General features: G+C 36.0%; 2 protein-coding genes across 4 annotated transcripts; one reads left to right on the forward strand and one right to left on the reverse strand.

Moving 5' to 3' along the window:
• Positions 1-31,301: 31,301 nt before the first annotated feature.
• Positions 31,302-41,430, reverse strand: LOC141519186 (uncharacterized). The gene is made up of 5 exons (XM_074231571.1): positions 41,059-41,430; positions 40,356-40,998; positions 37,082-37,158; positions 34,312-34,501; positions 31,302-32,791 (listed from the first exon to the last, which is right to left on the reverse strand). The coding sequence occupies exons 1-4, from the start codon at positions 41,428-41,430 to the stop codon at positions 34,466-34,468; spliced, it is 1,128 nt and encodes a 375-aa protein (XP_074087672.1). The 3' UTR covers positions 31,302-32,791; positions 34,312-34,465.
• MAP9 (microtubule associated protein 9) lies at positions 40,972-92,651 on the forward strand. Of its 3 annotated transcripts, none has more exons than XM_074229071.1 (14): positions 40,972-41,132; positions 43,522-43,682; positions 44,830-44,914; positions 45,909-46,223; positions 50,919-51,148; positions 54,732-54,843; positions 55,844-56,058; positions 61,617-61,675; positions 63,514-63,643; positions 69,196-69,285; positions 72,705-72,863; positions 73,051-73,196; positions 74,133-74,265; positions 92,466-92,651. In XM_074229071.1, exons 2-14 carry the CDS (start codon positions 43,608-43,610, stop codon positions 92,535-92,537), a joined length of 1,821 nt encoding a protein of 606 aa, XP_074085172.1. In that variant the 5' UTR covers positions 40,972-41,132; positions 43,522-43,607; the 3' UTR covers positions 92,538-92,651. The 3 variants fall into 3 exon arrangements, with proteins under 3 accessions (XP_074085172.1, XP_074085171.1, XP_074085173.1); XM_074229070.1 differs by lacking the exon at positions 40,972-41,132 and adding an exon at positions 41,139-41,358; XM_074229072.1 differs by lacking the exon at positions 40,972-41,132 and adding an exon at positions 41,139-41,358 and having other exon boundaries at positions 90,152-92,510.
• Positions 92,652-144,179: the final 51,528 nt, after the last annotated feature.

Here is a 144,179-nt window from a genome sequence, read left to right on the forward strand (position 1 = left end):
GGTCAAAGATTTATGGTGCACATTAACTACTTATCACTGATGAAGCTATATTGATTAAGGATAAGGACATGATCCTGGATAGAAGGCCAAAACACCTCTATAACATTTTCAGCTATTGACTTTTTACTTCAAATTGAAATCATTCATCACTAGATGAACTTCTAACTGAAGACATTTTGAAGACTCCTCTCTAAAGGCAAGGTACCTTGTGCTGAATCTAATTCAGTTGAGATTTACAAGGTGGGAGTTCACTGCTCATACAAAAGTTGGCTGAAATTTTCTGGGTTATATGGTAAGAGAAGGTTTATCCTCCAGGAGTTCTACATTGCTTCCATTGTCCATCTGTATAAAAGAAAACAAAATAGGTTGTCCTGTAATTATCCTGAGGAGAGGAGGGTCTCTTAGCCATAATTAGAAAGATTCTTGCCAGAGTCCTACTTTTTTTTAAGGTTTTTGCAAGGTAGTGGGGGTTAAATGGCTTGCCCAATGCCACACACCTAGGTAATTATTAAGTGTCTGAGGCCGCATTTGAACTCAGGTACTCCTGACTCCAGGGCCGGTGCCACCTAGCCACCCCCAGAGTCCTTCTTAATGGATGGTCATCTACCCAAGGGTCAATGTGCTTCAGAAAGTGCCAAGGAACAGTCAATATGATGTTTGTTTCCTGACAGCTCCAAGAGCAGAACAAGTATACAACATTCATCAATCTGTCCAAGGCCTCTGATATTGTCAATAGAGAGGGTTTATAGAAGATTATGACAAAATTTAGCTAACCAGAGAAGTTCATCAGCATTATGATGGCATGCTTACATAGGTTCTGGACAATGAATGATGCTCTTGAGCTTGTTTCATAACCAATGGAGTGAAGCTGTGTGCTTGCTTCCATGCTTTTTTTAGTATGATGTGTTCAGTGATATTGTCCAAAGCTTTCAACAAGGACAAAAATAGCTTCAGAGTCAGCTATTTCACCAATTGTAAATTATTTAACTTGAAAAGTCTTCAAGCCAAAGCTAAAGTGGAGGGAGAGTTCATACTTGACGTTTTGTTCATAGATGATTGTGCAATCAATGCTTCTTATGAGGTTAAGATGCAAGAAGTGGATAGCATGGAATGGTTTTCTTTTGGTTTTGATTTTGTACTAATTTTAGCCTTGATGACACTAAAAAAAACAAAGGTTCTCCACCAATCAATACCTCACTATCCATACATGGAATTATTAGTTAAAGCAAATGGAGAAATTTTGAATGCTACAGATAAGTTCACTTATCTTGGCAGCAAACTTTTCAGGGATACAAACATAAATGACGAGGTTGATATACACACTGCCTGAGCTAGCTCAATGTTTGGGAGTCTCCAAAGAAAAGAATGGGAGAAAAGAGATATCAGGTCTTCAGAGCCATTGTACTGATCTCATTGGTGTATTCTTGTGAAATCTCTACCAGCACCATGCTAGGAAACTGAGTCATTTTCATTTGAATTTTCTTGGGAAGATTCTGAAGATCATCTGGAAAAATATGAAATACTGAAGTCCTTTGTTGAGCTGAACTGACAAGCAATCAAATTCTACTGTGAGTTCAACTCTGATGGGTTGGCCATGTTGTTCAAACACCAAATGTACATTTGCCTCAAAACAACCCCCCCCCTACTATTTTATGGAAAACTCACACAAGGCAAACTCTCACAAAGAAGTGAGAAGAAGTGATACAAGGACATTCTTAATGTCTCTCTGAACTCTGGAATTGATTGTAGACATGGGAGACACTGGCACAGGACTGATCTTTTCTACAAATGTTTACATGAACTATTTGTATCTGACATATGGTAGATTCTTCTGAGCTTATATTGCTCTGATCAGCCACTGTCAGACACTCTAAGCCATGATCCCCACATAGTGATGTCATTTTTGTGCTCTTTATGAATGAAGGAAAACTGACCTTAGGCATCTCTTAACTTTTCTGGGACTTTTCTCCTCTGTAAAGACAGTTGAACTAGATGAGCTTTAAAGCCCCTTTAAGTTCAATTCACGATCTTAAGATCATCATCCCTCCCAACAAAAGAGAACAAGAAAATAGGTCATCAGGAACTGAGTATATAATGAAAATGTCTTTTTTCAAAATAATCAATATTTGAACTCTTTCTACTTGCCTAAACGGACAATCCAAAGCTTATATTTTATCTTTCACCTATGGTATTCCTAACTTAATTTGACCCTGAATATACTAACATTTTTACCTATACCTGAATTAAAGGCAAAGGGAAGACCATAGTAGGGAATGGTTTCCATCATTCCAGGCTCACTGTATAATTTCCACTTCAATAATTGCAGCTGACTTGTCTATTTGCTTATCTAGAACAAAAAATATCATTATAGTGGAAGATAATAAAGCTAGAAATAGTTTCTTACAAGAACAAAATGTCACATACCATTCTTAGTGCCATTTGTTAAATATATATTTAATTGAAAGTGACAATCATAAACCGAGAATAACTCAGAGTTTCGTTCATCAATTACACTTGACAACACTACACAGAACATTGAAAATCAAAGGTGGGAGAGAATTGTTTCATCTCTGACACACAGAAGGGGTGGAAAGGAAGGAAAAAATTTAAAAAATATATTGTAGCTACATTCTCTTTACTTAAGTTTGGAGCCTGTTTTTTTTTAAATTTATGGTGTTTTTTATTGCATTTGAAGTTTGTTTTATTTTTTCCTGTCCAATCTCTGACACATCATGTCTCTGTGACCTTGAGAAAATTGCATAACCTCTCCATGACTGAGACAACTCTCTAAGACTAAGTTGCAGATTTACATTGGAAATGAGATTCCCTATACCAATGAAAACATGGGTTCAGAGGTGGAAAAAATAACCTTCTATCTTTCATCTCTTTTACATATACCAATTCTTAAATAACAGACTGAAAATACTATTTGAAAATCTTCTCAAGACCAGTTCAAAATGGTTTATTCCAGGGTCTCAAAACCTCAGTCATTTTCCTTGGTCATTTCTACTGCTCTCGTTACTCATCTAATACTAGCCAAAATACAATTCATGACAATAAAAAAGTGACAACATTTTCTAGTTGTGATACTATATTGCAGTTCCTGATTGGACTAGGCTATCTCAGATGCATTGAATTGAGACAGGTTATACCATCCATACCCTTGGCCTTTGGTTTCCACTTTTCCCAAAAAGCTAATGATAAGATAGTATGTGAGCAGATTTGCCTTATACAAATCCCAGAAAATCCTAAACTAGTCAAAATAGTCCCAATGACCATTGTCCTAAATTCTCTACTACTCAGTAGTATCTCCAGAATGTCAGAGTATGGAGGAAAACAGGTTCATTAAAGTGCAGGTAATTCTATCCTGGACTTCCTCCTTCTCAATCATAAAAATCCTTAAGCAGTTCCCCTTTGCTACAAATTATTACAGGATGAAAAACTGAGATATCTTGCAATTTTTAGACTTCCTGTAACACTTATTTTGAAGCATACCATTTTACTCCTGACAGAGTCAGCATTAATATGATAAAAGTAATATTGGCTGGATTAGTGACATTGATCAAGAGGACAAGGGTTCAAATCTTGATTCTGTGCAAATTTTATGTCTGTAAGCAAATTACTTCTTTCAGACCTCAGTTCCTGTCTATCAAATGGGATTAAATTAAAATCCCTGAGTTGATTCTTAATGCAGATCCTATGTAGTCTAATACAGAGTATATATAGTAAGTCTAGCAGTTTTTTTGAGCTGTAAATTATAATTTATCTATTCTTTTGAAAATAATTTTATTTTTGTAATTAGCTTCTACATCCGTGTTACCTATTTTTTTGCCTGTGGTCAATTAGACATCATCCACATTAATTCAACATTTTTCCATGCAACTACTACTAAGAACTACTCAGAACCACTAGGAAGATGTCTTTCCTAATCTTGCTACTGATTTTTTAAAGTGCCAAAATTCTCATATTCAGTTCCAAAGTATTTTAATTATAATTTATTTTTCGATTATTAAACATTTATTTTTTTCTCTCTTCCACCTTTCCCTAAGGTGAAAAGAAAAGTAAAACAAAAACAAAACATATGTAGCAAATAAATGTCTACAAGCAAAAAGAATTCCTATATTGGTCTTATCCTCATTCAGTATCTTTGCCCATCACCCCTCCATCAGGATATGGATAGCATCCTGCTGGCCATTCATCATTTGATCTTTGAAATCATGAGTCATCATTGCACTGATCAGAATTCTTATGTATTCCAAAATTGTTTTTGTCTTTACAGAGTGAACAAAGTAAAGTTAGAATGAAATTCCCTCAGTTTTCTAAAGTTCACAATCTTTCTTAGTCCTCTTCATAGGTTAAACAGCAGTAAATGTGATTTCTGTTGCTATTTAGTCAGCAAATTGGCATCTATTAGATGTCAAAGAACTTAATTAGCTTCATGGTGAAAAGAGATACTTCCAAGAACATTCATTCAGTGTCTCCTTGGCCACTATTTTCTGGCAAAAAGTGCCTCAAAAAATCTATACTTCCTTGCAAAACTATTTCTCCTCATAGACATGGAAATATAAATACTATTTATGAAGAATTCCTTAAGCACATAAAAATTTGTAGCTATTGGAGAAGGCTAAGACTGGTGGATAATGAGCTCAGGAAATCTGTGCTTTAGAATAGCTAAATTGGACTTTTCCACAAACTGTGGTGCCAATTTGGGAAATCCTGGAGAATGACCCTGCCCAGTTCAAAGATGGGACAGGTTAGTCAGCAATGCGGTTGGCACAATAAGTGACCACTGTATTTCTAGCTTGGACAAATTAGGAAATAGTACCAAAAATGAAATTAAATAGTTAGTGAAATTGAATATTTTTAAATTTTTTCCATTCCTAATATTTCTTGTTGCATTTTACATATGTATATATGCATATGTATAATACAAATTGCAAACCTAATTATTTCTTAAAGTTCTTGTATACATAACAATTCAGTTCAATGAACAATTATTAAGCACATGAAAGTAGCTGGGGACACAAAGACAAATTGAAACTGCCCCTGCCCTCAAGGACTTTACATTCTATTGAGGAAAACTAACTGCCAAATTGCCTTTCATTATATTCACATTTTATATCTAGAATGTAAACTTCTTCAGTGTCTTTTTCCCTTTCTTTTGTCTTTCTTTTCCCAGCTCTTAAAAATGCTTGTGAAATAATGAATGAATAAAGAGACACAATTGAGAAGGAAAGTAAAGGGTTACTATAAAAAGTATAAAAACATTCCTAGAGTCTTGAAAATGACAAACGATTCTTAAAGGGAAGATAAAAAAATACATACCAGACCTGAGGTATAGCCTTTTTGAAAGCACCAAGCTGGGACAAGAGATGCCAAATTCAAGGAAAAATTCCTAAGTCTGGTTAGCTGGGACATAGAGTACATGAAACAGATCAGTACAAAATAAGTCTGAAAAGATAGCCAGAAGACCATGGAAGGCTTTAAATAAAAGGTTATGAACTTTAGGTATTATTTTCAGACAATAGGAATCCAAAAAAAAAAAAATAACAAGTCTAAATCAGAACTGAGATGGTAATGGCAACAAAAGTGTGATATAATGAAAGAATACTAGCTCTGGAATCAGGACTGTCCACCTTGAAATGTAATCATCATTTAAAACTTAACATTTTCAAAATACTTTATCTTCCTAAAGTCACCCTCTTTGAAACATCACTTTCTGTTAACAAAAGCACCATCTTTTCAGATTACAACCTTAAAGTCATCCTTGAGTCTTTCTTCTCTTTCCCCATCCCCATGTCTAATCAATTGCCAAGTCATGTTGATGTGTGTGTGTGTGTGTTTGAGAGAGAGAGAGAGAGAGAGAGAGAGAGAGAGGGATTACAAACTTAGATAAAAATGATGGCTTATATTTTTATAGTTATTTCATTTTTTTCCTATCATCTTGCATGTAGAAAATAAGTATATTACTGAGCTTTCACAGACATTATTTCATTTTATCTTTGTGATAAACTAAAGAAATAGTCAGAGCAGGTATTTTTTCCATTTTATACACACACACACACACACACACACACACACACAAAACACGCTTCATAAATAACTTCTGCAAACTGAGAATTGAACCTAGGATTTCTGCCCCAAATCCAGTATTTTCTTCATCACAACCTTCCCTCAGTCCCTTTGATCAGAACCTCAATGCAGTTAGCAAAGGAGAATCACAGAATACTCAAAAAAGGCTTTTAAAAGAATATCATCTCCTTCTATAATTCATGTTTCACTTTTACTTTTGAGGGCTACTAATTCCTTCCCCTCTAAGATATCTATCCAATCAGTTTTATAAATATTTTCCCATAAAACAGATATCTCTCTATATATAGGTTATATATAGGTTATCTTCCCACAGGAACATGAACTCATTGAGGGAAGGGGATATTTTTGCGCTTTTTTTGTATCATCAGCACATAGCACAGGGTCTTGTACATAGTAGGTCCTTAATAAATACATATTGACTGATTGATGACAATTGTAATTATGTTGACCAGAGATATAAAACATATTTTCACAGGGTTTTTTTTTTTGATAGAGTGTGGGTCTTGGTAATCCATGGTATTAATAAGATCCCTGATTTTTCCCCTCCAAAGACAACTCCTTTGGTAGTCTTTCTTGCCTCTTTCAAAAAAAACTTGAGAATCAATTTCTCAAAACAATTAAATGCATTCACAAAATTTTATCACTTCTATCAAGGATATATTCCAGGATATATGCATGTATATATGTCTGTGTGCACATACATTTGTGGGGAAAGGGGAAAGGAAAAATAGTTCTAGTTCTCAAGGAATTCACATTCTAATGGAAGAGATACTATGCCTCTAACTATGGGCAAACAAGATAAACTGAAGATAATCAACAGATTATTAAAGGGAATCAGGAAGGACTTCTCACAACAAGTGAGCTTTTAGCTGGAATTTGAAGGTGATCAGGGAAGGGGGGCTGCTGCTAGATGAGATGTTGGGTCTTCAATCAAGAAGGCTAATCTTCCTGCATTCAAATCCAACCTCAGTTACCATATTTCCCCATGTATAAGATGTACCCTTTTTCAAAAAATTGTGGGTCTAAAAACTAGGAGCATCATATGGTGGTTGTGGATTTTTTTACTTGCATTTCCTGCTTTTTCACACTTGTCTTTGCATTCATTATTTCACATTTCTTACCCAGTATATTAGGCTATGTTTTACCACATTCTACTCAGAAAGGGCTCAGAAAAGATTTTTGTCTATCGCCGAATTCAAGTTCAAAGTGATCCAGTTTGCAAAAGTGAATGGAAATCGTGCTTCTGAATGTGAATTTGATATTCCTCCAACTGAGAAAACAATCCATACTGGCTACTGGAAGAAGAAACCTGACTGAAAACATTCTGGCAGGAAAAAGGTCATGAGAGCATAGTCAGACAAATAACCTGGGTTAGAGAGAGAATTGAAGAGATGGATGGAAGAGCAAAGGTTCCATTGGAATTCCTGTGTCCACAAAAATGGTTCAGCAGGAGTCAAGAAGAATTGATGATGAAAAAGAAGTTCTGATTTCAAAGGAGAACACAACTGGTGCTTCAGGTTCATGAAAAAGAATGGACTAAGCATTCGTCCATGCACCAGACTTGCCCAGGGAGTGCTTGTGGTCAACCACAGACCAGAGTACAGGCAGGAGAGTGGTCAGAGCTTCTCCTAAGACAGAAATTCATCATCATCAAGCAAAGATAAGGACAAGCCAATAGATGGGAGTTTTGATGGTTCTGAGGAGTTGTATGAATTTTACAATGTATAAAACTTGGGTTCAAAAACTTTATGTAATACAATCTTTTTTTCAAATTTCAAATTAAAGTGCATTTTATACATGGGAGTGTCTTATACATGGGGAAATACAATATTTAGAAGCTGTGTGGCCCTGGTCCAGTCATTTAACTGTGCTTGTCTCAGTTTCCTCATCTGTAAAATGAGCTGGAGAAGGAAGCAGCAAACTACCTCAGTATCTTTATTAAGAAAACCCCAGGGGCAGCTAGGTGGTGCAATGAATAGAGCGCTGGCTCTGGAGCCAGGAGTACCTGAGTCCAAATCTGACCTCAGACACTTAATAATTACCTAGCTGTGTGGCCTTGGGCAAGCCACTTAACCCCATTGCCTTGCAAAAACTTAAGAAAAACCCCAAAGGACAGGGCAGGTAGGTGATGCAGTAGATAGGGCACCAACTCTGGAATCAGGAGAACCTGAGTTTAAATCTGGCCTCAGATACTTACTTAGCTGTGTTACCTTGGGCAAATCACTTAACTCCATTGCCTTGCAAAAAAAATTTGAAAAAAAAAGAAAACTCCAAATGGAATAATCAAAAATTGGGCATGACTGAAATTGACTGAACAACAAAAGGAAAGCCAGGAAGTAGAAAGGAGAAAATTCCAGCACTAGTTTGGCTGATTTTTCCATTGTTGATATCTTCAGTGCCATTTCTACTTCTTTATACAGTACATCTGGTCTTTTGTTATGAAAGTCCAAATGGAAGTAGTTATACTATCATAGATGGGGGGACAGGGTTTGTTATGATAATCCTTACAGACATTTTCCACTTCTGGAAACATATTAGAACATTTAAACATCTGTTTAATTTACTCAAATCTGTTGATATGAAGGATGAGAATAATTAGAGAAATTGGGAAATAAAAAATAAATGGAGATTTTTAAAATGTTACAGCATGATCAAATATCTTTACAACAAAAATCTCCTATAATGTGACATTATTTTAGTCATAAAATAATATCTGGGAAAAAGTTTGATCCTTATAATATTTGCATACTCATGAGCAAGCACTAACATAAGCTGCCATTAATTTCCATTTTATTGGATGCTCTCATTGACTTAATGGTTCATAATACATATTTAGCTACAGGCTAACCATTGCTCCATGTGTTCAGCAGAAATCAATAGCTAGAGAAGTGATGAACAGAATTAATTTCCATGGAGATGGAAGGATTGTAAAGGGAGGGATCAAAATTTGGCAATTGAGTGCTATATTGTACTTATTAACAAATTGAGCAGTGAATAAAACTGGAGATTTTTCTCTTGAAAAAATACATCTAATACTAATCAGAAAACTCAGTTATTTGTCTGCCTATATTAAATTTAGTGAATAGTATTTAGAGATGGCACAGACCTCAAAGATATCCAAATAAAATCTTTTATTTATAGATAATGCCTCTGAAGCCCAATTGGGTGAAGTAGTTTAGTAACTAAATAGCAAAACTGAAATTTGAACTTAAGTTCTCTGATAAAAAAAATCCAACATCATTAGTTATGTTTAAACCTGTGAAAATTATTGAAAACATTTCTTAAAGCTTCTGAAATGTCTTTTTCACTTCAGGTTTTTTTTTGGAGGGAAGGGGCGGAATGAATATATGTATAAAACATATTCATAAAACGAGCTACTGTTCTAATTGACTACCTGAAACTTCACTAAATGAAAATATAGTGAATGAGATCAATAACTGGCAAGTTACAAGCTTAGTATGTTTTATGGCTGCACAACCCAAGATTCCTCTTATCTTCTAGACCTACATGGGGATAAGTATCAGATTACAGGGAGATAAATATGGAGTAATGGATCTTGTGCCCAGTAATAATAGCATTAATGTCTAAAATGTGGAATGTCTATAACACATCCTGGGATCAAAGGAAAGAAATCAGATTATTCATAGCTATGTAATTCACAGAACAATGATACAAGTCCTCGACTAGGACAGAGGTGTCTTTAGGTTGAGATGGCAATGAACTTTTGTCAACTTTTCTCATTTTCCTCATGTATAAAAAGAGAGAATTAAATGATTTTATCTTTCAGTTCAGAAATGTAAAGAAGGCATGCCCAAGTTCTTGGAAGTAGTAAGAGAGAACAAAATTCTAAGATTTCAAAGTTCATTATTTTTTTCTGCTTTATCACTTGTAAGGTAGATTTGAGTCATCAGTTCTTAAGCTATTCTAAAATAAAAACAGTACCTCCTCATCTTATATTACCTTCTTTTGAATGCAATAGTTTTATCTGAGTTTTTGAATTACTTGCTGTTTTTCAAGGTGGAAAATTTGAATATTTCATGAATACATATATTTCTACTTCTTGTCTAGATAAGACAAGGCATATGCTCCCCCTTTCAATTTTAAGAGGGTCTTAGGTCTTATGTATAAGAGCTCTTTTCCTTCTCCCATCTTCAATATTATTAATTTCCTATCTTTCCTCCTATTAAAATGATTTCTCCCTACTGTCTTAGTGTAAAGAATTATTGACTGCCATGGAGAGTCATATGTAGAGTAGGATAGCTGGACTATTATCCCAGGAACAAATAGTATGAATAAAAAAAAGAGGTCAACATGCTTCCCTTGGCAGTCTATATATTCCAGACAATGTGATTTAATTTTTCAATAGCCCGCAGCACAGGGGTTTGAGGTAAGGTGGTCTAGGAGAAATAAACAGTTACAAGCTAGTTAAGAATAGAGATAAAAGGGTAAATTTCTCTCTTTCCCACAATAATTGTCCCAAAATCACACAGATAGTAAGTGGCAAGTGACTACTGGGGATGTGGTTTTATCTGTTCAGTCAAAATACTGTTCTTTCCCTTATGAATCAGTAAGTATTTAATCTTTGGGTTCATTAGGAGCTGAAGTGTCTCTGTTTCCCAGGTAACCCTGTTTGAACTCAATTTTCAGTCTTGTTTAAAAAAAACATGTCCCTTCATCAAGAGAATCCTGTCACTGGAGTTCCTGAGCCCCCTTTAAGGCCACCTTCTCAAGAGAAGAAAAACAAAACAATCCATGTGGGAATTTATTTCATCCAAAGCATAATTTTTCCTACTTTCTGGGAATGCCCAAGACTTCAAAAGGCCAAATGATCTGCCACTGAGAAGTGTTCAAAGAACTTAGCTAGCTGAGGACATGGTTACCTGTATTGTCAATGGACCCATTCACCCTTTTCCAGAAAGACTGATTCCTATATATCCCCAAAGATTTCTTTTCTCTTTCTGAATCCTTTTCTAGGGATGTGACCTAGGGTTGAACTAATGTTCCCAAGGCATTTTTGTATCAACATAGAATGTCTAGATTTGACATGGTGATTACTACCAACCAGTTAGTACAACAAATTCCCAGATCCTATCCTTCTCCACTTATCTACTGCATTTGACACTGTTGTGACCATCTTCTCTTCCTAGATACTCTGTCCTTTCTAGGATTTTGTAACACTACTCTCTCCTGATTCTTCTCCTATCTGACCTTTATTTCCTCTGTTGGCTCATCATTCATATAATGCCCCCTATTTATAGGTGCATCCCAATATCCTTTTCCAGTCCCTCCAGGTTTTGTTCTTCTCTTTACTTTTAGTCTTGGAAACTACATCAAGTCTCTCAGGTTTATCATCTCTATATAGATGTCACATATATGCATACATACACACATGAACACCTCTATAAAAATATGTAGATGTGTGTATGTGTGTATGTTCACATATATAAATATATATATAGTACATGTATAATACATAAGTAGATAGTTTTTATATATGCTCAATGTATCCCCAAAGTCTTAAAGAATTTTAAACTCTTCAGACTTAGCTATTAAACTGTTAAAAACTAAAACTAAACTGACTTTTAGAAAATTCTATGTATATATGCCTATAAGATACACATGTATAAGTATGAATATATATCATGTATATGTATGTATATATGAATATGTATCCTTAGTGCTAAACATAATTTAGAATATTTCCTATATTTAGAGTAGAAATAAAGAACTCATTTAGATTTGGTCTAAACAAAAGTGAAACCAATGTTTCAAAATGTACTCTGCACATATATTCATACATACATAGATTCAGAAACAGATTAAGAACCCAGGAAGAAAACATCAAAACAGAAAACCCCTCAGAAAAATTAAGTTGCCAAATAAAAGCCTAGCTGAACAAAGAGGAACAGTGGGGGTGGGGTGGATAAATGTTATTTATAATTCCAAGTCAGATTATACTGCAAATTCCTTGCTTTTTTATTCACATAACCTCAATTACCCAAGGACTTGACTGGTCCCTCTGTAGGAAAAACATTCTCTAGCTACTCTCAAAACTTGTATATATACTACAGTATTGAATTCAGTGTTCTGCAATGTAGAAAAGAATCTTATTTTTCTAAAATCAGTGCTTAAAATACTTCTACTTAAGTGAATGCTCAAATATTCAGATGATGCCACGAATTCCTTGAGTGATTTCCTCTGAGGATAAAGATCACAACACAGCCATGCCTGCTCAGTCTATGCAACTTTTATCACTGTCTTTGCATGAATTCCTCATAACAGCTCACTCAATGCACTAGAGATGCTCCTCATTCCATCTTGACACTAGGAAGATACCAGTGGAACTTCTGATATATATATATATATATATATATATATATATATATATATATATATGTATGTATGTATGTATATATATATCTGAGATATATATATAGTACAAATGATGTTTTTATACATTACTAAAATATTCTTGTTTAAGAGTAAACATAATACCTCCCCCCCCAAAAAATAGACCCTCATGAGCAATAAAGTAAAGCAAAGAGGACAAAATAAAAATAAAAAAAAAAATTTTTAAATGTGCTTCAGTCTGTGTTCCAACACCACCCCAGCTCCATCATGGGTGGATCACATTTTTTATGATAAGTCCATCACAAAAGCTACTTCAATATTTTTCCACCATTGCCACTGCTGATCTCAACTCCCTCCATTCATATATCCCCACTACCATATACTATATTTTCTCTCTCCTTCCACTCTGTCCCTCTTCTTAAATGTGCTGTACAGTAGCTGAGTGGAGCAGCAGACTGATCACCAGCCCTGGGGCCAAGAGGCCCAGAGCCCACATACCATCCCTAAAGCCCAGCAACCACCCAGCCCTGTGGCCCTGGACAGGCCATCCAATCCCAGTCCCTTGCAAGAAGTAAAAAAGAAAATGTGCTGTATCTGTATCTCCCCCATGGTCCACCCTCTCCTTCATCACTCACATCCTCCCTCCTCCTGTCCCCCTTCCCTCCTTTTTACTCTAGATGTCTATACCCCATTGAGTATATATGCTATTTCCTCTCCAAGCCACCTCTGATGAGAGCGAAGGTTCCCTCATTCCCCCTCGCTTTCCCCCCTTCCCTATCATTGAAATAGCTAATTGCAATAAAAAAAATCTTATTATATGAAATATCTTAGCCTATTCCACCTCTCCTTTCTCTTACTCCAATTACACTTCTCTTTTAGCCAGTGACTCCATTTTTACAATATATTAATCTTCAAATTCCAGCTCTCTCCTGTGCTTCATCTATAAAAGCTCCTTCTACCTGTTCTATTAAATGAGAAGTCTCTCATGAGTATTATTAGTATCATTTTTCTATGCAGGAATACATGCAGTTCATCATCATTAAGTCCCTCATATTTTTACCCTTTCCTCCACTCTCTTTGCTCCACCTGCATCCTGTATTTGAAGATCAAACTTTCTGTTCAGCTCTGGTTGTTTCAATAGGAGCAATTGAAATTCCCCTGGTTCATTGAAAGTCACATCTTTTCCCCTGGAAGAGGATGTTCAGTTTTGCTGGGAAGTTGATTCTTGGTTGTATTCCAAGCTCTTTTGCCTTCTTCCAGAATATATTTCAAACCCTACAAGTCCTTAATGTAGTTGCTATTAAGTTCTATGTGATCCTGACTGCAACTCCATGATATTTGAATTGTGTCCTTCTGACTGCTTGTAATATTTTCTCTTTGACTTGGGAGTTCTGGAACTTGGCTATAATATTCCTGGGGGTTGTTTTTGTTGGATCTCTTTTGGGGGGAGATCGGTGGATTCTCTCAATTTCTATTTTTCCCTCTGCTTCTAGGATATCTGGGCAATTTTCCTGTAGGAATTCTTCAAAAATGAGGTCAAGGCTCTTTTCCTGATCATGACTTTTGGGTATCCCAATAATTTTTAAATTTTCTTTCCTGAATCTGTTTTCCAGATCAGTTGTTTTTTTTTCAATGAGATGTTTTACATTTTCTTCTAATTTTTCATTCTTTTGGTGTTGAAATATTGTGTCGACTTCTCGTAAAGTCAACAGCTTCCTTTAGCTCCATTCTACAGCTGAAGGATTTGTTTTGTTCAGAGAACTTTCTTATCTTCTTTTTCCATTTGACCAATTCTGCTTTTTAAAGCATTCTTCTCCTCAATAACTTTTTGAACTGTTTTATCCATTTGACTCATGCTGGTTTTTAACATGATATTTTCTTCCACATTCTTTTGGATCTCCTTGACTAAGCTGATGACTTCTTTTTCATGTTTTTCCTGAATCTCTCTCATTTCTTTTCCCAATTTTTCTTCTATCTTCCTTACTTAATTTACATCTTTTTTTTGAACTCTGTCATAGCCTGAGCCCAATTTCCATTTTTCTTGCAGTCTTTAGATGCAGAAGTTTATACTTCCTCATCTTCAGATTGAGTATTTTGATCCTTCTTGGGATCATGGACAATGTATTTCTCAATGGTGTTCCTCTTTTTCCTCTGTTTATTCATTTCCCCAGCCTGTGCCAGGTTTTGGGGTACTTCCTAAGCTTTTGAGTATTACTGGGACACCCCCCACACACAAGGATCTCAGTGTGTGAAGCTCTGTCTTCCCTCCTGGTCTGTGAATGACCACAAGTGCAGCCCTCTACCACGGGGCTGAGGTGGGGGGGAGGGCTGCTGTTCTATGGGGGCCCTAGCCTATGATCAGGATCTGAATGTGGTCAGATCCCCTGAGTACTGTTCCAGGTACAGGGGTCAGACCTCAGAAGTCTCTCTCCACTCCCCTACCTTTGGTAGGCTGAGCACTCAAGGCTCATTTGCCTGGGGGCTCCTGCTTACCAACTTCTCCTGCTTTAGTTTCCTGGATCTGAGCTGCTGCTGCCACAGCTGCTCACTGAGCATCCTGATGGCTGCTCGTTCATGCAGAGGTCCTGCCATGAGCCGAGGTTCCCAGGTGCCCTGGGGCTGTCTCCCGGAGGCTGAAGTTCCTTCACTCTGGTGGGCCACCCCTCTAACCCCGTGGAGTGGAGCCTTTCCTCTTTTTTCCAGGTTACCTTGGTCTGGAGAATTGCCTCACTGGATCCCTCTGTGGGTTCTGTCTCTTGAAAATTTAGTTAGTCATAATTTTATGATTTTTGAAATATTATGGAGAGAACACCTAGGAGAGGCACTTCTCCTCTCACCATTTTGGCTCTGCCCCGGAAATTCTTATACTATAACCAGTCATCCTTTTCCTCTGTTATATAAACAGTCTGTTGTTACAATTAATTTTGACCCTACATTTTCCCAAGTTATTCTCTTTTATTCCTATATGAAGTTTCTTAATTGTCATATGTTGTAGGCACCTCACACATACCACATACCTTTCATCTCTGTATAATATAATTTTCATAGATATAGGTCTTCTTAATATAATATATATATTATGTATATGTGGGTGTATATGTGAGTATTTATAGGGGAGGAAGAGAAAAAGAAGGAAGAAGGAAAAAGACAGAGAGAGGAAAGAGGGGAACCCTTGAAGAACCAATTTGTGCAGAAATGATGAAAACTGGTAGAAGTATCTTTTCCATTCTACAATACCATTTTTCATTATTAATAATGTTTAAATAGGTCAGTGGTTCAAATATGTTTGCCCTTTTCAGTAATCTTACTATAATCAGACATTCAGCAATTAATGTCAATGATAAATATTTTTCTACCTATTAAAAAAGCACCATTTTAATTTTAATTTTGTATATTATTTGTTGCTCCCTGTAGACCTTACTTATTCTTTTCCAAAACAAATTATTCATGTTATCAGTGCATGTGCATTTATTAATATAAGCACTTGTCTCTCACTTCTCTTGTACCTTCATCTTCCAAAATATTTTTTCCACTGTTCTTGCCTATTCCTACCTTTTCACTGAAGTCAACCTGTATTAAGTCAACCTGACTTAATTTTGAGGGTCTTAGTAAGTTAATTTTGTAGAAATCTCTTATTTTTTCATGCTTAACCTAACTTTATGCATGTACTTATCTTGAACACTATAGCATGAGATGATCAGATCTCATATACCGATGTTTCTTCTTGCCTTTGGGCATATCATATGAATAATTTTGTTCTTTTATTTACTTCATCAAGGAATATATATGAGCCATCCTTCCATCTTACTGCAGTCTCCTTCCCTTTTCTCTGGTTTTATTTATAGCAAGAATATCAAATTGATTTCATTTCAATGGTATGTACATATCTTTAAAAATGTATTCTATCATATAGTTTATTTTTTGGTTTTATTTTCTTTTTCTCTGGTTACATATAAAAACAAGTTTTAACATTCATTTTAAAACTTTGAATTACAAATTTTCTTTCTTCTTCACTTCCCCACTCACCCCAAAAAAACCTCATTGTGAAAGCAAGTTGTTTTATATAGGTTAAAAATATCTAGTCATGCAAAATATTTCCATAATAATCATGTTGTGAAAGTAAACATAACCTCCCCTCTCAAAAAAAAAAAAAACCAGAAACCACAAGAAAAATAAAGTTTAAAAAAAGTAGGTTTTAATCTGTATTCAGACACTGTCATCTCTGTCTTTGGGGATGGATAGTTATCATAAGGTCTTCAGAATTGTCTTGGGTCAAAGCATTGCTGAGAAAAGGTCATCCTATAATAATGCTGCTACTTAGCATATAGTACATTTCATATTGCAACTGTTCTTGTCTTTCCAGGCTTAACTGAAAACATTCTGCTCATTATTTCTTATAGCACAACAATATTACATCAGAATCACATATTTGTTTAGCCATTCCCGAACTGATAGGCATCCCCCCAATTTCCAGCAGTGCTTTAATGTTTCATTTTCCCTATATTCCCTCCGTTTGTCATTTCCTCTTTCTGTCCTTTTAGCCAAGCCAAAATGTATAAGGTAGTACTTCAGAATTGTTCTAATTCTCATTTCTCCGATCAGTTTAGGATAATCAATTGCAATTATCCTATCAAGTTATGATTTTTTTTAAATATGGTAGATAGCATTGATAATCTCATCTGAAAACTGTACATATTTTTGATTATTTATCAATTGGGAAATGGCTTTTTATAAATTTGACTCAGTTCTCTGTGTTGAAGAAATGAGGTTTTTTTATTAGAGAAACTTGTTTCAATATTTTTTTCCCACAGTTACTATTACTAACTGTATTTCCCTCTATCCTATTCCCCACACCCTAATTTATTCTATTCTTTTTCTTTTCACCCTGTCCCTTCTCAAAGTATTTTGCATCTGACTACTCCGTCCCACAATCTTTCCTCCTTTCTATCACCTCCCCCCACTTTCTCCCAATACCTTCTTCCTCTCTTAATTTCCTCTAGTGTAAAATAAATTTCTATACATAATTTGGGTTTGTATGTTTTTCCCTCTCTGAGTCTTTTTTGGCAAGACTAAGGCTCCCTCATCCCCCTTATTCACCCTTTTTCCATACCAATGCAAAAACTTTTTCTTGTCTTTTTTTTTATGTGAAATAACTCCATTCTACTCTCCCCTTTTTTCTTTCTCCTTGTATATTCCTCTCTCACCCCTTAACTCCATATTTTTAATATATTATCCCTTCATATGCAACACCCACCTGAGCCTTTTCCAAATAGAATGACTTGTCAATCCTTCTAACTGCCCTTAATGAGAAAGTTCATAAGAATTTTCAGTATCATCTTCCCATGCAGGAATATATGCACTTCAATACCATTCAGTCTCTTATGATTTCTCTTTCCTGTTTATCTTTTTATGCTTCATTTGAATATCATATTTGAAGATCAAATTTTCTGTTCAGCTCTGGTCTTTTCATCAGAAAAGTTTGAAAGTTTGTTATTTCCCTGCATGTTAGTTTATTTCCCTGAAAGAGTTTGTTCAATTTTGCTGGATAGTTGATTCTTGGTTGTAATTAAAGCTTTTTTACCTTCTGGAGTATGCTATTCCAAGTCCTCTAATCTCTTAATGAAGAAGCTGCTAAATCTTGTGTTATCCTGATTGTGGTTTCATGATAATTGAATTGTTTCTTTCTGACTACTTCCAATATTCTCTCATTGACCTGGGAGCTCTGAAATTTAGCTATAATATTCCAGGCAGTTTTGATTTTGGAATCTTTTTCAGGAAGGGATTGTTTGGTTCTTTCCATTTCTAATTTTTCCCTCAGCTTCTAGAATTTCAGGACAGTTTTCCTTAATAATTTCTTAAAAGATGATGACTAGGTATTTTTTTTATCATGGCTTTCAGGTAGTCCAGTAATTGTTCAATTATTTCTCCTGGATCTATTTTCCAAGTCAGTTGTTTTTCCAATGAGATATTTCACATTTTCTTCTTTCACTTTGACACTTTCTTACTCTTTTGGTTTTGGTTTATCGTTACTTGATTTGTCACAAAGTCATAAGCTTCTCTTTGCTCCATTCTATATTTTAAGGAATTATTTTTCTCCAGTGAGTTTTTGTGTCTCCTTTTACAATTGGTCACTTCTGCTTTTTAAGGCTTTCTTCTCCTCAATGGAAACTTTTTTAGATTGCTGTTTCCATTTGACTCAGTCCGATTTTTAATTTGTTATTTTCTTCAGTATTTTTGTGTCTCCTTTACTAAGCTGATGACTCGGTTTTATCCTGTATCACTCTCATTTCTCTTACCAATTTTCCCTCTAGCTCCCTTAATTAATTTTCAAAATTCTTTTTGAGCTCTTCCATGTTCTGAGATCAATTTATTTTTTCTTGGAAGTTTTAGATGTAGAAGCTTTGACTTTGTTATCTTCTTCTGAGTGTTATTTTGATCTTCCTTATTACCACAGTAACTATCAATGGTCAGTTTATTTTTCCTTCTGTTGTTTGCTCATTTCCTCAGTCTATGACTTGATTTTTAACTCTTTGTTAAGGTGGGGCTCTGCTTCCATAGTTTAGGGCACACAAACTTTCAGGATTTTTTTTAACAGCTGTTTTCAGAGATAATTTTAGTGACCTGCAAGTTTTCAATCTTCCCAGTTGGTATGAGCTAAGGGGAGGTTTTTACTACTCTCTTGGCCTGTGCTCTGCTCTGGGGTTTTCACATACACTCCCTTCCCTGGTACTGTGAGGAGAGTCCCCTACTCCCCTGCAGCAGCAAGCACTATTGTGCTACTATTCCTTTTCTTCATGGATCTAGGATCCCAGACTGTGATCCAGAACAGAGTATGGGCAAAGCAATAGAATCTTGCTTTAGTTCTAGCCAAGAGACCCCTGTAATCTCCTTCTGGCCCCCTTACCATCTGTGGACCAAAAGTTCTGGATGTTGTGGCCTCTACTGGTTTAGTGGCTCTCAGAGACTGCTCCTGATCCACTCAGTTTTCCTACAGATCTTCCAAGTTTCTTTTCTCTGTGCTGAGAGGTCTGGAAACTACCACTGTTGCCACTGACCCAGTCACTCTGCTGACTATTCCTGAATTGTCGGGGTCATTTCACTCTGGCATGACTCAAGCTGCATTGTACTCTTTTCTCACCTGGGTGCAACAGATCCTTCCTGCCAACCTTCCAAGTAGTCCTGGTCTAGAAAATTGTTTTACTCAGTTTTTTTGTGGGTTCTGCCATTCTAAAATTTGTGTAAAGTCATTATTTATAAGTATTTGGAGTGGTTCCGAGAACTCAGGTGAGTCTCTGTCTTTACTCCACCAACTTGACTCTGTCCCTATCTTATAGTTTCTTAGACTATCATGGAGTATTTGAAATATCTTTAGAGATACTAAAATATTTCCCATATCTAAAGGAAAAAAGGAGGGTGCTTAAATTGGACCAATTTTTAGATGAATAGAAATATGTAACCTTCAGAATAATTCTCTGTCATTTGCATCTTTTTAAGGAAGTCAGACTTTCCCTCATAAAGAGGGAAAAAATAAATTAGATAAAAGGAAGTGAAGTATGGCCTCACTTGTTGGAATACTTGAATGGTGCCAAGGAAAAAAAGCTAATTCAGTGTCCTATGGCTAAATAGCTTTAAGAATTTTTTTTATAATTTAGTTATTTTGTCTTCAACTTTAAGAAGGAAGAAGATGACATTAATCACTAGCCTTAATGAAATATATAATGTTCTTTGACTATAAAATCTTATCTCAGAATCTTAAATTTAAAATACGGTTTTAAAATTCAAATGTGTTCAGACTGATGGATTCCACATAGATTCCTTTAAATTTGGGGAATTATTTGCTTTGCTATTAAAGTAAGATAATATGATTGAATGAGACATAAAATATAATGATCCCAGAATAATTTCCTTCAAAGTTATGTCCAAAGTTAGGTGACATGGTAGATACAGTATGGGCCCTGAAGTCAGTAGGACTAAGTTCAAATCCAACCTCAGACACGCAATAATTACCTGTGTGGCCCTTAGGCAAGTCATTTAACCCCATTGGCTTGCAAAAAACAAAAACAAAAAAACAAAGTTTTGTCCTATTATTACATCTCAATTCACTTTTGGGTTTTCTTCTATATGATAAATTATATACATACATAGCATTCCTCTTTGTAGCTTATAACTCTTTCAAAATTTAACTTTCCTAAGCTTAACAGCTAAGTTTTAAATACTTTGTAATGAATAAACAGGATCTAACATTGGCAACAGTATGGCATAGTAAATTTTTTGTTATAAAATTAGTTTTCTCAAAAACAATATCTGAGAATGAGTATTCATGTAAATTATGATTTATCTGACATAAGCTTCTAATTTTGATAGTCTTCCTAAACACTATCTTGAATTTACTTGAATTTATCATATTTAAAATTATTCACTGTATACTTACATTTATTCTTACTACCTCTCCCATTGGAATTTAAGTTCCTTGAGAGAATAGTTTTAGTCTTTATATCTAATGACTGATTAAGACCACTAACCTCACACATTCTAAAAGAAAAGGATAGAAAAATATAAGAAAATCAAATACAATATGTAGGCCATCAAGGTCCTTATCAGCACATTTGTGATTTTTAGAGAATTTTATCAAATATAATCTCATTTTATTCTCATAAATTTGTTTTTATTATGGAAAATATATGACACGGATATTTCCATATTTGAAAATTTTTATAACTACCAAATCCAAAAAATTAACATATATGTTGCACAATAAATAATAACAAATGAACAGGGACTGCCTTATCCTTTCATTTATAGCCCCAGGACTTAGCACAGTGCTTTGTTCTTGGTAAAAACTCAATAAATGTTAATCAATGTTAATAAAAATGTTAATATCAGGGTGGCTAGGTGGCGTAGTGGATAGAGCACCGGCCTTGGAGTCAGGAGTTCCTGGGTTCAAATCCGACCTCAGACACTTAATAATTACCTAGCCATGTGGCCTTGGGAAAGCCACTTAACCCCATTGCCTTGAAAAATCTAAAAAAAAAATGTTAATATCAATGACACAAAAGCTTATTACTTATTAAGTAATTGAACATGAGCTGCTAGAATGCACTGTTTTGCTTCATTCATTATAATCTGTGTCTTTCTCAGAGATGATTAATTTTAATTTTTTTAAGTTTTATTTTTAATTTATGAATTAAAACTAATATTTCCATAACAGAGTAGAATAAAAAGATGGTTGCACATGATTTAATTGCATTTTTGTATAAACTCACAATTTTCCTGTTTTCATTATTTCCCCTTTAAATGTTTTCCTTCCTGTTTGTTATACCCTTTACTCTTAAACACTATTTACTTTTTACTCTTTTAACTAGGTAAATATATAATATTTTGCTTACTTTATAAAGTAATTTTAGCATCTAACCTATGATAATTTCTTAACACTATCATGATGCCAAAAATCTGTTGTAAATAATTCAAAAGTAGAAAGCACAGAGGAAAAGGTCATGGGATATTCTACCTTAAAAGAAAGTGTGGGCTGGTAAATGTTTGGCAACCAGTTCTAAAAAGCATATACACATTATATGCAATATTTTCTCCATTATTTTCTTAAATCAGAACAATCAACAAAAAATAATCATACTTTGATTTGTAATTTTTTATGTAAAATTAATTATTCATACTGCTTATTGAATAATCAACACTTTCCAGTCATTTGGTCCCAGTACAGAACTGCTCAACTAGAATTAGCATTGAGGGAAAATAAACTAGAATAGGAATCAAGGAACATTGCTTTGATCAGTTTCTGACTGACTTTGTGGCTCTGGGCAAGTCATTTCAACTCTGTGAGGCTCATTTTCCTTAAATATATAAATGAGAAGATTGGATTAGATAATATCTAAAATCTTTTTCAATTTTGCTGGTCTGTGAGTTGCTCTCAAAGAGGGAAAAATTACAAAACCATTCTTGAAAGCAAGAGGCTTGAACTATATTTCATGAAATTGTGTTCATTTTCAGAATACAGATTGTAAGAAAAAATAGCTAAAAATTTCTAAAAGACTTTTCTTAAAGAGTAACCATGAGTAACCATGCTGGTGCTGCAAGAAGGAAAGACAGAAAAAATCAGAAATACCAATGACTCATCTTCTGGAAATGCTTCAGTGAAGATGATACTAACCATTAAACCAAGAAAACCACAAATTTATATGAAATAAGATAAAGGCAGAAATGCTATCGTTATGCAGCAGTATTAAACCATTAGCACAAGCAGAAATAGATTTTACATTTATAGGCAAAAACTTCACACTAGTTTTTTTAATAGTACTCTTACCTTCAAGTTATACAAAAATATATTGTTTCCCCCATGCAGTGAAATTATAAATAAAATAACTTGATCCCTAAGCCTAGACAAATAATAATATAGTAGCATTTATTAGTGTTATTATTATTATAATATAGCTATAAAGTGGTATACACCTTTAATTTGTGAAGAATGTCATAAATATTATTTCATTTTATCTTCACATCTCTAGAAGGTAGGTGCTATTATTCATCCTATTTTAAAACAAAGCCTGAGAGAGTTCAGTGATTTGTTCAAGGTCACACAGTTATTTAATGTCTAAAATCACATTTGAACTCATCTTTTGACTCTAGGTTCATGATTTATCAACTGTTACAACCTGGATTAAGCAAAATAAGAGGTGATATTTTCAAGAAGCTAATAAAATTTCTTCAAATTTATTTTCTTTAAAATTATTTTCCCCCTTCAGGGAAAAGTTGGACAACTTGAAGTCATTTAAAATCTTTACTTGAGGCAAACTAAAATTAAAAAAGAGATAGTGTAATTAAATTGAAATTTCCTAAAGTCTTTTGAGTTTGATGGCATAAATACAACTAGAATGCTGTTTATACCAAAACAATAATTTATCAAATTTGGTCTGTACTACAACCATGATAAATGAACACAGTACTTGACAAAAAAGAGTAAAATCATTTGAGAACCTAAAAACTGCACTGAGCAGCCATTGCTATGGGAAGCAAGAAAGGAAAGGCAAAGCTAGCAACTAAGGACAAGCATCAAACCCTACTGTGGAAAAAAATTAATTGATAGTTATTGAAGATTGTATAGAGCTGTTTCAAGTTTATGTAAATATCAAACTATGACTAGAAATGCTACAGGGTCTAATTAAAGGCAACCCCAAAAGAATGCATGGAATGGAATCTGGAAACAAAAACGTAGCAGAAATTCTAGATTCTCTAATTCAGCAATTGAAAGCAAAAGTCAAGATACTAAAGTGCTTCAAGAGGTCAAAGCAACACATGAACAAAACAATTCAAAAACAATTTTTACTACAGTTTTAGAAGAAAAGAAAGAAACAAGAAAGAATCCCTGAAGGAGAATGTGGAAATTTTCTGATCATCTACATGGCTTCAAGAAGTCCAATACAATGAAAACAATAGCTAAAACAAGCAAGAAACAGGAAGCATGGGCACATCTAGTAATAATATTATAAAATAGTCACATTCAGAGAAGCAACTCCAGTAGAGTGCTTACCTGGATCCTCTATCTCATAAAGTCTCAGCCACAAGACTTACTCATTTCTTCCTGACACCAGATCCAAACTAGTTGCCTTATCTAAAAGAAGAAACCTCCCTATATTTCCTTTCCTACTTGTTTTTTGCAGCCTGATACCCCAGAATGATTCTGTCTTGAGATTGTTTTGGTTATAGGTGAGTCTCTGTCTGTAATTTGGTGAAATATGATGAGAAAACCTAGACACAATGCTGACTCTCTACTCCCAATTCACCTTCTGACCTGCCTCCTTTTGACACCATAGGGATACCTGGCCCCATGAAGATGATAAACTGTCTGAGTTTATTCTTCAGTAATTAGCATACTTTTGTGGATTGTATTATATTCATTCCAATGAAAAAAAGTCAATCAACACATATCCACAAATACTTTGACAAGACACAGTGAAAAAAAAATTGAGAAGGCTCTGATTGAATAAGTTAAATGACTTCCTGCCATCCTGAAACCTTGGAATCAAAAGGGCCTTTATAGGTAATAATCTACAAGAACTTAGCAATATGTTGATAAAAAAAATCAATAAAAGGTTGATTGGTGCAAATTTGCTCGTGGAAATAGAGGTTTAGGATGGCAATTCAGAACCAGGTCATAAATTACAGAAAAGTTATCTCTAAAGAACTTGGACTTCATAATCAATATAAATTATGAAAAGAAATGACAGAAATTGGAACATGTCCCTGCACACTTTAAAATTTTGGCAGCTACCAAATATCTAATAAGATATGACCTCATGGCAAAAATTAAGCACCAGAGACCTAGAATCTTTATTGGATTGACAAATGGCAAAACTCCAAGCTGCAAATAAACATCTCAAACTATCCTGTAACATGAATTGGAATTGGATCATTGTTACAGCCTGAAACTTTGCCCACAATCATTCAAATATAACATTGAACCACAAAAATAAAGAAGATTTTTTAACTAAATTATCACTGTACTAAATTTTCATACTTTCCAAGCTGGTATGGATTGGAAAACTTTCAAAATACAGTTAAAAAAGCAAAAGCAAAATCATTTGTGAACATAATGAGGTGTATTGCATCCCTGTTATTATCTGTTACCAGAATTGTAACAATGATACTTTCAATCAGCCTACCAAAGGTAGGGTTACATCCTTATATTTTTATTCAACTACTAACATCAACTACTTTATTCTCTTGTGTAACAGTCTATAGAATATAAAATATAAAACAATACCATGAATTTTCTCAGAACTGTTTTTATCTGAACTCCATAAAAAGATGACAATAACAATTGCTGGCATTTATATTGTAAAAAATGATTATTTCTTTGTTGTATTAATAACTAATAACTGTACTAATAACTAATAACTAATTGGGACCCACATTTTTCCCCTTTTCTACTTCCTCATCCAGAAATCAACCAATGTGGGAAGTCTCTCAAAGATTTACCCAGCCAAGATGGTTGACATTCAATTAAAAGAAATTCTAAGTTTAAGCTAATGGGTATCCTGCTCATTGTCTTTGCTCAAACAGGTCTGAGAAAAATGTGACTCCTCACTTTTACCAGAGAGATGATAATGGAAATTTATGCGTCTCTTTGACCAAAATTTGGGTGATTCAAGTCACATACCCTAAGACCCTTTTAAGACAGCCCAACTTCTCATTATAATATTCATTCTCTCACTGTTAACTAGTCAGAGTTAACTGCACACTAAGGAACACTATTCTTTCAAAGGACATATAAACTGTGAGTCTACCAAGAGGAATCTTTGGTCTAGGATAGACAGATAAATGACCATCCTTTTATTACCCACTCCTATTAATAATGAAATGATTAAATTACCCAGAAATTATGTCTCTCAAACTTTTAAAATATCACAATATCTCACTCTATGATTCATAAAGTACTTGACATGCATAATCTTATTTGAACTCTGGTTCCTTGTTAAAGTTGTATTACTTTTTTTAAAAAATCAAAGAGCACTTTAGTTTTTTAATATTTCTTGATCACCTAGAAATATAAACATTGAAACTTCAGGTTCTGTCTTTTCTCTGAGAGGTATCACTTCATTGCTACTTCAATAGCCTTCAAGTATAAAAATAGCATCCTCAGTCACTGTACTAGTTTGTTCTCCCATAAGATCTAACCCTGATCCATTCTTTCCCCTTGGATGGGCATGAGGTTTTCCTGAAGTAGTCACCTTGTAGAGATGTGTCAATCCTTATTCTCCTACTTTGTACTGTCAATAGCAAAATGCTACAGACAGAAAGCCACAAATGGCACTGCCTATCAGTTATATATTAATGGCATTCATTTTAAAAGAATAAGACAACACATAACAATAAAATACTGATGTTCTCCCAACTCCACAGAACATAGCTGTGATTCTTTTTCTTTTACAAAAGCTTTAACCTATTTAACTCCCATTCTTTCATTTTTATTCATGTAATTCTTATTGGGTATCTACTATGTATGTAGAACATGGTGTTTGACAGCAAGTTTCACTTCAAACTTTGCTCCTTTGTCTTCTCAAATCTTTATCTCAGGTTGTAGGGAAAGGTGATTCATCTATATAATTAAACTTCTGGAAGAAGTCTGAGCAACTAATGAAGTTGTTTCTGGGTTTTATGTGTTCTCAGTGTCAGTTGATTGTTTTAGGTTCTCTGATGTAGTCCATCCTAAGGCCGACTTTTATACTGTGCTGATGATAAGAGACAGGTTTGGATATATGTGTTGCTGCCAATTTGTCACCAGAAAATCGCATACTGGTGCTTTGTCAGGCATTGCTAGAGTGCCATGGTACCTCGATGATAATGTAAAGGACCCATATCCATAAGACCAAAGACTCCTGTAGCATCCAGGCCATCATCGTCCTGTTTCCTATCAAAGCAGATCATGGGCTGATAATGATTATGGAAAAGGCAACATTCTTCTCACTATAATCAATATCATGTATAAGTCATGCCATCATTCATTTGATGTCATGTCTTCTTTGATTACAAAGAAACAGCAACAACATCACCACCTATGCATTTCAGGGGTTGCATAAATATGATGCATAATGCTTATACTTACTATATATAAATCATAAGTATAATATATATATATGTATATGTACCAGATCAAACCTAGACATATGCAATATTGGTAGACTCAAGTATAACTTAATAACTATGACTTTGCTTATAAATGTGACATGTTCTATCAGCTCCAATTATTCCACTATAAAATTTTGCTTAATATTTTAGAGGGAAGTAATATTTAGGGGCTTATTGCAGGGTGTCAAAGCAAAATTTAAATTTTTTTAAAGAAAAGTACTGAAGAAATAGATCAAGGTGGGAGTAGGAGAGTAGAGAAGAAATAAGGAAAAGGGCAGATTTATTGAAACAAAATGATTCCTACAGAAGGCACACCCTGTGAGGGTAGGGAAGAAAAAGAGAGCCTGGACAACTGGTTTGATGGGGCAAATAAGTGCTCAGAGAAATTTTAGCAACTGGATAAAATGTGGTAGAACCCAAAGAAATACATCAGTTTAGATGGTAAAAATTAACCTAAGAGATTTTCCTATGCATTTCACATGATCCCTTTGATCTTTTTTCTTTCTTTCAAAAGGTAAGCAAAATCATTTTGGAAGAATTATTTCTAGACTCAAATACATCTGTAATGGATAATCCATCATTTGTAAATGCTATAATCCAGGATATGACAAAATCCAGTCAGTGTAATTTTAGAATCTTAGGCTTATTCAGTGAGATGGGCATAAAAGTATATACAAAAATAAACCAATAATGGTCATCCTCTCTATCTGCTTCCTGGTTCTACCTCCCTCTCTCTTACCCTACCCTCTTCTGATTTATTAGTATTCTTTTATATAATTCCTGCCATCCAATGTGTTAGCTTTGTGTCATCTATAAATTTGATAACCATACTAAGTATGTCATTATCTAAAGTTTTAAAAATTAACTTATATAAGACCAAGCAATTACCCCACATATTTACCATGGGTATATAAGGAGAATGGAGAAAGGGCTGAATTTAGAGTCTCTGAATCTCATTATCCCACAGCAGAGGGATAAATGGTCATAAGTAACATACTTCATCTGTGCCTTCTATTTAGAAACTTGGAGAAATATTGATAGTAGTGAATGCAGAAATACAATTTATATGACTGTATATATGTTTATATGTGTATGTGTGTGTAATGGATATTCTATTTCTTACCTTCTGGTTGGAGGAGGGGTAGAGAGAGCAAGAGACTATAGACCTGAAAACAAACAAAATTTCAAAGAAAGATTGACAGAATTTTAAAAAATTAAAACATAAGATTTTCTAGTTCAACTCAGTCCCAAGTACAGGGTGTGGAGCAGTGTTAGGGTAGTGATATAATTTTTCCCCCAAGATAGCTTTTGTAATCCAACAGAAAAGCTTTGATCTGTCTTTTTATCCTCCTACCACAAGCTATTGACAGATTTCCACTATTGCAATCCTTATATGTATAAATATCATGCATTATAGAAAAGTTCTGATCAATGCTTATTATGAAACAAATCAAGAATTAGAAAAGATTAAATGGTAAAATAAAGTTACTTATGAGTTTCATATTTGTGTGAAGGGGAGAGGAGAGTTAAGGCTTCAATGTCTTTTAATTGATCTCAAAGAAGCAGTAACAATAACTTCCTTTACAGATTTTTTTTTCATAAGTAGTGACTATGGCTGTTTAGAGTCAAGCAAAAAAAAAAAAAACCCAGACTCTTTAGTCTGAACTTCCATCACCTGCTGGGGCTTTTATCTTTTTCTCTCTAATCATCATTGCACCACTGCCATGGTTGTTGTGAGGACAAAATTAGATAATAAATGTAATGTGCTTTGGAAGTCTTAAAGTACTATGCAAATTATAGCTTGAATTATTATACACATACACCAATATATCTCAAAATATTCAAGCCAGCAAGCATGGCAGCAGAAAAATGGAAATAATACCTAATGAATGCAGGATAGCTGAATAAATTATGGCCTATGAATATAGCTAGTAGCATTTTGCTTGTTGGGTATGATTTTATATTGAAAAAAAGGCATTTAGTCAGTATCTCTATGAGGGCAGAGTTGAGTTTGTAAAGGAAAGATATTTTTCACATTTTCTTGTTTCTATAAAGGACACAGAGTTTTCCAAACTCTCTTTGGGACTGACTGCAGAGGCAGGGCAGAGGGGTGGGAGAGGAGAAAGAAAAATGGACAAACATATTTAGAGAGTAGATATGTAGGGGAATGCATTAATTCAACATGTTTCTGATTTCCAGTTTGCCTCCCTGGACACTTCCAGAAATTTTCTTTTGTAGTGAGACTAGGGTTTCTCCCCCTCTCCTTCTCTCCATTTCTACCCCTCCTGTGACATAAATCTTATTCTCAGTGGATCTGTTAATCTTCTAGCACATTTTTATCTTTGTAACTTGTATAATTTCTTTGATTTTTGTACCCACTTTTTTCTTCCCTCCTACCTTTTTTCCTAATTGAAAAATAAAATACTTGTTGAAGGCAGTTAAGTGGTGCAGTGAATACCATACTGGACTTGAAATAAGGAAGACCCATCTTCATGAGTTCAAATCTGACCTCAGACAGTTATTAGCTGTAGCTCTGGCAAATTATTTATCCTTTTCACATCAGCTCCTTATCTAAAATGAATCACAAAAAGGATATGGCAAACCCCTTCAGATATCTGCCAAGAAAATCTAAGACTGAAGTCATGGAGAATCAGGCACAAATGAAATGACTCAATAATAACCCTATGTATACTCAAGCAAAATGTATTCCAACTTTTGGTCATATATCCAAAAAAGTCTTAATCTGCACTCTGAGTCTTACTTCTCTTTCAGAAGTTGAGCAGAATGTTTTATTCTTAGTGTTCTGGAATTATGGTTAGTCAGTCATTGTGTGGATTAAAATTCTTAAGCCTTTCAAAGTTATTGAATTACATTATTGCTTTATAAATTGTTCTTTTGGTTCTCTTCACCTCACTCTGCAAAATTTTTCCTATATTTCTTCATAAGATTTTATTTTTTATTAATATATTCAGTTATATTTCTGATTTTGCTAATATTGAATCAACTGCATTTCTAGTATAATTTCACCCTATTTGTGGTGTATTATCTCTGTGATATGTTATTATAGTTACCTTGCTAGTATTTTAGTATTTTTAAATTGATATTCATTAGAGACATTAATGTCTATAGTTTTTTCTCTTTAGACTCTATAAGACCACATTTGTATCATAGAAGTAATTTTATGATCCTTTTCTTTTAAATAACTTTTGCAATATTAGAATTGTTTTTTATTTATAAGTTTTTTAGATGTTCCTTATAAATCTATCTAGTCTCAGGGTAGCTACTATTTGTGATGGTCTTTGTACAACTAGAATTTGATGGAAAGAAATCATAGATGTAAGCTTGGGGATTTCATTTCTCATCAGCCTGTTCTTTGGATGTTTCTCCCATGAATTAGAAACCTCTTCATCCTAGAAGATCACTTGAGCTCTAAATTCACATCTTAGCTGTACCAGCTACCCAAGTAATTGTTTCCTCTGATTGGTTGACTCTTTCCAGAATTTCCATTAAGAAAGGTGCTTCAAGGTTTTATTTCAGACTTGTCTTTCATCTCCCCACCTCCTCCTCCATTATCTTTATCACCCTCTTTCAAGTATCCTTTATGATTTGCTTTCCTCTTATAGACATTAAGCTAAGAGTATGCATATAAATTTCATATATATGTATATATATATGTATCAGTGTGTGTGTGTGTGTGTGTATAAAATTTCGCTATAAATGTATTAAGTACTTGTCTGGTACTATTAGCAGTTAATAAATGTCTACTGACTGAATCTCTTTTAAAAAAGAGTGACATGGAAAGTAACCTGAACCTTAAAAAATAATTGCCCTAATACAAGAAATATTTGGGGGATACCCCTCTCCCAGCCCCCTCCTAGGAGAACTGAGTGGCCTGTCATATAACTCCTCCTTCCTTTCAAGCAGAAATCAAAATCTCCCTTGGAGAGGGGTTTGCAAGACTCAAGAGATGTCTATCAATATCTCTCCATGAGCAGCGGTCAGATGACTCATGTGGACACACACACACACACACACACACACACACACACACACACACACACATCTTCATGGGCCAGCACACTTCTACAAGTATATTAAAATAGTGTTTTGCTGTAAGAATGAAAAATATTGAAAATTCAATGAAACTTAGGAAAACTTTTATAAAGTGATATATACAAAAGTAACATACATAATTCCTTATTGGAAAGCATTTTAACAGATACATAATACATTGATAACATATAAATTAAAAACTAAAAGAAGTCAACTTCTTTATAAAAAATATTTTTAGCCCCACAGACTCAATAAGGAAACATTCCTTCTTTTCAACAGAGGGGTGGCAATTACAGAGGTAAAACTGGATCTACACAGTCAGATATGTTTAATATGTCCATTGGTTTTATTTAAATGTTTTTCTTTCTTACAAGGAAGTGAGGAGGAGTATTATGGGAAATCAAAGTACTCTAAAATTAAAAGCCAACAATAAAGTTTTTTGTTTTATTTAGTTGTTAAAGTCACAGCTCCTAAACTGTTAAAACACACACACACAAACACGCACACACACAAACACACACAAACACATGCACACACACAGCCAGTTAACTGTTCAAATATTATAACCCTATATTCTGTTTCTGAGCAATCCAAAATTTCATTTGTTCTTCTTTTGAATCTGAATAAGGTCTATTTCCCTTTTTTCCCCTTCATTCTACCTCTAATATCCCCCAGTCTAAGATTCAACAGGACAAGAATAAAACAAGGATATTACTGTATCAAAATGGTGCTCTAAATTATTAGTCATGGAAGAGTTTTATCTCACAACTGTTGTTTTTTTCTTTTTTTTTCCAGTCATTGTGGAGAGACTCCTTTGTTGTTTTTGTTATTTTTCACCAAGGATTTCTAGACCATTATCTTCTTTCTTTATTCTTCTTCCTGAATATGGGAATGCTTGGGACCAAACTGATCACACATTTCTCATTACATTTGATAGTGAGCTGGGAGGATGAGACTGGTCTCTGAAAATGATCCACCAATAGGATATTACCTGATTCTAAAGGGAAAATCTGGCACATGAACCTTTTCCCACTTTTCATGACTTTGTGAGGAATTGGAAACACTAACTCAACAAATTAATATCAAATGAAATGCATTGATCATGCAGAACTGATCATCCAGCATAACTGGAAATACAGAAGAACCATGTTGTTTAAAGTATGGTTCTCTTAATTTTTTCCCACAAAAGTCTAGTTTCTTAAGTTGCTGGTTCTGATTGGTTTCTGTAATCTTTGGTTTCTATTAGCTTTTCAGTGGCTTCTAATCCTGCTACACTAGGGTTTCGTTCAAAAATTTGGAGGAGACTCCTGAGCCTGCCAAACCTTAGAATCAGAATAGCTGTCTTCATGGTAGTTCCAGGTTAAGAGACAAGAACAAATCCATTAATTTCATCAGACTTTGAGGATGAAGGTAGTAAGGAGTATTGGTTCTGCTGGCAAGCACTTTACTGAAAAAAGTCTTATTATTTCCCTTCCCATTGAGCCTTTGGGTAGGCATGGCACTGCAAAGCTTTCATAATGTCTGAGTATATATCACAGTATAAATATGCCTTCTCCTCATTGAACTTGAGTAGCTGTGGGGATGTCTGTTGTCTTTTTTCAACCTCTATCACTCCAGATTCTGTGCTTTTAAATTTTTATCTTCTTTTCAATTCCTGGAACAAAAAACAAGCATTTTGATAACATAGTAAAATAAAAAGGATTGCACATGAAACTGCAGATCTACCATGTACAACTTACTAATCAAATACACAGCAAATTTGTCCTATAAATTTCTTTTTTCCATTTTTTCTTCCCTCTTCCCCACCCACCCTAGAGATGACTGCCATTAGACACAAAAGGTATATATATATATATAAATATATATATACATATATATGTATGTATATATGTATATGCAAATATATGTATATGTGTGTGTAAGTACATACATACATATACTTCTATTTATAGTTATTTCTCTGGGATGTAGAATGCATCTTCATATGTCCTTTGTTTTTGTTTTGTTTTAGGTTTTTTGCAAGGCAATGGGGTTAAGTGGCTTGCCAAAGACCACACAGCTAGGTAATTATTAAGTGTCTGAGGCTGGATTTGAACTCAGGTACTCCTGACTCCAGGGCCGGTGCTCTATCCACTGTGCCACCTAGCTGCCCTATCCTTTGTTTTTAATTTGGATATTTATAATGTAAAAAAGACTTATTTGCTCAGTCATTCTTAAAGCAATATTGTTATTACTATATACAATGTTATCCTGGTTCTGCTCAGTTCACTATCACTTCATACAAATTTTTCTATGTTTTTTTTTGGAATAAAGAATGGGAATGGATTGAGGGAAGAAGTGGATGAGGACTTAGAATTTCTACTGCCAGCCCAACCTTGAGAATTTCATAACTAAAATGATTATACTCCCACAATTTCATCCACAACTATGTTTACAACTATGTTTAAAGGATGGTTATGTCTAAAATATTGAAAACCTTATCTAACTAATATAATGATTCTGATTTCTTTTTTTCTTTTTTTTTTTAGCTTTTTTTTTTTTGCAAGGCAATGGGGTTAAACGGCTTGCCCAAGGTCACACAGCTAGGTAATTATTAAGTGTCTGAGGCCGGATTTGAATTCAGGTACTACTGACGCCAGGGCTGGTGCTCTATCCACTGCGCCACCTAGCTGCCCCTCTAATTTCTTATTAGAAGAATACGTCCCACAGGACCATCCATGATGATAATGCTGATGATGTTTGTCCTTCATGCTCAAAGCAGACCCTGACATCAGGGAAGTGATGCTATGACAAACAACCAAATTGAATTTGAGTGAGGGAGTGCTGTGCTAAGTCACCAGTCTCACTTTATCCTCCTGAACCATCTGGGTCCAGGGGCAAGATATTAAACAGGACAACTGTTAAATGACTTGTCCAAGGTCCTGCAGTTAGTAACTGAGGTCAGTTTTTATTTTAATTCCTCCAAACCTCAAGGCCATTGCTCTATCCATTGCATATCAGGTAAAATAATAATAATGATAATGGAAATCAGAGTATTTAGTTTTTCAGAAGAAAAAATTAATTTGGCAAGGATATATATATATATATACATATATATATATATATATATATATATATATACACACACACACACACACACACACACACACACACACACATAACCAAGTGTTCTACCGATTGTGTCATCTAGCTGCTCAAGGTCCATCAAAGGTGGTTTGATGTTGATGGGTGGGTGGGTAGAAGTTGAAGATGTTGATGCTCACTCCTTGGTTAGTGAGTTTAATCAGAGAAGTCAGTTCTAATCATCAGTCTCAGACCCCAGCATTTCTTAAGTGCTAACTCTGTCCAGACACTGTGCTAAGCTCTGGGTAAACAAAGAAAGGCAAAACCATGGGGTTTTTTTCCCTTAAGAGCTCACATTCTAAAGCAGAAGATATATCTTGCATACAACTAGGTACATATAAGATATAACATAATAAATGGGAAGACTTGTCAGGGAGAGGGCACTACCAGTCAGGGGAGACAGAAGCATGAGCAAAGTCCTTCTGCAAATACTTTCAGACCTGACTTCAGGAAAATCTCCTTGGTTGCTAGGTAGAGGACCGATGGAGGTAGGGAGAGAATTTCTTCATAAAATGGGGCTACTGTTAACTATACCATCAGAAATAATGGTGGGAAGGGATGGTTTGGTGTTATTTTAAGATTTCAGGGACAGGCTGTACAATTTAAGTACTCCCACAGTCTGATCCAGGGCAGTTTGTTTGATACCTCCTCCATCACCTCCACCACCCCAATGTTATCTTCTTCTTCATCATATTCCAAGAACTTTCTATTATAGGATCAATATATTTTTAATACAAATTTTTAATATAAAATCCTAGTTGGCATTTTAAACCTTTTACAACTTCATCCTTTACTGCCTATAGTTTCAATCATCTTGTGCTTGACTCTCCCCTCCAGGCTCCATCTGATTCTGTTACACTGGCCTGACTACAAGTCATCTTCCAACTCCATGCTTTTTTCCTGGTTGTCCTCAAGCTAGAATACTTCTCCAGTGCCTTCGCAAGTTCCTGACCTGAGTTCAGGTCTTGCCACAGTAGACACTTGATGGAGACTGCCCCTATATCTAGAAAGCTCTACTGGCTTAGAGTGGCAGAACTGTAGTTTTTCCTTTACTCTAAGACTCCTGCCCTGGTTATTTCTCTAGACTAAATGCTGGAAACGAGACCTGCTCTTTACCTGGGGTCTGAGCAACACTGATGCCAACTTCTGAATTTCCTTTCTTGGTGCATCACCTAGAGGCTCCTCCCCCAGGAATACCACACACACACTGTGCTTAGGTTCCTTTCTCATGTTACTCTGGATCTGGGTCACAGAACTGGGTAGAGGGCAGCTAATCTGCTAGTTCAACACAGTACTCCACTGTTTATCTGGAGATGTCCTGGTCTGGTTTTGTAACTTTTACCCTGGTACACAGGCTCTCCCTGGGTACCTGCTTAGCATGCTGTGTCAGATCCTATCTCCAGCATCCACATACCTCCCTCCCTCTCTCCCTGTTGAGTTGGGCTGAATGAAGGACTCATGTTTTCCTGGATTTCCCCATCAGGATTTGGTCTGGTACATTTTATAGATCTTTTTTGGGAAGAGTTTGTAGAAAGGAGTTTATCACATTGCCTCTTACCACTCTACCATCTTGGGTTCCTCACTCTGGATTAGATTATCTTTAGAGTCTCTACCAGCAACAAATTGTATGTCTCCTTTTTTGCTTGGGAATAGAATGCAAATAATTTTATTTTTTCAGTGATTTTTTAGATCTCATAAATCCATAGCATTTTCCTGAGACCCTGTTTCACAAGTTAAATCAACCTGATTCTTGCTGCTTTTCCGGTCATATGATTAGAAAACTATGCTATATATTCTTTATGAGAAAGACAGAGAGACAGAAAAGAAAAATGGCTCAGAACTGAACCATGAGGACCTATTTCTAAAACTTTAAGTGGCTAAATATTTGTGGTTAAAAAACTTTTATTTTGGGATTATTGGATTTCCAATGTAATTGCTAGTAAATTTCTTAATCCCAGTAGACTTAAGTTTTCCTGTCTATATAGTTGTAGAAAACTGGAAAAGGGACTGAATTATTGACAGACAATCATCCCAAATAATCAGAGTACTCAATTTACTCTTTGATACTTCATGGATCTGGGATTTCATCAATGTGAGCATAACTTCTTTATCCCTTTGAGCAACTTTCATCCAAGCCCTCTCCATCAATCGTTCTTGGGGGTTCATTTAATGTGCAAAGGGGAAGGTAATTTCTGTTCATTGTTCTTTTGGCATTTTGAATATCAGTGAAGCATGATAGCTATACATCATTTATCCTTTGTTCTTGATACATTATTAGCTTACCAAAAGAATTATTCCTGCTTTCTGAATACTTGTCTAGATAATACACAGGTCACTCATGGATTCTTTAGCCAAGGTAATCTATAAAACATTTTCACTCTCAATAGAGATGCTTCTTTTGCTTCTGTTATTTTAAGGAATAATTTTGATAGTTTGAATAAAAGAATAAAGAAGAGTTCAGGAAGAAAGAGATTATATAGATGTGCAATTCAGGAAAAGAAGGATTACTGTGAGTTCAACTAAGCTTTTTATTAAGGGATATCTTTAACCCAGATAGAAGAAAAATTGGCAATGTTGCAGTGAATTGCTGTTATAAAAATAAATGTTTGACATCTGGATTCAATCTATGCAAGGAAAACATTGTTAAAATCAGGAACTGACAAAAGATTGTTTTAAGAAAAATATTCCTAATAGGAAAACTATCATAATAAATTATAAAATTAGTCTTTAATGTGTTTCTATAAAATAATTGAAAAAGAATTTGATTGGACAAGTTCATTAGTTCTGTTCCAATTTAGCAATGTTTCAACATTCATCTTACCTTGTTGCATGTCTTTGCAGTCACCAAATGTGTTTCCTCAAATGGGCTCAAATGGTCTTTTTCTGCGATTAGTACTTCTAAATATAGAAATAAGGCATCTTTGAGAAATAATCAGTTCATTCTTATTTTAGCATCATCAGTCCATTTTATAGGCACACATAGAAATTTTGGAACTAATATGTAATACTAGATAAAAAGAACATTTTACTTGTATGTTTTAAATAATAGTACCTATCTCATAGAGTTGTGAGGATCAAATGAGATCTATTTATTTAAAAAATGCTTAGCCTGTGTATCTAGTACATAATAGGGACCACGTAAATGCTTCTTTTTTTCCCTTTCAGAATTTTAGTATTCCTGGAGATCCCGAGTAGTCATATGTGTAGATATATACACATATATACAACTCATCAAGGCTAATTGGCTTGTTGGGATTTTGTAGAAATCCCATTATATGTAAAGATATAAATTACACAAACATTAAGAAAGCTTCTTTTAAGTGTTCTAAAATGGTTAATACAAATGAGTACTGCATTCTCCTGTCAGGGAAAAACTGTTCTAAATTTTAAAGCCATAATGAATAATTCATATGCAATTCTGTCTTTAAAATAAAGTTAAATATTAAATGACTTATGGAATGGGTGAGAAGGAAAAAAGGAAAAGAACAGTGAAGAAGTTACACTAAAGTCTGTCACTTGGGTTGTACATCCTTTGCTGCCACCTTGTGGGGTTTAAGCATACCATCATAATGTTTTTAAGAAAATTTACAATTGGACAATCATCCTCAGGCCTTTAGAGAAGGGAAGGGAAGAAGCATTTATTAAGCATTTACTATATTCTAGGCACGATGCTAAACATTTTACACATATCACAATTGATCCTCATAACAACTCTATGATTTAGGCACCACGTTCATTCCCACTTTACAGTTGAGGAAATTGATGCAGGCAGCAGTTAAGTGACTTGCCCAGGATCACACAACTAGTAAGTATCTGAAGCTAAATTTGATCTCAGGTCTGCTCAACTCTAGATCTTATCTACTGTGCTTTCACTACTCAAAGTCTGGGAGAAAAAAGAAATAATTTCCAGGTGGCAACTGATTTAGACATTAATAGACTAGACCAAATTTTAAAAGTAATCTGGTTTAAAATGAATGCATGAATGAAAAAACATTTATTAAAGGGTTTCCCATGTGCTAAGTGTGTGGTAACCACAAGGGAAATACAAAACACAGGTCTTTCTTTCCTCAAGGATATATAATGGAGGAGACAACACATATATGGGAGTGGTAATCAAGAGAGTGAGTATCTGGAGAATCGAGGGGATAGTGATTTAATTCATAAGGCAGTTAGTTGACATGACCTTTACAGGAATAATGGTAGTATGATTATAATGATTTCATTACTGTTGATTGCTGAGCTGAGAACAAGATGGGAGGGAGATGGGCAAGAGCTAGATAATGTGGAAAGTTGTTTTATTTTTATCAACAATTATGGCTTGGCTTTCCGTAGGTTAATCATCAACTGCTAGTTTTTATCCATGAATCATGCCACAAAAAACTATTCTAAGCAACAATATTACTACCAGACAGTGCCTGCAATTTCTTTAACAAAGTCAAAGTTTCTTTTCACAATAAGGTGCAAATGATATATATGATCCTTTCCTGAAAACAGGTTTTAAACAGATAAAGGTTAGCATGACTGGGTCAAGAAAATTCTACAAGCTTTATAATCTTTCTCAGAGCCATCCTTGTATTCATGTATGAAAATCTCATTTAGGGAAATGCTACTTTGTATCTTTATAGAATCTTACACTTTTCAAAATATTTTCACATATAACATCTCTGATATGAACAATAAATGTGGGATAGGAATAGAAATATTACTAACTTAAATATTTTAACTATGCAATTCTTGGCAATGTGTAGGCACTCAAAATACAGATTTGAAAAAAAAAGATAGTCTTTGACCTTAAGGACTTTATTTTCTACAAAAAGAAACATATATTAAAGAACAGATAAGTGATACAATCAGATGAAGGCTATTTTTAAAAATAATGCTAATAATTAGGGAGCATCGGCTCTGGAATCAGGAAGATCTGAATGTCCTCAGACAATTTGTGATCATGGGCAAGTTATTTAATCTGTCTCAAGTTTCTCATCTGTAAAACGAATGGGGAAGGAAATGGCAAATCACTCCAATATCTTTGCCAAGAAAACCCCAAATAGAATCAGAGAGTTAGATTGAACTGAACAGACTTAACAACAAGTTAGGGAAATTAGTGGACATAGGTCAATCCTTCTGATCTCTCTGCCAAGAAAACCCCAAACAAAATCACAGAGAGTCAGGTTCAACAGTACCAACTTAACAATAAGTTAGGGAAATTAGTGGACATAGGTCAGGCCTTTTGCTATCTTTGCCAAGAAAACCCCAAACAGAATGTCAGGCTCAATGGAACTGATTTAAGTTGGGGAAATTAGTGGACATAGGTCGGGCTTTCTGCTGTCTTTGCTAAGAAAACCCCAAATAGAATCACAGAGTTAGGTTCAATGGAACAGACTTAACAATAAGCTAGTTTCAATGGAACAGACTTAACAATAAGTTAGGTTCAATGGAACCGACTTAACAATAAGTTAGGGAAATTAGTAGATCTAAGTCAGGCCTTCTGGAGCCTGGGGCTGGAATATTGGGTCTACAAAAATCAGTAAAACTTGATAGGTTCAACAGAGATTGGGGGAAGAATAAAGCAAGGGGATCTGGACCTGGGGATGGTATTAATTCATGATGGCTGAAAAAACAAGTGGAAGACTAGGAATTAATGCTTGGATGACCATCGAACTCCCAGATGATGGGGGAAAGTGGTTTGCAGTTATTACTGCTGCTAAGTCTCCCTAAGAAAATAAGGCTATTTGAGTTGGAAGGGGAAGCTTCTGGGGGCATCAGGTACAAGGTATTTGAGTCTTTGCATCTCACTTTAGCCGCTGGGTGGCAGCAGATAAACCCCTAAACCTCCTTGTACCATCTTTTCCCTCCATTGTACAATAAAGAAGTTATTTTATACACCAGGAAACCGAGAAACCGTGGCTAAGGTTGGTATCAAGACAGGGTCTGTCACTTTACTGTGCCTGGATACATGTTTGAAAAGTCCTCTCGCCTCGAGTTTTTCTCAAATAAAAAATTGGAAAAAAATGAATCTGTTGAGGTACTTTTCGAATCCAGGAGGATCGGAGATGATGCTCATTTTGGTATGGAAAGGGATATTTAGTAAGGCTTACGGGATACTTTGTAGCAGCCTTCGGGTAACAATGTTTTGTTAAAGGGCCGAGGTTTATTTTGTTTGCCTGGAAAGAAGAGGATTAGAGCCACGGCAGAGGTGGCAAAGAGGAGACGGGTCTGAAGTTGGGCTGGGCTCTCTGGGGATGGTGCCGAGGAGGCTGCTGGCGGCACCGGGCCTGGGCATCGGGAATCAGACCCAGTCCAAGCAGGCAGAAGCAGCTCTGCGGGCCTCAGTGCCCCGCGCCTGGCACGGGCACACTCCTGGCAGCATAAACCATTCCAGATCTGCCACCCGGCGGGCACGCCCCGAGGCACGTGCCCCCTCCTCACGTGATGGAACCGATTCGGATTGGAGGAGGATGACGTAAGAAGCGCGGCGGCGGCCTCGCGGGCCCGGCGGTGGAGGGGCCAGGGGCTGCCCGAGGCGCGCTCCCGGGCCCGCCGGCCGGCTGTGCGCAGGCGTGCCGCTCCGCCCCGTAACCCCCCAGAGGGCAGGCCCGGCCCAACCTCGCGGTTCTCCTTCCGGACGTTCCGGAGCCTGGGCCCTCCGTCGGCTTCCCGGCGTTCTCCGGCGCCGCCACCCGGAGGCGTAGCACCGCCCCCGCCCCGCCCACCGGGCGCGAGGAGGCGGGGCTTGCGTCGCTAGGCGACGGAGCCTGCCTCCGACGTCACTTCCTACGTCAGCCCCGTTTCCCCGGCTACGACCCCGCGTAAGAAAGGCCCGCGGGTCCGAGGCTCCGGAGGCGGGGCGAGGGGCCGAGCTCCAGGCCGCCTGTGTGAGTTCACTTCCTCCCCATGGCCCCGTTGCTGGAGCAACAGGCTAGCTCCCGCCCCCTTTCCCGCCTCCCCGCAGGGAGCGCCCAGGCAGCCCTTGACCGCCGGTGCTGACCCAGGCCGTGGGCAGAGGAGACCACCTCCCTCCGTCCCTGCCACGGACTCCGGGACTCGCCCCACCCGCCGCTCCCGGACCTCAGTCAGACCGGGGCGCCAGCTCGGGAGTGGGTGGGTACCGGCCCGGCCCGGGCCTGGGGGGACCCCGGGGCGGGGGAGGGGCGGCTGCCGCCGGCGCCCCATGAGTGCCCTGTGGTGAGCGCCGCGGGCGGGGCGGGACCCCCGGCCTAGACATAGGGGGAACGGCCCAGCCCAGGCCCCGCCCGGCCCACCCCCGTGCGCCCCACCCGGAGCGTGCGCGTTGGCCCGAGCTCCCCGCTCTCCCCGCCCCGGGGGGCCGCGCCGAGAGCGCCCCTCCCCCTCTGTGCACCCCTCCTCCCCCAGAGAGGGGGGGACCGCCCCGAGAGCGCCCCTCCCCCTCTGCGCACCCTCCTCCCCCAGAGGGGGGGCCTCGCCGAGAGCGCCCCTCCCCCTCTGCGCACCCCTCCTCCCCCAGAGAGGGGGGACTGCCCCGAGAGCGCCCCTCCCCCTCTGCGCACCCCTCCTCCCCCAGAGAGGGGGGACTGCCCCGAGAGCGCCCCTCCCCCTCTGTGCACCCCTCCAACCCCCCTCTGTGCACCCCTCCTCTCCCAGAGAGGGGGGACTGCACCGAGAGCGCCCCTCCTCCTCCAGAGAGGGGGGCCTCGCCCAGAGCGCCCCTAAGACTGCCCTGGAACATGGAGTCTTCCCCCCTCTATCCATCCGTCCACCCCCCCAAAGAGAGGGGGGACCCCGTGAAGAGAGCGCCCCTAAGACTGCTCCCTTATAGTAAAGATTGAGGCAGGTGGTGGCTACTGGTTGGGGATGCTTGTTGGAGGTGTTGTCATTGCAATAAGGGATCCTTCCCAGGGGCGTGAGATCTGGAAGGTCTTCAGAGCTGAAAGGAACTGGAGATTGACCCCAACCACCTTTAGAAAGCTTCTCCTGTCAGCCGAAATGAGAAGCCTAGGTTTTAGGATAATCGTTTTTTGCTTTGTTTTGTTTTGTTTTGATTTTTAGGTGTTTGCAAGGCAATGGGGTTAAGTGGCTTGCCCAAGGCCACACAGCTAGCTCATTATTAAGTGTCTGAGACCTGATTTAAACCCAGGTACCCCTGACTCCAAAGCTAGTGCTTTATCCACTGTGCCACTTAGCCGCCCGGGATAATAGAGTTTTAAGAACCAACAGGAATCAGAATTTAGTTCAATGAGGAGGAATTGTGGCCTAGACAAGTAAAATGATTATTAGCATTTCATAGGATTAGAGCTGAAAAGGTCTTTGAAGAGTTGTACAGTTTCCTTATTTTGCAGATTATGCAGCAGTTCTGAGAGCTTTAAGATAGTAACAAAGCTGAAACTGGAATTTAGGTATTCTGACACCAAGTCCAGTGTTCTTATCCATCCTGTTTAGGGTAAAGATAAACTTTCTGCTAAAGTTTTCTTTTCTCTTCTTTTCTGTTCCTGCCTGCAGACCTTTTACTTATAGATCTTCATCCAATATATTTCATAAATGATATGAAATAAAAGGGAGGCTTTTAGAAAAAATATTTTAAAGGAGATATTATTTTGCCCTAGAATTAAATATTTCACATTAAAAAAAAAACCTTTTATGCCAGTCTTTCACAGTTAAGGATGTAAGGAAAGAAATATCATTTTGAAGATTTGTTTTGCTATAGGCATGGTTCAGTGATTTTATTATTTCTGAATTCTGTTATGCATGAATTAGAAAGGTGATCATATTATATGTAATGGAGGAGCAAATTTTACAATTCCAATCCTTTAGCCTATTCCTCCTTTTCAAAAGAATTGGTTTAGACTAGAGTAACCATGATTTGTGTTCTTGATTAGATTTTGTTTTTATTATGTTTAAGCTAACTCTGCAAAAATACTATAGATGTTAAAATATAATCCTGTTATTTTTTAACTAACTTCGGCATTAGCAAAATTTAGTTTTAGTTCAGTTTCTAGCACATACTAGCAGTACCACCACAGGCAAATCCCTTAACTTTACAGTATGGCAAGCAATTCTCTAAGAACTTTTAAATTATAGACAGACTCTGATTTGTTAATGGGGAGATTTCCCATTAGGATTTCCACTATTAGGAGTTTTCTCCACCTATAAAATCACAGGTCCAGACCAAAAAAATAAAAATAAAAAACTTCTCAAATATACTCATATGAAATAAAAATTAAACTAACACAATGTGTCAAATCTAATTTTTGCTTTTATCTCCCTGCATTTTAATTCCCAATGTAGATTGAATCAACATTGTCAATACTGGCCATTGTGGAAAACAAGGGAAAAAAAATTTAACAACTATTTAATCTGTTTACAAAATCACCATGTCTGATGAACTAGGTAGCACTATTCTGGCCTATACCACAAGTCCAAAAGTCGCCAAAAGAACTACTTTCCAGGTAAAAATAAATTCCGTTATTTTAAATTTTCATTAAATTTATAGCTGTGAAACAATGGGGGAAAAATAATAACTTGAAAAGACTTTGGGGGAGAGTTTCAGCACAAGGGGTTGAGGCAGATTGTTAAGTTTAGCTAACTGAGAACTGGTTCAGGTTCCTTGAGGATGTAAAGCAGATAAAATAACCTGGTGACTAAGAAGCAGCATGATGGATTGATACCTTCCTACCTCCTCAACATTTGCTTGGTAGGAGGGAATTTGACAGCATCTGGGGGATTGATTAGAGTTAGTTAGGAGCCAAGGTGGAATGACTTGTTAAAGGGACAGTTCTGAAAGGGAGGAGAAAGAAACCTTAAAAGAGGATAATTATATTGTCAAAAGATAGAAAAACTACAGAAGAAAGGAAATCCATGTACTCCATTGCTCATAACCCAAAATAGAAGTTTTAGGAAAGATTTCAAGAGTTGAATATTAGCAAGATGATGCAAAAGTGTATTAGCGAAAATAAGACTAGATTTAGGAACTTTATGTGGGTAAATTTGGGGAGAGGTAAGTAGTAGTACAATGACTTGAACTATAGAATGTTTAACTGAAATAAATCATCTCTATGGAACTTCTTATATTCCAACATTAAGAAATGATTATAAAGCTGCATCTCAGTTTTGGGTCTAAAGTTGTGATCATGAGTGGGATTTATGTGGGGGGGAGCATCCATATATGGGCTTAAAAATCATCTATTTTTGTATGTATTAATTATTTCAGCTGTAATATTACTCCTCACTATAAACCTTTAAATATTAATGAATTAAATATCTTAAGGTTTCCAAATACCTTTCAAAATTTTTCTTTTTCTTTTTTCTTTTTTTTTTTTGCATTTAGCTTAAGGATCTTCTTGTTGATACCTGGTGATTTTTAAGTTTTCCTCGATATAGTTCACTGCATCTATGGACTAAACTGTTAAATTTACAGTATCTATCAAATCCATTTCTGTAACAGATCCAAATTTCTTCCTGAGTTATTTAAGCCAAAACTAGTAGAACTTTACTGAAAAAGCATCCTTGGTTTTAGGAACAAATTGTTTCATGAAATATCTCTAGATATGAGATTTTCATATCTGAAAAGAAACTTACTGAATTATATCATTTCAGGATGAATTACAGAGAGCAGTTTCAGCTCGTACAGCTCGACAACAAAGTGAAGATTACTCAGATGATTTTGACAGTGATGATACTGGTATGCAAGTTTACAGAAAAAAGTCTTTCTTTCTTCTTTGCAACCAAACTACAGGACTCTGAATTACAGACATAGAATTATGCAAATCTAATTGGGTAACAGACTTGTCCCTAACATTTTGCAAAAGACTTACTTCTGATTTTCATTGATATCTTAATGATTGCTTAGATATGTAGTGGGGGGTGTAGAGAAAGATATTTGCTCTGAGGTTGGAAGGATAAGAGGCAGCAGAGAGTTCATGTGGAATCCTCTCAAGCTACAGGAAAAGAATTTCCAAAAGGTAAAGATAGTTTCCTATACTTGGGGATGATAACCTTTTAGTCTTTTGAACTAAATTTAGCTCCCTCCAATTTTTGTAGAAAAGGATAAATATGATCAGGTCAATGAAATTTTTCAAGTTTTATTATATATGTGTGTGGTTTTTTTTGTGTGTGTATATGTATGTACATACACACACACATATAATATATAGATAGATAGAAAATCTGGTTTTACCCTACAAAATTGTAAGTTTAATATTTAAGAATTGAAAACTTTTTAAAATGACCTGTAAGAGATCACTAGTGATCCTATAATATGAAGGTACCAAACTCAAAACCAGTGGGTGCATGAGGCCCACAACACTCCTGAAAGCAGCCAAACCAGATTAAAATGTAATTGGAAAATATTTAATAAAAATAAATAAAACTACTAAGTAGTTGGAAATGCTACTAGGGAGATTACATTTTAAAACTAAGTCAGTATATACTGCAGGGATCCTTTATTAATTAGATGATTCATTTCTATTGGAGTTTGTCATCACAGGTTTCACAAACCCTTTCATGAACTGTAGAACTGTGCTAAGACAACTGAAAAGCAGAATAGTATGGATTAACATCATTTTCTAAGTGCTGAATCTTGTTTGCTTTCGAAGCTGATAACTTGTCACCATGGACTTTTTTGTTTTTTTAATTGCAGTGCAAGCATTGAAGTTCTTTCCTTTCCTGTTTCCCAGGTTCTTTGGGAGATGCTTCTGACATATCAATAGATGACAAAACAATTAATACAAATCTTACTAATAATTTTCATGTGTCAGATGATGAAGAAAAAGATTCTCCAAAAGTGACTTTTTTGAAAACAAAGACAACAGATGGCAGTGTAACAGAAGACTTAGTTTCATTCCCCATCAAAACTGAAAAAGATGCAGAACCAGATACTTTGGAGGAATTTATAATTAGTTCATCAAAGCCTCAAGGAAAAAATCCGGAAATTGAACAAGAAGAAATGAAAACAAAATCTACACCTAGGCTAGTCAAATTTGTATCATCAGGTATCTCATTTAGTTGCTGTTTGCTAACTTAACATTTCAGCTTTAAAGATTTGTCATTTTGTCAGCATGACTATCCCTTCATTAATTCACATTGCAAACTCTTTATGCTTTTGAGTAAAAAATATCCATCATCTAGTGACCAATTTTCTAGTCATAAATATCTCCAAACATAGCTAATCTGTTTCCCAGATAATAGTTTCACAGTGTATATTTGAAGTATCTCCAAAGCTCGTGCTCTGGATAATCTTCGAGAATCCAGGGTCACATTCAAACTGATAAGGAACTGGGGGTAGCACCCTTGAGTAGAGGAACTAGAGCAGAGAATTATGAGACAAAGAAGGAGCAGAAAGAAAAAATAGATCACAGAGCATGAGAGAGATATCATGGTCATGATAGACTATGATGACATAGTGACACAAGCCAATAGAAGAAAAGTTATTAAGGAGAATATATTTAGTAATGTGTATATATATATATTGCATAAAGTCAAGGAAAACAAGGACTTGAAAAAGGCCATTGCATTAGATGATCCTGACTTTGAAGATAGCAATTTTGGAAAGAAGTTGGTTATAAGACTTTGAGAGTAATTGAAATTCTGAAATTTTGTTATTGCAGAGGAAAAGCTTGATCTAGGTCAAAAAAGGGAAACCTGAGTGAATTTTTAGATTGGGGCTCCCCTTAGAAAGAAGTGAATTGAAGGTACATGAATGAGGGAATGAATGAAAAGAATTTTAATGTGTGCTTACTGTTATTTACCAGTCACTACATGAAGGGCTGGGGATACAAATTCAAATTTGAAATTGTTCCTGAACTCCAAGAGCTTTACATTCAGATATGGGGTGACCACACAGCTGGGAGAAGGGCTTTGGGGTTTGGAGAGTTGGTGATTAGTGGAGCAATGGAGGAGCAGATGGACACACCCTTTCCAGAATCAGTATTGACATTGATTTGGTTATGGTTCCTAGAGTAAAAGGTAAGTGGACGTTTGGAGGACCACACAGAGAATAGCACCATAACAGGTTGAAAGGTAAGATGATAATCTAGGGCAGGACTGTCCAAAATGCGGCCCTTGGACTGCATTCATGTCACCTATAGTGCGCTATTAAGAAGTCCCTTGTAGGTTTACTAAATGCATTCATAAAAGCTGAGCTACCACAGGGCCCTCATTAAAATGATAAATCAAAATATATTGTCCATTGTTTAAATAAAAACTTTTAAAAGTAAGGTTGGACAGCCCTGTTCTAGGGGAATGGAGAGAATGCACAGTCTGGCAGTCTGAGTGGGCTAGATAGAGTGGGCAAATGGAGTTTGGGGCTCCTCACAGGATGAATTAGCCTTTATCATGTTTGTATATGTTTGTGTTGCAATCACCAAAATACGAGACCACATATCAGAAGCAGAAATGAAATAGTTAACTTCATCTGTCCTTGAATTCAGGATGCTGTTTTTCATTACCTTGTCATCTTATTGATAATTCCATTCTGTGATGAGTACTTCCAGTGTGTGTGTTTGTGTGTATGTGTGTGCATGCATGCACACACACACAAAATCTTCCTGTTAGAATTTAAGGTTTTTAAGTTCAGAAAATGTCTCTCTTTTGTACTTATATCCCCAGATTCTAGCACAATGACTGGTGCAGAACTTTAATAAACACTTGTTCATTCTTCCATTTTTTCATTCTTTCATTGAATCTGTCTTCCAAAAGTTTATAATCCAATTGTGGAAATTATCTGGACTGAGTAAAAATCAGGGTTAAATTGCTGAGTAATAATAGACCAGAGAAATGACAGCTTCAAGGATAAATCAGAATTTGTAGCTATTCAGGTCCTGACCTGTAAAATCATGGAATTAGATTAGCTGATCTTTGAGGTCCCTGCCCCAGCCCATGATTTCTAATGTATATATTATCTTATGATACTTGTGAGATGGGTAGGAATCAAAAAAGGAGAGTTTAGTTTTAAGATATGTCTATCCATAGAAAAACTGATCTGTAGGCAGGCACAGCTGGGTCAAATCAAGCTTCAGATGCTTGCTATCTATGTGATTTAGTCACATCATTTAATCTCTGTCTTATCTCAGTTTCTTCAACTGTAAAATTAGGATAATAGAATTGCAGTAAAAATCAATAGAAATAATATTTAGAAAACAATTAGCATAGTGCCTGCCACACAGGAAGCACTATGTAAATGCTTATTCTTTTATCTTTCTCTTCCCCCTCTTCTGTGACAATGAGACAAATTTTATTAGAGTAGAATAGAAAGCATATTGGAGAGAATTGGGAAATGAGTTATATAGATGTGTAGGACTAGATTGCAGTAAACCTTAAAAGTCAAGTGAGAATTTAGGCAGTTCCTGATTAATATAGCATCAGTTTTATATTTTAGAAAAAATATCTGGTGTCCTTTTCTGAAATGGTTTGGAAGACAGAAATGGGATAAAGGAGACATTTAAGAAACTGTTCTAGTAATGTACTCTGTTAAGGAAGGCCTGAACTATTTTGTTAACAATGAAAGTGGAAAAACTTTAGGAAAATTGATAAGAATACATTGAATTAATTGCATCTTTTTAAATGTTATTTTATTTTTTCCAATTACATGCAAACTTTAATCGTTTTTTTTTTGGTAGGTTTTTATTTTTTTTTTGCAAGGCAAATGGGGTTAAGTAGCTTGCCCAAGGCCACACAGCTAGGTAATTATTAAGTGTCTGAGAGCGTATTTGAACCCATATATTCCTGATTCCAGGGCCGGTGCTTTATCCACTGCACCACTCAGCCACCCCAACTTTCATCTTTTTTTAAGCTTTTGAATTCCACATTTTTCTACCCCTCTCTCTTCACCCCCTCCCCACGATGGCAAGTAATCTGATAAAGGTTATAGAAGTCATGAATAATAGAGCTGTCCAACCTTACTTTTAAAAGTTTTTATTGAAACAATGGACAGTATATTTTGATTTGCCATTTTAGTGAGAGCTCTGTGGTGGCTATACTAAAGCATTTAGTAAACCTATTGGAAGGCACACAAAATTGCCCTGTGGATTACATTCTGGACAGCCCTAATGTATAACATTTCCATATTACTCATGTTGTGTAAAAGAATCAGAACTAAAGGGGAGGGAAAATCCATGAGAAAAAAAAATGAAAAAGTGAAAGTAATATGTTTTAGGTCACATTAAGATTCCATAGTTTTTTCACTGAATGTGGATGACATTTTCCATCACAAATCTCTTATAATGAGTACATGTTTTTTTAAAGAATAGAAAACAAAGTGGTTATAGGAATTGAAGACTAGAAGAAACTTTATTTTATTTCTTAGAGAAAAAAATTCAGTCATATTATTGAATGAATAAGGTGGGAAGAGTCAGTGGTAGAAAGTGAAACAAAAAGTTGTACTTTGGCTTACCACTTTACTCCCTAAATGACTGAGGCTTTTTTCTCCTTACTGTTCACAGCCACATTCTATGGCACATATCTTCATTAGCTCTGATTAGAGGCAAGAATTAGGTCTTTTAAAAAATTCACACTTTTTGAACAAGATAACATCTCCCTAAAACAAAGCATAATACAACAAAGGCACTTTACTCCTCTGATTTATATAGTTGGGAAACCTGATGAAGTTGAAAATTCAGCAGCAAACAATAATGATGATGATGATGATGATAAACTCCCAACCAAAACTTCATATTGTTTCCCATTTTCTTTTTTTTTGCTATCTAACAATGGTCTTTCTTTTGTTGTTCTTTTTTCTTGTTTATTCTCTTGACCCTTTTAAGGAGTCTAATCTACAATTATTCAATTCACTTATAATTATGTTTTCATTACAAAAAATTATTGTATAATATAGGGATTGAGTAAGATAAGATAGGTTAGGGTTCTGTGTTTCAGGATATAGTCAATCAAGGATTATATGCTAAGATAATTAGTATTATTCAAGATTGGACTGTTTGAAATTAATTTTTAACCACTAGATGGCTGCAAGAATCAAGTGACAATACTATATTTTTAATGGATTAAGAATGTCATGTTAGTATTTTGTACAAATATAAAAAATTAAATATATTGAAGCTTTTATGGTTTTATTCATTTAATTGCTCAAACAACATTTAATATATAATTAGTAATAATTTCTAGAAGAGGTCACTAATGAATACATCTAATTTTTACATTTATTTTTACCTTTCTTCAAATGCAGTTATCTTCTATGGCTCTGAATAGTTAGTGGTGTTTCTACCAAAGTGTTATTTTTAGTTGAATTGCATCTTCTGCAGAGTTTAAATTTTTTTTTTAAATCAATATCAGAAAATTAGTTTAAGATGAGTTTGCATTTTACAGTTTTCACATTTTCCACTAGTTGTATTCTGTATTTCATTTTTAAGTTAATTGTTTGAAAGTCAGATAATGTTTTCAAAGAATTGGAGCCAATTCTGGTCACTGTGCTATAGAAGCAGTGAAAAACTGGATCCAGGTAAGGGCAGCCACAAGGTAAAGGGACCTAAAACCATTCCACAGGAGGATCAGTAGAAGATGAATTGAACATATCTGTCTCAAGAAGACTCAGGTATTTTTGGATATCTAGTGTCCAGATGATTAGTGAGGAAATTAGTTTTGGTTTTTTTTTCCCGGAACAATAAGTCACTGACATTGAACTCTACTATTTAAAGTTTGTGCACTCAAAAAAAAAACATTTTATTTCTCAACAGAAAACATCAGCAACCTTGAAAAAGATAATACTAAATTACCTTTGCCACGGCTAAGAGGCATCTTAAGAAAGACTAGCCATGTGGATGATAAAGATGTCCTGCAAGAGGAAGATAACCCTGCTTATGTCAGAGCACAATTTTCACATTCTGCACCTTCATCTTTGATGAGATTGAATACCAGAATGGTAGAAAGTGAGCAAAGAACTCTTTCTGAAAGCCCTGGTTCTGAGGTAACTACTTTGTCTGAAATACTTAGTCTTGTCCTTAACTATATGCCTCACTATATCTGATCATCATTGGAATTTTGTTTGGTTAGATTTATCAAACGTCTATGTTGTTAATGACAAAGGATGTGGAAATATGGTATCACATAAGAAAAAATTTGTACAGACAAATGGTGGATGTGTTTAGGGGAAATTACTATTGGTGTTTACTTCATTTACTTTTATCAAATATTCATCGGATGCGTTCTAGGTAGGTGCTCCTGAACAATGTAAAGACATATGATATGTGTGTTCTCCTCTTAAGAATTAAAATCTAGTTTATCTTACCTTATAATAATAATAATTAATAAATTAGATTTCTCACCTTACAATATAATTTTTATATTTTTATATCCCTTCTTGTTTGGTATGGGACATATATTTTTCTTTTTATATCAATAATTAATATAAATTATTGACAGTTATGCAAACAGATTTTATGGTCTTTGTGAAACTTGGAAATTTCTCTTTTTTAGAAAATCATATACCTGTATAAACATGTTAATTATATGAAACTATAAGGAGATATCAAATTGTATATAGTCTATAAATTTTATTATATCATAAAAATTACACTTATAAAAATTTCTAATCCCTTTGAGAAGACTTTAAAAACCAAATAGTTGGGCGGCTAGGTGGTGTAGTGGATAAAGTACTGGCCTTGGAGTCAGGAGTACCTGGGTTCAAATCTGGTCTCAGACACTTACTAATTACCTAGCCATGTGGCCTTGGGCAAGCCACTTAACCCCATTTGCCTTGCAAAAAACCTAAAAAAAAAAAAACCAAATAGTTCACTTGGAAATCTATTTGCATTCTCCCTCTCCCCTATTCCCAACCCCCCCAACACAATTTTGATCAAATGTAGTTCAGTTTCTCTTTTATTTTTTTAAGATCTGTTTTTGTTAGTTTTCATATTTTATAGTTTTATAAGTAATCACATTGTTTCAATTCTCAAGTTTTTCTAGCATATAATTTTGTAATAATTCTTATTTCCACTATTTATTGTGAATTCACCTGGTTCATTTTTGTATTTGGTAATTTTTTTCTTTAACCAAATGAGCTAATGGTTTATCAGTTTTTGTTAGGGTTTTATAAATGAACTCTTGGTTATGCTGATTTTGTGGTCTTTTTGTTTTTTTTATCAATTTCTCTTAATTTTCCTTTTTTTTGGAGTATTTTAGGGTTTGGGGATTTTTTGCATTCTGTATTTATTAATACTTTCTATTTTGTTAATACGTTTTCAGAATTTTTATTCTTTCTTTGAGAATTGTTTTAGCTGCACCCTAAAATTTTTGTCTGTGTGTCATTGCTGTCATTTTCTTTTATATCATTATAAATTTTTCTTACTTTTTTCTTTGATAACCTTCAATGTTAGGAATATCAGTACTTAGTCTCCATTTAAATTTGTATCCTACACAAATGTCCCCTTTGTTGCTTATTAGTTATTGCATTATGGTCTTTAAAGAATGAAATTATTCTACCTTTATGTATTTATGATTTTCTCTGTGCTGCATACAATTATTTTTGTAAAGATTTAATGTCATTTTCAAAATTATTTGGTGTACTAGTGAAAAAAATAGAAAAGTAAATCAGACTAAATAAGTAAACCCCAGGAATAAGTTCCTGCAGCTTCCAAGTGGTTAAGAAAGCTAATAACATAAACTCAGGGACAGGATTCTTCCCCAAGAAGTAGTTGGAAAAATTGGAGGGCATTGTGGTAAACATTATAACTTTAGTTAGCCCAACAAGGATTGGGAGATTTTTTAGTTCCAGAGTTGGAAGGGACTTAGAAGTTCATTAATCTAGCCCCTAAAGCTACAGATGAAAATACTGAAGGTCATAGAGATTGATTTCTTAGATAAGTATAGAATAAAGGGTTTGCTAGGAAGTTTCACAGTTTCATTAAATGTAATAACTGTTACTTTCTGGAGAACCAGGTAAATGTAAATGATAATCCCAGAAGGAATTTAGATTTTTGAGGGTATTATTGCAGGAATTTAAGACACAGTACTTTATTCACTACTACAAATTGAAGAGAGAGGATTTCTTTGGGAAAATGCGTATTTTGGACCTGAATGGTTAGGAAAATTGTTAATGAAAATTTTTAGATTACCTTAATGTAGATTAAAATATAGGAATTAAGGCCTTTTAGCCTATAGTGTGCTTAATAAAGAATGGTAAAAATATATTTGTTCATTTGGAATTATGCTAAAAAACAAAACAAAGTGACTAAATTATCCATCCTCATTGACAGTTGCTACTTCTAAGTATCGCAAGGTCACAGATAGAAAGGTTCTCATACTTTTCTGTGATATAAACTGAAAACAGTTGATTCCCATTGGTTCAATGAATGGTTAAATAAATTACAGTATTTGAATATTACTGTGTAAAAAGCAATAACTATAGGGAATTCAGAAAAGCATGAAAAGACTTATACAAATAAGCAATAACAAGAACCACAAAAATGTGTAATATTTACAACAAGGTAAATGGAAGAACAAAAGAATAAAATAACTCTGCAGTTATATTGACCAAGACTGACCACATGAAAAGTCAAGAAAATTTCTTTCTTCTCATTAAAATGTCTTATAGACATAAAATATTGCATATATACTCGCAGGCAGTTAACATATATCACTTAGTTTTGTAGGACTTTTAATTTCCTCTTTAAAATTGGCACAAGGGTTTGACTTTCTTGGTAGGAAAGGGGAAATGGATAGATATATTTGCAAATGAATATGATTACTATTAACAGATAAGCAAATGTTTCCATTTCATAGCTATCAAATTTGCAATGATTAAAAAAGGTTTGATTTGGAAGGGCTGTGGGAAAACAGGTGCACTAATAGAATATTGGTAGACCCATACATTAGCCCAACTGTTCTGGGAAATTAATTTGAAATTATGTGAGAAAATTCACTAAACTGTTCATATACTGACTTAATGCTACTTAAGTTATTCATATACCTCAAAAGTAAACAGAAAGGGTCATATGTGTAACAAAATAGTCATAGCAGTACTTTTTTTTGGTAGCAAAAAATCTGTAAACAAAAAGCTATCCTTTGAGAAATAGCTAAATAAATTACAATATATGAATATTGTAAAAATGATAATGATAAATGATAAATATGAGATAACAGGAGAAATATGAGAAATTAAGAGAATCAGAGACTTACATGAAGTGATATAGAATCAAAAAAAAGAACCAAAAGTACAGTATACACTGTGATTACAATAATGTAAATGATAATACTGAAGGAAAACACAAATTCCCTAATGACCAATATTAGTTCTGATAAATTGATTTCTTTACTGGAGAAGCAGGGATAGAATTTAGTATATTTTGTCAGATAAAATTGCTTAAATGGTTTTCTTTGTTACAAAGAAAGATAGGAGGGAAGTATTAAGGGTATAGTGTGAAAAAAAGTTAAGCAACAATTCAACTAATTTTTTTAAAGAAGAAAATCAAAGAACTTGACCTGTAAGACTAATTCTTTGGGGCCTAAATAATCACAAACTAGACTCAACTCTTTGAAATATCATTTTTAAGGGTCCAACATTAAGTACGTGGACACCATCAATAATTCCTCACCAGCAATCAGATACTGAAAATCTTGGTGACCACCTGTTTCCTCTACCTTCAGAAAGATTGTCTAAAAAAGGTATACTTTTTTTATTTTATAAGTTCTAAAGGACTTTGTGTTTATCATTAAAATCTTAAAATGCTTTTCAATTAATGAGCTACACATGCACAAAGAAATATTTAACCGAATGATATAAAATTATTTTGTCAGAATATTGTATAATTGTAAGTTTTCATTTCTTTCTTAATTTTTTATGACTTGTGACAGCTTAACCTTACACTTGATCTGAGTAAATAAGCTGAAATGAAGAATTTTCCTATTCAAAGTGGAATATTCGAGAGTATGAAATAGCAAAGGTCAAGATGAGTTCTGACATTTGAAGGAATACACATTAGCATGATCAGAACCATTTGACACAGGGCTTAGAAGCATTGTTATTCCCCAAGCTTCTGTCATCTTTTTTGCTATGACAATACAGAGCAATCATGCTTTCATTTTGCAAACACCAGTCACGTTACTTTGGTTAGATTTATTTTCATAAAATATATATGGCCACTGCTGACATTCTCTTTACTTGCTTGGGTGCTGGGTTCTTGCTTAGTTTCCCTTTCATAGAGGTTTCAAGACTTAACTGTGTAGTTAAGGCTGATCCCCACCAGAAAAAAAAAAAAAAAAGCTTCTGAACCTTGATAGCTGTATCAGATCTGTTAGTTCTCAAGTCTATAGCTGACAACAGACATTGACTCCAATCACCTTTAGGAAATAGTAAAAGAGACAAATAAACTTGAGAGCTGACTCTAGGACTTAAGGAGAGAGAATCACATGAGGAAACAAAGAGAAGTGTCTAATAAGGTTTAAACCTACAGATTCTGGGGAAGAAGGAAGGCATCAATATTCTGGCTTTGCACTTTTTCTCACCACTGTTCATAGAATGCTACCAAGGAGTCTCCAATGACTTGTTAGGGCTCTTAAAGATAGAATTATTACGTCTTAAGTAAAGGAAGAGAAATTATTTTTGGTTCATAATATAGAGTTTTTATAGAGTTTTATAGAGTTTTGTTTTTCTGTCTCAAAATAGATGAAGAGCAATCAGTAGATGAAAATCATAATATTATGAACTCAGAAGACAGTAATAATAAATTGTCCCCAGCAGAAGAACTAATGGTGAGTAATACTTTGGAGAAAGCAGAAGAAAATCAAGAAACCACTGATGAACTTGAAAAAAATATGAAGAAATTACAAGTGTTTGAGAATGAGGATAGAAAATCTACCACTTCAACTGCATTCCTTAAGGTACTTTTTAAAAAGTCATTTGTTTTCTTTTTAAAATTGAGTTATTTGTTTTAGTCTCTGATTGTGTACTCTTGAAGTATACCTGGAAATTTCACTTAGTTGTGGTTTTAAATAAAGTGATTATTACTAATCAGTTCAATTTAGAAATATATATTCAGCAGAGCAACATTTAGATAAGCCATTTGCCTGCCCTCATGGAAATTATAAATTTCTAAAAAGAAGATATGACATATAAAGTTTGACTTTTTCAAGATTGTATAATTTCTGAATACTCCTTTTCCTGATACAGAGCACAACCATTCTATGATTTGGTAGATGATCTTAAAAAGTATATTTTTATTCCTAAACCAACCTAGTGAAGACAGATTACCAGTCATCCTCTACTTGAAACTTTTCTATCTATATGGGATTGTCAGAATTTGTTCTTTATTTGGATCTTTGAAAACTCAGGGTAGCCTGCATAATAGCACAAAAAAGCCTATTAAAAAGACTTTAGTGAGTGTACCCTATATGTCTTAGAAAGGCATGGACAAAGTGCTAAGAGGGGACCAACTTGAGACAGGAGACAGCTGGGAATTTTAAAGATGCTTCATGAAAGACTTTACTAAATCCACGGAGATATTTATATTATTTATGATGAGCGATATACAGCCTGAAGTTAGAACAAAGTATGATAGAAATAGTTTACAGTTTAGGAGCTTCTATTTCATAAAATACTTAGGAGCTTCTATTTTATAAAATACTTAAACTTATTTGGAAGTGTCCTAACTGATTTAATGACTAGGAGAACTATTTATAAATTGATGTTTTAATGCTTTAAATGATCAGTCTGGACATGTAGGTAGAAAAAAGCAACTTTTAAAATAGAAGTTGTGTTCTTAAAGGACAAATGATATTTTAAAGTAATTTAATAAGATGATTAAATATGAATGTTTAAATCAGAGCATAAATTATTATATATCTTCATTTCCTGTTATTTCATTAAAATATAGTCAAAGGACCTACTAACAAATATTGCTATCTAGTAGTTCTTACACTTGATCTTAGCCAAAAGGCTGAGACGCGATTGTCTAGTAGTTCTTAATGTATAAAATTTCAACTATCTGGTATCCTCATTCTGAATTTTTCGGACACTTGAGACTTTACCACCTTAAAATAATGAGACTATTATTTTGTTTTGGGTTATAATATTTTTAAAATGTATTAACATATTTCCCTACTTTCTAAAACAGTGTACAATGTGTTTCAACCTTTCTTGATGAAATTCAGTTCTTGAAATATTCTATAATAAATGGATATTACTAGGACCTTCTGAGTTGGTTGGACCTCTTTGTTCTAGTTTGAGCTTTTATTAAATGCTTAGTGACTGCCAGACACTGAACTAGGAATACTAGGAAAGACAGCCCTTGTTCTTAAGGGGCTTACATTCTAATGTGAGAAGACAATATAGAGAGGGAATGGAAAAGGTGGGAGAGATAACCAAAGAAAGGAGAGGATGTCAAAGTTGAGAGTCAGAAGGAGCAGGGCTGACCTATGTACTTATTCAAATGAAGATTCTAGGAAGAAATCCACCAATCAGAGTAGTACAGCACAAGGTTACAGGGACCTCCAGGGACCAAGTGGACCAGGAGAACAGTGATCCTGACTGACCTTGGCATTTCCTCAAATGCAAATTCCAGGAAGCAACTCCCCAATTAGAGGAGGGAGCCACAGGACAGAAGCATGCCCAACATGAGAAGGCAGCTAGATACTCCAGATGAGAGCTGAGGAAGCAAAAGCAAGGCTGGTCAGAAAATTACCCTGAGAATTTTGGGGAGAAACTCAGGAGAAGTCAAGATGAAAAGACAGAAGGGTTAGAGCAGTGAGCATGGGCAATCAGTCTGGGCCCTTCCTCCAGTGACAAGCAGAGGAGGTGTGTACAAAGGCAAAGCATCTGCAAAATGAATGTACTAGAATGGAGGTGAAAATGTCTAGGGTCTGGTTCTGCCTCAGGAGAGCAGTGAGCATGTCTGGCATGTGGACACTTCCTCAAATGGAAATGTCAGGCAGGAACCCACCAATCTTAGGAGGGACCTCAGGGGAAGGGTATATGGAATCTGCAGAGCCTAGAGAGAGCCAGGAAAACAGGAGCAGGGATGGGCTTTGACCCTTCCTTAAATTAAGGTTCCAGGCAAGAACAACAAGGGAAAGAGGAGATTTCAGGGAGAGAGGCACTCCCTAGGGTGAGAAAGTGACTGGAAAAGGGTGTCCTTGTGTGAATTTTTTTGCAGGGGAGGGGGGTTCTTTCCTTATAGTCAGATTCTGAACTGCCCATAGCCTTCCTCTCACTCACCTTTTGCATTTACTACTTTAATCAGCTTTGGATCTAGAAATCAGAGAACCTAGCTTCTACAGACTTTCTGAGTATCTATTATATGCAGAGATAGGGTGATTCTAGGTGCTAGGTGCTGAGTGGAGAGGCAGAACATTTAGATGAGAACTGGACCTTGTTCATTGAACTTAGAATCTAATTGCTGATTAGAATTGTGTCTGAGTAAATAGACTTTAGGGGAAAAATGGGCCTGGTATACTTTTGATGATGTTTGTCTTTCATTCTGGAAGAGGAACATGACATTAGGGAGGTGATACCGTGAGGAGCACATGAATTGGATCAGAGTGAGAGGGGGGCTGTGCTAAGTCACCAGCCTCACTTTCTCCTCCAGAACCATCTGGGTCCAGTGGCCAGATAGGAATCAGATCTACTGGACATGACCCTGAATATGAGGTAGTCAGGGTTAAATGACTTGCCTAAGGTCATACAACTAGTTTCTAGTGTCTGAAGCTGGATTCAAATTCCTGTCCTCCTGACTCCAAGGCCAGTATTCTATCTCTAGCACCAATAGAGCACTGGCTTTGGAATCAGGAGGATGAGGGTTCGAATCCAGATACTGGACACTTACTATCTAAGTGACTTTGGGCAAGTCACTTAACACTGATTGCCTGGCATCTAGAGCCATCTCTGGTCATTTTGGTTTATATTTAGTAGACTTTTATGAGTAAAGTGTATCAATGAATAGACTTTATGGTATCTATTTTTGCTGCTTTGGGGCTTTTATTGCTCACTTCCTTGATTTCCACTATGTTCTAAATAATTAAGGTTGCCAGATATCTAAATTTCACATATCTGAGATTTTTCTAGTTACTATATAATTTTCAACTCATAGCTTTGATGGAAAGTTAAATTATAGATTTAGGAGCAGAAATTTTTTATTCATTCCATTTTTTAATTTTCCTTGCTTACCCTTGTTCCCTACCTCCTATCAGCTTGTCCCTTCTGTCTACAATTCTAAATCCCACATTTCTATCAAAGACCTGCTCAAGACTTTAAGATCTACCTCTTCCAAGAAGTTGACTAATTTGACCCCACTCCGTTTTCTCATTGTTTTCATTTGCTCAACAGTTACAGTACAGAGTTTTTGTACCATGTAGGGTCATCTCCCTTTATATATGATACCATATTGTCTTCCTGACTTCCAAGTGCAATTTTATGACTTCCTTAGGTCAGTAAATTAATAAAAATATTTGCTAAATGCCTACTACTTTCCAAGCACTGTGCCAAACCCAAGGGATGAAAGCACAAAAGCAAAATAGTTTTTGCCCTCAAGGAACTTACATTCTAATGGAAAAGATATACTTTAAACTTTTACTAGCTTAAAACTGCACTAAGTATTTTGGGACACCTTGTGTAGAGCAATTGTGGTCAGAAAAAGCTATCTTCTGAAAACTCATAAAGATGGCAAGTAAAGCAATAGTGCAATCCATTAACACACCTCCAAAAGCCATGAAAATGGTGATTAGATTATAATTTTCAAATTTCAAAGTTGGGTGAAAAGTAAATAGAGGAAGAACATTCTTAGGGATGAGGGGAGAAAATAATTATAGTAAATGTAGAGTCCTGTAGTTTAGCTCCCCACGGGACTGATTTCTAATAATCACTTTTGGAGGCTGAAGAAACTATAGCATCACTGAGCTGGAAAATGAATGAGAACTGATGATCCCAGGAAGTCCAGAACTGAATGGCTTAGCCCCTTCCAGATTGGGCATCTGGTGCAGCAAGAGGAGGGAGGATCAAAGACTACTGTTGTTTTTATTTTTATTTTTTGAGAAATTTAAATGCCCAAGGAGTAAAATGAATCCTTTAAGTTCAGGATAGTAATACATTCCTGCTTGACAATTTGTTTCAAGTTTCTGAACTAGTGTTTTCTAAGCTTTGTATTGTATCTGTGGATGAAGACAGGATAAAGGAGGAGAGAATGAGAGATGACATCAAAGCAGGTTATGAGATAAGTTGAGGAGTTCATAAGGAGAGGAGTTGCTGTTTCTCAGCAAAATAGAAGGTGAGGTCCTCATCTGAAGATGCAGAAGAAGTTTGTGGTCAGGCAGATATGAAGAGATTATAGATGGGAGGGGCTGGAGACAGGAAATTGAATTTAGATAATATAAATTGATAAGTGGACCCCATCAGCTTGTGTATGCTATGTTCAATAGTACCTGTATAGAAAAAAAGGATTTGGGTTGATGTTTGGCATGGCATATGACCACAGGACAAGGAAACAAGGGATCAGAGATTAAAGTATGTATTCAATCAGATAAAGATTGGGAAGAGTAATGGTCAGATGACCTGGAGAAAATTCTGAGGCATTGAAGGTCACAGTGACAAAGTATAGATTTGGGGGAAGAGTTAAAACATTAGGAGAGTTTTTGATCATGTAAGGGAACTTTTGTGGTAGGTAGTGACATCAAGGTATGTTTGACTAATGTGGAGTGGAGAAATAAATCATTATTTGAAGTCAAACAAATAACTAACTCAAAAGAGAATGTGAAAAAGGTATATAAAGTATGAACCAAGTGCTATGTAAAATCTGAGATCATTTATAATTGAAATTAATTATATGATATATAATTGATATTATTCTAACACTAATAAGGCATGCAATCTTATAGAATACCTTCAGAATAAAGACTGTGCTTAGCCAAGTGTATTAAATTGCATTAATAAAAGACCTAAAATAGAAGCTTGACATTTATTTGTATAGAGAGAAGTCTCTTATATCTGACACTGCAGAAATATTTCCCATTAGCAGACAGGAAGGGATAACACTTTTCAAGTAATATTTTCCCAGAGTCTTTTTAAGGTCATCAGCTAGGCTTTTTACCCCAGAGCATCAGATACTGCTATTTGAATCTAGGAGAGATGAAAACTAGTTCCCTTGTACTTCAACCTTGTTTCTAGGACTCATTGAACCACTTATACCTCAAGTTCTCATAAAGTAAAAAATGTTTGGGGATTTATTTAGAGTTTTAGAAGCATTTTTAGAAAGTATAGCATTTGAGCGAGTAGCAGAAAACTTAGGAAAGCTTATAAAGGACATAGATGAATTTGAATCAGTAGGTAGAACAAATTAACTTAAATATTTCTTATATTTGCAAGATTATAAATACTTTCATTTTGATTTCTGATCATAATTGTGAAATAATTATATACCTGCCTGTACATTGTATTTTTTTCTATTTAAAAGGAAAAAAATGAAGATAAGAATTTGAAGAAGAAAACATCTAAAAGAATAAAATCATTCAGGTAATGAAAATGCAAATATCTCTTTGTAAATTAGCATTCTAGTAAAGTTGTCTCTGTATTTTATTTTTGTGAAGGAAACATCTATGTCTCATTGACTTTCATTATAAAATCAGAGATATGTTCCCACAAAGAATTGTCTCACAGTAGAAAGTGAGGAAAACATTTTCAGAGTCATTAAGAGACCTTCTTGATCTTCTGGTGCTTAGTGATTTTATAATATTCATGTGCTCCAGAATTATTTCTCCTTTAGTTATATTCAATCCCATCTTAGAATTTAAAGCAGGAATAAAAACTTAAGAGAGCACTAGCCTCCTTATTCTGCTGATGAAGAAAATGTTTTCCCTATTTCTTTCCTCAGACCAGATTTTCTTTTATTGTCTAGCAATTGCATAACATATTCATTGTTCATTTCGTCATAACAAAAGAGATCTTTCTCTCTTTCCTCAAAATGCTATAATTTATCGACTTCTTACAGATTGTTAGGACTCTTGTACTCCTGATAGACCATCCTTTAGTAAATAGTCCTGACAAATTCAGAGTAAAAATATAGATTCCATTCTCCCCCCTCTTTCCTCCACCAGTTTCCAATGGTAAGTTAAAAGGATAAAGGCCCTTAGAATTTTAATGACTACAAGGGCAACAAAAGTTTCAGCATATATCCAGCTCAATTGGTCTCCTTGACATTTTTTATAACTTGCTTTGCTATGTGTGTGTGTAAAGTACAATTTTGTCTCATAAGATCTTATCTTCAAAAATTTCTGACATCTAGTAGGCTTGGAAATGAGAACTATAAGTTAAAATAAAGAGTAGCCAAAGTTAGCACTTCCATATATGGAGCTGTTGCCCAAATTGACATTTATAAATAATTCATAAATCACAGAAAAATCAAAATTATTAAAAGATACTAACCAGTTTTGTCTCTTAAAAAATTTATAAAGTAGAACTCTCTCTCTCTCTCTCTCTCTCTCTTCTCTTCTCTGCCCCTATTCCCATCACCCAACAAGTTCATATTTGTATGAAAAACTGCAAAAAGTCTATTATTTTGTCAGCAAGGAAACTTCTTTCTATGGCAATGCCTTGTATTGACACCAGTCCATGTCTTCGGAGATACATTCTAAGGAATTAAGACACCTAGAAGAGGGAGGGGGTGAAAGACTTACCCAAGGCCTTTAAACTAATGTCAGAGGTAAGATTTGAATCTCAGGCTCCCTGACTTGAAACCTCAAACTCTTAATAACTACTCTGCCATGGTCATCTCAACAATTAATTAGAATGGTATACCAATATTACCTTCTGTTCTTATATCCAATTGTTAACACTTATTGATCACTGGCCAGGGGGATGCAAATTTTTGTGACATTCTAGATAACTCAAGCTACCTCAATCAGCATCCACTCTGGGCTAGGTATTATGCTAAGTGCTGATATAATCAGAAGCAAAAAATAGTGCCTGCCCTCAAAGAAGTAGCAGTCTAATAGGGGAAACAATGTCAAACCAAATAGATATAAAGCAATTATCTACAGGATAAATTGGAAATAACAGAAAAATGGAAAGCTTAGGATGAAATGTACCCAATCCCCTGCTAAATCAGTAGTCTTCTCATTAGGAAATATCTACTTTATCTCAAGTCTGGGTTTATTAATCTAAATTTTTTTTTATCCTAAATAAAGCAATCTTGAGAGTATTGATTTTGTCATAATCAAGCCAATTTCATGTGATACATTTTCACTGACTAGAATAGATGCAAATTCTGACATTCTATAGCCATTCTATATCTTGAACCATTTGGATCTTTTAAAATTGGTAAGTTTTGAATTCTTAGAAAAATCTCCTTCTAGGAAAAAATCTCCACTTCCAACTGCATCTTCCCAGTATCTGGGGACATTAAAGTTCTTGGACCAGAAACCTTCACAGAAACAGAACCTAGAGCTTAACAGAGCTGATTCCATACGGGCAGCTGTTTATCAGGTAAAATGATGACTATGTTTGTCCTTCACTTTGAAGGGAGGTGATGTCATAACAGGCATATGAATTAGATTTGAGTGCGGGGTTGCTGTCTTAAGGCACCAGCCTCAAATTCTCCTCTGGAGCTATCTGGGTCCAGTGGCCAGATAGGAATCAGGATGACTAGAGATGGTCCTGGATGGAAGCAATCAGGAATAAGTGACTTGCCCAAGGTCACCCAGTTAGTAGATGTTATGTCTAAGGACACATTTGAACTCAGGTCCTCCTGACTTAACTTAAGGCCTGGTGCTCTACCCACTGAATATCAGGTAAAATAATAATGATAATGGACATCAAAATATTTAGTTTTTTAAAAAAAATTAACCTGACATATGTTAATTTTCTTCAGAAAAGATTTCCATACAGAATTGGTGAGCAGCCAAAATATTCATTAATTGTATAGCAAATAAAAATGATTTTTTAAGGTGACTTTAAGTGGGCAGAGGTATCAAGAAGAACCAAAAATACATCAAAATACATTCTATTTTATTAATAAACAAACATATTATTGTCATACAATCTGCATGTGTCTCTACTTCAAAATTTGTGTCATGGAAATAAAGAGTATATGTAAAGCGTTTCCAACAGTGTATTCTAAATTAAAGCTTCTCTTATTTTTCAAGGAAAAATGAAGTTTCTGGGGCGGCTAGGTGGCGTAGTGGATAAAGCACTGGCCCTGGAGTCAGGAGTACCAGTTCAAATCCGGTCTCAGACACTTAATAGTTACCTAGCTGTGTGGCCTTGGGCAAGCCACTTAAACCCATTTGCCTTGCAAAAAACCTAAAAAAAAAAAAATGAAGTTTCATAGGTTATCAACAATTCTAAAAAAAAAAATTTTTTCTCTACTTGTTTTTTTTTTTGCAAGGCAGTGGGGTTAAGTCGCTTGCCCAAGGCCACACAGCTAGGTAATTATTAAGTGTCTGAGACCGGATTTGAACCCAGGTACTCCTGACTCCAGGGCCGGTGCTTTATCCACTACGCCACCTAGCTGCCCTTTCTGTGCTTTTTGTTATAGAACTTTACACACTTTAAGAAACCATTAGGATTCCAGAGAGAAGTTTGTTACAATTCAGTTAAACATAAACTGGCTTTGTCTGTTCTGAATTACTAAATATCTTTTTCCCCCACTAACTAAATTTACATATACTAGGATTCTAAATCTTTTAAATTCATAGGATTGCAAATGAAACAAATTATATTGAACTAAATGGGCAATTATTTTCCATTCAAGTTCACAGAAACTATATAATTGATCCACTTGTGGATCCTGGATTAAGAATCTCAAATATAGACTTATCATCTACCTTAAACTGGTACTATTTTTTTTCCTCCTATAAGGGATTTGTTTGTTTGAAGTGAAGTGATACTATATAATATAGAAACTGACTGTCATGCTTCCAGGTATAATTAGAATCTATAAATATGGTATAGTTAAACAGTGACTTTTATATATATATGGAAGATTAAAATGCTAAAAACTCAAATCATATTCAGATATTTTCAAAATATATTTATTTAAAATCCACATTAAGGTGGAACCAAGATGGTGGACTAAAGGTAGGGATTTACATGAGTTCTCCCTCAAACCTCTCCAAATAACCTTTAACAAAAACTTTAAACAAATTCTAGAGTTTCAGAATACACAAAAAAAGATGTAATAAAGCAATTTTCTAGCCCAAGATAGCTTAGGAGGCTGACAGGAAAGGTCTGTCGCACCAGGGAAAGAGAGGAGTGAAGCCCAGCACAGGCTACACCAACATAGACCAGATCCTTCCCAAATAGACACAGGCCTCCAAGCAACTGAAGCAGTGACAGCATGGTGGTTTCCAGCCCACAGACTTTAAAAGGGATCAGACAACAGTCAGAAGAGATTTATATAATCTCTTTGCTGCCATCAGGGGCAGGACTCTATTGTATTGCTTATACTTGATCTGGTTTACAATGCTGGGTCTTAGTCCTAGTATAAGGAGAAACACTAGCACACCAGAGTTTTCAGCCAAAGGAGAACAGAGGCCCTGGTTACAGTTGTGGGTTAAAAAGAGTTCTTGTAGTCAAACACAAAACACTGTAGGGTACAGGAGAGAAGTAAACACAGCTCTCCCTAGATCATACCACGTTGGGAGAGCCAAGGTCCCCAGAATGACCTCTGAAAACAGAAGCACCAAAAGTTCTGAAGCTTGAAAAAGTGCCCCCTCCACTTGGGAAGCAGAGCCCCACTTTAACATAGAGATAAAAGTCAAGAAATAGGCTGAAAAATAAGCAAAAAAACAGAAAAAAAAGTTACTGTGGTGACAAGGAAGATTAAAAAACACATTTGGGACAACAGTAAAAAACTCTTGTATCCAAAGCCTCAAAGAAAAATATGAATTGGTCTTAAACTATGGAAGAGCTCAAAATTGATTTTTAAAATTAAGTAAAAGAAGTGGAGGAAAATTTGGGAAGAAAAATGAGTGATGCAAGAAAATCATGGAAAAAAAAGATTCAACAGCTTGGTAAAGGAGGGCACAAAAAAGTATTGGAGAAAATACACAAAAAAACAGAATAGACCAAAGGGTTAAAGAGGCACAAAAATCCAATGAAGAGAAGAATGCCTGAATAGCAGAATTGGAAAAATGGAAAGGAAAAATTAAATGGAAAATATATGGAAATTGGGGAAAAATAAAAATAAATCACTGAAGATAATTCCTAAAAAAGTAAAATTAGGGGGAGGAGGTGGCTAGGTGGCACAGTAGATAAGAGCACCAGCCCTGGAGTCAAGAGTACCTGAGTTCAAATCCGGCCTCAGACACTTAATATTAATTGCTTAGCTATGTGGCCTTGGGCAAGCCACTTAACCCTATTGCATTGCAAAAACTTTTAAAAAAAAAAAAGGTAAAATTGACCAGATGGAAAGGGAGGTACAAAAGTTCACTAAACAAAATAATTCCTTAAAAATTAGGATTAGACAAGTGAAAGGTAATGACTTAATAAGTCATCAAGCAGCTCATGAATGGCTGAACAAGAAATAGCTGAAAAACTAAGAAAAAGAATGGAAAAAATAGAAGAAAATGTGAAATATCACATCAGAAAAACATGAATTGGAAAGTACAATAAGGAGAGATAATATAAGAATTATTTGACTACATGAAAAATCATGATTTAAAAAAAGAACTAGACATCATATTTCAAGAAATTGTCGAGGAAAACTGTCCTGCTATTCTAGAACCAGGGGGTAAAATAGAAATTGGAAGAATCCAATGGTCACCTCCTGAAAGAGATCCCAAAATGAAAACTCATAGGAATATTTTAGCCAAATTTAGACCTCCCAGATATGAGAAAATCCATCAAGCAGCTAAAAGGAAACACTTCAAATATAATAGAGCCATAGTCAGGATGACATAAGATTTAGCAGCTTCTACATTAAAGGATCAGAGGGCTTAGAATAAAATACTCAGAAGGCAAAAGAGCTAAGAATCACCTAGAATCACCTAGCCATCAAAACTGATAATCCTTTGAGGAGAGAAAATGAATATTCAGTGATAATAGAGGACTTTCAAGTATTCCTGATGAAAAGATCAGAGCTGAACTGAAAATTTGATTTACAAATACAAAATGCAAAAAGAGATAGGAAAGAGAAATCATAAGGGACTTAATAAGGTTAAACAGTTTATATTTCCACTTGGGAAAATATACTCCTAAAACTTTATCATTATTAGAGCAGTTAAAAGAAAGCAGAAGTGTGAATTGAATGTTATGATTATTTTTAAAAATGAAATTAAGAGATAAGAAGAATATCCAGTGAAAAAGGAAAAGAGAATGGGATAAATTATCTGGCAAAAAAAGGCCTGAAAGAGATTTTACAGTGGAAAGGAAAATGGAAGAAAGGAGGAGGGGATTACACAAACCTCACTCTTCATTGGAATTGGCTCAGAGAGGGAATAATCTTCACACAGGTATCAAAATCTATTTTGCCATATAGGAAGTTAGGAAAAGAAGGGGGTGGGGAGCTGATAGAAGGGAGTTTGCAAGAGGTAAAAGTCAGGAGCAAGATACCTTTGAGAATGTACAGGATAAAAGGTCAGAGTAGGATAAATGGGGAAAATAGGTTAGAGGGAATAACAGTAATCATTACTGTGGGGGGAAAAAAAAGATTTTTGGAGTGAATTTGCCTAAGAGTTCATTTCTCAAACAGAAAACAATAAAAACAACTAAGTACTATTGTTGAAGTTGTATATTGATTCAACTATTCTGGAGAGCAGTTTGGAATTATACCAAAAGCGCTATAAAACCGTGCATTTTTTTTGCCCAGGCAATACCACTACTAGGTCTGTATCCTAAAGAGATAAAAAGCCAAAAGGAAATTGTACAATTTGTACAACTGTACAAAAATATTTATAGCAGCTCTTTTAGAGGTGACAAAGAATTGGAAATTGAGAAGATATACATAAACTAGGGAGTGGCTGAATAAGTTGTTGCATATGATTGTGATAGAATACTATTGTTCTGTAAGAAATCAGGAGTGACTAGATTTTAAAAAAGCCTGGAAAGACTTGTGTAAACCGATGCTGAATGTAGTGAGCAAGACCAGAAGAACATTGTAGACCTTAACAGCAGCTCTGTAAGATGATCCACTAATAGATGCAGTTCCTCTCAGCACTTTAGTTAGCAGTAATCATGGATAATTCTGAGAGACCTGATAAGGAAACTGCCATCCACATCCAGAAGAAAAATATTATGCATTCTGAATGCAGAGGAAAGCATACTGTGTTCACTTTTTAAATTTTCTTTTATGATTTTTTTCTCATTTTTTTGTCCCCTAGTTCTAATTCTTCTTTCACAACATGACTAATGGAAATAATGTTAAATACAATTGTACATTTGCAACCTATATAAAATTGCTCATTGCCATGGGAAAGGGGATAGGGAGAGAGGGTGATAGAAAAATATGGAACTCAAAAGTCTACAAAAGGAGAAATATAGAAAAATACGTTTCATGTAATTGGGAAAAATAAATTAAATTGTAAATTAAATTGAATACAGCAACTCATGAAGAAAGAAAATGAAAGAGAAAGAAAAAAGAAGAAATTATCAGAAATGCCTGAAAAGACTTAACATGAACTTAACTTAACAAAAAGGACAACATTATACACTACAACAGTAATATTGTTAACTAATTTCAGCAATTCAATGATCCAAAACGTGAAAGAGGCCATCCATTTCCAGAGAAACAGCTGGTAGAGCCTGAATGCAGATCAAAGATACTTTTTCCTCTTTCTTTTTTTTTCATTTTCTTTCACAGAATGATTTACATGGAAATGTGTTTTGCATGGCCACACATGTATAACATATTTTGAAATGCTTGCTTTCTTGATAAGGGGGGATGAGGGAGGGAGAAAATTTATAACTCGAAATTTGAAGAAAAAAAGTGCTGAAAAATTGTTTTTACATTAAATTGAGAAAAATAAAATATTAAATATTTTTTAAAAACCATGTTCTTTTGGGAAACTTTGAAACACGTTTTTTTTTCCCTTTTGTAGGATTGGCTTGTAAAGAAAAATTTATATGTTCAAGAACTTCAAAGGATTAAAAAGAATGAAGCTGAAAATTTAAGAATAAAAAATGAACAGGTATCTGGAAAAATGTAAATGAGAAATAATATTGAATGTAAATTTTAATTGTTATGACTTAATGAACTTGTGAAAAGTATCCAGTTTTTTGTGCATAGCTATGAATTAAAGCACTACTTTCTACATTTATTTCTTAGAGATAAGCTAAACAACTGTGCTCAGTGGTGGAATTCAGCCAGTTCACACCAGTTTTGCAACACTGATATCTAATTGTATGTTGAGTTTGGTGAACCAGTTGTTAAAATGGTGCTTGTAATCAGTGTTCTCCCTAAGGTGGGTGGGCACCTGGGCAGCCTCCCAGTGTGGAAATCACAAATTTATATTTCTTACTTTTTTTTAACATTCATCTGTGCAACTGCACTCTCTAAAGCACCTGTAATAATGTTCATTCCATCCTTAGATGAAAAAAATTGGTGGAATTATGCTTATAATATTTATTTCTTAAAACTCATACCTTTGATAAAATACTACATTTTAATTACCTCATTTTTCTTACTTCAGTAAACAAACATATAATGTAAAGGGAGAAAATACCAAAGAGTCAGGGGTAATAAGTTGTCATTTGTTTCCATCTTGTGTTATGCCCCAAATTCCCCCAAGTGTGCTAGTGTTCCCTGAACGGTAAAATCAAGAGGAAGCTGGGACACAATAAATCAATAAAAATATAGGTTTCAAGGGTCATCTTATCACCCATTTTGGAAGTCATGGAAATGAAAGGAAAAAAAGAGAATAAATAGAATGAGTTTTGGTTCTGCATATATTCCAACATTATCTGCTATGGTCACATGACTGTTTTTGCTCCGTAAGGATATGTTTGCTTACTGTAATATAATCTAGTTTTGTGCATCTCTTTTATTGTTCTTATTTGAGTGTGAATGAATGCATGAATATTAAACTATCTTTTGGATACTTAAAATGGTCATTGGGGCAGAAAACTGCTAATTTATTGCTAATTTATTTGAAACTCATTTATTGCTAATTTGTTTGAAACCCACCTGTTAATGTAATTAGTTCTAAATGGTATTTCAATTTATTGAAAATTCTCATAATTCATCATAAGGTTTATTGGTGATTTTTCACTAATGGCAGATTACAAGTTTCAAGGTTTGATCTTTGTTTTATTAAAATATCTCAAGGCCTTTTGGATCACATTTGAAATTATGTCTAAAGTTGCAGAGTTCTGTTTTATAGAGTTGCCCTCAAAAAAGGCCAGTATAGTTCAGTTACTTTATACATACATACATACATATATATATATATATATATATATATATATATATATATATGTATATATATATTCTTTTTTAAGGACTCTGATACATTTGTTTTAGAAGACTTTTGTTGTTGTTAGTCATTTTCAGACATTTGAGGTTTTCTTGTCAGAGATACTAGAGTGGTTTGCCATTTCCTTCTCCAGCACATTTTATAGGTGAGGAAAACTGGCAAACCAAGTTAAGTGCTTTGCCAAGGTCTTAGACACAAAGCTACTAAGAATCTGAGTCTAGATTTAAACTCAGGAAGTTGGGTCTTCCTGAATAAAAGAACTGTTATCTACTGTGCCATCTAACTGCCCTTCTAGAAGTCCAGAACTTGGAAAAGTGTGTAAATTGATTGGATATCCAAGGCATAGCAGACCTGATCCTCAGCTCTTGAAAGCTCCATATTATTCCTTCCTTTCATGGAAATATAAGCCCTCTCAGAGAAGAGCAGCTGAGCAAGCACAACATGTTAACAGTTGTTAGGTGCTTCAATGAGGTAAACTCTAATTCACTGTAATATTTAACAAGTTCTTTTTTCTGTTTAGAGTCAAGAACATTAAATAGCTGAAGAACCTTTAGGCAGGTATGAAATTATAACTAGTATAACAGAGCAGTTTGAGAGCAAAGTAAGAAGTTTGTATAGAGAATTTCCAGACTGAAGTGATCATCTAGAAACCAGGACAAGGATGAGTGAAGTTTGGGAATGAAGTGAAAAGACTAAAATTTGAACTTCCTCAAACTGTCAATCAAAACAAAATAATCAGGAATTAGAAAAAAAATTCATTAAGAGATAATATATCAGGAAGGGGGACTATAATGTTAGGACACAGAAAGGAAATCAGAAAGCCTGAACTGGCAATCTGGACATCATTGGGTCAGACAACCCGTGAACTCCTGTAAGTAGCAAAGCACCAACACAAGGAGTCGGTGTAGAAGAAGCCAGGACCCAAGTCAAGAATGGAGTGGTATGACACAGGAAAATGCTAGATAGAAATGAGACACAAAACATTAAGGAGCAGAATTAGTCCAAGGAGCTTTATCTGGTCTCCCTTAAATCTCATAGGGAGAGGGACTTAGCTGAACTGGGAAAATGTACTTAATACTAAATCCTAGATTTTACAATGATACTTCTAGAAAATGGCTTTCATTTGAACAATCCACAGACCAGATCTCTATATCTGTACCTTGTCACTCAAATTTTAATCTTCCCCTTTTATTTGAGTCTATTTTGTGTCGACTTACACAAAAGTAATTAAACCAATAACTTTAGCATTCAGTCAATTGTGCTGAACGTGATGGTCACAGTAAATAGAGAATATTAATTTGATTTATTTAGATAAATAAAAATAATCTTATAGGAAAGTAAATAAAGGAACATTATTTTTTGTACCCACTTACCTAAGTATTAATCTGCAGGGCTAAATAACTTAGTCCCTTGGACTTCCTAAATACCTTCTTAGCAGTAAGTTGCATGTAATATTTTTTGCTCTTCTCACGTCTATTATACATATTTATATAGGTATATTGACAGTGTCATAAACTTTATCCACTGACCTGTTTTATTATTAATTCATTTCATATAGCTAAATACATTTCATATAACTAAAACTATAGAAGCACTTGGAAGGAAATTCTTGATATCTTTTAATGTCATCCTTTTCATTTTATGAAGGATGAAACTTAGACAGGTGACTTGCTTCATTCAGATCAAACAGATAACTGTCAGAAAGATGAAATTCAAATTCAGGTCTTAAGACTTCTCCAGGGTCTTTCATTTGTTCTTATGAAAGAGCTTCCCTTCCAGTGTAGCTTTTGAGAACTCATGTCATCCCTATGCCACATATGACATCAGAGGGGGTCTTTGATGAAATACTTTTAAGTGAACTGCTTACCACTTACTATTTATTTCAACAGAAGTTCAGGGTTCCCATAATTGAAATTAAGTAAAATTTGGTCTTTGGATCATTATGTTGTAAGAGGTATGTCATGCTATTAAACATCTAAGTCCTTTCTCTAGTAATTGACTTGCCAAAATTTTAAATTATTCTCTTATTCAGAAACAATTCTAAGAATAACAAATGATAAAAATTATGTGAAATATATAAGTTACTCTCACCCTAATCACTTCTCCTCTTTCCCTTTCTCCCCCCACTAAAAAAGAAAGGAGCCAAGAAAGAAGAAGCATCCGCATCTTTTGAAGCTTGGAAAGCCATGAAAGAAAAGGAAGCAAAGAAAATTGCAACAAAAAAGAAACTTGAGGAGAAAAAAATGAGGAAAGTTGAAGCAGAGAATGCTGAGAAGAAAGGAGAAGCACAAAAAGTAATGACAAAATTTGATTAGCTTTCATGAGATTCAAGATTAGTCAGATTTTATCAAAATTAATCATTTAAAACTTACCACACCAAAATTGTGTTGTAGTAAATAAAATAAATTTTGGAAAATTAAAAAAAAGGAAAAGTAAACTGTATTATGTTAAGTAGTAAGTAAATATTTCTAATTGTTTTAGGCTTTTGAAAAATGGAAAGAGAAAAAGTTGGAATACCTTAAAGAAAAAAACAAAAAGGAGAGAGAATATGAAAGCGCAAAGAAAAAGAAAGAGGAAGAATATTATGCTGAAAAGTTAAGATACAGTTTATCAGCAGTTGAAAGATGGTAAAATCAATGATTAAATGTTTTAGTAGTTTTTAAATATTTTAATATTTCAAGAATCTTTTTTTTTTTTCGTTGAGGCTGCTTCCTCCACTGATGTGGATTTCAACTCCCCACTATCACTTGGTAGATGACCTTCAAGGGTAACTAATGCCAAAAAATAAATCACACTAAAACCAATGTAGTAAGAACCTTCTTCAATCTTATTAGTACCACCCATAGGTCATATAGCGAAAATCATATAAATATCTTCAAGGAAACTGATATCTTTTAATTCCATTCTTTTCATTTAATGAAGGAAGAAACTTGTCAAGTGACTTGCCTCAGTTCAAACAGGTAGCAAATAGCAGAGCTGAAATTCAAACTCAGGTCCTTGGACTTCCCCAAGGTCTTTCCTCTGTTCTACTTATATAAAAGAACTTCCCGACTGGTGTAGCTTTTGAGAACTCCTGTAATCCCTATGCCACATGTGATATCAGAAAGACCTTTGATGAAAAAAAAGCATAGTATCATGTTTTGACAAGAGATCCACATTTAGACTTGGGCATTTTGGGTGTGAATCCTGGCTAAAGGTTTACTCTCTGTCTGGTCTTTTTAATCTCTCACAGGTTTACTTTTTTTACCCTTAAGTTCAGAATTTAGCTATTAATCCTTGTAATACCTAATGTTCACACAATGGTGTTTAGAAGAAAACTTTTTATGACCCTTAAAACACAATGAAAATGATGAGTTCTTAATAGGTTTTTATTAATGAATTAATAGATTTTTTGCTATAAATTCCCGATTTCACACTTCAGTAGGCATGTGGCATGTGTGTGTGTGTGTGTGTGTGTGTGTGTGTGTGTAGACATGTTTCAATGCAAATATGACAGCAGATAAAAAAGGCAAGGAAATATACTTAGAAAATTATTATATTTCATTTTTATTCAATAATAATAGGCATGAGCAGAAGGATTTTCTCTTCAGGCAGAAGATGAAAGAGAAAGTAAATGAAAGAAGAAAGCAAGAAATAAAAAGAGTTGAAAAAGAAGATAAAGATAAATTGGCTGTTAATGAATATGAAAGGTGGTTGGTATGTATTCTTAAATACATTTCTTTTTTTGAATAAGCACATTTTTCATCATTTATAATGATCATATATCCTATCAAACTTAGTTAATAAGCAGGTGAATTTATGAATAAGCCATATATTTTTCTAGCACTGTAATTGGTATTTTGAAATGTGAAGTTTTACTCAACAAGTATTTGCTTACAATTTAGTTCAAAATTTATTAAACATTGTAACTGTGTTTATACAATTATAGGGTGAGGGGGCAGAAAGAAGGGGTATTTCAGTTGATAAGGGCTTTGCCTTAGGATGAGCTTACATTTTTCCCAGGAAGGACGGTAAGGGCTAAGACATTTACAAAGATAATATAATTATAAGCTAGGGTATATTGGAACCAACAAACAAGGATTCAGGTGACATATGCTTTAAAAATTTGAAGAGAAAATAACACATATGGATTGCATGATAGCATACAGGCAGTTATTTTAAATATCATGAGAAATACAAAGATGAATAAGGTACAGTATGATTGCTGGGCTCAGAACAGGCATCACCATAGAGAGCTGACATTGAGCTAGGGCTTAAAAGCTAAGGACTTTTAGCATAGATATAGGGAATTGGAATTCAAGTCAAAGAAGTAGAATGAACAAAGATACAGTCCTACAAAGGGAATTCACTTTGTTTGGAAAATAGGAAAGCAGTAGAGCATAATAATAGAAAGGTAACTTGGAGCTAGATCACAGCCTCTTTGTGTGCCATCTTAAGGAACTCTACCATCTGGTAATCAAGAAACTAGAAAGAAGCTACTTCCTGGAGGAGCCAAAGGTTACTTCAAGATTTTGAACCTGGGTGATCAGGATGATGTGATTGACAGTAATATTAACAGAAACTCAGAAAATTTGAAGTAGAAAGACTGAGGGAAAAATTATGTTTAGCTCCAGATATGTTGAATCAAATTGCTGACAAGACACAAGACACAGATACCCAGGAAGGAAGAGCAAATGTTAAATAAACTCAGGAAGAGAGAGCTAAGCATATATATATTTCAGAATAATCAACACAGAGGTTAAAGTCAAAGAAACAGGAGAGTTTTTGGGTTTGGGATGTTTTGTTTTGTCCTTATTTTTTAAATTTAATTTATTTTGCTTTCTGCTCCCCGATTACATACAAAACAAGTTTCAATGTTCATTTCTATACCTTAAGTTACAAATTCTCTCCCTTCCCAGGCCCCCTCATTAAAAAAGCAAGTTACTTAGTATAGGTTTAAAAATGTGTAATCATGAAAAACATTACTACAATAGTCATGTTGTAAAAGTAAACATAATCTCCTCCCTTCCCCTTACAAAAGAGAAACCTAAATAAAAATAAAGTTGAGAAAAAGAAGTATGCTTCAGTCTGTATTCAGACACCATCAGTTCTGTCTTTGGGATGGATAGCATTCTTTTTCAAAATTCCTTCAAAGTTCTCTTGAGTCACAGAATTGAATAAGTTTTGTATAAGTTACATTTTTGTATAAGTTACATTTGTATAAGCAATTTTGTATAAGTTACATTTCCCATTGCATCTGCTCATGTAAGTTTTTTCACTGAGATCCTGTTCATCATTTCCCATAACAGAGCATCATTTCATCTCAAATCACACGCCATAATTTGTTTAGCCATCCCCCAACCACTGGGCATCCTCAATCTTCAGCTCAGAAAAGAACTGCTCTAATTATCCCTGCATGTAGATTTTTTTCTTATATGTCATCTCTTCTGGAATATAGACTTAGCCTTGGCACTACTAGACCAAAGGCTAGACATAGTTCCAAAGTGCTCCACAGCAATAGTGAGTTAGTACATTTTTTAAATAATGATTTAAATTGATTGCATTGATAACCTCATCCAAAAACTGTTCATATCTCTTGAGCATTTAGCAATTGGATAATGGCTCCTATTTTTTACAAATTTGACTCAGTTTTCTATGTTTGAGACATGAGGTCTTTATCAGAGAAACTTGTTTCAGTATTTTTTCCCATATATGCTGTTGCTAATTGTATTTCCCTTCATCCTGTTCTCCCTCCCCTCACTTATTCTATTCTCTCTCTTCCACCCTGTCCTACCTCAAAAGTGTTTTGTATCTGATTTGCCCCCCTTCACAATCTTCCCTATCTTCTATCACCTTCACTGACCCTCTCCCCACACCTCCCCCGGCTCCATTTCCCATCCCTTTCCTCTCCTCTTTTCTTCTAGAATAAGATAGATTTCTATGCCAAATTGTATGTGTCTGTTATTCTCTCTCTCTCTCTCTCAGCCAGTTCTGATGAGAGTAAGGCTCACTCACTTCCCTTAACTTTTACCCACTTCCATTCTATATAAAACTTTTTTTTTTGCCTCTTCATATGAAATAACTAAACTCATTCTATCTCTACTTTCCATTTCTCCCAGGACATTCCTTTCTCCTCCCATTAACTCCCATCTTTTTAATTTATTATACCTTCAAATTCAACTCTCACCTTTGCTTTGTCTATATATGCTCCTCCTAATTGCCCTAATAAATGAGAAAGTTAATATGAGTTATCAGTATCATCTTCCCATGGATTTAAACAGTTCAACATCATTAAGCCCCTTATGATTTGCCTTTCCTTATTACCTTTTTTTTTATGCTTCACTTGTGTCTTGTATTTGAAGATCAAATTTTTTATTCAATTCTGTTTCATCAGGAAAGTTTGAAAGTCCCCCATTTCATTGAATGTCCATCTTTTCCCCTGAAAGAGTATGTTCAGTTTGCTGGGGAGATGATTTTTGATTGTAATCCAAGTTCTTTTGCCTCTCAGAACACCATATTCCAACCCCTACAAGCCCTTAATGTAGAAGTTGCTAAATCTTGTGTTATCCTGACCATGACTCCATGATATCTGCATTGTTTCTTTCTGAATGCTTATATTTTTTTTCCTTGACTTGGGAATTCTGAAATTTGACTATAATATTCCTGGATGTTTTCATTTTGGGATGTCTTTCAGGAGGTGATTGATGAATTCATTCAATTTCTATTTTACCCTCTGCTTCCAGGATATCAGAACAGTTTTCCTGGAGAATTTCTTGAAAAATGATGCCTAAGTTGTTTTTTTTTCTTTTTACCATTGCTTTCAAGTAGTACAATAATATTTAAATTTTCTATCCTGGATCTGTTTTCCAGATTAGTTGTTTTCCCCACTCATATATTTTGCATTTTCTTCTAGTTTTCATTCTTTTGATTTTGTTTTATTGTTTCTTGATTTCTTATAAAGTCATCCACTTCTGTTAGCTCCATTCTATATTTTAAGGAATTTTTTTTCTTCAGAAAGTTTTTGTTGTATGTCCTTTCCCATTGGGCCAGTTCTTTTTAAAGTATTATTCTCCTCATTGGCCTTTTATACCACTTTTCTTCATAATTTCTTCATAATTTTTTATATCTCCTTCACCTTTTTAAGAATGTTTTTAAAAAAATATTTTATTTATTTTGAGTTTTACAATTTTTCCCCTATTCTTGCTTTCCTCCCCCCTCCCCATAGAAAGCAGTCTGTTAGTCTTTAATAATGTTTTTGTGGTATATATTCATCTAAGCTGAATGTGATGAGAGAGAAATCATATCCTTAAGGAAGAAAATAAAGTATAAGAGATAGCAAAATTGCATAAGACAATGGGATTTTTCCCAAATTGAAGATAATTGTCTTTGGTCTTTGTTCAAACTCCACAATTCTTTCTCTGGATACAGATGGTATTCTCCATCACATATAGCCCAAAATTGTCCCTGGTTGTTGCCCTGATGGAATGAGCAAGCCCATCAAAGTTGATCATCACCCCCATGTTGCTGTTAGGGTGTACAATGTTTTTCTGGTTCTGCTTATCTCACTCAGCATCAGTTCATGCAAATTCTTCCAGGCTTCCCTGAACTCCCATCCCTCCTGGTTTCTAATAGAACAATAGTGTTCCTTGACATACATAAACCAAAGTTTGTTAAGCCATTCCCCAATTGAAGGACATCCACTTAATTTCCAATTCTTTGCCACCACCAACAGGGCTGCTATGAATATTTTTCTGCAAGTGAGATTTTTACCCTTTTTCATAATCTCTTCAGGGTCAGTAGTGGTATTGCTGGATCAAGGGGTATGTACATTTTTGTTGCCCTATGGGCATAATTCCAAATTGCTCTCCAGAGTTCACAGCTCCACCAACAATGCATTAGTGTACCAAATTTCCCACATCCCTTTTCCTTTCTGGTAATATTGGCCAGTCTGAGAGGTGTGAGGTGGTACCTCAGAGATGCTTTAATTTGCATTTCTCTCATAAGTAGTGATTTACAGCAATTTTTCATATGACTATGGATCACTTTGATTTCCTCATCTGTAAATTGCCTTCGCATATCCTTTGACCATTTGTCAATTGGGGAATGGCTAGTTATTTTTTTGAAAATTTAACTCAATTCTCTATATGTTTTAGAAATGATTCCTCTGTCAGAAATACTAGTTGTAAAAATTGTTTCCCAATTTACTTTTGACCTTGGTTACAGTGGTTTTGTCTGTGCAAAAGCTTTTTAATTTGATGCAATCAAAATTGTCTAATTTATTTTTAATGATGTTCTGCATCTCTTCCTTGGTCATAAACTATTTCCCTTTCCATAGATCTGACAAGTATACTACTCCTTGATCTTCTAGTATGCTTATTATATTTTTTTTATGTCTAAATTTTGTATCTATTTGGATCTTATCTTAGTATAAGGTGTGAGGTGTTGGTCTAATCTAAGTTTCTTCCATACTAACTTCCAATTTTCCCCACAGTTTTTATCGAAGAGAGAGTTTTTATCCCATTAGATTCTTTGGATTTATCAAACACCAGATTACTATAATCATTTCCTGCTATTGCACCTAGTCTATTCCACTGATTCACCACTCTATTTCTTAGCCAATAACAGACAATTTTGATGATGATGCTTTATAATACAATTTTCGATCTGGTAAAGCTAATCCACCTTCTTTTACACTTTTTTTTTCATTGAATCCCTGGAAATTCTTGACTTTTTATTTCTCCATATAAATTTACTTACCACTTTTTCTAACTCATTAAAGTAATTTTTTAGAATTTTGATTGTAGGACACTAAACAAGTAGTCTAGGTTTGGTAGAATTGTAATTTTTTATTATATTAGCTAGACCTATCCATGAGCAATCAATGTTGCCCAATTATTAAAACCTGATTTTATTTGTGTGAAGAGATTTTTGTAATTGTTTTCAAAAAGTTTTTGAGTCTTCCTTGGCAGGTAGACTACCAGGTATTTTATACTGTCTGAGGTTACTTTGAATGGGATTTTCTCCTTCTAGCTCTTTCTGCTGTGTCTTGATAGTCATATATAGAAATGTTGAGGATTTATGAGGGATTAATTTTATATCCTGCAACTTTGCTAAAGTTGCTAATTTTTTCTAGTAGTTTTTAGGTGATTTTTTGGGATTTGCTAGAGAGTTTTGTCTCTTCCTTCCCAATTTTAATTTCTTCAATTTATTTTTCTTTTCTTATTGCTGAAGCTAACATTTCTAATTCAATAATGAATAGTAGTGGTGATAATGGACATCCTTGTTTCAGCCCTGATCTTCTTCCTTCCCTTCTTCCTGTTCCCTTTTTTCTCCCCCTCCTCATACCCCCTCCCCTTTTCCCCTTTCAATACTTGAAAGGTAAGATAAGTTTCTTAATTGAGTATGTGTAAGTTAGCTTTAAGCCAAGTCTGATGAGATGAAGATTCAAGTGGTTCTCACCTCCTCCTTTATTCCCTTCTATTACAATAGGTCTTTTGTATCTCAATGTGATGAGATTTGCCCCATTCAATCTCCTCCATCCCTAGCTTTTGAGGGATTTTATAGTTGTTTTCATGGATACTTTTTTTTTTAGATTTTTGCTAGGCAATGGGGTTAAGTGGCTTGCCCAAGGCCACACAGCTAGATAATTATTAAGTGTCTGAGGCCGGAATTGAACTCAGGTACTCCTGACTCCAGGGCCAGTGCTCTATCCACTGTGCCACCTAGCCGCCCCCATAGATACCTTCAAGGACTGCAAGTTCTCAGTTCCTCCTAAACCATAGCTGCTGTCCTGGCCTGTGCTCTGGTCTGTGGATGACTACAAGCACTCATTTCTGCCCTGGAACTGTGAGGAGAGGCTCTGTTCCACTGCAAGCAGTAAGCTCTGTTGTGCTTCTGTTCCTTTTCATGAGACTGGGGTCCCAGACTGGGACCTGGATCTGAGTATAGGCAAAGCAGCAGAAGTCTGTCTCAGGGATAACAGAGAGACTTCCACAATCTCCCCTGACCACCTTAACATCCCTGCACTGATCTTTCTGGAAGCAGCTGCTGGGTGATTCCCAAGACCTGCTCCTGGTCCCCTGGAACAGGTCTGTACTAATCTGAGCTGAGATCTGCACTTATGTGCTATGCTCTCAATCTGGTGTGGCAGTTTTCCTGCTGAACCTTCCAAGTGGTTCTTGGCTGTCCCTGAACTTAGAGGTCTGGAAACCATCACCACTGATAACAATCCAGGAAACCCATGGTCTCTCCTGGATGACTGGAGCTTGGTCTGGCATGTCTTGGACTGCACTGTGGGTACTTTCTAATCTTGGTATAACAGACCCTTTCTTTGGATATTCCAAGTTGTCTTGAGCTGGAAAACTGTTTCACTCAGATCTTTTTGTGGATTCCTCCACACTAGAATTTGGTTAGAGTCTAATTAAATGTATTTGGAGTGGTTTGGTGTTCTGCCTTGTTTTTTTGATTTTTTTTTTTTGGTTTTTAATGGCATAAGAAATGAATGTAAACAGAAAAGAACCGCCAAGAAAAGAAATATTAAAAATACTTATACCAAGTAGATAGGAAGATGGAAAAAGAGATAGAAGTTTAAAAAAATAGTTATAGTAAAGAATATTTAGAGATGGAAGAGATCTTTGAGATCATCTAATACTGCCTCCTTATAGGTAAAAGCAGGGGGAAAATATGTTAAAAGACCTTCACTTAGGGGGCAGCTAGGTGGTGCAGTGGATAGAGCACCGGCCCTGGAGTCAGAATGACCTGAGTTCGAATCCAGCCTCAGACACTTAACAATTGCCTAACTCTGTGATCTTTGGCAAGTCACTTAACCCCATTGCCTTGCAAAAAAACCAAAACAAAACAAAAGACCTTCACTTGAAAAGGCCAAGGATCATCTCCTGTCATCCTAATTCATATCTGGTCATTGGACCCTCATGACTCCAGAAGCTAGAGTGAGGCTTGGTGCCTTTTACTTAGCCCTCCCTCACTTAAATCTAGTTCACTTGTATGTCATGGTCCTCTTTGATAATGAAGGACAAATAAGCATAGGCAAGTGTCATGCTCATAAGAAAATCAGAGGCAGGATTTGAATTGAGGTTCTTTGACTACAAATTCAATGTTTGATACTCTTTATTATTAGCAATAATATCCACTCTAATCTGGAGTTAGTATCAAAAAAAAAAATAAAAAGATTCAGGACAACCAAATTCAAGGAAGCAGATTTTCAAGTAAACTATGATTTAGTAGTATCAGATGGTGCCAGGGATATTGGATGGATAAGAATATGGAAAAAGTCAATGGATTTTCTATTTTTGAAGGTTGTTAACCTTGAAGACAGCAGTTCCATTTGAATAGAAGTGACAGTGTTAAGAAACCACATTGAAAAGAATTGAGAAATGAGTGGGTTTTGAGGAATTATAATTAGTAAATATAGACTGTGTCAGTTTGAAAGAAGATATGTTAGTTTGATGAATTAAGGGAAGAATGTTTTAGGATATGCAACACTTGCATAGTTGTAGGTTGGTTCCTGTAGAGAGAAGAGTGAAGATTTGGAGAAGGGTAAGACTAATTAATGGAGGGAGCTTTAGTCCCATTTCAGTCATTTCTTCTTGGCTTTTATCTTTGTATCAATCTAAATATGTCTAAAAATAAATATATTTCCTATCTCTGAATAGTTGCAACCCATCATTTCAATCACCTAGTTTTAAGTCATTTTTAAAATTATCTGTAACCCCTTATTGCTAAATCTAACAGGTTTTAAAATTCCATCATCAATTTCTTCTAAGTACTCTCTGTGTCCTTTTTTTCAAGAAAATTTCTTCAACATGAATGGTATTCTAGTTTTAGTCAGTTATGCAAACCTTTAGAGTAACATTCCAAAAAGGCATCTTTGATATTACTGTGCTTAAAATATGCAGTAACTTTTTATTAGATTCTGAAGTAATGTATGAACTCCTTATTTTGGTATTCAAAACCCATTGCATTCCAGAAAAATGAATTCTTTTGAGATTAATTTCTGACTACTATGAACAAAAATACTTATTCTATTCACTTTCCTTCAAACCTTCTTTGTGCTTACTCTGCCAGTACATTTCTTCATGCTAACTTGATTACCTCCCCACCATCCATCCTGATCATATTTCTGCATATCCTGAAACTCCTCTTCCCTATATCATATCATTCCTATAACTATCTCTTCTTTCATCCTGTCTCACAAGATGAGTTGGCTTTACTCCCTATTAAACTCTTATCAACTCCTCTACCTGCTTAGATAATCTCATTCCTTACCATCTCTTCCAATATATATTGTCCACTCTGTTAACTTACTTTCAATCTTTCCTGTATGCTGGCTCATTCCCTACTGCCTACAGATATGCCCATGTCTCCCTGATCCTCAAAAAAATACCTTTCATTCGATCCTTCTATCTCTACCAGATAAAATCCTGTAATTCTTCTGTCCTCTGTGACTAAACTCCTTGAAAAGACTGTCTGTAATAGGTGCCACCACTGATTTTTCTTCTTTCTTTTCTTCTTAACCCCTTTCTGATTTCTGGCCTTATCATTCCACCAAAAGTGTTCTCTCCAAGATTACCAGATCTCTTAGTTACCAGATCTAATCCTCATTCTTCTCACCCTCTCTCCTTGACACTCTCCTCTGTCATATTCTCTTCTCTCTGGGTTTTCAGGACATCACTCCTAGCTCTCCTGACTATTCCTCAGTTTTACCAAATCCTCATCTAGATCACAGCCTCCATATTTCTCACCCTCCATGGCTAGCATGTTGCCAAGGCCTATCCATTTCCCCTTTGTCATAACTCTGGTCTATGCTCTCTTCCCTCCTTTGACACTGCTGCCACTCTGATTCAGGCCTTCCTCTCCTCCTAGCTGTACCATTGCAATGGCCTGCCGGTGGCACTGCCTGCCTCCAATCTCTCCCTTTTCCCCATCCATTCTGCATTCAGCTGCTGTCATGTCACCCCTACCCCCAGTAACCTCTAGGGGCTCCCCATCATGATCCTATGCCTTTCCATCTACCAGTCCAAGTTTTCTTACACCTCATTCCCCCTTATGAATTCTTTGATCTAATGTCACCACCTCCTGGCTGTTTGATAAATTATATAAATTTACTTGCAACTTTTTCTAACTAATTAAAGTAATTTTCTGGAATTTTGATTGGTAGGGTAGTAAACAAGTATCTTAGTTTTGGTAGAATTGTCATTTTTATTATATTTTCTCAGCCTATCCATGATCAGTTGATACTTGGCCAGTTATTTAAGTCTGATTTTATTTGTGTGAGAAGTATTTTGTAATTGTCTTCTAAGTTTCTGAGTTGGCCTTGACAGGTAGACTCCCAGGTATTTTATATTGTCTGAGGTTACTTTGAGTGGAATTTCTCTTTCTAGCTGTTTCTGCTTAATCTTGCTAGTCATATATAGAAATGTTGAGAATTTATGAGTTTATTTTATATGTGTGTGTGTGTGTATATATATATATATATATATATAGAGAGAGAGAGAGAGAGAGAGAGCGAGAGAGAGAGAGTGTTTTGTCTCTTCCTTTCTAATTCTGATTCCTTCAATTTCTTTTTCTTATTGCTGAAGCTAACATTTCTAATACAATATTGAATAGTAAGTGCTGGTACTGGGAATAATTGTTTCACCTCTGATCTTGTTGGGAATGCCTCTAGCCTATCCCCATTGCATATAATGCTTGTTGCTGGTTTCAGATAGATAGTATTTGTTCAGATAGATACTATTTATTTCTATTATTCCTATGCTCTCTAGGAATGCATGCTGTATTTTATCAAAAGCTTTTTCAGCATCTATTGATATAATGATATGATTTCTGATAGGTTTGTTATTGATATAATTAATTTGTTATTGATATAATTAATTATACTGACAGTTTTCTTAACCCTGCATTCCTGGGATAAATCCTACTTGGTCACAATGTATTATCCTAGTGATAACTTGTTGTCATTTTGCTAAGATTTTATTTAAGATTTTTTGCATCTACATCCATCAAGGAGATAGGTCTAGAATTTTCTTCCTCTGTGTTAACTCTTCCTGGTTTAGGTATCAGCACTATATTGGTGTCATAGAAAAAGTTAGGCAGAGTTCCGTCTTCACTTATTTTTCCAAATGTAGAATTAGAACCAGTTATTCCTTAAATGTTTGATAGAATTCACTTGTGAATCCATCAGTCCCCTGGAGATTTTTTCTTAGGGAGTTCAATAAATGGCTTGTTGAATTTCTTTTTCTGACATAGGATTGTTTAGGTATTTGATTTCCTCTTCATTTAACCTGGGCAACATATTTTTGTAAATATTCATCCATTTCATTTAGAATATCAAATTTATTGACATAGAGGTGGGCAAAATACTTCCAAATTATTACTTTAATTTTCTCCTCCTTGGTGGTGAGTTCACCTTTTTCATTTTTGATACTAACGATTTTTTTCCTTCTTTCTTTTTGTTAATCAAATTGACCAGAGGTTTATCAATTTTATTAATTTTTTTCATAAAACCAACTCGGTTTTATTTATTAGTTCAATAGTTTTCTTGCTTTCAATTTTATTAACTTCTCCTTTAATTTTTAGAATTTCTAATTTGATATTTAACCGGGAGTTTTTAATTTGTTATTTTTCTAATTTTAGTTGCATATTTAGTTCATTGATTTCCTCCTCTAATTTATTCATATACGCATTTAAAGATATACTATATCCCCTGACAGCATCCTTGAGTGTATCCCATAGGTTTTGATATGCTCTTTCATTATTGTCATTGTCTAGCATAAAATAATTCTTTCTATAATTTGTTGTTTGATGCACTCATTCTTTAAAATGAAGTTATTTAGTTTTCAATTAGTTTTGGTTCTCCCTGGCCAAATATTGCATATAATTTTTATTGCATTATGATCTGAGAAAGATGTATTCACTATTTCTGCCTTTATGTAATTTATTATTAGGTTTTTATGCCCTAGTACATGGTCAATTTTTGTGTAAGTGTACTGCAGAAAACAAAGTATATTCCTTTCTATCCCCATTCAGTTTCCTTCATAAGTCTATCATGTCTTTAAGTTTTCTTTTCTTTTTTCTTTTTTTATTTATTTATTTTTTTTTTTTGCAAGGCAGTGGGGTTAAGTGGCTTGCCGAAGGCCACACAGCTAGGTAATTATTAATTGTCTGAGGCTGGATTTGAACTCAGGTACTCCTGACTCCAGCACCAGTGGTCTATCCACTGCTCCACCTAGCCGCCCCTATGTCTAGGTTTTCTAACAATCTATTTACCTCCTTAACTTCCTCCTTGTTTATTGTATAGTTAAATTTTTTCTAAATCTGAGAGTGTGAGGTTGAGGTCTCACACTAGTGTATTCCTGTAACTCCTTCAACTTCTCCTCTAAGATTTTCAATGCTATACTATTGGGTGCATATATATTTAGTATTGAAATTACTTTATTGTCTATAGTACCTTTTAGGAGAATATAGTTCCCTTCCTTATCTCTTTTAATAATGTCTATTATTGCAGCAGCTTTGTCTGAGATAAGGATTGCTACCCCTGCTTTTTTCACTTCAACTGAAACAAAATATATTTTGCTCCAACCTTTTACTTTTCCTCTATATGCATCTCTATGCTTTAAATGAGTTTCTTGTAAGCAGCGTATTGTAAGATTCTAGTTTTTTAATCCACTCTGCTATTTGCTTACGTTTTAAGGGAGAGTTCATCCCATTCACATTCAAAGTTATAATTACTAACTATTGCCTTTCATGTTATCTTCCCTGTTTTTATTTCCCCCCTTTTTCCCCTTTCTCCACATTCCCCAGTGTTTTGTTTCTGAATACCATCACCTTCAATGTGTTTGCCCTCCTATATCCAACCCCCCTCCAATTTTTTGTCCCTTTCCCACTTCTTTCTTCCCTTCCATCTGTTGATTCCCCCTTTCCTCCCCCTTCCCTTTTCTCCTTTTAACACTTTAAATGTAAGATCACTTTTCTTAATTTAACTGAGTATGTGTATGTTAACTTAAAGACAATCTGATAAGAGTAAGATTCAGGCAGTTCTTACCTCCTCCTTTCTCCCCCCCTATTACAATAGGTCCTTTGTACCTCTTAATGTAATGAGATTGATCCCATTCAGTCTCCTCCATCCTCCCATCTATTTACTGTCCTCCTTTTTAAGGAGGTATTGTTTTTAAATAATTCTATCTGAATCACAGAAAGGTCATGAGTGCCCATCACTCCTAGCTGTTCTCTCTACTGGAATTACAATTATTGAGAGTTATTAGAGTCTTCCAGGTAAGGATATATCCAGTTTCATCTTATTGGATAACAATTTTTCAAATAAGTCATGCATACTCATCTCTTCTGGCTAATTAAATTCTCTCTAATGGCGTTACAGTTCTCAAGTTTTGTTAAAGTCTTTCTTCCAGGTAGGGATATTGCCAGTTTCATCTTATCTGATGAGTTTTTTCCCCCTTCCCCTTCCCCTATCTTTTTTTTTTAATTTTGCATTTTCATGTGTCTCTTGACTCTCCTGTTTGAAGTCCAAATTTTCTATTAAGCTCTGGGCTTTTCATCAGGAAAAGTTGGGAGTGTCCTATTTCATTAAATGTCCATCTTTTGCCCTGGAAGAGAAGGCTCATTTTTGCCAGATAATGGATTCTTGGATGCATTCCCTTGCTTTTCAGAATATTGCATTCCAGGCCCTTGAATCCCTTAATGTTGATGCAGCCAGATCCTGTATAATCCTTACTGTGGCTCCTTGGTATTTAAATTATTTCTTTCTGGCTGCTTGCAGGATTCTCGCTTTTATCTGATAGTTCTGGAATTTGGCTACAGTATTCCTTGGTGTTTTCATTTTGGGATTCCTTTCCAGAGGGGATCAGTGTATTCTTTCAGTAACTATTTTGCCCCCTGGTTCCATCCTAACAGGGCAATTCTCCATCTTTAAATCCTGTAATATTGAGTCCAGGCTTTTTTTTTTTCTCTCTTCAGTGTTTTCAGGAAGACCAATAATTTTTAGGTTATCTTTTCTCAATCTATTCTTGAGGTCAGTGATATTGCTGATGAGATATTTAACATTTTCTTTTATTTTTCTGTTTTTTGGTTTTGTTTAACAAATTCTTGTTGTCTCATGAAGTCATGGCTTTCCATCGACTCCATTTTTTTTTTTAGGGAAGAATTTTTGTCATTTACCTTTTTTAACTCCTTTTCCAATTGGTCAATTCTATTTTTGTAAGAGTTTCCCCTTTGATCATTTGAGGTTTTGAGAGAATTATTTTCTTTTTGCACTTTTCCTATTATATATTCCAAGGATTTGTTTTCTTTTTGCAAGGTGTTGTTAATTTTCTCATCGGTTTCTTTTCCCTAACTTTCCAATTTATTTTTAAACTCTTTCCTGATTTCTTCAGGGAAATCTTTCTGTGCTGGAGTCCAAATTATATTCTCAGGGATTCTACATCTCTCTGAATTAGGGCCTTTTCCTTTTAGGAATTTTTCTGTGGTTCCCCCTTTCTCCTGGCCTTTCTTCATTTCCTAAGATCTTGTGTTGGGGGGAGGGGCTGGTTCACAGAGATTTGGTATTGATATCCCTAGAAGCTTTACTCACTGAGGATCTCCAGCTGGCTAGTAGTGGGTGTTGAAGGCTTTGTTCACTGAATGGCTAGTAGGGAGTGTTGGAGGCTTTTATCACTGAATGTAATACCTCCTCCCAACCAGTAGGAGATGCTAGAGACTGTAACTAACCCTCCAACCCTTCCTGTAAGTCCCAGACTCTCAGTCCCAGGTACACAACTTCACTCTCTGGTTGTTTCTCAGAGTGAAGTGATTCCCACAGCGAAAGTCCTGGGTGCTGATCTTAGATTAGTCTGATTCCTGCCTCTCCCCCACATTTGTCACCACCCCCCCATCCCCTAATACAGACCTTTAGATACATGTTTTTTTATAGCTTCTCTTTCTGGGTTTTGTCAATGGGACTTTCATTAAGAGGTTTGTTTCATATTCATGAGGGAAGATCAAGAGACCTTAGCATAGGACCTGGCTTCTTTCCACCATCTTGGCCGGAAGTCTATCCTTCGTTCTTGAATGTTGGGACAGTTTTAATAATTTCTTATAATAATTCATCCAGACCCCCTTTTTTTAATCATATCTTTCAGATAGTCCAATAAGTCTTCTATTGTGATTCCTCCTTCTATTCAACATTCTCTTCTACTTTTTCATTCTTTTAATTTTGTTTTATTAATTTTTGGTGTCTTAAAATGCTGTTAACTTTCATTTGCCCAATTATAGTTTTCAAGGAATTGTTTTTCTTAAGGTTTTGGATCTCTTTTTCCAATTAGCTAACTTTATTTTCATAATTTTCTTGATTTTCTTGGATTACTCTTACATTTTTCCCCTGATTTTTTTCCCTTCCTCCATCATCTTTGATTTTTGAAGTCATTTTGAAGCTTTTCCAAGAACTCTTTTGGGCTTTTGACCATTTTATGTTTCTCTTTAAGATAAGAGTGACTTTTGGGGCTTCACTAACTTACTTAGTATTTGAATGTAGATCTTCTCTAACCCCATATTAGTTGTTTGTAGTTGGGTTCTCTCACTTTGACTCACTTATTTTTATTTTACTTTATTTTTAAAAAACTTATTATTGTAGTCAGGTACCAGTCCCAGCATGTGGGGCATGGTGCCCCAGCCTTAGATCCTCCTTACTGTTATTTTCTGAGCCCTTTCCAGGCCAAGATTGGGCATTCTTCTCCACCTCTAATATGGCTATGTCCTGCAAATACTCTCGTTCCTGCAGTCCCTCCTGGATGCACTGTTTACTTCTCTGCCCTGGAACCAAAACCAGGGATTTGGCTCTCCTGCCAGTGCCCACAAACAATAAGGTGTCTCCTCTCCTTACCCATAGCTGCAACCTAAGACCAACCAAAGACTCCTTAAATTTTTCCCCATTCAATTGTCTGAGCTGTCTGTATGGTGCAAGTTTCTGCTGTGAGGCTGCCTCTCAGGGCTTATAGTTTGTTGACTCAGCAGAGTCCCCAAAGAAGTCTTAGCTCTTCACTGAAGAGAGGCCACATCCCTTATTGTTTAGGTCTTTCCCAAGATCCTCTCAAGATGTCTTTAATCCCATCCTTTTAATTTATTTCTGTCATTCTGTAATCACTTTGAGGTTTTGTCTTGTTTTGGGGAAATTTGGGGAGTCAGATATTTTCTTGACCCATTCCACCATCTTCAAAAGGCTGGCTTATTCATTTTTGTATGCAGAATACCTAGAATAGCCATAGAACACGTGGAATACTGTAAAGGTTGCCTTTCTTAATGCAAACTAGGCAAGGAAATGGTATAAGTCATACAAACCTCACTACATTATTATCAATTCAACTAGTAAACTCTATTAGAGCTGATATATGATAAATAAAACCATTGTCTACAACTACTCAGATATATTGATAAAAGATTAAAATAGTTTTAATAGATGTCACTAAGCAGAATATTCATAATTGTCAAGTGAAAGTTAATTTAAAAGCTTATAAAATATAGTCATAGTAGGAGAAGTCAAAAGCTGTGTATGAAGAAGCCAAGTACATATCATTGTGGTTGTTCTGTCTGCTACCAGGGCTGTCCTTATGGTGCCATCACTGAGTATCCGGAAGATGAGCTTACATTCCAGTAAATTATTGAAGGAAACAATGGAGAATCCTGAAATACATCTCTGAAAACTGAAAAATTTTGCACTTCTCAAATTAATACCAACAAGATATGATCTGGTGTCTAGCTTTATGCATCAGAAGTTCACTGGCTTTTATGGATGGTCATATGATAAATCTCCACAGTACAAATGCAGAACTCAGAATATCTTCTACAATGACAAACAATAAACCATACAGACACTAAACTGTTATCATTGACCTACCTATTGTCCTTAATTTAATCATTGATTCATAAAAAGATTAACAGCAGGTTTTGGGGTGGCTAGGTGGCGCATGGGCTGGCCAGGTGGCACAGTGGATAAAGCACCAGCCCTAGAGTCAGGAGTCCCTGGGTTCAAATTCGGTCTCAGACACTTAATAATTACCTAGCTGTGTGGCCTCGGGCAAGCCACTTAACCCCATTTAACTTGCAAAAACCTAAAAAAAGCCAGTAGGTTTTGCCATCCTAAATTTTGTATGCATTATCTCCAGCAATGGCTATTATTATCCCCATTGTTCAGATGATGAAACTAATGCTCATAGAAATTAATTCACTTGCTCACAGTCACACAGCTAATAAGTATCTGAGAGAAAGTCTTCCTGAATACAACTAAGGCTTCTCTGTATCCAGGTCCAGCTGTCTACTATGCTATACTTCCCAGGAGGGAAAGATTGAATTTGAAAGAGCAAGTAGTTCATCAAAAAAGACAATTTCTAAGAAAAAACAGAATCAAGGACACAATTCAAGGAATTGACCCTAGGAAGATCATCCTTTTGTCAGAGACTGTATGTCAAAGGAAGAACTAGTAGGGAATTGAGTAAAGTCCTTTTAAGAGAAGAAATATTAAACAGGAAAGCACAATACATAGCCTCGTTTTTTGTTTTTGTTTTTTGGGGTTTTTTTTTTAGATTTTTGCAAGGCAAATGGGGTTAAGTGGCTTGCCCGAGGCCACACAGCTATGTAATTATTAAGTGTCTGAGACCAGATTTGAACCCAGGTACTCCTAACTCCAGGGTCGGTGCTGTATCCACTGCACCACCTAGCCACCCCTATAGCCTCTTTTAAAACAGGTACTTGTCTCTGCCTTCCCATGAATGAGGCTTGCTGGTCTCATAAGAAGACAGGATTTAATTTATCTAGTATACAGTATCCAGATCACAAGGGCAAATGACATAACCTAATGAGTTCTGCACACTTATTTCACCTTTTGTTTCACCTTCCCTAGAATTCTCATTATATCCCTACATTCTAGGCTCTTCCCTATACCATACCTCATTCCTCTCTTGGGTCATTTATCCATTCTTTTTTCCATTCTTCTCCAGGAGCTCATCCCATCTTTTATATTTCCTTCTTATGTCCCCACTGTTTTCAAACATGTACAGGTTATTAATGATAACAATTTAAAAACTTGTGTTGACCCTGCTATAATCTATCATTTAATATCTGCTCTCTTTCATTGTCAAGTACACAGTTATTTACTCTTTGTCTATATTTCCACACAACCCATTTATCAGTTATTTATTGCATGCTTTTTGATCCCTCCTCACTACTGAAACTGCTCTCTTTAACAACTGGCAAATGCTTTGCCCCATAGAAAATTGCAGAATTTTTCCCCTTCTGAATCTATTTCTTCTTAATAAATTAGGCACCTAAGGATGTAGATTATCTCTTTCAAACCCTAGGTACCATTTAGCTTTACCAAGTACTGGAAAGATCATTGTGTTACATCACAGTATAGTTAGAAGGATGGCTAATTTGATCAGCATTGTCAGCATATTTGCATAATATTTTTGACTTCATAGGCAAACAGACAGGCAATAGCATTTTGTGCAACTCAAAGCAAAGTTAAGAAAAAGGAAATGTATACATTTGTATTAATATATAATGTATTTAGGTATATAGTTTATAAAGTATATATAGATATATAAAACTATATGCCTGTATATAATATCTATATATTTTTAATTTAGATATCTTGTGTATCTTGTTTGTAGTTCCCACCATATATACCTTAAAATGTCTACCTATCAGCAAATTTGTTACTAACCATGTGCCCATATGAATGAGTGTTTTAAAATGAAACTACTGATACTTATCCTACGTATTTCTCAAAGTGGTTGTGTAGGTCAAAGGGGTGATAACATGGATAGAATAGTTTGAAATTGTAAAGTACTTTCTCGATGTGGTTATTATATATATTAGCATTATAGAATAGTTATGGCTTTCTGTTTTATTTTTAGGAGAAGAAAGAAAGAAAACAAAAACTTGAGAGAAAACAAAAGAAACATCACAGTCTTTATGCTTCTGAATGATTTCCTCGGGGTGTTCTCCAAGAAAACATGCACCAACCAAAAATTATTGAATATTCTACTTCCAATCCTGTTCAATCATTATTTAACAGTAACAATTTAAAAGGACTTTCTGAACATACTTTGTATATGTTATTTTTAGAATGGAAATTCTCTGTAAATTGCAATTCCAGAAGACCACTGTTATATTCAAAGACTGTTTGGAGTTTAATGCTTAAAAGCACTATGAAGGTTATATAGATAAGCAGGTTGCTTCTAAAAGCAAGAAGCAGCTGGATTATTTCCATTCAGATTAAAAAACCCTTCTATCATGACCTTAAAATTCTCCACAATTAGATGACTTTAGTCTTGGGGAGCCCCTTTATGAAACAGAATCATTTTATTTTGCAGATCTTCAAGGTATTATGATTATCAAGGTGCTATTTAAATCTGTGAATATTGCTAGTACTTTCAGGAAAATATATGTAATATTTCCTTTATCTTAAAGCTATTATATTTGCACTGAGAAATTTTACAACTATGCCATGTTAATTTTTATTAAGTGGAGACTTGTTGCTCTATCAAATTAAAACTCCTCTAATCTTATCTTTAAAAAAATTCCCAAAGCAAACTTGCAGTTTTTAAAAATAAATGCACTTTAACACTTCTGTTCTGGGTTCAAGTGACAGTCATATGCACTTTTTAAAAACCTCTCTTGTTCCTTCCAAACATTTTATTATATAATTATCCCAGAGACCCTAAGCTCTCAATAATCACATGGTATTTTCTTTACCCATTTGTCAAGAAAATTCCACAGGAGTTCAAAGATGGCATCATTAAAAATATTTTCCAAGAACACAATAAATTTGACAATGGAAATACTTGTGACATCTTGCATGGTGGTCTTTGTGACAAAGGGCATGCATTTGAAAGTTAGCTGACCAAGGGCATGTGTGTAGGGTTTTGCAGCAGAATCATCTTCCCTCACATACAGCCCTTAGGATTCATTAATACTATGTTTTTTGCTTTTTATTTTAGTTTTTTTATGGAGGAGGGGAAAAGTTGGTCTTATTTTCTTTTTTAACTTACTGAATTAACTAGAAACAGATGAAATATATGCATTCCGAATGACAATTTTGCTTTAATCCAGAACAGAATATACATATATATATATATATATGAAAATTGTAGTCTAATTAAATTTTGCTAGTGAATCAGTCTTATAAAAAGTGTTGGGCTCTCACAGCCAAAGAGCAAGTATAGCTTTTCAAAGAAATTCATGCCAGGAAGATATTGGTGGATTTTAAGAGTATGGTACAGCCTTCCAATATAGTGGAATGAAGTTAGGATTTCATATAGTATTAATTTTATTCAAACTTTTACACAATTGTGTTTGACAACATAGTAAGCTAGAAGATGCTCTCTGGCTAATTCTTCCAGTAACACTCCAGGTTAAAAGCATTATTCATCCTTAAGTCTGTCATCTAGTAGTTCAAGAATATACACTGATGATTTCATTCATTCTATAGGAAATGTGAAACATGCAAAATCAGCAGTACTGTTCTGAGAATTAACCTTATGTTTTAAGAAAGAGAACTTTTTTTTTAAACTTTAAACCTGAGTAACCCTGCATCTAGTAAAAGTGTTTTATCTGTAATATATCACTGTATTCTGATCCAATCAACAAGTTAGCAAAAGCAAGCATTCTGTTTTAGAGATATACATAAAGACTACAGTGCCAGTGTAAGGAAGATTCAGTCTGTTCTAGCAGTATGTTCTGTTTGGGGCTGATCATTGATGAGTATTTTTCTGGAACATCTATTTTGAGGAAAGCTCAGATCAACCTTTCTTTTTGGTTATGAGACTTCATGGTTGTTGTAAAATATTGTAGGCTTAATATTAAATAACTGTATTATCTTCCACAGAGTTTTGTGAAACCCCCATTTGTATTATTAAATGTGTATTTATTTTTCAGTTGCTTGGTCTCATTATTTATTAACTTTCCTTTTTCTATCAAGGGTACCATCAACCCATCAGGTACCCAGGTTTGCAACCTCAAAATCATCTTTAACTTTATTCTCCTTCATTTGCCAAATCTTGTCAGTTCCACCTCCTCAATCTCTCTCTAACCTACTAGTCCTTCAGTATTGAAGAAGACCACACCAACCAAATGAATGAAGGTGTAAGTTGTACTGTTACGTTCATTATACTGAAGAGTATGCTTGCAAGACAGCCTTCTCACTTGTCTGATTAATAGGAAACGGGACTATTAGAGATGGTCTTGGCCTTAAATGGTTTCATTTCCTTCCATATCAGCAAGGCTTCATGGTATGTCATCACTACTAGGCAAGCACTAGCCATGCTATGTGATTACAGAATGCAACAATCAGGCACATCCATCCTGTCTCTCGAGGTGCTAATTTCAGTATGGTCTTTCAGACCTTCCATCTTTGAGTTGGGAACCACTCATAAATATGATACAATTGAATTCAGGGGCAGAGCCAAGATGGTGACAGGAGAAGAGCCTCCCTTAGGTGTGCTCTCACCATAATATTTCAAAAATCATAAAATTAAGACAACTAAATTTTCAAGAGAGAACCTCCAGAGGGATCCAGTGAGCCAATTCTCCAGACCAAGGTAACCTGGAAAATAGTGAAAAGGCTCCGCTCCACAGGGTTCAAGGGGTGGCCCACCAGAGTAAAGGAACTTCAGCCTCCTGGAGGCAGCCCCAGGGAGCCTGGGAGGCATGGCTCATGGCAGTGGGGGCAGTTTCCTGACCTACACCCAGGGGAGCATGGGGCACAACTTGGAATACTGGTGGGGGTGGCCTCTGCTAGAGCAACAACATGAAGCCTAGCCCTCATGGCACTCAGCAAGCAGCTGTGGAAGTAGCACCCCAGATCCAGGAAACACAAGCAGGTGCAGCCAATAAGCAGGAACCCCCAGGCAACTGAGCCTTGAATGCTCAGCCTACCAAAGGTAGGGGAGTGGAGAGAGAGACTTCTGAGGTCTGACCTCTGGACCTGGACCAGTACTCAGAGGCTCTGACCACATTCAGATCCTGATCACAGTCTCGGCCCCCCCACCCCAATCCTATGGCAGAGGGGTATGCTTGTGGCCATTCACAGGCCACGAAGGAAGATAGAGCTTCACACACTGAGATCCTTGTTGGGGAGGGTCTCCCAATAATATTCAAGAGCTCAGGCAGCACACAAAACCCAGGCACAGGCTGGGGAAATGAATAAACTGGAAAAAAATAGTCAAACACCATTAAGAAATACATTGTCTATGATCCCAAGAAGGATCAAAATATTCAATCTGAAGATGAGGAAGTACAAGCTCCTGCATCTAAAGACTCCAAGAAAAATAGAAATTGGGCTCAGGCTATGACAGAGCTCAAAAAAAATTTGAAAATCAAGTAAGGGAGATAGAATAAAAATGGGAAAAAGAAATGAGAGAGATGCAGGATAAACATGAAAAAGAAGTCAGCAGCTTAGTCAAGGAGATCCAAAAGAATGCCGAAGCAAATAATGTGTTAAAAACCAGCATAGGTCAAATGGATAAAAACCAGTTCAAAAAGTTATTGAGAAGAATGCTTTAAAAAAGCAAAATTGGCCAGATGGAAAAAAAAGATAAGAAAGCTGTGAGGAAAACAAATCCTTCAGATGTAGAATGGAGCTAAAGGAAGTTGTTGACTTTACCAGAAGTCAAGATACAATGCTTCATAGCCAAAAGAATGTAAAATTAGAAGAAAATGTGAAACATCTTATTGAAAAAACAACTGATATGGAAAACAGATTCAGGAATGATAATTTAAAAGTTATTAGGATACCTGAAAGTCATGACCAGGAAAAGAGTCTTGACCTCATTTTTAAAGAATCCCTACAGGAAAATTGCCCTGATATCCTAGAAGCAGAGGGGAAAATAGAAATTGAGAGAATCCACCAATCTCCCCCAGATAGAGGTCCAAAAAGAAAAAAAAACAACCCACAGGAATATTATAGCCAAGGTCCAAAACTCCCAAGTCAAAGAGAAAATATTACAAGCAGCCAGAAGGACACAATTCAAATATTGTGGAGCTGCAGTCAGGATCACACAGGACTTAGAAGCACCTACATTAAGGGCTCATAGGGCTTGGAATATAATATTCCAGAAGGCAAAAGAGCTCATAATGCAACCAAGAATCAACTATCCAGCAAAACTGGACATCCTCTTCCAGGGGAAAAGATGGATTTTCAATGAACCAGGGTAATTTCAATTGTTCCTGTTGAAACAACCAGAGCTGAACAGAAAGTTTGATCTTTAAATACAGGACTCAGGTGAAGCATAGAAAGTGGAGGAAAAGGGTAAAATATGAGGGACTTAATGATGATGAACTGCATGTATTCCTGCATAGAAAAAATGATACTGATAATATTCATATGAAACTTCTCATTTAATAGAGCAGGTAGAAGGAGCTTTTATAGATGAAGCACAGGAGAGAGAGCTGAATTTGAAGATATATTATAAAAATGGAATCAATGGCTAAAATTGAAATGTAATGGGAATAAGAGAAAGGAGAGGTAGAATAGGCCAAGATATTTCATATAATAAGATTTTTTTATTACAATTAGCTATTGATATGGAAGGGGGGAAGGTGAGGGGGGAAATGAGGGAAACTTCACTCTCATCAGAGGTAGCTCAGAGAGGAAACAGTATATATATATATACTCAATGGGGTATAGACATCTAGAGTAAAAATTGGAGAAGGGGGACAGGGGAAGTGGGGGGATGTGAGTGATGGAGGAGAGGGTTGACCGTGGGGGAGAGTGGTCAGATATAACACATTTTTTTTTATTTCTTGCCAGGGACTGGGATTGTATGGCCTGTCCAGGACCACAGGGCTAGGTAGTTGCTGGCCTAAGGGGTGATATGTGGGCTTGAGGCCTCTTGTCCCCAGGGCCAGTGATCAGTCTGCTGCACCACTCAGCTACCCTACTGCACATTTAAGAAGAGGGACAGAGTTAAAAGAGAGAGAAAATATAGTACATGGTAGTGGAGAAATAAGAAAGGAGGGAGTTGCAATCAGCAATGGCAGCAGTGGAAAAATATGGAAGTAGCTTTTGTGATGGACTTATAAATAATGTGATCTACCCATGACAGAGCCGGGGTGGTGTTGGAACACAGACTGAAGCACATTTTTTAAATTTCTTAAATTTTTATTTTTTTCTCTTTCCTTTACTTTATTGCTCATGAGGGTCTATATTTTGGGGGGTATTCTGTTTACTCTTAAACAATAATATTTAAGTAATGTATAAAAAACATCATTTGTACAAAAATAAAAAATAAATATCAACTGAAAAAAATAAGGATGATACAATTGGCAATAGGACAATGTCAGCTTGCCATTCATAAGGGTATACTGCTCTACTCTGAGTACACTCCCTAGACTTAGATCTCACCAGACACCACTGGAACCATGAGCTTTTCCAAGGAGCAGGCAGTTGTGGACCCCTCCCTCCAGTGGAACCCATTCCAGGGCTATCCTGCCCTTCACACAGAAAAGAGAACTCTTACCCAGGATTCCCCCAGCACCCATAATTCAGGTCCTCATCAACTCCCAACTAAATTGCAAATAGCTTCCCAAATAATCAGCCTGCATCCTTTTCCCTTTCCAGTTCATCAACTAGATAGCTTCCAAATTGATATTCCTAAAGCATAGTTCACTTCCCTGCCAAAGTCACTTCAAGAGATTTCTATCATGTATAGAATCAAATAGAAAGTCCCTGTTAGACTAGAGCTAGATTGCAGAGAAGGAGGTCATTTGATGTCATTCTTTCCAAACTGATTTTGTATTCTCCATTCACACATATTATATTCTAGACAACTCATTCTAATTGCTCTTCCCCCACATATGGTTCCATCTCCTCCTTTGTCTTTTGACACAGGTGCAGAATGGTTTCTGCCTTCCAGCTCTATTTCCCAGGAACTCTAGTTCCCTTTAGGCCTTGTACTTAGGACTTTGCTAAGCCCTTACTCATCCCCCAGTTGTTAGAACCATATTCCCTCCCCAGAGAAATTCTTTTCTATTTACTTCTCTGTGTCTGCTCTGTATTCCCTAAGTAGAATATAAGCTCCTTGAGAGCAGAAGTTGTTTAATTTTTGTAGTGCAAGTCCCCAATATCTAGCTTTGGTGCTCTCGGTTCTCTTCTCTCTCTCTCTCTCTCTCTCTCTTTCTCTCCTCTCTATATATATATATATATATATATATATATATATATATATATATATATGTATGTATTTGCTTAAATGAAATTTTGAATTTACTTGAACTGATTTGAATGAAACTCTTTGACCCCTTTATTTATGTGAGAGACAGACTATCATAAAGGGTTTTGAGGATCGATTCTGTAGCATCACTGCACATCTAAAATGATCAGAAAAACTGCTGCTTCCCCAAGCTATCTCTGAAGTCTCTAATGCTCAGAAGCTGAGGTCATTACTTTATAAAAGGAAAAGTTCATTTTTCTAAGGAATTTGTGTGATTAGAGGAAATGTTATGTGTCGGGAGAACAGGGCAGCCTTAGACCTTACTTCTATTACATAGTTGACAAACAGTCTCATTTAACAGTAACTATATTTTAATCATGGAGATGCAGCAGCATAATGCTCCCCCACAGTCATTTTTTTTCTTTTATTAACTGAACTATGGAGATAATTTGCTTATTAGACCTTTTAAAAATTTCCATCAAGCTACAAACATTTGAGAGTCAATTATGGATGAGGTACTGGCCTAGAATCTATAACGAGATATATGCCCCTGTATTCAAGGAACTTAAAATCAAAAATCTGTATTTACCATAAATAAAACTATCAGTTCAAGTGAGGTTGAAATCTCTTCTAACTTGAACAAGAAAAGCTTTCAGTTGAAAGTAGTAGAGTCATAGGAGAGATCAATTTGGTAAGTGAGAAACTAAGTAAATGAAGTCAGAGAATGAGATTTGATTTTCTAGGCCATGCCTTGCAATGTGGGTATTAGTAGATATTTCTTTCCCTGGATTATCCATCTGGCTCTTCCCTTAGCCCTTGATGACCTTTTTTGCTCATTGATGAGGTTTTTTTTGGGAACATTCATTTTGAGGAAAGTCCAGATCAATTATTCCTAATTCTCTGGATTTTACCACCATGACTCAGATTCATCTGTTCTCTTCCCCATAGGCCCTTTTACCCACTGGTTAATTCCTTCCAGAACCTCCATTTTGGGGAAGTATTCTCATTATTCTGTACATTACCAGTATACAAATGTCTGAAACCAAATTCAAACTCAGATTAACTTCATTTCTTCAAGCCCAATATTCTTTATTTCATCCTCTAGCTGCTTCAAATAAATAATAAAACAGGTATAAAAGAAGGTTATCCAGGGGCGGCTAGGTGGCATAGTGGATAAAGCACCAGCCCTGGAGTCAGGAGTAAGTACCTGGGTTCAAATCTGGTCTCAGACACTTAATAATTACCTAGCTGTGTGGCCTTGGGCAAGCCACTTAACCCCCTTTGCCTTACCAAAAAAAAAACAAGGTTATCCATAAAATGTGGTAAGGAATAGGGTCCTTGGTTCTAGGCTATTGATGCTTGTGGTTCAGAACAGTAACCTTTATGATCTAAAGACCAGAGCACTGACTCATAATAATATATTAATATATAAATTATTTAGTATTTATTTAATGTAAGATATTTATTATATAAATAAAAATATTAAACAACTATATAATAATAATAATAATAATAATAATAATAAATAGATGCATCAAAAACCCATACATGCCAGAATTAGCTCCGAAAACAGCAGTGAGAAAAAGTCTAAAGCTTTGGAGTGCCTCCCTACACTCAGGTGAGCAGAGTTCAATTATAAAGTTTGAAGACTAGAATTAGACTGGAGAAGGAATTTTTTTTTTCTTCTTTATACAAAAGATTGGTTCAGTGGTTCTCTAGATATTACTGTTTGTAGATGTTCAATGCATCAAGTCCCAGAATACTGAAGGATCACCTAAGATCCACAATGACTTCAGAAGAGTTTATGCTAACTATTCAACTAAAGAATGCTTATTTTTCTAGACTATTTCATGCAGATGCATTGAACCCATATAGCATTTCCATCAGTATATGAATGCATATGTGCATACATATATTTCTATAACATATGCCCCTATATATTATCTACAATTAAATAAAGAGGATGAGTGTGAACTGAATTTCTTCTAGAAATTGTTGTGCCCAAATTTTTCCCTAAGAGAGATTCATCATTTTAAAATCTTAAGCTCATAGATTTAGAGTTATACCAGACCATCTAAATCAACTTTCTCATTTTACTGGAAATTGAAACCCAAAGAGATGACTTGACCATGCTCATACAGGCAACAGGTGGCAAATCTAGCATCTGAACCCATGCCATTTGACTTCAAATGCAGACCATTTTCATCAGTAGACTTCCATTGCCATGAACCCTGGAGGACCACTGTCTCCAAAGAATTGTCCAAATGGGGCAATGAAGACATCCATGATTTGCATGAGTAGGATGCAATATATTTCCAGTGAAAGATTATTCAAGAGAAGCAACATAATGGTTATCATTGGAGAAATAGATGATTTGAAAATGACCATCTGAGAGGGAAAGATTAGTTCCAAAAACAATGGAAAGAAAGAACCCTTGAGATACTTGACTGTACTCTGTGAAGGTAAAATATAAAATAGCCAAAACACAGCTCTTTCAAAGAAGTTATTTATAAGCATTTTTGAATATCAACATATGAACCAATTATTAGTATTCTATAATTCTCTATTGCTTAGCTTCTCTTTTCTGAATTTCATACTTTTTTTTTCCTGCTTCTCCCACTTCCCTTACTGAAAAAATACAGAAGTCAAAAATAGAAATATTCCCCAGGAATTTAATGGAAGCCATGAGGAGCCTAGTTTTCTTTCAGAAAAGACAAACAACCCCAGAGCAATGAACACAGGGCAAATCACAAAGGTAAATAAAGAACAAGTACTGATGAAGGACAAGTATTGATGAAGGCCATGGACTCAGGGACTTCCACTCAGCACCACTATGAAAGTCACCATATGAAACAAAGAGCTTTGATCTCTTTCTCCAGGTCTGGAAGATGTTGAATCCCAATAGCTAGAAAGCTTTATCCCAACAACAACAACCCTTCCTGAAACTGTAGATCCTAATATTCATAAAGGAGCTGTTAACCTTGGCTAGACTGCAAAGTATTCAGATTGCCCACACAAACTGATCTGTTTCTGGTTATCTTTCTATTAACATGGCACCTATTATCAGGTATTAGTGTAGACAAATTAGGATAAGTTCATTATCTTTGAAATGGGAGGAAAACCTTCCTTTTCCATTTCCTCTTTATTGGGACAGTGAATTGTTGAAGAATGAAAGGTGTCTTCCTCAATTTCTTCAATCAAGGAGTTGGAGGTAGGGGGAGGATGGAATCTAGTGGACCAAGTGTTTTCAATGCCTACAGAAGACTATGATGACTACATTTATTAAAGTTGAATAAGTTTTCCTGGGGACACACCTTTCTTCCCATGTCCTTGTCTAGATAGCGATGAAGTAACCATAGGAGCCCAAAGAAAATTACACCATAATCCTTAGATACCATAGGGATTAAAATATTTTGAGAATCTTGAAAAAATAGGTGCAGAATCAGTCTTTGACTATCAAGTTTATTCATTTAGGTTTTACCAAGAATGTTATGACTGAAATGATCAGATGAAAAAGCACAAGAAACAAAAGGTCTCTTAGACCCTTTCTGTGTCTAAAACCCACATCTAAATCACATATCCTACTTTTGAAACCTTCCAGGCAAAATCCCAAACATTCCTCCATTATTGAGTCTAGCTATTATTAATAATAAACTTACATGTCTCTAGTATTTTAAAAATTTTGAATTATTTTCTATCCCCTCTATATTATAACTCCATTTTTGTAGGTTAAGGAACTAAGATTCCAAGGTTAACTGACTCAACCTGGATCATTTGGTTAGGAAATGGCATCAATAAATTTGAATACAAGTCTTCCTGATCCACATCCACCAGTCTCTCTACTATACCTGCTACCTGTCAGAGATCAAATGAACAAACACTTAAAACATTTTGTCATAGTTATCTTGAAGGAACTTAATTTCTAAAGGTAAAATAAGAAAGGGGGAGAAGGAACAAGTGAATAAATGAACAAATGAAAAAACACTTATTAAGCATCTGTTGTATTCTAGGAACCATGCTGTGTACTGAAGATAACAAAAATAAAAATGAGACAGACCCTGCATTGAAGGAGTATTCATTCTAATACTGAGACACAACACATCTGGGAAATGGTGGCCATAATATAAAGTTGTTTTTTTTTTTAATCTGGGAAGTCACAGGTATTAGAGGCATAGTAATGTGGGTACACAGGCTATTCTAACAGCCATGACACAAATCATTTCCGAGTAAACCACCACCTGGACAATCTCAGGAGCTGGCACTCTGCCTTGAGAGATAAGGTGTGCCGGAATCCTTTGGGAGCTGGACATTGTGCCCCACAGACCAAAGGCACTAGACACAGTTGTGTTTTATCACCTCCTCCCTAACATACCCCCTTATCCTGTAATGCAAGATACTAAACATATCTTGCTTGCACCCCCATTCTCTCATTATCCTTTGTTCTACCCCAGAAGACCTAGCAGTATATATGTAATAGCTAAGCAGTAATAAAATTGAGCTGGAGGCATAAGGCAGTAGTGACTTGACTCCTTATTCTCAGCTCCCCTCCAGGAGGGAGGTCGTTGCTGTGGGCCCCAAGGTGAAGCAAGACAAAAGAAATGGTATAGAAATCCGGGATCCCCCAATTCTGAAGGACGCTTCAGAATAGCACTCATCCTTGCTGGCCAAGCTAAGGGTCCCATATGGACCCGTCTTTTGAGGTCCCCTCGCCCCAGCAGCCCCAGGGCTTCTAGAGCCCCCTGTAGTCCCTTATCCTAATGGGGAATCTTCCCCCTTCTTCCCAAGATACCCAAGTTTGGGTTCTTAAACAACTCCTAAGTTCCCATGGCCTGAAATACTTTGAAAAAGAATGTAAGATAACACTCCAGGTGGTTTTTGTTTTGGCCCCCTGGATTGAAGCTGGTCACATCCTTGATCCTGATGTTTGGGGGGATGTTTTGACACTTGCCTGCAGAGCTGAGGTCCGTGGTGACTTTTCTCCCCCACTGCCCTTCTATCCGATTGTCATTGCAATACATGCCTGCCTTTCAGGGAGAGAGGAAAAGCCTCAAGATATTTTACAGGTAGCTTTAGATGCAGAAAAGGCCAGAGCAGAGAGCCTGTGCCACCTCACTGATGTCTATGATGAGAGCACTCAAACTGATGAGAAATCCACTTGCCCCGCTCCTCCTAAGCTCTCCCTGGATCCTCTGCCAGACAACCCCCCCCCCCCAGCCTCCTCATCTTTTACCCTGAGTTGCTCAGGAAGATGGCTGGATCCAGCCTCCCCTAAAACATCAAGATGCCCCCCTCCCTCAGCAGCAGCTAACGACTTCACGGATGCCTGTCAAATGAGAGATCTTTGCTGGGTCTATTGATAACCATTACCCACCCTCCCCTCTCCTCAAGGGGATTTCAGCACTCCTTGTCAGCACACTCCTCTTCTCGTTTCCCTACCCCCGACCCATTCCACAGGCTTATGTAGCCTTTACAGATGAAAACAGAAAGCACCTGGGCTATGTAATCTACAGTAATGGATCCGTTTTATTCACTCACAGGAGCCCTCACACCCAGTCTGTGCAACGGGCAGAATTGCAAGCCCTATCCTTGGTCCTTGACCGCTTCCCTTCCTCCCTCCATCATAATGCAAGGGAGAGGGTTTGTTTGTGTTTTTCCCACAGATTGCACTGCCCTGCTGTAGATTCCTGACTATCTGATCCGACAAGGAACAGCAGCAGCCGCCCCCAGATCACCTAGCTCTGTAGCAGCCCTGACCAAAGGAATGCAAAGAATGTCTCTAAACAGCAGTAGATGAAACCCAAGACGCAGAGGACAGAAAAGATGATCCCCCCAACCTCCCTGCAGTGCTCCAGGACAAGCTCTTTACCTTGGCAAAAAGAGCAATGGACTTTAAACCTAGAGAACATTTGTCTCTTCACTAACTCCTTGTTACTATGCTATTCCTGCTGAACATTGCCAAAGCATAGGTCACCCCTCAGTGCACACTTATCCCCTCCCCCCATTCTTTTATGATGCATCTCTTTTCCCTGCTCTCTTTGCCAGTAATGGGACTGTGGGTCTCCCCCCACTCTCACGAGAAGAACAAGCAGCCACACCGTATCCCAGGACTCTTAAAGTTTCCAATTCTGTTGGTCCTTTGCATATCCGTACTGTATCCCACCAACCCATTTATTCCAAGGAGACCTTTACGCCTTGGACTCCTCTGCTATGAGGATCAAACCCCACATACCCCTCCCTGCCCTTTTATCCCTGACACTGGACACTCCCCTCCCCCACTTCTGGTCTCCATAGATCCCCTGGACCCTGTAAAAAGCCCCTATGCATTTTGCGTCAGTTCCCTAATCAGTGTTTATTATGAATATCCAGGTCCCCCCAGGCCCTAAATGAAAAACAAGGTGTATATGTGGGTACACAGGCTATTCTAACAGCCATGACACAAATCATTTCCAAGTAAACCGCCACCTCGACAATCTCAGGAGCTGGCACACCGCCTTGAGAGATAAGGTGTGCCAGAGTCCTTGGGAGCTGGACATTCCACCCCACAAACCAAGGGCACTAGACACAGCTATGTTTTATCACCTCCTCCCTAATGTACCCCATTATCCTGTAATGCAAGATGCTGAACATACCCTGCTTGCACCCCCATTCCCTCATTATCCTTTGTTCTACCCCGGAAGACCTAACAGTATATATGTAATAGCTAAGCAGTAATAAAATTGAGCTGGAGGCATAAGGCAGTAGTGGCTTGACTCCTTATTTTCAGCTCCTCTCCGGGAGGGAGGTCACAGCTGTGGGCCCCAAGGTGAAGCAAGTCACAGCATAGTAATATGCTATAAATCAATGCATTAATTATGTCTCAGATCCAATTAACTGGCAGAGAAATGGATAGAGTGGGTGATACCAGACAAGTCCTTTAACCTCTATAAGCCTCAGTTTTCTCATCTGTAAAATAGAAATAATAATAGCTCCAGGTTCTCAGAGTTGTTGAGGATCAAATGAGATATTTGTAAACTATTTGGTTTTGTATAATTTCTCACTCCCTCTCCTCCCTCATACCATTTCCAGTAGTAATAGTAGTATTTATACATATATACATATATACATACAGCATAAGCTGTATATAGTGGAGCAGCTGTGGGGTCAGGGGAGGGTGGCAGCCAGGCAGAGGGTTGGATGCACATTCTGAATAGGGTCTATTTTCCTGGAAGATCACTGCATTAATTCTATGGGATCATCCTCAGAATAGCCAAATGATATCCCACAAAATACTGTGTAGTCTGAGAGAGGAGTGGTCTTTATTTGTCTGCTCAAAAATTTGCAATGAATGTTTATAATCATCTCATCCAGTCCCTTCACTTTTTTATCAGTGAGAAAATTTAGAATTTTTACTAATTTCTATGGAGAAAATTAAGAATTTTTACTATTTTTTATTTTTACTAATTTCTGCAGGAGCCCAAAGAATTTAAATTAAAATTTCTACTAATACTTACTAATATTACAATTAGAGAAGGTCTAAGACTTGGCAAAGTAGGCACTAACTTGGGGTGTAATTTTATCACCAATAATGGTATTTTCTAAAATAACAGTATAACTTAAAGCTATAAATGCTTATTTTACCCAGAGAACCAAAAGTAACCAAGAAACAACATGATCAAAGGAAGGGGTGGTCATGGAGATGTTAATAAAAATAGAGTCATGCTAAGGTAACCCAGATTTCCTTAACAAGAGTAGTCTCACACTCTATTCAGCCTACTCTAAAATTTTGCTATTGTTGTATTTTGTAATTGAAGAAGACCATGACATCATTGATAGACTACCCAGAACCCAAATATTTTAGTTTCCCAGAGGCAGATCATGGGAACAATGACTCGGGATGACTAATCAGTATAATTTATGGTCGGAACTACAGCAGTATAGGATCATCTTCAAACCTCCTCTTTTCATTCTTAATCGATTAATGAAAATATTCTTGGCAAATGCTTTTGCTCTGGTCCATCTCAAGCCAATCCAAGAATTTCACCTTCAGCAACACAATATAAATGCCCTCCCATCATTCTTCTTAATTAGGAACCCAATTCCAAAAAACAACAAAACAGAACCGGGGTTCTATTACAGTATTCCTACCTGGGGTATCCAAGTGACTTGGACCTGATTTGAACTCTTAATTTTTTCAACATAAAATTTCACGTCTTTCCTAAGTATATGCTATGCTTGATCTGTATACATGTCCCCTGACATTATGGACATATGTCAATGAGTTCAAGATTAGGAGATTGGATGTAGATAATGGGGAGAAATTTTCCGTTGTCAGTTTTATTATGATATGGTTTTCATTAATTATTTGATTTAAACTTAGTCCTTCACTAACTGTAGGGTTTATTGGCTTTGCTTTAGAGAATATTGTGACCTATGGAATAGTTGGGCAAGGGAGCTTTCTGAGGATTCAAGGGTGAGAGGAGTCTTACATAGAAGGATACTATATTACAGAGCACATCTGGGCGTCATCATTTTGGATCCCTTACTTAAAAATTTTCCTTGAACGTATATTTTCTATGTTTTCAGACCTTGATTAGATAATAATGGCATAATAAATAGATAATAATATCTCTCAGGGATTGATGAGGATCACATGAAATAAAAATAAATTGTTTGGCAAAGTATCTGGTGCACAATAGGCACAATATAAATTCTTACTCCCTCTTCTCCCTCATAATTTTTCCAGTGAGCAACAGAAGCATTAATTAATTTGACTACTGTCCTGAGAAAAAGATCATAAGATATATGTATTGGAGGAAATATGGTGGTTCTCTGATGTACATATGGCTTAAGGAAAAGTTACTTTAAAATTGAACAGTGTTCATTGAAATATTTTCTGTTATAATGGTTAGGTAAAAAATGGATAAAAAAGTAAACAAAAGTTAAACCATTGAGCAATGGTATGTAGCCATTTACTACTCACCAGCCACATAGAGAAGCTAATAGAGTACCTCATGATGCAATTTAGAGGACATAGAAACTGCCTTAGCTAATAGCATGGTACAAGGTGGGGGGAAACAAGAGATTTTGGGTCTGGATTCAATGAAAACAGACTAGATGACCTTCCAAGTTTATATCTAAGAACCAATTATACCACATGTTTTTGAGAAGTGATTATAAATGTTATAAGGAATCAGATTAAAATATGCCCACTTTCTATAAATTTTTGTTATTGTTATTATTCTAGTCATATTCAACTCTTTGGGAATCCCATCTGGGGTTTCTTAGCAAGTGTGCCATTTCCTTCTCCTGTTCGTTTTGGAGATGAGGAAACAGGCAAACAAGAGTTAAGTGACTTGCTCAGGGTCACAGAGGTACTAAGTGTCTGACATCAGATTTGAATTTACAAAGATGAGTTTCTTGACTCCAGACCAGGTATCTTTCCATTATGCTGCCTAAGCTGCCCTTTCTATAAATTGACTGAAGAAATAAACTATTCTTTTATATAAATATTTTATTTGTTTTCCAATTATATACAATAATAGATTCTACCAATCATTTTTTACAAGGATTTGAATTTTGCAATTTTCCCCCTCTCTCCCTTCCCTCCCCCCCAACAGAAAGCAATATGATAGTCTTTACATTGTTTCTAGGATATGAATAGAGCAATATTGAATGTGTTGGGAGAAAAATATATCATTAAGGAAGAAAGAAAATATTAGGAATAGAAAAATCATGTAATGCTTAAGATAGTGGTTTTTTTTTTTAAATTGAGGATAATAATATTTGGTCTTCATTCAAACTCCACATGTCTTTCTCTGGGTATTGATAGTATTCTCCATCACAGATCTCCAAAAATTGTCTCTGATTATTGCACTGATGGAGTGAGCAAAACCATCAAGGTTGATCATCATCCCATGTTGTTAGGGCATACAGTGTTCTTCTGGTTCTTCTCATCTCATTCAGCATCAATTAATCCAAGTTTTTCCAAACTTCTCTGAAATCCCATGCTTCCTAATTTCTAAAGGAACAATAGTTTCCGTCATGTACATATACCACAATTTGTTCAGTCATTCCCTTATTGACAGATAGCCCCTTGATTTCCAATTCTTTGCCACTACAAACAGAGCTGCTATGAATAGTTTTGTACACGTGATGTTATTTTCAAAGAGTGAGAGTTATGTTTCTTCCTTCCCAATAGTTACTTCAATTTCTTTTTCTTCTCTTATTACTGAAACTAACATTTCTAATACAATATTGAATGGTTCCAGATAGATGCTGCTTATCATCTTAAGGAACAATCCATTTATTCCTATGCTCTCTAGTGTTTTAATAGGAATGGGTACTGTATTTTGTCAAAGGCTTTTTCCACATCTACTGAGATTATCATATGATTTCTGTTAGGTTTGTTATTGATATAGTCAATTATGCTGACAGTTTTCCCAATACTGAACCAACTCTGCATTCCTGAAATAAATCCTGTCTGGTCATAATGAATTATCCTAGTGATAACTTGTTGTAATCACTTTGCTAATATTTTATTTAAGATTATTGCATTCATATTCATTAGAGAAATTGGTCTATAATATTCTTTCTCTCTTTTCATTCTTCCTGTTTAGGTAGCAGCACCAGATTGGTGTCAGAAGGAATTAGGCAGGGTTCCATCTTCACCTATTTTTCCAAAAAGTTTGTATAGAATTGGAATGAATTGTTCCTTGAATGTTTGATAGAATTAACTTGTCAATCCATCTGATCCTGGAGATTTTTTTCCAAGGGAGTTCATTGATGGCTTGTTGAATTTCTTTTTGTGAGATTAGGGTTATTTAGGTAATTGATTTCCTCTTCATTTAACGTGAGCAATTTATATTTTTGTAAATATTCATCCATTTTACTTAGATTATCCAATTTATTGGTATACAGTTGGGCAAAATACTTCTAAATTATTACATTAACTTCTTCAATGGTGGTGAATTAACTTTTCACATTTATGATGCTAGTAATTTGGTTTTCTTCTCTCTTGTAAGCAAATTAACAAAAGTTCTATTTTATTTTTTTTATCATAAAACCAACTCTTGGTTTTATTCATTAGTTCAATAGTTTTCTTGCTTTCAATTTTATAAATTTCTCCTTTAATTTTCATATTTTCTAAATTGGTATTTAATTGAGGGTTTTTAATTTGTTCTTACTCTGATTTTGTTAGTTGTATACTTAGTTCATTAAATTCTTCTTTCTCTATTTTTTTCATGTAAGCATTTAGAAATATAATATATCCCCTAAATAACTGCCTTGTTGTATCCTGTAAGTTTGGATATGTTGTCTCATTATTGTCATTGTCTTGGATGAAATCATTAATTTTTTCTATGGTTTTTTGTTTGATCCACTCATTCTTTTTTTTTCAATGAAGGATTTTATTTATTTTGAGTTTTACAAATTTACCCCTATTCTTGGTTCCCTCCCCCACCCCCACCCCCATAGAAGGCAGTTTGTTAGTCTCTACATTGTTTCCATGGTATGCATTGATCTAAGTTGAATGTGATGAGAGAGAAATCATATCCTTAAGGAAGAAAAATAAAGTATAAGAGATAGAAAAATTACACACATTAAAATAACAGGTTTTTTTCTAAATTGAAGGTAATAATCGTTGGTCTTTGTTCAAACTCCACAATTCTCTTTCTGGATACAGATGGTATTCTCCATCACAGATAGCACTGATTGAATGAGCAAGTCCATCAAGGATGATGATCACCCCCCTTGCTGCTGTTAGGGTGTATAATGTTTTTCTGGTTCTGCTCATCTCACTCAGCATCAGTTCATGCAAATCCTTCCATGCTTCCCTGAATTCCCATCCCTCCTGGTTTCTTTCATTCTTTATTTTTTTTTGGTTAACATGGTTTTATTTATACATTACTAATATATTCTTGTTTAAGAGTAAACATAATATCCCCCCACAAAGATATAGAACCTCATGAGAAATAAAGTAAAAGAAAGAAAAAATGTGTTTCAGTCTATGTTCTGATACCATCAGCTCTGTCTTGGGTGGATCATATTCTTTATCATAAGTCAATCACAGGGGGCGGAGCCAAGATGGGGACACAAAGTGATGAAGTCTTAGGTGCTCTCTGATAAAACATGAAACTAAGGAATCTAATTATACTTTCGAGAGACAGAACCCACAAAGGGACTCATTGAGGCAGTTCTCCTGCTCAAGGTAACCTAGAAAAGAGCAAAAAGGCTCTGCTCCCCGGGGTCAGAGGGGCAGCTCGCCAGAGGGGTGATCCACCAGAGTGAAAGAACTTCAGCTTCCTGAAGGCAGCCCCAGGGTCCTGGGAGCCCCGGCTCACAGCAGCGGGGGAGTCACCTGAGCTGCACCCCAGGGAGCAGTGGGCACAAAGTGGGGGAACAGTGGGGGGACCTCTGCCAGAGCGAGCATGTGGAACCCAGCCCTCAGGGCACACAGCAAGCTGCATGGTCTTTCCACAGCCTAGATCCAGAAACAGAAGCAGGTGGAGCTGGTAAGCAGGAGCCTCCAGGGCATGAGCCCATTGAGCTGAAGGAGGGGAGTGAAGAGAGAGAGACTGCCAAGCTCTGTCCTCTGCCTCTGGAACAGGACTCTGGGGCTCTGACCACATTCAGATCCTTATCCCAGTCTAGACTCCCCATATAACATCAGGGGCCCCACACCTTGGCCAGTGGCAGAGGGGAGCGCTTATGGTCATTCACAGACCAGGAGGGAGGACAGCACCTCACACACCGAGACCCTTGTGGGAGTGTCCCAAAAGCTCAGGAAGCACCCCAAAACCAGGCTCAGAGAAATAAGAGGAAGACCATTGAGAAATATTTTGCACATGAGTCCAAGAAGGATCAAAATACTCAGTCTGAAGATGAGGAAGCACAAGCTCCTGCATCTAAAGACTCCAAGCAAAACACAAATTGGGTTCAGGCTATGACAGAGCTCAAAAAAGATGAGGGAGTTGGAAGAAAAACTGGGAAAAGAAAGGAGAGAGACGCAGGAAAAACATGAAAATGAAGTCAGCAGCTTAGTCAAGGAAATCCAAAAAAATGCTGAAGAAAATGGCATGCTAGAAACCAGTTAGGTCAAATGGATAAAACAGTTCAAAAAATTATTGAGGAGAAGAATGCTTTAAAAAGCAAAATTGGCCAGATGGAAAAAGAGATAAGAAAACTCTCTGAGGAGAACAAATCCTTCAGACAAAGAATAGAATTCAGGGAGATTGATGAATTTACCAGAAATCAGGAATCAATACTTCAAAACCAAAAAAATGAAAAATTAGAAGAAAATGTGAAATATCTCATTGAAAAAACAACTGATATGGAAAACAGACTTAGGAAAGATAATTTAAAAATTATTGGAATACCTGAAAGTCATGATCAGGAAAAAGAGCCTTGACATCATTTTCAAAGAATTACTATAGAGGGCAAAATAGAAATGGAGAGAATCCACCAATCCCCCCGAGAAAGAGATCCCAAAAAACCAACCCCTAGGAATATTGTAGCAAAGTTCCAGAACTCCCAAGTCAAAGCGAAAATATTACAAGCAGCCAGAAGGACACAGTTCAAATATCATGGAGATGCAATCAGGATCACACAGGACTTAGCAGCAACTACATTGGAAGCTCATTGGAATATAATATACCGGAAGGCAAAATAGCTTAGAATGCAGCCAAGAATGAATTACCCAGCAAGGCTGAATGTCCTCTTCCATGGAAAAAAGATGGACTTTCAATGAACCAGGGGAATTTCAAATGTTCCTTTTGGAATGGCCAGAGCTGAACAGAATGTTTGATCTTCAGATACAGGACTCAGATGATACACAGAGATTGGAGGGGAGGGGGAAAATATTAGGGACTTAATGATGATAAACTGCATGTATTCCTGCATAGAAAAATGACACTGATAATACTCATATGAACCTTCTCAGTTAATAGAGCAGGTAGAGGGAGCTTTTATAGTTGAAGCACAGGAAAAAGCTGAATTTGAAGACAAAATATGGTATAAAAAAGACTTTGAAAATCAAATGAGGGAGTTGGAAAAAAGGGAAATGTAATGGGAGAAAGAAAAAGGAGAGGGGGAATAGGCCAAGATATTTCATATAATAAGATTTTTTTATTACAATGAGCTATTGCAATGATATGGAAGGGGGGAGGCAAGGGGGAATGAGGGAACCTTTGCTCTCATCAGAGGTGGCTAGGAGAGGAAACAGCTTATATACTCAATGGGGTATAGGCATCTGGAGTAAGAAGTGGGGGGAGCAGGGGGGGAGGGGTGGGGATTTGAATAAAGGAGGAGAGGATGAACCATAGGGGGAGAGTGGTCAGATATAACACATTTTCTTTTTTACTTCTTGCAAGGAGCTGGGATTGGAAGGCCTGTCCAGGACCATAGAGCCAGGTGGATTCTGGGCCTAAGAGGTTGTATGGGGGCTCAGGGCTTCTTGGCCCCAGTACCAGGGATATGTCTGCTGTGCCACTCAGTGACCCTACAGAAAAGTCAGAGTGAAAGGAGAGAGAAAATATAGTACATGGTAGTGGAGAAATACGAAAGGAGGGAGTTGCGATCAGCAATGGCAACATTGGAAAAATATGGAAGTAACTTTTGCGATGGACTTACCATAAAGAATGTGATCCACCCATGACAGAGTTGGTGTTGGAACAAAGACTGAAGCACATTTATTATTATTATTATTATTATTCTTTGGGGGAGGGTGCAGGGCAAATGGGGCTGGGTGCCCTGCCTGGCACCACATAACAGGATGATCTTTGGGTGTCTGAGGCCAGATTGGGACCCGGGTGCTCCTGACTCAAGGGCCAATTCTCTGTCTGCCACCCAGCCACCCCTACTATTATTACTATTTTATTTTATTTTGGGTCTTTTTTTTCTTCTTTTAGGTTTTTGCAGGGCAGTGGGGATTTGGGTGGCTTGCATGTCTCATGGCTGGGTGATTGTTGGGTCTGTGGGGCTGGATGTGGGCTCAGATGCTCGTGGCTCCAGGGCTGGTGCTTCATCCATTGCACCACCTGGCCATACCTAACATTATTACTATTATTTTTTAATTTAATTTTTTTTTCTCTCCACTTTATCGCCCAAGCAAGTCACTATTCATGGGTGGAGGGGGATTTTGTTTACTCTTAAACAAGAATATTTTATTAATATAAAAAAAACATTTGTACAAAATGAGAATTAAAAAATAAAATTAAAAAATATGTCAATCACAGAAATAACTTCCATATTTTTCCACAGTTGCTGTTGCTGATTGTAATTCCCTCCATCCATTCCTCTCCACTACCACATATTATATTTTCACTCTGTCCTTTCACTCTGTCCCTCTTCTAAAATGTGCTGTAGGGTAGCTGAGTGGTGTAGGGGACAGAGCACCAGCCCTGGGGCCAAGAGGACCCAAGACCACATACCACTCCAGAAACCCAGCAACCCTCCAGCCCCATGGTACCGAACAGGCCACCCAACCCCAACACATTGCAAAAAGTAAAAAAGCAAATGTGTTATATCTGACTATTCTCTCCTATGATCTACCCTCTCCTCTATCACTCACATCCCCCCTTCCTCCATCCTCCTTCTCTCCTTTTTATGCTAGATAATTATACCCTATTGAATGTGTATGCTGTTTCCTCTCTGAGCCATTTCTGATGAGAGTGAAGGTTCCCTCATTCCCCCTCGCCTTCCCCCTTCCATATCATTGCAATAGCTCATTGAAAAAAATATCTTTTATATGAAATATCTTAGCCTATCCCACCTCTCCTTTCTCTTACTCCCAGAACATTTCCCTTTTAGCCATTGACTCCATTTTTATACTATATTATATCTTCAAATTCAGCTCTCTTCTGTGCTTCATCTATAAGAGCTCCTTCTACCCACTCTATTAAATGAAAAGTTTCATATGAGTATTATCAGTATCATTTTTCTATGCAGGAATATATGCAGTTCATCATCATTAAGTCCCTCATATTTTACCCTTCTCCTCCACTCTCTATGCTTCACCTGAGTCCTGTATTTGAAGGTCAGACTTTCTGTTGAGCTCTGGTCATTTCAACAAGAACATTTGAAATTCCCCTGTTTCATTGAAAGTCCATCTTTTCCCCTAGAAGAGGATGTTCAGTTTTGCTGGGTAGATGATTCTAGGTTGCATTCAAAGCTCTTTCACCTTCTGGAATATTATATTCCAAGCCCCATGAGCCATTTATGTAGTTGCTGCTAAGTCCTGTGTGATATTGACTGCAGCTCCATGATATTTGAATTGTGTCCTTCTGACTGCTTGTAATGTTTTCTCTTTGACTTGGGAATTCTGGACTTGGCTATAATATTTCTGGAGGTTGTGTTTTTTTGGATCTCTTTCCAGGAGAGATTGGGTGAATTCTCCAAATTTCTATTTTGCCCTCTGCTTCTAGGATACCAGGACAATTTTCCTGTAGGAATTCTTTACAAATGAGGTCAATGCTCTTTTCCTGGTCATGACTTTCAAGTATCCCAATAATTTTTAAATTATATTTTCTGAATCTGTTTTCCATATCAGTTGTTTTTTCAATGAGATGCTTCACATTTTGTTCTAATTTTTCATTTTTTTGGTGTTGAAGTATTGTGTCTCGATTTCTCATAAACTCATCAAGCTTCCTTTAGCTCCATTCTACATCTGAAGGATTTGTTTTCCTTAGAGAGCTTTCTTTTGTCCTTTTCTGTCTGGCCACTTCTGCTTTTTAAAGCATTCTTCTCCTCCATAACTTTTTGAACTGTTTTATCCATTTGACCTAAGCTGGTTTTTAACATGTTATTTTCTTCAGCATTTTTTTTGGATCTCCTTGACTAAGCTTCTGAAATCATTTTCATGTTTTTCCTGCATCTCTCTTATTTCTTTTCCCAATTTTTTTCTATCTCCCTTATTTAATTTTCAAAATTTGGGGGGCATCTATCATAGCCTGAACCCAACTTCCATTTTTCTTTAAGTCTTTAGATGCAGAAGCTTGTACTCCCTCATCTTCAGTTTGAGTATTTTGATCCTCCTTGGGATCATAGACAAAGTATTTTGTCAATGGTCAGGTTCCTTTTTTTCCTGTTTACTCACTTACCCAGCCTGTGCCTGGTTTAGGGGTGCTTCCTGAGCTTCTGAGTTTTATTGGGACATCCCTACAAGGACTTCAGTGTATGAGACTGTGATTGTTCTCCTGGTCTGTGAATGACCACAAGCATACCCCTCTGCCACAGGACTGAGGAGGGGAGGTCATCTTCTATGTGGGGTTTTGACTGTGATCAGGATCTGAATGTGGTCAGAGCCCCAGAGTCCTGTTCCAGATACAGAGGACAGACCTCAGAAGTCTTCCTCCATTTCCTTACCTTCGATGGGCTGAGCCCTCAGGGCACAGCTGCTTAGAGGGTCCTGCTTGCCAGCTCTGTAGGCCTGCTTCTGTTTCCTGGATCTGGGCTGTTGGCCACCCTGTGGCTGTGCTGAGTACACTGAGTGCTGAGACTATTCTCAGGGCCTGGGCTTTGCATTTGTTCTAGCAGAGGTTTCCCTGCTGATCTTCCAAGTTGTGCTTTGTTCTCCCTGGGGTGCAGGTTAGGAAACTGCTTCTGTTGCCGGGAGCCTCAGCTCCCAGGTGCCCTGGGGCTGTACCCAGGAGACTGATTTCTACACTCTGGTGGGCTGCCCCTCTAACCCTGTGGAACAAAATTTTTCCACTATTTTCCAGGTTACCTTGGGCTGAAAAATTGCTTCACTGGATCTTTCTGTGGGTTCTATCTCTCAAAAATTTAGTTAGACTCATAATTTTAAGAACTTTGAAATATTTTGGTTAGAGAACCTAGAAGAAGCTTTTCTCTTGCCACCATCTTGGCTCCTTCACTCATTCTTTAAAATGAGATTATTTAGTTTCCAATTAGTTTTAGGTCTATCTCTCCATGAACCATTATTGCACTTGATTTTTATTGCATTATAGTCTGAGAAGGTAGTGTTCACAATTTCTGCCTTTCTGCATTTTTATGCCCTAGTACATGGTCAATATTTGTGTAGGTGACATGTACTGCAGGAAAAAAAGGCATGTTCTTTTCTATCCCTATTCAATTTTCTCCAAAAATCTATTATGTCTAAATTTTCTAACATTTTATTTATATCCTAAGCTACCTTCCTGTTTATTTTATGGTTAGATTTATCTAATTCTAAGAGAAGAAGATTGAGGTCTCCTACCAGTTTTCCTGCCTATAACTTCCTGTAACTCATTCAGCTTCTCTTCTAAGAATTTGTATGTTATATAGCATGTGCATACATATTTAGTGTTGAGATTACTTCATTGTCTATGGTACCTTTTAGGATACCATAGGATTCCTCCTTATCTCTTTTAAAGAGATCTATTTTTGAAGCTTCTTTGCACCTGCCTTTTTCACTTTAGTTGAAGTATAATATATACTACTTCAACCTTTTACCTTTATTCTATATGTGTGTCTCTCTGCTTCATATGTGTTTCTTATAAATATTGTAGGATTCTGGTTTTTAAGCCACTCTGCTATTCGCTTATATTCATTCACATTCAGAGTTATAATTACTAATTCTTGCTCTGGGACTTCTGGCCAAGATGTAAGAGAGAAGCCAGGAACAGTCCTAAACACTCCTGACTATCCCTCAGTACTAATATGAATCGAGCCTCTTAACGAAACTTGGATCCATAAAACCCAGAAAAGAACTTAGGAGAATACCAACAAGTTCTTTCTCATGGGAGTGAGGGTGAGCTGGGGACAGAGAGCATAAAGTCAGCACAGGGGCAGCAGGGTGAGGCCTGGGAACTAACCTGAAAATAGCTGGTGAGCAGTGGGTGGGAGAGTTCCAGAGTGTGGCTAGACATCAATTCAGTCAGGAAGACCAGGGCCATGATTTCTGTAGTTCAGCAGAGTCCATGTGTTTCCAATTGAGTTCCCGCCCCCTCTGTCCCTGTGGGAGAAAGCGACTCTTCCCAGAATAAACATAGTAACAGCCCTCCCCCACCCCACCCCCCAGACTCAGGTGTGAGCAGCACATCTTCCCCAGTGCTGAGTGAAGATTAAGAAGATTAACTATACAGCCTGAGGGCCCACCCCACATTATTCCAGGTTAATCTATATCCTGCTGCCCCCCAACCCCCCAGGCCTAGAGAGTGGGCAACTAATGGAAGGTCACATACACCCCAGAGAAATTGTCTATTACCTATTGGCCACTTGGAGTGACTAATCCCAGTGAGCAGAGCTTCTAGAGATTTCAACACCAAAGGTCTGGTCTGTGATACAGCCCCTCCTCCAACAGAAGATCCTACAAAAATGAAGAAAAGCCAGTAGAAAGGGGTGGAGGGGTCCATTGAAAACTCCCTTGAAGTCAAAGATTCTAACTAGAACTTCTGAAGAGAATATGATTTGGTCTCCAGCCCAGAAAGACTTCTTAGAAGAGATCAGGAAGTTTAAAAATCAATTGGAAAAATTGAGAAAAGAAATGAAAGAGAAAATTAACACTTTGCAAGAGAAATTATCATCTTGCAACAAGAAAACAAAAATACAATTGGACAAGGACAAAAAGAAAGTAATTCTCTCAAAACTACAGTTGGGAAAATGGAAAATGCCTTCAGAAATAGAAATGAGCAATTGAAAAAGGAGTTTCAAAAAATAAATGAAGAAAATTCTTCTCTAAAAAAAGAATGGAATCTGTGAAAACTAATGACTTCATGAGACAGCAAGAGTCTGTGAAACAAAACCAAAGAACTGAAAAATTAGAAGAAAATGTAAAATACCTCATAGGCAAAACAACCGACCTAGACAATAGATCCAGAAGAGACAACTTAAGAATCATTGGAATTCCTGATAATATTGAAGATAAAAAAGCCTGGTTTAGATTCTTCAGGACATAGTGAAGGAGAATTGCCCTGATATCATGGAACCAGAGGACAAAATAATTATTGAAAGAATACATCAATCCCCTCCTGAAAGGGATCCCAAAATGAAAACACCAAGGAATATTGAAGCCAAATACTAGAACTATCAAAGGAAAGAGAAAATCCTACAAATAGCTAGAAAGATTAGATACCAAGGAGTCACAGTAATGATTACACAGGACTTGACTACATCAACATTAAAGGATTTGAAGGACCTAGAATATGATATTACGAAAAGCAAGAAATGCAATGCAGCCAAGAATTCATTATCCTGCAAAACTGAGCCTTTTCTTCCAGGGGAAAAGATGGATATTTAATGAACTGGGAGACTTCCAACATTTCCTGATGAAAAGACCAAAAGACCAAAAGAGCCAAATAGAAAATTTGGACTTCAAACAGGAGACTCAAGATACATGAAGAGATTAAAAAAAAGGGAAAAGAAAAAAAATTATCTAATAAGATTAAACTAGTTATATCCCCACCTGGAAGAAATATTCTCATAACTTTTGAGAACTGTAGTTCTATTAGAGAGAATATACTTAGCCAGAAGTAATGGACACTCATGACTTGTCCATGAGTATCTCCTTAAAAAGGTGGGGGGGGGAACAATAAAGTGATGGAGACTGGAGAAGATTGAAGGTTGTAAATTTCATTACATGAAGAGGTATAAAGGACCTATTGCAATAAAGGGGAAGAAGGGACGAGGTGAGAACCACCTGAATCTTACTCTTGTCAGATTTAGATCAAAGAAGGATTAACATATACACACACACTTAGTTAAATTAAGAAAATTATCATACCTTTCAAGTATTAAGTGGGGAAAAAGGGAGGGGGGAAGAACAGAGGAACTTACAGAAGGAAGGGAAGGAAGAAGGGGAAAAGGGGAAAGAAAGGGTAGGGGATTTAGATTTAAGGGGACAATCACACTGAAGTAGGTGGTATTCAGAAGCAAAATACTGGAGAAGATGGTTAAGGTGAAAGGGGGAAAATATAAACATGGAAGATAACATGGAGTGACATAAAGAATTAGTAATTATAACTTTGAATGAGAATGGGATGAACTCTCCCATAAAGTGTAAGCAAATGGTAGAGTGGATTAAAAATCAGAATCCTACAATATGCTGCTTACAAGAAACTCATTTGAAGCAGAGAGATGCATATAGAATAAAGGTAAATGGTTGGAACAGAATATATTATGCTTCAGTTGAATTGCAAAAGGCAGGGGTAACAACAAAGCAGCTGCAAAAATGGATTTCATTAAAAGAGATAAGGAAGAAAACTATGATATCCTAAAAGGTACCATAGACAATGAAGCAATCTCAATACTAAATATGTATGCACTAAATATTATAGTATCCAAATTCCTAGAGGAGAGGCTAAATGATTTATAGGAAGATATGGACAACAAAACTCTACTGGTGGTAGACTTCACCCTCCCTCTCTAAGACTTAGATATATATAAAACCATAAAATAAACAAGAAGGAAGTTAAGGAGGTCAATAGAATGTTAGAAAACCTAGACATGATAGACATTTGGAGAAAATTGAATGGGGATAGAAAGGAATATGCTTTTTTTTCTGTAGTACATGGCAGCTAGAAAAAATTTAATGTGTACTAGGGCACCTAATCATTTTCATATTCATATTCATAACCAAATGCAGAAAGGCAGAAATAGTGAATACTTCCTTCTCAGACCATAATGCAATAAAAATCAACTACAATAATGGGCCATGAAGAGATAGACCTAAAACTAATTGGAAACTAAATAGCTTCATTTTAAAGAATGAGTGAATAAAACAATAAATTAAAGAATTAATGATTTAATCCTAGATAATGACAATGATGAAACAACATACCAATGACGTTAATGAGGCAACAACAGTCAAGGCAGGTATTAGTGGATATATTATATCTTAATGCTAAGTTACCTAAGACAGCTAAATGCTAACATGAATAAAATAGATAAAGAGGAAATTAATGAACTAAGTGTGCAACTAAAAAAATTGCAGAAAGAACAAATTAAAAATCCCCATTAAATACCAAATTTAAAATTCTAAAAATTAAAGGAGAAATTAATAAAATTGAAAGAAAGAAAATTATTGAACTAATAAAACCAAGAATTGGTTTTATGAAAAAAAAAATAAAATGGACAAACCTTTGGTTAATTTGATTAAAAAAAGAGAAGAAAACCAAATAACTAATATCATGAATGAAAAAGATAAACTCACACCAATGAGGAGGAAATTAAATTAATAATTCAGAACTATTTTTCCCAATTGTATGCCAATAAATTTGATAATATAAGTGAAATGGATGAACATTTGCAAAATATAAGTTGCACAGGTTAAATGAAGAGGAAATTAAATGCCTAAATAACCCTATCTCAAAAAAAGAAATTCAACAAGCCATCATTGAATTCTCTAAGAAAAATTCTCCAGGGACAGATGGATTAACAAGTAAATTCTATCAAACATTTAAGAAACAATTAGTTCCAACTCTCTATAAACTTTTTGGAAAAAATAGATGAAGATGGAACTCTTGCCTAATTCCTTCTATGACACCAATATGGTGATGATACCTAAACTAGGAAGAGTCAAAATAGAGAAAGAAAATTATATATCAATATCCCTAATGAATATGGATGTAAAAATCTTAAATAAAAATCTAAGCAAAGTGCTCACAACAAGTTATCACTAGGATAATACACTATGATCAACAACCAGGAATGCAGGGTTGGTTCAATATTAGGAAAACTATCAGTATAAATGATTATATTTATAACAAACCTAAAGGACATCATGTGACTATCTCAATTGATACTGAAAAAGTCCTTGACAAAATACAGCACCCATTCCTACTAAAAACACTAGACAGCATAGGAATGAATGAATTATGCCTTAGAATTATAGCTAGTATCTATATGAAACCATCAGCAGCATTATATTCAATAAGAATAAGCTGGAGACATTCCCTCTTTATGTTATCTTTTTTTTAATTTAAGGTAATGGGGTTAGTGACTTGCCCAAGGTCATACAGCTAGGTAATTATTAAGTGTCTGAGACCTGTTTTGAACTGAACTACTCCTGACTCCAGAGCCAGTGCTCAAGTCATTGTGCCACCTAGCTGCCAACATTCCTAATAAGATCAGGGATAAAACAAGGTTGCCTGTTATCATCACTACTATTCAATATTGTATTAGAAATGTTAGTTTCAGCTATAAGAAAAGAAAAAAGAAATTGAAGGAATTTGAATTGGGAAGGAAGAAACAAAACTCTCATTCTTTGCAGATGACATGATGGTTTAACTAGAGAACTGTAAAAATGATCTAAAAACTACTAGAAACAAGTAGCAACTTTAGCAAACTCACAGGATATAAAATAAACCCACATAAATCTTTAGCAATTCTATATGTTGCTAGCAAGATACAGCAATAAGAACTATAAAGAGAAATCCCATTAAAAACAACTTCAGACAACATAAAATACCAGGGAGTCTATGTCCCAAGGCAGACTCAGAAGCTCCATGAAAACAACTATAAAACAATTTTCACACAAATAAAATCATATTTAAATAACTGGGCAAATATCAACTGCTCATGAATAGGAGTTAATATAATAAAAATGACAATTCTTTCTAAGTTAAACTACCTATTTAGTACCTTACCTATGAAATGTCCAAAAATTCCTTTAATGAGCTAGAAAATGTTATAACTAAATTCATATGGAGAAACAAAAATGTCAAGAATATCTAGGGATTTAATGAAAAAATGCAAAAAAAATGCAAAAAAAAAAATCAGTCATCAAAACTATCTGCTCCTAGTTAAGAGATAGAGTGGTAGATCAGCAGAATAGACCAGGTGCAAAAGAGACATCAGGAAATGATTGTAGTAATCTGTAGTAAATCCAAAGAGCCCAGCTTCTGGGATAAGAACTCTCTCTTAGATAAAAACTGTTGGGAAAATTGGAACTTAGTATGTCTGAAACTTGGATTAGACCAACATCCTATACCCCATACCAGGATAAGAACAAAATGAGTGTAGGATTTAGACATAAAAGACAATATTAAAAGCAAATTAGGAAAGCAAGGAATAGTTTCCCTGTCAGATTTATGGAAAGTGAGGCAGTTTATGACCAAGGAAGAGTGAAGAACATCATTGGAAAACAAACTAGATAATATTGCTTACATTAAATTAAAAAGCTTTTGCACAAACAAAATCACTGTAACCAAGATAAGAAATTTAGTAAATTGGGAAATAATTTTTATAACTAGTGTTTCTGATAAAGGACTCATTGTTAAAATATATAGAGTACTGAGTCAAATTTATAAAAAAACAAGCCATTCCCCAATTGACAAATGGTCAAAGGATAAGCAAAGGCAATTTGCAGATGAGGAAATCAAAGCTATCCATAATCATATGAAAAATTGCTCTAAATCAATACTGATTAGAGAAACACAAATTAAAGTTTCTCTGTGGTAGCACCTCCCACCTCTCATATTTGTCAATATGACCAGAAAGGACAATGATCAGTGTTGAAAGGGATACAGGAAATCTAGGACACTGATGCATTATTGGTGGAGCTGTGAACTGATATAACCTTTCTGGAGCAATTTAGAATTATGCCCAAATGGCAACAAAAATGTCCATACCCTTTGATCCAGCAATACTTCTATGGGGTCTATACACTGAAGAGATCATTAAAAAAGGTAAAAACATCACTTATACAAAAATATTCATAGCAGCTCTTTTTGTGGTAGCAAAGAATTGCAAATCAAGTAAAATCTATCAATTGGGGAATAGATGAACAAATTATGGTATATGTATCTTATGGAACACTATTGTTCTATTAGAAATCAGGAGGGATGTGATTTCAGAGAAGCCTGGAAAGACTTGCATGACCTGATGCTTAACAAGATGAGCAGAACCAGAAGAACATTATGTACCCTAACAGCAACATGGCAGTCATGATCAAACTAAATGGACTTGCTCAATCCATCAGTGCAATAATCAGGGACAATTTTAGGATATCTGCAATGGAGAATACCATCTGCATCCAGAGAAAGAACTGTGAAGTTTAAATAAAGACCAAAGATTATTACCTTCAATTTAAAAAAAAAACATTGCCTTATGTACTGCATAATTTTGCTATCACTGTCATTTTTCCCTCAAGGATATGTTTTTCCTCTCAAAACATTCAATTTTGAACAAAGCACAGCATAGAAACAATGTAAAGATTATCAGATTGCCTTCTGTGGGGGGAAGGTAAAGGAAAGTGGGAGGAAATTGTAAAATTCAAAACCTTACAAAAAAGATAGGTAGAAACTGTTATTGTATATAACTGGGTAACAAATAAAATATTTATATAATAAAAAATAATAATTACTCTTAATTGCCCTCCATTCTATCTTACCTCTGTTTGTATTTTTCCCCTTTATCCCTATTCCCCAGTGTTTGCTCCCTTCCATCCAAACTCCTCCCCTTTCTTTCCTCTTTGCCCCTTCTTCCTTCCTTTCCTTCTGTCAGTACCTTTTCCCCTCACCCCCTTCCCCTTTCCCCTCTCAATACTTGAAAGGTAAGATAAGTTTCTAAACTTAACTGTATGTGTGTTTGCGTGCGCACGTGTGTGTGTGTGTGTGTGTGTGTGTGTGAATCCTTCTTTAAGCCAAATCTGATGAGTAAGATTAAGGTGGTTATCACATCCTCCCTTCTTCCCCTCTATTGCAATAGGTCCTTTGCACTTATTCATATGAGCTAATTTATCCCATTCAATGTCCTCCTTCTTTCCATCTTTATACTGTCCCCCCCTTTTAAGGAGATGTTATTTTAAAAACATTTCATCAGAATCACAGACAAATCATGAATGTCCATTACTTCTGGCTAAGTATATTCCCTCTTAATAATGTTATAAATGTCAAGAGTTATGAGACTTTCTCCCAGGTGGGGATATAGCCAGTTTCGTCTTATTGGATAACAGTTTTTTCTTCTTTTCTCCTTTTTATGTGTTCATGTCCCCTATTTGAAGACCAAATTTTTTGTTTGGCTCTGATTTTTTCCTTAGGAAAAATTGAAAGTCTCCTATTTCATTCCTTAGAAGAGAAGGCTCGGTTTTGCTGGATAGTGAATTCTTGGATGTATTCCAAGTTTCCTTTCTCTCTGGAATATCATATTCCAGGCCCTTTGATCATTTAATGTTGAGAGCCTTGTGCAATCCTTACTGTAGCTCCTTAGTATTTGAAATGTTTCTTTCTGACCACTTGCAGGATTTTCTTCTTGATCTGATAATTCTGGAGTTCGGCCACAACATTCCTTGGTATTTCCATTTTGGGATCCCTTTCAGGAGGGGATCAATATATTCTTTCTACTATGACTATTTTGTTCTCTGGTTCCAGGATAACTGAGCAATTATCCTTCACTATATCTTGAAGTATGAAGTCTAGGCTTTTTTATTTCTCTTCCAAGTTTTCAGGAAGTCCTATGATTCTTAAATTGTCTCTCTTGGATCTATTTTCCAGATCTGTTGTTTTGCGAAAGAGGTATTTTACATTTTCTTCTATTTTTTTCACTTTTCTGTTTTGGTTAACATATTCTTGCTGTCTCATGACATCTCATGCCACAGATTCCAATCATTTTTTTAAAAGAAGAGTTATCTTCATTTACTTTTGCATCTCCTTTTCCAATTGGTCAATTCTATTTTTGAAGGACTTGTCTTTTTCCCATTGCCCAATTGTGTTTTTGGAAGAGAAATAAGAGAAATAAAAAAGCCTAGACTTCATACTTCAAGATATAGTGAAGGATAATTGCTCAGTTATCCTGGAACCAGAGAGCAAAATAGTCATAGTAGAAAGAATATATTGATCCCCTCCTGAAAGGGATCCCAAAATGGAAATACCAAGGAATGTTGTGGCCGAACTCCAGAATTCTTTTCCTTTTGCACTTGTCCCATTGTATTTTCAAAGGATTTGTTTTCTTGTTGCAAGATGTTAATTTTCTCTTTCATAGTGTTAATTTTCCCTTGTCTTTCTTTTCTCAGTTTTTCCATTTGATTTTTAAACTCCTTGCTGATCTCTTCTAAGAAGTCTTTTAGGGCTGGAGAACAATACATATTCTCCTCTGAGTTAGTCTTAGCATCAAGGTAAAATTCATTGCACCCCACGTTCTGCTAGTCTTTCTTCATTTTGGGGCCTTTTCCTAGGGTTTTGTGTTGGGAGAAGGGCTGATTCACAGACCTTCAGTGTTGAGATCCCTAGAGACCTTGTTCCCTGGGCTTAGGAACTCCAAGTGGGCTGGCCAGTAAGGGATGCCAGAAGCTTTCTATGAATTGTCTGTGATATTGATTAGTGGCCCACTCCCTATGGGTGGGGGCAGGGGCAGGATCAGCTAGGACCTCAGGCTGGAAAAGAATCTACTTAATCAGTATTCAGCTGGGGGAGATCTGTCTTGGGGAAAGGTATAAACACCTGAGGGTTGTTCCTATGTTGTTTTGGAGAGAGAGTCACACCCTCCTATAATATTGGGGAGGGGAGGGGACTCAGTTGGAAACAGCCAAAAAACAGGGGAGTTCACTGCCCGGGTCTTCCAAACCAGCTGTGCTGACCTGATGGATGTCTGGGCCACCAGCTAAACTGTCCTGTCCTCAGAAGACACAGCAAATGCTTCCCCCACTGTTCTCAGATCAGTCCCATGCCTCACCCGCCACCTATTTCTCTGCTCTCTGCCCCTCAGCTCGCCCATGTTTCCCTGACTCAGATCTTGTTGGTACAAATTCTTCTCCTTGGCTTTTCCCTTGGTTCTGTGGGTCTAAAATCTCTCAAGTGATGGTTCATGTTAGTTCTGAGGGAAGGCCAGGAGATCTTAAAACAGTGCCTGGCTTCTCTCTGCCATCTTGACCAGAAGTCCAGAAATAAATTATTCTAAATTTTCTAATGAGATTACATTAAGGGTGAATAACTGAAAATTAATCACTAGACCACTCTCTAAAGACAAGGAAATACTACATAATACTACAAAATCCTCTTAATTAAAGGTAAATTATAGACTGATCAATATAACTGGCACATACTTGAGCAATGTCTTTTGTATCAGGAACAATTAAAGATGCTAACAGACCTCTGTATATCTCAGTGAGTAGACCTCACTCTTCTAAACTAAGAAGCTTCTTGGATGAGGTCCCATATTCATTTGGGAAGTCCTGCAAAGACCATGCTACTAAAGGTCATAGTACCTGGGGACTAAATCACAAAATATGGCAACCAAAGAGAAGCTTAAAGAGAAAATTGTTCTCAGACTCTTGATAAAGTCAATAGTGAGATTATTATGCTGGGATGCTTGCCGAAATTAAAAGCAAAGGCTTCTTGGCAAGCTTGTGGTCACACTCTTCATACCTGTCATAATGTAGAAGAGATCTGATTTTGATCAACATAGGAACAACTTGCTTTATATACTCAAAGAAGTAGTGAAGACAGAAGAAGTAGAAGCTGTTGTTACAAGTTCATAAGTGACCTGTGGTTTAATGGACACCACATAACTAAAGATATACTCATCTTTGCAGGGCCAAGCATGAATTGGATACAACCAAATATTCCAAAAAATCATATTACTCTACAAAGACAGAGGTGTAAAGCAAATGTGATTGGTTACAGAGCTTCTCCTCAATATAAACCATGGAGGCTAAATGAGAAAATGTCAATGTTAAACTCAGATTCTGAAAGATAAGTTCAGTGAAATTCTAATAGGAAATAAAAATGGTGGCTTAAAACACTCCATCCATGGAGACAAAGGATCAGAAGTTGCACAAGAACAGATATAAGAAGTACCTTAGTAGTGGACAGACTGAGAAGTAAAATGGTATTCTGTTATAATTATGGAGCAGGTAAACAAAGAAATGTGGTACATACTCAGGAGAGAAGGGCAGATTTGGTGCAGTGTGTAAGAAACCAAATAAAACCAGATTATCTTTAAGAAAAGAAGGTGGGGATCAAAAGTCACTGAAGACCTCAGAAGACCTAAACCTGACCTGAGTAGTAATGATGCCTCAGGCTCTTTCCATATGAACTAATGGGACCTTAGGCAGAAGTGACTAAAAAGACTAAAGACAGCATTTCCTACTTTAATAGGTCAATGGATCCCAAGTAATCACTGTATTCTAGTCATAGCTAAAGCTTCCATAGCCTAGACTGCAGGGTCTAGGACTCTGTAAACTGTACTCTTATTTGGGTCACATACATGTGCTTTTGAAGATTTCTTAGGAAGTTATGGGTTTTAAAAAGAAAGTAAACCCTTGTTTCTGTCATATTTAGACACAGTAAACATCTTTACTATGTCAGTGGTGTTGACTGAGATAATTCCAGCATATCCACACTACTAACAGAATACTAGCCCACTTTCTATTTCTCAGATGCCTATTTTATCCCCATGCCTTGGTTCACACTGGACCTGGGAACTCATTACTGTTCATTATACTTGGAATGACCTTTCTCCTTCCTTCCCTCTACTTTTTTGCCTATTGAATTGATGCATGGCCTTTAAAATCAAATTCAAAAACCACATATTAAACTACCTAATACAAGTAATGACTTTCCCAATTTCTGTATGTGTCTCACCCTCCAAATACTTATCATGTTATATATTATAGGCAGCTATGTTTGTGTCTTCACTCTCTAGCAGACTATCAGCTCCATGAAGGTAGAGATAATTTCTTACCTAAAGTTTGCACAATTCCTAGCTTCCTAGCACAGTTCTCCAAAGAAACAAAATATGTAAGGAGGGAAGAGTGGCATCAATGAGATAGGAAGATTCATAATATCAAAGTCCAGTATAAGGAAACATGAAGCACACAAACAGTAAACCCATTATTATTAAGGGAATATATTTATTATATGAAAGATAATCATGGAGGATGATGGAAAGGTGGGATTGGGCTCACTGGGGTCCCAAAAGGAATGGGGTATCCCAAAGTAATGTAAAGTCGGTTTTCAATAAGTTTTTTCCTGAGTTTAGTAGGATGAGACATTAGGGGAAGGGAACAAAGAGACTAAACTTGGGAACTGCACCAGATTCACTGGGGAAGGGGAAAGATTTTTCTAAAGGCAAAGGGGCTTTACAATACTCCAAGGGTTACTTTGATTGGATGACTAAAGGGTTTTAGGTTTCCCCACTTTCTTGGTGAGGTGGGGAGGTCATTATAGGAAAAAGGAAAGGAAAGGAAAGGGAAAAGACTGGAAAGAAAGGAAAGGAATGGAAAAGAAAGGAAAGGAAAAAGAAAAGAGAGGAAGGAGAAAGGGAGATAGAAAAGGAAGAAAAGGAATAAGGGAGGAAAAGGAGAGAGAAAGGGAAAGAGAAAGGTGGCAAAAAGGATAAAAGAGTTTTATTTTTTCCAGAACCTAGAATTTACTTTTATGATAAATACTAGAAAAACATGTTTGTTTGAGGGTACATTTAAACTTAAGTATGTTAAAATTGAATGTCTGTTCCCAATACACCACTGAGATCTTCCTAATAAATCAAAATGTTCCAATAGAATAACTGGAACACTGTCTACCAGAATGCAATTGAGTTCAACAAAAATGTATTAAGCAACTCTAGTAGCAAGTGCTAAGCTCTATGATAGGAGCTTGGGATACAGTCAACAGTCAGGCAGGCAGGTTTTGTTGGATGGTGGAGGGAAGGTAAGGAATGTTTACAAAATTTATACAAATAGATGCAAAAAATTTGAAAAATAAATGAAAAATAATTAGTTGAGATAAAGAAAAACTTCTTGTAGGATATTACACTTCAGTTACTTCACGAACAAGCATTTATTTTATAATTACTATGAAAGAATACTTGCCTCTAAGGAGTTAATAGTCAAGTGAGAAAAGATAACAGGTGCATACCAAATATATCTATAATTGATATAAAGTGCATGGAGAGGATGGGATACTAACAATGGGGGAGGATTAGGAAAACTTTTATGTAGAATGTAAGGCTTGAGCTGACCAAAGAAAGCAAAATTCCACTTTTTCCTCTCAACCCTGTTTTATGACATGAAATTCCTTATGAAAGCTAAACCCCTCTACTTTTTTGAGTGATTATTCTGTCACTGTCAATCTCCCTCTCTCTACTGGCTCATTTCCTGTTGCCCACATCTCTCTCATCCTAAAAAACAAACAAACAAACAAAAACCCCTCAGTGTCCATCCCAGTTAATTATCACCTTATATTTCTTCTGCCCTTTGTAGCTAAACAACTCTAAATGCTCATATAGAAAAAGATGCTTTCATTGTCTCTCCTCTCACTCTCTTCTTAATCCCTTACAATCTGGCTTTCAGTATTTCTCTCAAAAGTTACTAATGAGTGGGGCAGCTAGGCAGTTAGGCAGTGCAGTAGATAGAGCACTGACCCTGGAGTCAGGAGGATCTGAGTTCAAATCTGGTCTCAGACACTTAATAATTGCCTAGCTGTGTGACTTTGGGCAAGTCACTTAACCCCATTGCCTTAAATAAATAAAAAATGAAAAAAGTTACTAATTATCTGTTAGTTGCCAAATCCAATGGCCTTTCTCAGTCCTCATTCTCTTTGACATCTCTGGAGCTTTTGATATTGTGCATCATTCTCTCCTTGTACCCTCTTTTTTTCTAGGTTTTCAGGACCCTGCTATGTCCTAACTTACCTCTCAATAATCTGACCACTCCTCTTTCTCCTTTGCTTGGTCTTCCTACAAAGTAACCCTGGTTCCTATTCCCTTTTTTCTTTCTATTCCCTTGATGATCTCATCAGCTCCCATAGATTTAATTAGCATCTCTGTGCTGATGATTCTCAAATCTACCTTTCTTGCCCCAATCTCTCTGCTAATCTCCAATTTCATATTGCCAACTACACTTCAGATATCTTAAATGGGATGATCGGTAGATATTTTGAACTTAATGTGTCCAAAACAGAATTCATTATCTTTCCCCTTAACCCCTGTCCACCTCAAACTTTCCCTATTACTGCAGAAGAGCAACATCATCCTCCCAAATCCCTCAGGTTTACAACCTGGATTCTTCACTATCTCTAACACACACACACACACACACATACATACACATACACATACACATACACACACAAACACACACACACACACACACATTTCTAAGCCTGCTGATTTGACCTTTTTAACATCTCTTGAATATGCCCCCTTCTCTCTCCTCTGACATTGCTACTACAGGGATACAGGCCGTCATAACCCCATGCCTGGATTATTGCACTAGTCTTCTTTGTGGGTCTGTGTGCCACAAGCCTCTCTTCATTCCAACCCATTGTCCATTCAGCCACTAATGGGATTTTCCTAAAATATAGACCAGATCATGTCATTTAGCTGCTCCCCTTTTATCCCAACTCAATAAACTCTAGTAGCTTCCTACTGGAAACAAAGGCAAAATGCTCTATTTGGCATTCAAAGCTCTTCATAACCCAACCCCCTCTTACCCTTCAAGTCTTCTTTCAATTTACAGCCTGGCAAAATTTGAATCAATGACACTGTTCTCTGGCTGTCCTATTCCATCTCTTGGTTCCCGTATTCTTCCTAGTTGTCCACTATTTCTGTATTATTCTCTTTTCTGCTCTAATTACTGACCTTTCTGGCTTCTTTTAACCCCCCCCAAAAAATTCCTAAATCCTCTTAATTCTACTGTCTTCCCTTAGTTAATTATTCTTATTTATCCTGTTACTAGCTTGCTTTGTATATATGCTTGCATGTTGTCTTCACTATTAGACTTTAAGCTCCTTGAGGGTAGGAATTATCTTTTACTTCTTTTTATAGCTCTAGCCCTTAGCACATTTACCATAGTAGATGGTCAATAACTGATGATTGGTTAATAGCCTGAACAAAAGTCAAAGAGGTAGAAAATGGAGTAGCAAGTATGAAAAACAAGAAGAATCCTTTGAATCATCCTAAGTTCCATGAGACAGGCAATGATGTGTGGTAAGATTGCAAAAGGAGGCTAGAACCTCCATGATTTGGAAAGAGATTCAGATATTAAACAGAGGGGTACACAATTGTTCCTAGAGGTACATCTGGAGTTTGGGCCAGGTGATAGATGTGGTCAATGTGGACTTTAGAGCAACTACTTTGGAACCTGTGTGGAAGATGGATTTGAGTACTGAGAAAGGTAGGGAAGGAAACCATTAAAGGGGAAAGAGGATGTGAAAAAAAGAATGGATGTAAGAGATAAAAATGGAATATGATGGAGAAATAAAAAGTCAAGAATTTCCAGGGATTTAATGAAAAAATGCAAAAGAAGGGGGCTTAACCCTACCTGATCTAAATTTATATTATAAAGCATCAGTCATCAAAACTGTCTGGTATTGTCTGAGAAATAGAGTGGTGGACCAGTGGAATAGACTAGGCGCAATAGCAGGAAACAATTGTAGTAATCTGCTGTTTGATAAACACAAAGAGTTTAGCTATTGGGATAAAAAAACTCTCTCTCTGATAAAAACTGCTGGGAAAATTGGAAGTTAGTATAGACCAACACCTCATACCCTATACCAAGATAAGATCCAAATGGTTACAGGATTTAGACACAAAAAACAATACTATAAGCAAATTAGAAGATCAAGGACTAGTTTACCTGTCAGATCTATGGAAAGGGAAACAGTTTATGACTAAGGAAGAGATGGAGAACATTACTAAAAACAAACTAGATGATTTCTATTACATTAAATTAAAAAGCTTTTGCACAGACAAAACCACTGTAATCAAGATCAAAAGAAATGTAGTAAACTGGGAAACAATCTTTACAACTAATGTTTCTGATAAAGGACTCATTTCTAAAATATTCAGAGAACTGAGTCATATTTTTTTTAAAAAGCTATTTCCCAATTGACAAATGGTCAAAGGATATGAAAAGGAAATTTATAGATGAGGAGATCAAAGCAATTCATAGTCATATGAAAAATTGCTCTACATCATTACTTATTAGAGTAATGAAAATTAAAGCTTCTCTGAGGTACCACCTTACACCTCTCAGACTGGCCAATATGAACAGAAAGGATAATGATCATTGTTGGAAGGATTGTGGGAAATCTGGGACACCATTAACATTGTTGGTGGAGTTGTGAACTCATCCAACCTTTCTGGAGAGAAATTTGGAACTATGCCAAAAAATCAACAAAAATATGCATACCCTTTGATCCAGCAAAACCACTACTGGGTCTATACCCTGAAGAGATGATGAAAAAGGGCAAAAACATCTCTTGTACAAAAATATTCATAGCAGCCCTGTTTGTGGTGGCAAAGAATTGGGAATTAAGTAGATGTCCTTCAATTGGGCAATGGCTTAGCAAACTGTGATATATATGTGATGGAACACTATTGTTCTATTAGAAACCAGGAGGGATGGGAATTCAGGGAAGCCTGAAGGGATATGCATGAACTGATGCTGAGTGAGATGATCAAAACCAAAAAATGACTGTACACCCTAACATGGGGGCAATGATCAACCTTGATGAACTCACTCATTCCATCAGTGCACCAATCAGGGACAATTTGGGACTGTCTGCAATGGAGAATACCATCTGTATCTAGAGAAAGAATTGTGAAGTTTAAACAAAGACCAAAGACTATTACCTTAAATTTAGAAAAAAAACTGATATCTTATTGACTGATCTTGCTATCTCTTATACTTTAAGTTTCTTCCTTAAGGATCTGATTTCTCTCTCATCACACTCAATTTGGAAAAATGTATACCATGGAAACAATGTAAAGACTGACAAACTGCCTTCGGTGGGGGGTGGGGGAGGGAAGTAAGATTAGAGGAAAAATTGTAAAATTCAAAATAAATAAAATCTTTAAAAAAATAAAAAAATGGAATATGATTTGGCAAATGACTGTACATGTTGCATGGGGAGTTAAGGATGATACTGAGAGTAAACTTGAGAGAAGAGATGAGTGAAATATGAACTGAGGATACAAAGGTTCAAGCTTCTAGTATATCAGTTTATTCATCAAAGCATCCCAATTGCATAACAAACTGGAACCAAGATTCTTCAGCTTGGCACTGGACCCCAAATACAGGGTGAGGTAGTTTTTTATGCATTAAAAGATATTTATGCATTAAGATATAAACCAAACTACAAGATTAAGTAATCATATTTCTAATTAGAGTAAAGACTAGGTACTTCTGAATTGGGAAGGGGAGAGAAAGAAAAAAAAAGTTTCTCATTCTCTTCCATTCCTCCTAAGTTTCTTTATTCAAATCAAAGGATCAAGAAAATAGTAACTGACAGTATGAGAGCAATTTTCAGATAGGATATAAGGGTTGCTTGAGATATAATTATGAAAAAAACTCCTCACATCAGTCTTTGGAGCTGACTTTTTATCTGGTCAGCATAACCTGGATACTGTTGCTTGGAGACCCTTAACTAAGGAGGAAAAAGTTTTCTCACAGGACAGAAATTAGATAGATTTGAAACTGTGTTAGATTCACAATTGAGTCACAAAATAGAGTCAATATATAACATTCTATTCTCATACTTCCTCAGAGACTGGAAAGGTGGTGGTACCCTCAAACAGAAATAAGGAATGTGGAACCATAAGTGGGTTGGGGACATTAGATAATGGGTTCTCTTTGGGATACATTGAGATTGGAATGTCTATGGAACAACCTGTTCAAAATGTCCTAAAGGCAATTGTAAAGGTGGGACTGAGGCTGAAAAGAGCAAAGGGCTTAATCTGGCCTACACATGTCAACGTGATATGGAAAATTACAATAAAATGAAAAATGAGATCAAGGGAACCAGTGATAATGGTGGGGAGGGGAGGGGCGAGGGAGAAGATGTTTAAATTATACAAAGGGAGATCTTTTTTTTTTAGAGCAATTATGTGGAAGGAGGGAAGAGAACTTCATTAATAACCCACAAGCAATCATTAAAAGAGACTACTTAATTTCCTTTGGGGCAGAGCAGAGGAGAATATTTCCAACTGATCCACAATATTTGTTTATTTTTTATATCTAAATAGTAAATAAGAAAAAAGCTCTCTTTCATAAACTTCTTAACCAAGCAATTATTTTTCCTCTTTAACTTGTTAATCTTCAAAATGCCACATATACCTTAGAAACTTAATAGCTAAACAAACAAGCCCAGATCTACAACTAAGGATTTTTATGCACAGAAGAAAACTGCACTAAATGAACTGTGTAGTACCCCATCAATGATGTAACTTGTTGGAGAAGAAGTGGGCCTGAATCACCACTAACTAAGGGAAAGAAGGATCTGACAGTCTTCATGATTTAATTAGTTATTCTTGCTAAATGGATTCCAAGCTGAAGGACTGAAAGGGCTGTCAATGCTGTCACTTCTATTCCTTAAGCAAAATTTTGATAATTTGGGCCTATTACAACTCTAAACTAGTCTTAAAGAATAATGAGAACAATATGGAGTTAGCATATGTATTTCTTCATATATATCTAGCTAAAGACCAAACCAGCTAATAACCATTTAGAAAATCCATGCATTTCATCTTTGATTTACACTACTCCCCATTCATACTTTCTATTTCTGGCAAAGGGATGACTTGCTCCTCTATGATCATTTCATATTCTTTCCTGCTCTCTCAGTCAAAGAATGTTCTTTTCCTTCACCTCTACCTACCTCTTAGTTTTTCTTGCTTTCTTCAAAATTCAGCTCAAATCTCATTTACTACAGCAAACCTGTCCTGGTCCTGGCAGCTGCTAATGCCTATCCCTCCAGATTGCCCTCAATACACAATATTCCTTGATGACTGTAATCCAATATGTGATACTTTGGGGAGCCAGATTATGGTCATAAGCAATTAAGGTAGTAATAGAGAATTTCTCATTAATTGTCTTCAAAGTCAAGACTAATGAATGACAGAGTCCAAAATAAATTCACATACAAAAGGATTATTTTCCCCCGGTGTGGTTGTTATTGTTTTTAATTTTTAAGTTCACCTAACAGTTGAAAGAAGATTTAATAAGGATATAGTAAAATATTCAGGTAGATACAGTTCTTCTCTCCTCTCCTATCATGTCACAGTAGCCATGCCAATTTAGAAAGATCTGTTGACTCTTATAGAAATAGAGATGCTGTCAAGCCAGTGAAGTTCCCTCCCCATCCCCACTTTGGTTCTTTTATGACACAGCAGATACTTGCACTTTGGTCCTACAGATGAATCAAGTTTTGAGGATAGTTTCCCAAGTGCTTAAAAAAAGGAATCAGCCCAGCCCAAAGCACAAGGGCATGGACAGTAGCTTAAACACAGGAGTAGGAGACTCTATGGAAAGAGAACTAGTCTTAAAGACAGAAAACCAGCAAGTCTGAAACCTTACTAGCACAAATCATGATAATCTATAAAATTTAAATATGCATCATTGTTATTCATCTCCAAGTCCTAGTACAATAGCTCTTTTACAGAGTACTTGAGGGAAGTTTACAGATTTTAGCCCTTAGTGAGTTCTCTATTAAGATATGCATTTATCAGAGTCCCAAATTAAGGCTAGACAGGATATGGTGATGATGATGATGATGATGATGATGATGATGATGATTAATCTTCCCACATCTTAAGATGTATCAAAGTCCCTTTCAGATCCATGCTTCAGTACTTCACATAGTGGTATGATTCAAACCTGAGCATATATCCTGCTTCCTAATCTATCACTGGCAACATTCTTTAAGACTGTCATTGAATCTCAAAATCATATTTAATCTTTACTTTAAAGATCCTTTATCAAATATATTATTATGTCTATAAAAGATTCATTTAATACTTCTATTTTTAAAATTTATTTCTGAAGTCTTTATTCTCTAATTTGTGGTCAACTTTGGTGAAGGAAAAAAGTATATTCCCCTCCATTCTTATTCAGTAGTCTCCAGAGGTCTATCATAACTAACTTTTCTAAAATTGGATTAAGGTTCTTAATTTCTTTTTTCATTTTTTGGTTTGACTTATTTAGGTTTAACATGGGATAAATTGAAGTTCCTCCACTCTTCTACTATATAATTCTCCCTTTAATTCATTTACTATTTTAGGAATTTAACTGCTATGACATTTGGTGTATAAAATTTAACATTAATATTAATCCATTGGCTCTGGTTACCTTTTAGTACAATCTGCTTTGAAGTGAGCACAAATTACCATGAGCCACCAGGTGCAGAGGTAGGCTTTGACTGCTTCATCTCTTTGCTCAGCTGCCATATGTCCCTGAGTATATGTTGACAAATTGTTTTGTATTTATTCTTTATGGATTTTAGGTGAGTATCTGGAAATGGGATGGGTCAGGTTATGATTCTATGAGCTTCAAAAGCTCAGGGGAGCTATAAAAGTTCATAGCTGGCTGTCCCCTGGGGACCTATAAACTAACGTATGCTGGTTTGGAAGTGTGAACCCAGAAATGATGCACATTTATTATACTAGTGTGGAAGTTTCTTGAGTAGCACACATAGTATATCACTATATTAGTACCTGAAGTTTTTTCCAGCAGAGTAGAATTTGCAAAAGTCTGTGCTCAGTTAAGAATAACTTTCAAGAACAAATGGCTAGCTCCATACCATAGTAAATGTCCATCAGAGGACTTCAGTAAAAAACTCAGTTTAGTTGCATTTACCTTCACTAAATCTAGTCATAGGATAAATTAATAGCTAAATTTAATTTCACATATCTTATTCTAAGAGGCACATAGGCAAATAAAGACATTAAGAAGAAGTTAAACTGAAACTGTGATCATTTGAAACCATGACATGGGAGAATTGGGTAAAAAAAAAAATCTGAGAATGTTTAGTTTCTGAATAAAGGCTTAGGGAGAATATTTTCAAGTATTTGAAGGCCTATTATATTTAGAAGGAGGGCTAAGGTTATTCTGATTATCTCTCAGGAATAGGAACTGTAAAACTAAACAGGGTAACTGTAAGGGAAAACTCTTCAACATTTAAAATCTTAGGGAGGCATGGGCAAGAATTGTATAGAATAAAAAATAATGAATTGATGAGGATTTGTACTGAAGGATAGCATATCTTCATTGATGTCAGTTTTCCATTGATGAGAAGGACATATGGAGTGGTATATTATCGAGTGGGAGGGTTAGATTTGTGATTTTTGTCACTAAAGGGAATTCTGGGAATGAAAATTCTTCCTACTAAGTAAATCAATGCCTCATCTAGACCCCACAGGTTTAGAGAGTTGTCAGGGCTTAAATAACATTCCCAGGGCATCAGAGTCAATATGTAGAAGAAGAAACTTGAACTAGGTCTTCCTTAATCCAAGGCTGGTCCAAGATCCATTGCAATGCATTATCTCTCTTTATTGTAATTCAATAATTGAAGAGAGGAAAATCAGCACAGAATTTTTCTCATAAAATCCTCATTTTCAGCCTGTGAACTATACAAATGCTATAGAATATAGTTTAGGAAGATAATAAACTTGATTATTTCTAGTTGGTTTCAATCTAAACATTTATTAAACAGCACACTGTGCTACTTTGCATTAGTTTTTTTATCTATATTGTGATAAACTACAAATTTGTTTAAAACCATTACTCAATTCATGTCTTTCATTTTATGTACTGTTCTCAGTCAACTGATAATAATAGTACAAGTATAATTTTTTGTTGATTATAAACTGCCTACTTCAGTTTTGTTTAAAATTTGTCTTGGACTTTCTGAATAGAGGCATTCTAAATAACATTTTTAATATAAATATGTGAAAGGCAGTAGAAGTATTATTTTCTGGAAAAGCCTATAAATTTAAGTGAACATTCAAGCTATATTGTCAAACATGGAATGCTGGAAAAACTGAATGAAATTAAAATTCATGTATAAATAAGAAGGAAAACATACATGGAATTCATTTTCTTCCTTAAATCAAGATTATCAAGGAATCCAGGTTTGCAAAAGAGAAAAATTTTTAAAAAGACTGAGTAAGGAATTTATATTTTTTGAAAGTTTGCATGATAGTGGATTTCATTAAATTCATTCTTCACCATGACCTCTCTTTTTTACTGTGCAGAATCCCCTAGGTGCTTTAAGTGATTGAGAAAAGGATCATAAATTGACAAGACCAATTTGCATTATGAGCTCTATCACAATATTTAATACAAACAAGTTCATGTCACCAGAGCAAAGTAATTATGGTGCCTATTTAACCTCAACATTTGAATGCAATAAACACAGTCTACCTCAGGTTCTCTCTCTCTCTCTCTCTCTCTCTCTCACACACACACACACACACACACACACACACACACACACACCACATTCATTCTCTAGATAGCAAAACCTGTTTTACACTGTAACAGGAGTGACCATTAAATGTTAGTTTATAGAGAATTCCAGGGTGGAGCCAAGATGGTGACACGAAGTTAACATGCTCCCAGAGCCTTTCCTTACCAAAGACAGATGAAGCCTCTACTCTGACATTCAAACTACAGGTCCCACCAAGCAAAAGAGAAGGTTCAAAGAAGTTTTAAAGAAGTTTTCAACTGTAGACATTGTGGAGGATTTTCAGTGAAGGTCTGTCTTTTTGGGGGGAAGGGGGAAGTAAAATCCAGGTGGTGGTAGAATTGGGAAAGCCAGCACAAGGCTTTTAGCCACAGTACAATCCAGGTCCTGACAGCTTAACAATAGCAGAGGTCCTGGCATCTAGATAGCAAGTCAGCAGGGAGGACTCCTGCCCCAAACAAAATCTGAACCTTTCAAACACCAGGGTAAAAGACAGGAGTGGGTAAGAAAGAAAAATACATTGTTAAGTCAGAACCTGGACATAAAGGAGGGGACAAAACCTCTATAAAGACAAGGTCTAAACTGCATAGGCAACATCTTGGCCAACAACAAGCAAGGGATCTGACCCCAGCCCCAGCAAAAAAAAAACCTTGGATCTATAGTCTCTACACCCTAGGAGCAGAACTAAAACAACAAAGATGAACAAAAAAACTAAAAAAGCACTCACTACTTTACAGACAAAGATGACAGCAATGCAATGTCTGAAGAAAAAAGCAGTGAAAAATCACTTATAGGGGAAGTGTCAAGACAGTCTATAAATTGGACTCAAATACAAAAGCTCATTGAAGAACTTGAAAAAGAATTTAAAAACCAAAGAAGAGAGGAAGAAGAAAAATGGAAAAAAAGAAATGAAAGTCATGCAGGAAAATTGTGAAAAGTTAACCAAAGAAATAAACTCAGTAAAAATAAAAATAACCAACTAGAAAAAGAAATGCAGAAGCTAAATGAAGAAAATAAAATCCTATTTATTAAACAATTAGAAACAAATGAATTTACAAGACTACAAGTTTCCATCAAACAGAATAAAGAGGCTAGAAAAATAGCAGAAAATATAAAGCACCTTCTAGGGAAAACAAATGACCTGGAAAATAGATCCAGAAGAGACAATCTACAAATCATCAGACTACCAGAAAGTCTGGACCAACAAAAGAACCTGGAAAACATCATGCAGGAAATTATAAGGGAAAACTGTCCAAATCTACTAGAACACGATAACAATATAACCAATGAAAGAATCCACAGAATCCCTCCAGAAAGAGACCCCAGGATAAAAACTCCAAGGATTGTAATAGCCAAATTCCAGAACCCTCAAATAAAGGAGAGAATCTTTCAAATAACAAAAAGAAAAGAAAAACAAAGGGAATACAATCAGACCTACACAGGACCTATTAGCCTCAACATTGAAGGACCAGAATAAGTGGAATAGCGTATTTCAGAGAGTTAAAGACCTGGGATTATAATCCAGAATGTACTACCCTGCAAAATTCAGCATATATTGTCAGGGGAAAAGATGGATGTTCAATGAAATAGAGGCCAGAATTTCCTGACACAAGGACCAGAACTAAACAGAGAATTCAATTGCCAAATACACAACTGAAGGGCTGTGTAAAACAAAAGGTAAATGAAAAGGGGACAGAAAAAAAAACTGTTTTAAACAAATGTTAGTTGACTATCAAATTGTATACAATTGGGGAGGCTAGGTGGTGCAGTGGATATTGCACTGGTGCTGGAGTCAGGAGTACCTGAGTTCAAATCTAACCTCAGACACTTAATAATTACCTAGCTCTGTGGCCTTGGGCAAGCCACTTAACCCCATTGCTTTAAAAAAAAACCCTAAAAAATTGTATACAACTCTAAAAGGAAAGATAATAACACTTCTAATTCTTTAGAATTTTACTTCTCTAAGGATAATTAGAGCTTAGAATATCATTGAAGAGAATGAACGTAAAGGGTATGGGTATAAGTGAATTTTGTCACTTAATTGAAGTGGTCCAAGATGACATGCTATATTTGAGACAAAAAGCCCTGAAAAAAAGCAGGGATGTTAACTTTAAACTTAAGTGTCTCATTATACTTTGACTCACTTTAATCACACAGTGCTTAGTACCTTGTCTAATGAGGGCATCATAAATTGCAAGGACCTGTTACTCATGTCATTTGTAAAGTTCTCCAAGTGAGACCTCCGGCCTCCAAATACTTAGAGGTCTTCAAGATTCTTTCAGTTAATTAGAACAGGGTTTTACTTAACCACACTTAACAAGGGGTTAAGTACCTGGGTGGGGATGGGGAGAATAAAGTGTGAAAGAAAATGGGGGGGGAGGGCCACAAAAAGTTCAAGAAATCATATGACTTTGGATAATACTTTGGCTGGTGAGGAGGATTGTGTGTACTTAAAACATATTTGAAAAGGGGATAAGGTAAAAATGGTTATAATTATAATTTGAAATTATATTTGAGTCAATACTTCTTAACAAGTAATCAAGTAAACAATCTATGATGATATTTTGATAACAATAGGAGCTTATCAAGCAAACAAATAATTCAAACTGTGATTGATGATGCCTGAATAATAATATTAGAGCAATAAATAACAACAGGGGGGAGAGACAAAAGATTTACAATTTTAGAGGGGAAAGAAGGGAGAATGTGAAAGCTGGGTAAATTCTATTAAATAGATTTAACCCAGTGAGGGTCTAAGATATATTCCCACTTGGGTTTAAAAATCTAACTTAATCTACCAGGGGTGGGGTTGAGGACTGGGAAAGGGAAAGATAAGGGAAGAAGGGTCTGATAAAAGGGAAGGTAAAAATGAAGATAAACTGAAAGTTAAATTTTTAAAAGAAAAGTCAAAGGAGAAAGGTAGTAAAATTTTGGCAAGAAGGAATAAGAGAAAAGGAAAGAGATAAATATAAATGAAGATAGCATAGAGGGAAATATAAAATTAGTAGTCTTAACTGTAAATGTGAATGGCATGAACTGTTACATAAAACAGAAGTGGATAGCAGAATGGATTAAAAACCAGAATCCTATAATATGTCATTTATAAGAAACACATTTGAAGCAGAGAGATACACACAAGGTAAAGGTAAAAGGCTGGAGCAAAATATATTATGAGTCAGCTGAAGGAAAAAAATCTGGGGTAGCTATCCTAATCTCAGACAAAGTAAAAGCAAAAGTCAATTTCATTAAAAGGCTTTAGGAAGGAAACTACATCTTCTTAAAAGGCACCATTGGTAAGGAAGCTATATCATGTATGTATATCACATGTATGCACCTAGATTCCTAGAGGAAAAGCTGAATAAATTATAAGGAGAAATAGACAGCAAAAATTTAATAATCAGAGACCTTGATTTCCCTCTCTCAGAACTTGCTATATCTAATAACAAAATAAACAAGAAGCAATTTAAGAAAGTGAATAAAATCTTAGAAAACTTAGATATGATAGATCTCTGGAGAAAATATAATGGGGATAGAAAAGAATATACCTTTTTCTCAGCAGTACATGGAACCTTCACCAAAACTGGCCATGTACTAGGGCACAAAAACCTTTGAGTCAAATGCAGAAAGGCAGAAATAATAAATGCACATTTCTGGCATGAGCAACTTGTATGTCTCTCAGCTATTAAAGCTGAGTTTGGAGACACTTATCACCAGAAGGAAGACCACAAGATGTATTTTTTAAAAGGTGTTCTAATGTGCCTAGTGAATAAGTATCCAAACTAATGATGACTGCAACCCCATCACAGAGTCATATAAATTTAGTTAAAAGGGAACCTCAGAGATGATCTATTCCAAACCTCTTATTCTATGAATGAGGAAACAGAGATCAGTCATTATGCTCAAAATGATATAGGAATCTAGGCAGAGCACTATATTCAAAGCCGGGTTTGGAATGTTTTTCATTATAATATCTTGTCTTGAAGATCTGAAGTTAGTTTACTCGAGTAGATATTTGTCAATGGAAATAAATAAGGTCCCTAAAATGAACAACATTTGGTTCAGAGTCAGAACTGCCTCTGGTTGTCTATCCTTGGACTAGAGTGTTAACCTCTGTGAGTATGCAGTGATCCACACCAATAAATTCCTAAACTCTGAGTTTTATTTGACCAATAAGTTTTGTGGGGTGGGTGGGGGTGGGCAAGGAGTGTGCCTTACTTTTTATTGTGAAAAATGCCCAGAACTAGATCTTGAGATGAGCAAGCATTTAGAGCCAGGCCATCAAGAGATCATTTTGAGCAGACTCCATGAGTCTGTGTTTCTCTGAAACTCTTAAGTGATTATCCTTGAGTGACACAAGCCCCATGTGAAACAGTTTTTGAACATACTGCATAAATATTATCTATGCTTTCAAGAAAGAAAAAAAAACATTTAAAATGCCACTACAATTCAAAGTTGGTGATTTCCTTGCCAAGAATTTATTTCAAAAGTCAGTCTAAGGGGGCAACTAGGTGGCATAGTTGGATAGAGCACCAGCACTAGAGTCAGGAGGACCTCAGTTCAAATCCAGACTCAGACACTTAATAATTACCTAGCTGTGTGACCTTGGGCAAGTCACTTAACCACATTGCCTTGCAAAAGCCAAAAAAAGTCAATCCTAAGGTCTATGAGACAGTTGTAAGTATCATTAAGCTTTCCTGTATTTTTTTGTTGGTGAGAGTTGACATTTTAGTTTCTGAGAGTCTCCACTGAGCTATAGCTTCCTTTGTGTTGCATATAACAATATAATTATTCATTTCATTTCTATTTTTCAAGGAGTTGTGATTCCTTTGTTCTACAGTCACCTCACCATTGACACATATTCTTTGCCCTAACTTAGTAGTTTGTCTTTGAGAGTTATATGAAAATAGAGTCTAACCCAGAGTCTAACATGGTGATAAACCTCTCTGAATTTAGCTAGGCCAGACCATAGAGAAAAGTCAGAAATCCTTTATATCTCAATGGGATCTCCTAGAGCTCATATTCAGTTGGCATGAACTGTGAGAGCCCACAATTACCCTCACACCATAATGAGGTATTAGATATTTTGTCTGAGGACATAATATACCTTTTTAATCATATAGAGTAACAGTCTGCAATAAGATCATATTCATTAAACATTCAAAATGTTACCTTATCCAACTTACTACCCTCACAGTCCTCCAAACTCCTCAAACTACTCTTCTGTTCTACTGCAGCCTTGGACAGTGATGGACACACTTTGGGTATCAATACTAACTCCATCAAAAAATCTGGCATTTCTTCATCTGACCATTAAATCCTATCATTTCAT

This window comes from Macrotis lagotis, chromosome 3 (genome assembly GCF_037893015.1).
Source record: "Macrotis lagotis isolate mMagLag1 chromosome 3, bilby.v1.9.chrom.fasta, whole genome shotgun sequence".
Classification (NCBI taxonomy): Eukaryota; Metazoa; Chordata; class Mammalia; order Peramelemorphia; family Peramelidae; genus Macrotis; species Macrotis lagotis.

What these genes read in the sequence shown, in the direction of transcription:
- LOC141519186 (XM_074231571.1), bottom strand. Translation starts at nt 41,430, where the DNA reads ATGGGGCGCCGGCGGCAGCCGCCCCTCCCCCGCCCCGGGGTCCCCCCA. An exon ending in GGCCTTTCTTACGCGGGGTC is followed by an intron (nt 40,999 to 41,058) that starts GTAGCCGGGGAA and finishes TCCGTCGCCTAG; the next exon opens with CGACGCAAGCCCCGCCTCCT. An exon ending in CTGCAAAGACATGCAACAAG is followed by an intron (nt 34,502 to 37,081) that starts GTAAGATGAATG and finishes TTGTTTACCCAG; the next exon opens with AGCTTAGCACAGTGTCTGGA.
- MAP9 (XM_074229071.1), top strand. Translation starts at nt 43,608, where the DNA reads ATGTCTGATGAACTAGGTAGCACTATTCTGGCCTATACCACAAGTCCA. An exon ending in CCAAAAGAACTACTTTCCAG is followed by an intron (nt 43,683 to 44,829) that starts GTAAAAATAAAT and finishes ATATCATTTCAG; the next exon opens with GATGAATTACAGAGAGCAGT. An exon ending in AAAAGAATAAAATCATTCAG is followed by an intron (nt 61,676 to 63,513) that starts GTAATGAAAATG and finishes ATCTCCTTCTAG; the next exon opens with GAAAAAATCTCCACTTCCAA.